A 107,225-nucleotide genomic window follows, 5' to 3' on the forward strand; every position below is an offset into this window, starting at 1 on the left:
TACAAGGGCAAAACTATTTAATTGCGACCTGAAGACATTTCAGCACGTATTTATATGTACATTTGAGCCCAAGAGTTAACGATTTTTCATTTGTACAAAAAATATATAGGTAACACATCATTTTAACGTGTCATTATATAGAGCACTTGGTATTAGCCATTGTACTAGAAAATTGTAAATGTAAATTGTAAATTGTAATAGAATTGAACTAAGTTCAAAAACAGCCCGTAATTACAGTTTGTAATTATGTAGACGTCTGTTGCACAGCTAATTGTACACTTACGTACAATCATGATGCATTTTGTTTAAGTGGTTTATGCCTGTGTAATATTCTGTAATTTTAATGTAATTTAAAAGGTATTATATATATTTAAGCTGTGTACTAATGGGTTAACTCAAACTAGTGTGCGGCAGGATAATGCGCACAGTATAGATACACATGAAGTACACTTAAGTATAATCTTGATACACTTTAAGTAGCTTGTGTATGTACACTTATAATTACATTGTAGTCTGTAACATGTAACACAGTCATAAGTGTAACGGTAGCTGCCTATTACATCGACATAATTACTAACTAACTACAAGCTTTTTCATAACTTAAGTCACATGGTAAGTACATTTTGTACAAAGGCTACTACTAAGTACTTAACTAGGTAATTACTCTGTATTATGGACACCTTAAAATAAAGTGTTACCGTACTGTATGTGTATTAAATAGCCGGGTTAAAATGTATGATTTTTATTGATCATTTCAACTGATTCACCCTCATGTTCTAATGCATTTTTAAAACTTTTTTTTTTCTGTTTTCCCTGAACAAAAATAGAAACGCCCTCTCTCTCTCTCTCTCTCTCTCTCTCTCTCCCTCTCCCTCTCCCTCTCTTTCTTTCTCTCTCTCTCACACACACACACACACACACAAACACGGATGTATTTGGCATTCACAAGCTGGAATATTTAAGGTCATGTCCCTTTCCCCCTTTGCTTCTCTTTGGCACCTCACGACCCGGAGCATTTCCCGCTCTCCCTCCTGTGTTGAAATCTGGGATTTCTTTGGTTCATTAAGTACAGAATGTGACATCAACCGAATGCACTCTTTAATTTTAATCCAATATTGCTAAACAGTGTGTGACGGCAATATTGCATATGAAGAATTATCACACGAATGATATTTACCCACTGTGGGATTGACACTGACGTGATGGGACAGATTTACATAAGAAGAATGAGAAGAAACATGGTGGCGTGTTACTCTCTGACAGCTTGATGAACATGGGAGTTCATCTGCACATATTGTCATGTTTTTGAAGGAGGTATCCGGAGAATACAGTGTTTATTGTGTGAAGTGTTTACTGACTGTTATCTTCTTACATAATTTATGTGAAGAGCTGGAATTGCTTCCTCTGTTCTGATACAGTTTTTGACTCACAGATATAGACATCAGAACACAACAGATTTTGGTCAGAATATGTTCTTCCTGGCTTCTGTCGCTGAGCAATTCCACCTCATAAATTCCTCCATTTGTTTTGTATGAGCAGAGAATGTTTGTGAGAACACAGATGACATCTGCCTAGTAAAATCTGAAGCGCACCAATTTTGGCTTTAACGGGGAGGATTTTGAGCTGTGTATTATGAATTCCTAGAACTAAAACTAAAGGAGGGAGCATTAAAAGAAAAAAAAATTGCATCTCCTAGACAACAACAGAAGAGCAAATAGATACTTTTCTTTGTGAAGAGATCTCAACAACGACACAGGCTATTATTAAATGTGCGTCTTTGTGTTGTCAATGAATTTGTCTGCATATGTGCTGTACATTTTCCCCCCCAAATACACATTCTGCTTATTAGCCTATGTTTGATCCTGAACGGTAATGGTCATGGCAGTAGGAAATTAACAGGTTTTATATTTTCAACATAATAACAAATACAAGTATGTGAAATATGAATTTTAAAGAAATTGCTACTATCAGTCAGCAGTGCTTTTTAAAGTTGCGTGGCGCGACCCCTAGAGATCTGTAGAGGTATTGCAAGTGAAGCACGGGAGAATTCCCCAGTCCTCATTTCACAAAGAGAGAAGCAATGACTTTTTTGAGCAGTTTCCTCCCTCTTCTCATTATATGGTAACGTTCATTGCAGTTGAGTAAACAACATTTATAATATATTCTCGTGTGTGCAATTAATATGGCATGTTTTAATTGTGGAAGGGAAGGTTTTCGGGGAATAACAACTTAAATGTGGTTCTCTTGCTCACACAGAACTGTTGTATGACTTTACACGAGTGCCGTACAATTATTTCTATGATACTTTTATGCAGGCTTGGGGCTAGGAAGTTCAGAAATCCCTGTAGGTGCTCCACAACAAAGTGTTACACAAATTTGTAGCATTGTAAGTGAATATTGACACATTTTCATTTTGCTATTTAAATTGTCTAGTGAGTTAACTCTTAATCAATTTTCATTTATGCATCTATTCATTTTTGATATTTTAGAATCCACTGTCTATAATTGAAATGTTTTATTCAATGTGTATTAAAATCGATAGAAAACACAAAGCGTTTAACATTTACAGAAAACCACAATGTAGACGTACAGGCAGTAAGTTAATTGGTTTGTGTTAGGCCTATTCTTTTTGAAAAAAAAGAAAAGAAGTGTGTTCATAACCAGTGCTTTTCAAATTATATTCTCCAATTATCATGCACACCTGTAAACCTTGAGTCAAACTGGATTGAATGAAAGGGAGACAAAGGCATGTCAGGTATACAAAGAATATTCATGTTTACAAGATATCACAGATGTGGGCAAGAGAAACATCTGACTGTTACCGCCGGGATTAAATGTGTGGTGGGTCTGTTTTGTTCATACATATGTGTGTGGCAAAGGAAAGAAACAATAGAACAATGTATGAGACAGACAAAAGCAGACAAGAATGAGGGCGGCGGAATCCAGCCAATATGAAGCAGCGCCATTGTAAAATACAGCAGCCTACACTCATAGACACCTAAAATGCATTCCCAGCTCACACTATTAAATAAACACTAAATTACAAACTTATGCTAAATTTACTTTGGCAGTGAAAATGTTTCATAGGGTTGAGGGTGGAATTTGGCAACGAGCAATATGACAAAAGGAAAAAAACGGAAGGCAGGAGAAAGAAAAAGAATGGAGGAAAGGAAGGGAGTATAATTATCACATCATTGGCTGTATTTTTTTGGTTTTCTTTTATTGTGTAATTGATGAAATAGGATACAGATTTCAGATTTTTGCCTCAGATAAGGGATGCACCACAACAGCGGAAGTGAAGTTTCAACCGCATTGATTAATTTGGGAGAAGCGGGTTAAATTATCCATGGCAAATCCATTTAATGAGCAAATAGGTAGAATGAAAGAGGAATTATTCAAAACCCAGTTAATTCAATTACTCAGCTTTCTCCACTAAATGCTACTGATCTAATTCCTCTCCATTAGTGTAATTATTTCCCTCTTTTTACATCCCTCTCTCTCTCTCTCTCTCTCTCTCTCTCTCTCTCTCTCTCTGTGTGTATCACTCTTTCTTTCTCCCTACATAGGTTAATTGCACGCTTCAAGTGTTTCAACCTTGTGACCCCTCCCTGTGACCTTGTTGTGAGTAACCTTTGCAGAAATCTGGCAGCTTAATTGTTCATGCAAATATTGCTGCATGCTTTAGATTCTGCAGAACTGCCAACCGATTGTACATTCATTTAAAAAAAATCGCACATTATAGGAATGTGAACTTGGAACAGGTTTATTATAGCATGGTTGTTTGCAATTAATAGATTAAAATGTACGTTTTCAAAATGGTTTGTTTAGCAGACACTTCTCTATTATTTAATATGCTGTTCAGGTATGTTCTTGCATTATGGACATTCTGAAGAGAGCTTGGTTATTATATATGAATGTCTTTGTTAGATACATTCCCTTTTTGAGTGCCTCCTGATTTACAACACAGATTTAACATGCTTTGTTAACCCTCACATACCCTCACCCTCACATTTGCAACGTTTTTATGCAAAAATTTCATTTCGACCATATCCCTACACCTAAACCTAACCCTACTCGCAGAACCTGATTTTGCTGAGTGTGACGTGCTCCTCGATCAACATTGTGATTAGCCAATCAGATTTGAAGAAACACTTTTCACTATAGTTTTTGTGAACAGTAGGCTTGCAATCATTCATATATAATTACATCTGATTTTAGGCATTACTTATTACTTATTTCTTTAGGTTTAGGTGTTAGAGATATGGTTTTTGGATTAAAATGTTAGATTTTGCCAGATTTAACAAGTTTCTGGAGGCACTTTTGTCTCCGAAGTATACTGCCAATTAAACCAGTGATCAGTGATCATAAAATGGTCCCCTCAATGTTTGTGGTTTGAGGTTTTACTTTCTTTGTTTGAGGAAAGCCCTCCCACACACAACATTTCGAACAGCAGTTCAGTATTTTTAGGTGAGCTCCCTTTATGCAATCTTTTCTGCTTGACATTCACAGACCGTTCTCATCTGTGCTTTGATTGGTCAATTCCACCATGCTTATCTTCAAGGATGTCTTGTTATGCTTATCGAATACATCACACATAATTAGATTATCATGTCATGCACAAATGTTAACATTAATGCCAGGCAGACATGAACCTCTCACAGTCTGCACACACACATAAGGCTGCTTTCATGGTGGATCAATCACTTCCTGCTGTGCTTCTCAGTATAAGATTATGGATGGCCAGCTGTTAACTTTTAGACTTAGACTTATCTTCCTGGACTTAGATTTATCTGAAGAATATGTGCTGTTTATTATTGCTTTAGTTTATTGACTTATTTTCTGTGGAAAACCTATGAATATTGAATATGTAATTTTGTTATTGACTAAATGGTAATGAGATGTTGTTGCTTGGAAAAGTGTGTGTGTGTGTGTGTGGATTTCAGAAATCCTACTTATTGTAGAAAACATTTGTGACCATTTCTGTGCAAGCGCTTGCTTTTTATTTTCTATTACTTCCGAACTAAATCCATTTGTTTTTACTTGACAACATATTTATTATGCGATGTTATATAATAAAAGCCTGACAATCAAACTATTGTTTGTTGCAAACTAAATATCTACTGTAGACGTCAGTTTTTTATATACAAACCATAAATTATTTTCCCCGAGCCTCTGTGATTATTTGAGTGTTTGTAACACAGAAATAATGATACTTTGTGGTTGAAAAGACTATTTGTGAAGCTGTTTCGTACCTATTCGTGACAACTGCTGTCTCCGGCACAGCGGGAGTGCGATGTTTATATGTTATCATACTTGCCAAAAGTTTGATAGACATAGCTGGATCATTGTCATTTAGAAATAAGATTGTCTGGGTGATTGAATTCAGTTTGCAATATTTTAAAGATTAATCATGCGGCTCTACTCAGTTATAACGAAAGGATCATTATAACTGAGTAGAGCCGCATGATTAATCTTATATTTGAGTTGCCTTTCTATCTCAAGCAAGTCTGTCATGTAATTTCAACTTCCTTTAATGCAGATTTACCATTCCAAAGTCGCTTGAATCACCTTTCTGCCCCATTCGGCAGATCGTCTTAACCATGTCTAAATGCATTCCTGCAATTTGATTGGCTCATTAGATTGCATTAGATTTGCGATAATGAGCAGTTAAACAGGTTTACCAAAGTGGCTAGTAAACCAATTTTATGTTCTATTCATTATGCCTGGACGTTATCAAAGGACACTTGACCTGATCTCTAAAATCTCTCCTTGATTTTGATTAAAGCAAGAAAGAGATATTAATGGATAGATTAATTTGTTTTCGGGATAAAAACAAAGGCGTAGTTACTGAAGCAGCCGTTAAAATGTTCTTGAAGTGTTACTGACGGGACTGGATTAACAGGCCCCTTCATATAACTTCATAAAAAATAACAGAAAAGGAGTGATTAATAGTTCTATTTGTGAGCAAGACACATTGCCTCCCTTGTTCGTGTTACCCCTCTTTCCACGTCTCTATCTTGTCATTCAAAATACAATTAATCACAGCATCCCCACTAAATTCACCTCATCTACCCCCTGCTTGCTTCTCTGTGGGCTGAGACTTTGCAGCTGTGCAGGATTTGTGTCCAGATGGGAAATTCCTAATGGACAGCTGAAATGCTTCCACTTCAGTCACTCTCGAGTCCCAGAATTCTCATAATCATGATAACAGCCCTGAGGGGATTCAACTACTTGGCCCCCTTTGTTGGGAGAGCAATTATTGGTGGAATATATACTCATTTCTTGGTGCAAAATTGCAGATTTTTCATTAATGATTTGATAATGCATAGAGAGAGAGAGAGAGAGAGAGAGAGAGAGAGAGAGAGAGAGAGAGAAAATATACCTCATTTTGGAAGAGGGGAAATCTGGGTTATACTATTACAAATCACTATGAAATAGATATTAAACGATTTTAGTCCATGATAGATTAAATACAGATAAAATGAGACATTTAAAGGGACAGTTCACCCCAAAATGTATGTACTTTTTCTACTGTGTAACAGAATTATAATTCCTTAAAGAAGTCGAAGGCTGGAGTGGAATGTGAAATGGAGCGGTGTGATTCTTGGAGCATTGTGGTTCTTAAGGAATTAGTTTGTTAATTAATTTGAATTTCTAGGAATTAATTGTTACTTCTACTGAATATTTTCAGCTGAAAGCATGATTTAAGCAAGTACTACACTTATTCTCTCAATAATGCATCCAAACAAATGTAGTCTTACAGTACTACTTCATCTGTATCTGATTTCGAATGAGCAGAAATATGTAAGAAATGCAGCAATATGTTGTTATTTTTATCACAAACAAAATTTGCACAGCGAAAAGCAGCAATTATCCCTTTTAAGGCTGGTAACCATGTCATTAGCTTGTCATGTGCTAGGAAAAAAATTGCACGCTAAGAAAAATTTGCACACTAGTGTTGCTATCGGCCATTTAAAACTGTTATTGTATTTATTTCATTTTGTGTGGGAAATTGTTGCCGCTCTACTTCGCTCACATACTCTGGTGTGAACACACAATACATGCAGTATTTATACGACAAAACATCAAGAATAGTGCTTAAGTATGTGATTTGTGATCCCTAATGAATCAGTTGCAAACAGTTGAATCATATGATGTTCTATTATTGTTATATTGCTCTGTTTAGTTTTCTGGGTTCTTTAAAGCACCAGTACATAGGATACACTGCTTTCATTCAAATCAAAGCAATAAATAACATAGAAGATATATACATATAACTCAGTTGACACAGAACAGTATACGCTATTTTGATTGTATATATATCATACATTTTTTTGGACCTTGGCAGTGTCATTTATTTGGCAGTTAATGGGATATTCACCAGCCTCCTGGTTTTCATCTAAAATATCTTAAATTGTGTTTCGATGATTAACAAAGCTTTTACAGGTTTAGAACAACATGAGGATGAGTGATTAATGACAAAATTTTAACTTTAGGCTGGAGTAACCCTTTAATGGATTGGAAGATTGTCAGTGACCACTTAAATGACCACGTTTTTATGGTGATCTTTTTGAAGACTTTTGGGGGAACCATTTTTTTTATCTTCTTTTTTCTTTTGACTTTTCTAAATATATTTTTTTAAGTAACTTTATCTTTTCCAGATATGCTTTTCCAATCTCTTTTTGCTGATTTCACTGACACTGAGAGAAAAGAGTGCATGAAAAATGATCACAGTGTTTTAATTGCTGGGTTTGATTGAACTGTTGTCCAAAATTCAGCTTAAAAGTTTCTTTGATAGGAAAAACAGTTTATATATATATATATGTGTCTCTCTCTCTCTCTGTGTAAGAGAGAGAGCGATAGAGAAGAACTGTTAAATTTTTTGTGCATTATAGATGAGTGTCTGTCACTTTGGAGGAGAGTAGTGCATTATGGGTATCTGTGAACAAGGACTGACATTTACTTTCTCTTCCTATCGCCTCCTGTCACATTAGGCCTCATTGCTCTTCTACTAATAATAATAAATCTTAACAGCCTTCCCACAACCTCCCATTACATACATACAGCACACAGCAACAAATGCAGTCGTTTAACACACACAAAACATTATCTGTAGCACACACAGACTCATATTTTCATTCATTATATCCCATATAATAAGAGATAACGCAGTGTCAAGGAAATCTACACACACTCTCTCTCTCTCTCTCACACACACTGCGGGTTCGTGCCAGGAAGCTGAGCTAGGGATGTGCCAGGAGAGTGTGTGTGTATGTGTGTTTGTATCAGTATATGTAAAATCAGCTTTGTCTTTCGCCAGGCAGTCGTTAAGATTGACTCACACACACATACATTTACACGCACATATATACTCTTCCGTTCAAGTCTTAGATGATCATTTATGTCTTTGGTTTCAAACAATCATAGTACAACATTTTTTACGTTGTTTTGTAAATGTTACTGGTATTGTTCCGTACAGAGCATCTCCTCCATTCAATATCAGTTATTTATCCTTTATTTTACTAGGGATTATCCCGTTGAGATATATATCTGTTCTACCAGGGAGTCCTGGCCAAAATGGCAGCACAGAAAGTTTCACATACAGATAAGACACACACAAAACAAAAGAGAATAAAACAACAGACATGAGAGACAGATTCAACAACAGACTCTGTGACCTACGGAAAGCCTTTTAAAATAATATTGTTTTCATATAGCACTGTTTTTTTTAGCATCTAGACTGTTGACTTTTAGTTTTTTTCAGTTTTTAGGTTCTTCAGTTGTGTGTTTGGATTTCTGGATTCTTTAGAATACACATGCATTGATTTAATCTATAATTAAGTTGTTCGTTGTGGAATTTTAAAAGGTTCTTCGGAGAAAAAAAAGGAAAAAGAAAGGACTAAGAGTGAAAATTATTAGGATAGACTAATAACAAAGTACTTAAGACAACGACTCACCAGTCGATCTTTTTAATTATAATGACTGTAATGATTAGATTGAATTGTAAAAACATCAGGGATTTTATTCCATTATAAGTCTGTAGTTCAGAGCCTTGCAAAAATTCATCATAGCTTTTGTTTAAACATCTATTTATGTAAGATCTAAGTTTAGTTATGGCAATACTAATTAAAGCAATAATTATTCTTAAGAACTATCGAAATACCAAAATGTCTAAATCGTGGGACTACGCTTTAGACTTCACTCCTCCCTCCCCTCAAAAAGACATGATTAGACATGAATTCCTGCAATCATTTGAGCTCATTATCTTTGGTGGCAGGGGGGCGTAATAATGTAGCTGCACCAATTTATTCAGAGAACTCTGAAACACGTGGCCAAGAAAAGATTAGGGAAGATTAAAAGATAATGGAGTCCCTCTTCAGTAAAAAAAAGAGCTTTAATTGAGATCGACTAGAACTTTTGCTTGCATTTTGCTTGCTTTTACACCTAATTTGTTTAATTGGCACAGACAGTCTTTATGCGGTGCATGTTGTTGTCTCATTCATGCGGACCAGCACAAACTCTTACAGGTTTCCAACAAAACAGTACCCAGGAGGACGTTTTGGATACTAATGTACCTTGTAATAATCTTTGGCGGTAATTCATTAGTGATGTATTTCATATTCAGCGTGCACCCTGATGAGCCAAGAAGAATTGGTCAAACACGACGGCAGAGGTTCCAGAGCACACAAATCACAATCTCTTTGTAGCTGCACGTTTGGTCCCGTAAGACTAAGAACAACTTTATATTAGCCTGATAATGAACAGTGGAATGGAAATTGGCATTGTTCATTCCCAGGTTATATTTATGCAGCGAGAGTGAGCATGACCTGCAGTGTAATTATGTAGTGTTACAAATTCATACTCACTCCTGCAGTAATTGAAAGATACATGTGCTCTGAATGGAGAATTCATGCTTTAGTCTGCATTACCTCTGGCTGTTTGGTGATTCATAATATCAGCTTAACAAAGAGATTCTTTGAACTTGTTCCTAGCTTTCACACCATCTTAGGCGATTTCTCGGCATGATTTTAAGCTGTCAAGTGGTCTGACGCTTCATTCAAGAGCTTTTAGTATTCTTAGAAAACAGCCAAAAATTAAACCTCTCACATTGCCGAGAATAAAAGACCACTTTTTGGCCCGTCAAAAGGTGACCGGTTTGCTAAGAGCGTTTCAGTGAGTTTGCATCTGCTTTAACAAAGATTCACATTTCAGAGCTCTGTGCTATATTGCTTTCAAGATGTGAAATGTTTTGATGAGAAGTATGAATATTTTTAGCCATTATTCTGTTTTTTTGTGCTTTAACTGTCATATGAGGAAGAGTAAAAGTTGTTTTCCTCGAGTGAGATAGATGATAGAACTCTTTTTTAAATAAGTAAATAAAATCTTAAATAGCATAATGTTTGTAGAGGGGTTACTGTAATGTTGCATGAAGGAAAATAATTTTACAAATGTCGCAATGTAATCATTTGTTCAAAACAGAGTTGGATTCTGCTTGCTCTGTGTCTTCTTCTGCATAGTTACGTAAGAATCATATGTTTTACATGAATTGTCATACACTTTTAAATTATTTGCTTGGAAACTTACATTAATCTTACTGCCTATAACAATGTACTTAAATAGCGACGGACTAGTGAAGTTTATTATTACCATATTGTTATTTATGTGTTCGTGCGTATGTATTTAATAATAAGGCATTTTAAAAAAGGAAAATGTCTTTTTTCTACTTACATCATATCTTTTATGCCAGCATTTTTTGTGTTGAATGCAGAAGTTTAAGGGAAAAGCCAAAACTGCCATTAATCATGAAGAATCATAACCCGGTATTATTCTCTACAGCAGATAAATAATATATTTTCGGGATAAGGCAATATGCTTCTCTGGATAAAGTCCAAAATTGTTCATATGCAGGGCTGTTCTCAGTGGGGGATTGACAAGGGATGAGAGGCTTCCTCTGGCTGGGTAACACGGGATGCTTCAGTGCAATAGGTCAAAGGAGCACAGGGGGATAATGCAAACATAGCCATTGATTTAATGTGTGTGGGCAATACTTTATTTCAAAGATAGTAAGACGTGAACGGAGGACTATATTCTGCCAACTCAGCCCTTGTGTATAAGGCTCGCCTGTCAGACTTGATTAGAAGACCCTCTGCTGTTCATCTTCTAGTGTGTGTGTGTGTGTGTGTGTGTGTGTGTGTGTGTGTGTGTGTGTGTGTGTAAATGGGAAAGTATGTTTGCATTTTTATGCACATCTCTGAATGAGCTTATCACGTTTTTTTATGCCACGGTTTAGTTTGTGCACACATGTGTGGAACGATGTGTGTTTGTATAACCTGTCAATTTGGTCCTACATGACCAGTTGACTGAAGGTCAGACCGAAGCACTGATTATGCTGTTGTTTGTGTTTGTGATTGTGTTTGCCGCGGTGTGAAAAAAAGCAGGAGGAGAAGGGAGAAAAAAAGAGGGTCACTCTTATACCCTTTCTTCCATCTTAAAGCGATAGTCATAGTAAAATGAATAAAGTAAATAGTAAATAGACATATCCACTCTGATGTTGTTCCAAAGCTGTGTGAATTTTTTTTTTTCCCCAGTAAAACAACAACAACAACAAACAAAGGTTTGAAGAATTTTCACTTTGCTCGTTTCCATATGAATGCCCATGGGGACTCTGGGCTGTCAAGCTTCATAAAAACATTATAAAAGTCGCTCATAAAACAAAAAGAACATTATATTCAAAGTGTATTGAAGCCATATGATGAACTTATACAAATTTAAGTCATTAAAAAAGATGCTCCACCGATACAAAACGTGTTTGAGAACTGTAGTTTGGATTGGAAAAGCTTGTATATATTGTATATATGCACTATTACATGGTAAGTACAATAACCAGTAATTGTTTCCATGTTATTATGTCTGACAACTATTATATGGCTGATTTTAAAATGATATATTATTTCGTCTCAATAAACGAAAAATAAAAAAACAAATAAATAAAATGGATCATTTAAATGCTTCATGTATTTAGTTAATAAAGCTATTAAAGTTTTGTTATCAAAGATTAACTTTAAGGGAGCTTTAGATGGCGCAAAAATACATAAAAAATGAAATTAGCGGATATAAACAAATATTGATTGATACCAATAAATAAAGTAATATCAAAAATACATCAACAACTCATATGGTACTCGTATACAGTAAATATTTTCTTATTTTCTTCTTATAATCTTATTTTCTTTCCCACTTGGTGCTGTGCAATTTTTCTTTAAAACGATTTTTCTTTTTAAATATTAGTGGAATTTGGAAAATGCTTTTTTTATACTCTCCGAAATTTCGGAAAGCCAAAACTGAAAGACACAATATGTGTGTCGCTTCATAGACTAGAAAACTGCCTTTGTATGGGTGTGAGAGGGGTCTGCTGTCTTCTGACCTTCACTTTATGTATTTTTACTGAGTGTCACTGGGCCTGCAATAAACACACACACACAAGCACAGATTCTCACACCCACACACTCACCTTATTGGATGTATAACCTGGGGTTGTCTCTCACACAGGAGTGGTTTTCTGTAATGAAATTCCCAGTCGGAGTCAGGGCACATAAAGCCAGCCGGAATGAAATTCAACCACTGGAATCCCAGCCTTTCATCTGCAGCTTCACTTTTCTGTCTTGTGTGTGTGTGTTTGCATCTGTATTTAATGGTCATGTGTGTGTGTGTGTGTGTGTAAGTATTTGTGCGTCTGACCTGATTTTGGGGGGTCTGTAGGTGTTCTGTTATCAGCTTCTGATGGATGGTAGTTCACTCTCTTTGCGTTTGTGTAGCTGTATTCAGTATAACGAGACTCATTAAAAGTGTCTTTTTTTAGGGGCAAAGCGCAGTTGCCTACCTAAGATTGTGTAAAGCAGTTTGTTTTGTTTTGATAGGGTCACAGACAGCAAGAAAAACAATGCAAGCTAAATGCAAATAATAAAATCCAACTAACCATGAAATTCAGCTCTTTTTGGATATCAAAATTAATAGGCTTAACTAAAAAAAAGGGAGAGAACAATTTAAGACATGATTTGTGCTTTGCCACATTCAAGACACATTTAGAAAATGAATTGCAACGTAAAACTAAAGCATCGGTAATAAAAAATCTATTGTTCAACCTGTGCAGTTCATGGTAATAATACTAGGTTTTTATGTCACTTTACTACAATAGTTGCATTAAAAATAAAACTATTGTCTTCATTTGCTAATGTCCAAACGTTCCTTCTGATGTCCTTTGTTGTGGAAAACACAAAAGATGACGTTAAGCTAAATTTCTGAGCTGTTTTTTTTCTGTACAACCCAACTGGATGGAGATTTATACTGCCAAGCTATTTCCACAGTATCTCAACAGGGGTACATATGACTCTTGTGCTTCTTCTTAAAATGACCTTTCCACAGAAGAAAGAAAATATGATAAGCTTGAAATGGCATAGGAATGATGACAACATTTTCATCTTTTGCTGAACTATTCGTTTAACTTCCAACTTTTGTGTGAAATGAAGTTCTGAGAGCTTGGCTGTAATGTAATTTAGGGCAGTAGTTCTCAACTGGTTTTGCTTCAAGACCCATTGAACCACAAGCGGTGACCGATGACGGTGTAATGGAGGTAGAAGGTGGTCCCCCTGCGACCCACCAGTTGAGAACCATCGATTCATAGTAATGGATCAGCAAAATGGGTCTTAAAGTAATGGAAAATGTGAACCCACGTACTCTTACGTATGGATATAGTATGTTTTCACATATATAAAGTAACAAAAAAACGTAGTGCTGATAGATTCATGTCATGCTTTCGTTGTGTCTCTTGCCCTTTCTCAAGTTAGCTCTATTTCTGTCTCACGCTATCAGCAGTAACAGCCAATAAATTTAGCATGCTGTAATTGTGCAGAAAACCCAACAATAAATTTCTCTTACATTTACATTTAGATTGCTGAATATTTCATTTCTCACTCTACGCTGGCTGAGAAAGTTCCAGTCATCGCTTCAGTATGTTAAAATCAGAATATTCTGTTCGTGACCCCTATAGAATTTACACTTGTGTGCGTTCGCATGTGCATGTTTCAGTCCATTTGTGTCATGACATGCCAGTCTCCTTTTTGCCTCATAGTAAGAAACACACAAAGCAACTGGAGGACAGCAGGAATGTAGACCAAAAAAGTCTGTTTAATATTTTATAATTTCATCAGGATATATGAAAAAGAGAGAGAGTGACAGGAAAAGAGAGCGGATAGAGTGAAAGGGTTGGATGGGAGTAAGAGAATAAGAGACAAGAACCCAGCTGGGGGCAAAACTTAGAAAGATTATATCCAGTAACTCATGAATACAATTCAAAGAGCCTTTTTCTTTTAAATGACAGACAAGTCTTTGCTTCATAATGATTGCATGGGCATCTTTTCATAATGGAAAATTGGTATTTGGTATTTCTTCTTTTTGAAATGTACACAAAGGAATTTGTACCCTGGAGATAATGGCACATCAGCAGTTCAGAGTGCTGCTGAAGCACACAGTAACTTCAGTGGCTCCTGTGCATGATGATAACATATTTTTGTTGTACTGTATACTTGTGCAAAATTGTGTTTCTTTGGTACGCATTCAGAGAAATTAATAGAGCTGCATTTACATTTAAAGCGTTTGGCAGATGCTCTTATGCACAGCAACTTGTGAAGTTCACGAAACTGATTTGATCAACAGATGGCAATTTGTAATTCACAATGTAATCTGCTAGGAAACTAAGTGCTTCCTGCGCAAATACAAACAAGTACATTTCGGCTGTATAGACATACAATAAAATCTTGTTTAAATAAGCCAGTGCAAGATTTGCTTACTTGGGCGATCTGTGTTGTTGAATAAAAAAAGTCTTGAGCCTGCAAGCTGAAAAAATTCACCTTCACAAAAGCTCATTAAGATCGATTGAACCAATTTTAGGGGAACGTAATGACCAATTAGCCTTGCCTGATGGCACAGTATAGTCTATTGAAGTCAAGACGTGCTGACTTGCATCTATATATTCCAGACCTCCAGTTAAAAAAGGTGTTGCTTTCATTACACTTAATTACAATGAATTGTTCAAGAATCTCTCTCATCATGAGGAGCTTCTCTGGTTTCAGCACCACAGCCAGTGGACAGCGCCATTCAGTGCTCCCTGCAGCCAGCATACTTCTTATTACTCTTTCAAATGTTTTAAATTACTTTAATTTGCTTCTGTAGCACATCTGAAAGGGTTTGCTCATTTATAAGGCAGTTTATTGTAGTGCAGTTGCTATTATGTGCTGAGTATGTCTATACCTGAGTTTTAGGCAAAGCAAAAAAAAGGGTCTAAATTGACAGGTTTTATTGAAGTCAAAATTAGTATTTTATTTGAATATTTCAACCTGGATGGATGCACCAGCTAAAGTAATAAGGGCAAGATTAAGCAGTGTGCAATTTATACAATGAATTTCAGGGGGATCCACATTTTTAAATGGAATTTAATGGACCCTTTTTACATTTCCAGGGGGTTCTCCGAAGCAGAAGTCATCATAGTTGGGCAAACGTCTACAGTTGTGAACAGAAAGTACAAAAAATACAAATGTTGAGCTCTCATTTGCAAATGGAAAAAAAAATTAATGGTAGAGCTTTTATAAAATGAAGAGGAGGAAATATAGAGACACTGGTCGGAATAGAGATATACATGTCAAATTTGTATGTATGTATGTATGTGTATATATATCTATTCTTGCCTACTTATATTTAATCGATATATTTCCTAACTCGTTAAAATTACTCATGAAGTGTTAATTGTAAGACAATAGTTAACACAGATTAACTATCAAACTAGATAGATATATAGATAGATAGATGCTTACATGTGTATGAAGGGGATTTCTTAACGCACTGATTGCATTGCAGCGCCAAAAACTGCCCACGTTCCGTTGGAAGCTTTATTACGCTCCCTCAAATCCCTCCTTAGCAGAGGAGAGAGAGAGAGAGAGAGAGAGAGAGAGAGAGAGAGAGAGAGAGAGAGAGAGAGAGAGAGGAAACCTCTGCTTTACACTCATTTGGACTCTGCTCAGATCGCGGATGGTTTCGGCGCAGGAAAAGAGCATCTGCGATCGGACATGCAGCAAATTCGTCAGAGAGTTGACCGGTCAATTGAAGATACGCGCGCACTCGTTTGAAATCAAGCGAGCTAAAACCTCACTCAGATTAAAAAAGTACCACAATACCGAACTGGCACTGGAATGTGTATTTTCAAATCACTCCACAGACGTGACTTTTTGGACGCTGTTTGAGGAAGACGTGACCCCAGTTGAAGTGTTTCTTGTATTGGATACAAACAATAAGGCTAAACGCTCGAGTCTGTGGGACTGAAGAGTCCTGGCAACTCCAAAGCAACATCCAATAACGACGTCTGGGCTGGAGAGCAGCTGCTTCTCTCTTCTCAAAGAGGAAAACAGACAGAGGATGTGACACAAGTATGGGACGGTGTTGCCGATTAGCAATCACGGCAGATTCGTATTTTATCGGCGTGTCCTTTTAACGCCGTCCAGCACTGACAGAAGCGACCGGACCAGCGCGCAGAGACGTCCTCTGGCTCCTCCACTCGGCGCATCCCCTGCGAGATCACCTCCAAACTAACTTGATCGCCTGGCCGTCCCTGGAGCCCGCTCATGGGTGACGCTGGACCGGATGGCGTGCTACTATCTCGTGATCAGCTCCACGCACCTCAGCAATGGACACTACCGGAGCATCAAAGGAGTTTTCCGGGGTCCGCTCTGTAAAAGCACCGGAGGCGAATCACCGGTAACAATACTCAGTTTTTGTTTGTTAAAGATATCACCGCGATGCACTATAAAGCGCAGTTTATTGGTTTGTATTGTGTTTATGTTTTAGTTCCCAGCTGTTCTAAGGTAAAGTATGCTTATAAAATGCACGTGACAGCATAGCTATACTTAAGTGGGAACAGCTTTGAATGAAAAGAAGAGAGGATTTAATGACCTTTGAAACTCATTCCATCAACATGACCTTCACTTGTAAACTGCCTTAGAAAGCCAAATCCTCAAAGCGCTTTGTTTTATGTAGTAGGGATGAGGGAGTTTACTGTATGTATGCAATGTGTAAAACCTCACTGCATATATATCTCAGATGTCAGGCTTGTGAGTCTATGAGGCTTTTGTGATTGTGATGTGATCACAGACCCCTGACTCTCTACTAACGGAGACTGATGGCAGGTCTTGCTCTGCTTGGCTCAGACTATTGAGCTGCGTGTTAAACCTTTGACCTCAAGCACCGTTCTTGTACTAACCCACCTATGGATGCCACAATATTGTGTTTACAAGCAACTGAATGGGAAATTCATTGATGGTTCTAACCTTCGCATAACAGGGCGTATGTCTGTCATATTTGAGGTTGTCACCTACTATAAAAACTTTTTTTACTTAGAAATTGCAAAAATAATCACAAAGAAACGGCAAGTAACACAATTGATTAAACATGGAATTATATAGGATGACATTTCATAAAACATTATCCAGAGATCTTTGTTTTATTTACAACTTAAAAAATTGACAGGGTATACTAAAAAGAAGTTTCACTCATGATTGCTAGGAAATAAGGCAAATTGCATATATAACATTGAGTATAAAAATTGTAAAAAGTAAAAAGACAAAAAAATGTTTGTACCTCTAAACATAATTTTTTACTGCTTTGAAAAGTGCTTCATCTGTGTTTGCCATCCATGTGTACGTGTAATTCTTTGGAGGGCATTATTTGCCCCTTCTGCTGATGAAATTGCAGTTGTTTAGTGAGCATATAGAATGACTTTAAAGCCTTTTTGTTGTTTTATGCTTAAGAAAGAATGCACGACTGATCAGAAATGATATAACATTGAAATGAAGACAAAACAGGACAATTAGTGCTTCTATAGCCAAAAGAGATCAGATGAGAGCAGGGTGAGAGAAAACATTTTTGGCTTTTTCTAGAAGTTTCACCTGTCATTTCAGCCAGCATTGTAATCAGTTCCATTCATATGCTTAACTGAGGCTCTGCTTAAGTGTGAGCCTAAACTTTATGTCCGGTCAAGATTTTTTCCTGTTAGTGAAATCATATATGCCAATGAAAAAATGTACTAATGTAGAAAAGTCCAGCATAAGTACACAAATTAGACTTGCACTTATTGTTACTTGTAACTTGAGATATGTAAGTGTGTGTGTGTGTGTGTGTTTTCTATTTGGATGGACAGACAGTGCAGGCTGATTGGAAAGAAGCTGGGCTCACTGGTGATAGTTTTGATGGGTAATTTCAGAGCAGCTGTTGTGAAGGGTGCATTTGCTCCAGCTTAAATCAGAGTGCCATGTTCACTCTACCTCAAAGCACGAGGAGGACACACACACACACACACGATCACGCAGACACATATTCACACAGCCAAAGACTGCAGAATGACATGCTCGGGAATCTCAGCCGCTATGACTGACAGCCTCTGTTGTCTTACATCACATGCACATTAATAATTGTTTATATATGTTGCAGTGATGTGTTCTCAAAATGTCAGATATGCAATAAATCATTTAAGCTTTGCTAAATGTCTTTTAACATAATGATCCGGGCACTATGCAACCTTTAGGGTGCTTTGTGTAAAAAGATCAAGGCCAAGAGAAAGCTGTGGGAACTGTTCTCATTTATACAGGAAGAAACATTGGTGGTGATTCAAAAAAAAAATGGGCATGTCATACTCCAGTTGTTCCCTAGCCCAGCACTAGAGGGCACCTCGCTGGTGCAAAGATGTCAGGTTTTTGTTCAAGGTTCAATGATATACAGTTTTCTGCAATGAAGAAAAGGAAAAATCGAGTTTAAATCATATGCCAGGTATTTATTTAATGTTGCCCAAGGTGCACTTATAATCTCAGGACATATTTTTAATTATAATTGGTTATAATTTTGAATATAAATGCTCATTTTCAATCATAAATTTAGTAGTCTGATTTGATCACTCTGTTGAAAGGATCGTGTCTTCTGTGAGACAGCTGCAAGCGCCCATTGCTATGATTAGCTACATCTTGAATATTCATATGAAATAAGCATTTCATGTGAAACTCTCTAGAAAGTTGTTGTTGTGCTTTTACTGTAACAGCTGTCAGTGTTAATTATAGCCTTATTCTTAAAATTGCTCCCATAGCTTCAAATGTTGCAGTCTAGCCGAACACAGCCATGTCTACAGATCATCTCTTTATAATCTCCTTATTGCAACGTGATTTTCCTCGTAATTTAATTACGACTAACCTAGAGAAAACACAATGTGCATTTTTAAATCGTTGAACTTTGTCAATTATTATAAAGGGAGCTTTGGTGAAAATGCAGAAATCAAATCACTGGTAGACTGAAGTAACAATTCTCCCCATTTCAGATCCTTAAGCATCAGAAACGTTGACAGAATAATTCATATTTTAAACTGGAGGTAATTTTTGAGTTTTGAAACTTGAAGTATGAATGTGTTATAGAATAACTTATTATATGTGTAAATATCAAAAATGTTTTGATTCTAAAGTTTCAATTATGTGTTTGTTTTACTTTTTTTTTCTTCCTTTGTTTCTTTTGGGAGCTTTAGCTTGTACAAACCGACCTCCTTAAAGGGGTTAATCCAAGGTCTTTCCCCCCTAGATCAGCATACAAAGCAATAAGCAACAGTTTCTGTGCAGATTCTGCTCATTAAAGTCTTTAGAACAGCGAAAACAGCTGAATCTGCCTCTGTTTCCCATGACATAGCCTTAAGACCAAAACTAAACCTTACTGAAATGTTCCCCATCATTGAGCCTCCTGTTTAACTCATTGGACTGGAATGTCTCAGTCTCAGTGAGGTGTCCCAGAGTACTTATTTGGATCAGCTTTCCGCTACAGCAGTCAACACCTGTTCGTTTGCCCTGTGGTTCAGCCAGCACCATCAAGCTCATCTTATGGGGCTCCATCTCAGCTTTTTGAGAAGAGGCTCCAAGCAGATCTTATGTTGAACTCGCTCAGTATCTGGGTTATTCCCTCTCACTCCGCCCATGACGCTGTGTGGATGTTTGATGTTGAGCTGCAGCAGGGACCCGGTTTGCATTCCAAACTGCCGTCTCCCACCGCATTTTTAAAACATGTATGCCACTGAAGAGGCATATGTTGATAGGTCTTGCCAGCATGAGTGAGACACAAATGCACAATTTATGTGCAGAGGCAATGAGTTTTAATTAGTTCTAAAATGTTGCAGCTATTGCGTTAGAGTGAATGGGGCTACTCAGTTTGTCTTGGCTGCTGCTGACAAGAGGCATTTCTTCTTTCTTGGTTGGATTATATTAAGTTTTTTTTTTAATGCAAATCACCCAGTGTTTTTTTCTTTGCATTTATTTAAAATCTTTTGTAACGCAATTAACATACTTTTTTTTTTATAGATATTTTTATAAAGGTTAAACTTAAAAAAACAAAATTCTAAATACCACAAAATCATGTGGTGCGATAAAAAACCATGTTGAAAGTAATGATTAAAATGTGCACTCCCAGATGTATTCCCACAAGGGGGAAAAAATATGACTTAGTACTTGGTTTCACAACACGAACCTTTTCTTGGCATAAACATGTTTTTCAAAAACATATGAAACCAACAAGAGTACAAAGAGTAATTTCCTGAGCATTTGGAACATGTATTTCAAACTCGCTTTTTCTTTCCCTTCATAAGATTTTTATATAGATCTGAGCAGTAGATCTACAATGGATCATAATGGTATGATGTTAGCTGGAGTAGCCATCATTTCATGTTTTATCTGACTAGTCAGATGACATTTAATGACTTATGGTCAGGAAATATCAGAGTGATTTGAAAACCACTGGCTACCTTATAGTTAACAAGGATATTTCATTGCTAGTCTGTAGTTATAGATTAAAGAGATTACCATTCGTGCTTCTTGCATATTAGCTCTTAAATTCTTCTGAAACACTGCCAGTCGACTTATATAATGCCACTCTGTGATTTCTAGTTAAGAGCTGCCAGAGAAACTGTTATCTGTGATGCCACAACTTGCAGTTTGATACTGTACCAAATAAAGAAATTAATTAACAAAAACGAACAAGTGCTCCTAAGTTTCTTTTGGCCCTGTAGGGCTGTCATGTAGAGAGGCAGCTGTCCAAGTGCATACTGCAAACACACAGTAGTGAGCGTATACTGTAATAGGTCCTTTATTTAAATAGGTCCAGATATAAGACAACTTAGTTGCCATATATATATATATACACACACACACACACACACACGCACACTATAATATAGCTACAATTTCCGCTCTTATGCTTGAAAATCACCTTCATATTTACTTAGTTTACAAGCCTTGATATCTTTATTTTGCCTTGTAATTATGTGGTTCAGTGTTACAGTAGGCCCTATATATAATGTTATAGTTAGTGCTGTCATATGGCTTTATAATAAGTTGTGTTTTGAACATTTAAAGGATAATTTGTTACTTTATTTGTTCTTTTTCTCTTTATCTCATATTGCAAATGGCTTACTAATGATTTCGGCCATTCTTGTAATGAGTGGCTACTGCTGTACTTAGCTCAGCTCTTTTTGAGGAGCGTTAGCGCTGTTGCTGTGCTAATGGAGTGTAGCAGGCGGCATTTAATATTCAGCCCCAGGCCCGGGAGCAGCCGTCCTCTGAGTTTGCCTGTCTGAAACTCTTTGTGTTGGGGTCCTGACGTTAACACGGCTAGGGAGCTCTAATCACACAGGAAGGCTAATGAATCACTCTCTCGGTTCGGCTTACGGTGCAGAAAAATACAAACAAAAGCATGCACACAAACACACAGACTAGCCTTAACACACACAGAGATGGACCCTTTTCACTTAAACACATTTGTGGGTCATTTTAGCGGTGCTAATTTGCCCGATTAACTGATTAAATGCTTTACGAGAGTCTAATTAATCAAAGAGGTCATCCTACATTCGCATTCACACACAGCGGCACATAACAGCGGCTCCCGTGCCTCCAGTCTTTTTGCTTTTAAGCTGAAAAAAATCCTGACATAGCGTGGGAGGAAGTAACAATAGACGAGAATCCATTGTTTTCAAACCGTAGGCAGAATTGGATGTTCATTAATGGCCCTCACTTACTGTAATTATGCAATGAATTAAAAGAAAGGTGAGGTAGAAGATAGAATGAGAGGGAAAGAGAAAGAGAGCCTGAGGCTGACGCAGCTCAAAAGATCTCAGCCTCACACTGTTTTAACAGGGTTGGTGAGAGGCAGAGAGAATGACAGAATGGGTCTTGCTGGGTACCGGAAAATACACAGTCTAAATGGCTGGAGGATTTTCTAACATGTTTGAAAGCAATTTGTCCAGGCACTCAAAGGCCATTCTAATCAGGGGGAATGATTGTTAATGGCCTGTAAGTGTTTCTAAATGGGTCTAGAGGAGAGAGAGGGAGGGGGAGAGAGGAATGCATTCACATCTGTCCCTAAGGTGCCTTGTTCCCTCTTAGTCTTACCAAGAAAATCTTGTCTAAGAACAATGGTTAATGATAAGCTTCATTCGAGGTAAGAATGCAAAGCTGATAAACAAGATAAGCAAGAATATCATTTAAATTATTATCTCATTCCACCGATCCATTGGCCTTGCCCGAAAACCAGAGGCAGCTGACTCATACAGTATGTAAAAAAAAAAAAAAAAATCAAATATAAAAATCAAATTTGGACAGCATTTTTAGGTGAAAAATTATTAAAACAGAAATTTTAGTCTGTAAATATTTTCTGAGTTGATTTATTTTACATTACATTTTAGATTGTGTGTTCTTGTGCTGAGTAAAAATCTTCTCTAGGTGAAGTTGGGAGGCCGGTTACTGAAGTAGTGGTAACAGTGAGTTGCTAGAGTAAGTCTGTTGTCATGGGGATAACATTGCCAGAGGTAAAGGTGGAAGTTGTGCAGTTCCCTTGATAGACCACTTTTTTGTGGCATTAAATGATTGGAAAAGAATGAAAGAAGCAAAATGTGAGCACTGTGTGCGTCAGGTTTGTGAGTTGAAGGTGAAATGTCCCCAGGACGGTTAAAAAAATAAAACAAAAACCACTGGGTGGACCAGCAAAAAGTCCCCACAAACAACAGAAGTTGACCTGAAGTAAAAATGCATTTGTATTTCTTTTTCTTTTTCTTTTTATTTAGGAGATGATAAATGTAGGCAGCAAAAATGAAAGTAAAATTGTATGCCTGTCATGGGTTTTCCAAAATGCAGTGCAGTAAACTATGAACTAGATAAATGTGGCAAGATAAATATACCTCTTCAGAATTGCAATGTGAGCTGACAAAATGTTAAATTAATAGCGTTTTTAAAAGTCAACCTTAACCTGTTAACTGTCACTCACATTTTTGAACATAGCCATCAAGGTGCATTAGCCAAACTTAAATGTTTATAATTCATGAACAAAAACATCTTGTAACATGATTTCGATGTGCCATTTCCATGGGGATTTAATGTTTAATGGGTTTTTTAAAGGATGAATTTTGAGTTTTTAACTGATATATAATTTCTAAGAAGACTCTCTGAAGAAGGTCTGAACTCCTGGTATGATTTTTGGTGCACTCTTGCATAAATTAATCTATTAATTGTCCTACATAATTTCCCAACAAACAAAGCGGTAAAGTTTTTATTTAGAAATCATAGAACGATACGTACTTTGTCATGATTAGATGAGGATTTAATTCAATATTGTGGAGTGAATTTAGGGAGCCCCTCGAATGGACAGGGTGACAGTTAACAGCTTAAATTAGCATTAGATGATGGCAAAAGTAATCGAAATGTAAAATATGGAAATCATGATCATTTAAATATCCAGATAAATCTTTCATTATCAGCCTGTAATGTACATGCTAAGAAATGTATCCAATAAATTATGCATCTCTAGTATGCTTACATCTCACCTTCCTTTTTTTTTTTTTTTTTTTTTTAATCCCAGGGCTATGTGTCTTTATTCATGATTTGTGTGTCAAGATGAATTACTGCGTAGTGGATCACGGGTGTGTGTGTGTGCTCGTGTGTTGCTGTTGTTGTGAATGTATGCATGCAGTTGTTGTGGAGCTCTAATTTTGAGTACAAAGCTGAGGAGAAGCCATCCGTTGAGAGTACTAATTAAAGCCTGGAGATTTTTCAGACAGGGTGTTCTGACATTTAGCCACACAGTAACCTGCAATAAACAAACTTCAAGAGAGAGGTTTTTATATGAGTTATGCTACCTGTCACTGTCAATACAGCTGCCGATGTACTCGATGAACTAGAAGATTTCTCCAGAGAGAGCCTGTGTGTGTGTGTGTGTGTGTGTGTGTGTTTGGATTTTAGTGGGCGATGAAGAAAGACAAGTGAGAAGCCGAGGAATACAGTGATGGTACAACAAGCAAGCGCATTTTAATTCGGCTGATAAGGCTGTAACAGGGTAAATTTAATACGGCAGAGACAAAATAATATCCTGCTGACACTTTGAGAGTGGAGGGAGACTCATTCCCTGTGTTCTTCACCACCCAAAACAGTCGAATGAGAGCCAGCGCTGCTTAATAACGGAATTATTCATGCTTTCCCTTTTCCGTTTCCTTCTCCCAGACACCAAAATAAACCACACTTCAATTTATTGGGCCAATCCCAAACATTCCCTGCTCCAGCAGAACCGCTTTGTCTCCCTGGACATCGCTTCACCGCAGCTGTTTTCACCATCTCTCTTGCGCACGCGTTTCTGAGGAAACCCGTTTACCTCAGAAGATATTTCAGTGGTTATTAGTAGATGTTGGGAACAGTAATTGCATTGTCACAGCAAGCACCAAAAAAAGCATACAAGCTCACTAATCAGCAGTTTAACTACTGCATCAATCACCTTATCTCTGCTCTGCTATCCATTAAGCATCTTGACTAACTGTGCTTGATAATTTATTCGTAGACGGGTGTCTGGGTACAAAATTAACTCTCTAAAAGAACCAAGTGTGAGTAGAAATTGGCTTTTGCAAGTAAATAAAATGATATATCTTGCCAGTTGGCTTGCAGCTTTATAAGGGAATAAACATGTAAATATTGTCAAAGTGACATTACAAATAATGCAAAATACAGATTTTGGAAAATACTTAGGGCTGTAATTAAAAAATCTGCTAAGAGTATCGGTTTGTTCTTTCGGATTTTAATGTTAACATTAATTGACTTGAATTGAATTAATTTGTATGTGTGTGGGTCAAAGACAAAACAGGTTTAACCATAAACATAAATATGTGTTATAGTGCGTTAAATTGTTGTTGCCTCTCCTCTAAAAAAAAATTATTATATATATATATATATATTGCCTAAAATAAATATCACACATTTTCTCCTGTTTTAGCCACTAAAAATATATGCCTAAAATAAATATTACACATTTTCTCCTGTTTTACCCACTAAAATGTAGTCAGTCTAACAATCTTGTCAGGCATATTTACAACAAAAATCCATTTATGACACAATAAAAGACAAATAATCCCCCAAATACTAGTGAACTATGAGTTAAAGGTTTGTATGTATAACTAAAGACTGAGAGAAGGATGCAAAAGTAAAAGAGTGAGCAAACTCTCTTGATGTCATGCAGCTAAATGAGAGTCTCTATTGATCTAATCAAAACACACTCAAGCACTCTCTTAGGAAATCTCCTGTTTGTGTTAATTGCATAAGTGAACAGGGTTGCCCTAAAATGAACTGCGCTCACACACACACACACACACACACACACACTGTGACACGACTTTTAACAGTAGCTTCAATGTGTGCATCCTATTTGTTGATTATAAACTATATGATTAGAAGTGCTGCTCATTATCCACTTCACACTGTGTTATTAAGCTCCTTCATTCATCATAACTGGGATTTATGATCTCCTGCAGAGATTGAATGCCCGACTGCAGTTTTTATACAGCTTGTCTGTTTGCTGTACTCAACACTCCTAGAACTCGTATTCCTTTCATTTCTCAGACAGGAATGAAGGAATACAGATGAAAAGCTTGTTGTCTGTGTGTGTGTGTGTTTGTGTGTGTGTGTGTTTGTGTGTGTGTGTGAGTGGGTGAGTGGCATGGCTTTAATCACAATCCTGGCCGATCAGCGCGAGGAAGAAAGAATTCTATTAAAACATACAAAGGTAAACACCGGTAATTAATTTTGTTGGCCTCTTATTAACCCCCTTTCTAATCCCTTATCCCACTCGCACCCCCCTCCCCGCAAACACTCTAGCCTCGTTGGCTTGGCTGTAGCTTTCAATAACGTCTGTAATTATAGCAAGTGATGTGTGATAAACTACTGTAGTGACGTCCATACATGGGTGTCTGACAGTTTGTGACTTTGTAATTATCACTTATGCTGTATGATTATATTTATCAGTATCATAAGTAATAGCAATAAAAGTAATAATTATGCAAAGTGAACTGTACAAAACACATTTATGGATCATATGCTTTTACTATATGAGTAAGTATTGTTTTGTATTTGTGTATTTGAATATTTGTATTTTTTAAATACACATTATATAATACATTTCTGCTTCAGTATTGATTGACAAAGCTTATATGTGTTTGTTAACTTCAACCAGCAGCAGTTCATGTTTTTCTTGATGTATTTTTATCCTCATAACTTGTTCAATTATGATGTTGTTTTATTACATGTTGCTGTTTCCCTCAAGCTTTCATTAGGCAGCATAATACATTAACGGTTCGCAGCAATAAGCAAATGACTCACAGTTTTTATCCATGCTGACTCGAAGGCATCCGCTAGACCACGATGCGCTGCTTCAGGCACAGTCAAACTCATGGGGTCAAGGTTACAGTGACGGCGGGATCCTGGAGGGTGTAATATTCTCTCTTTGCGTGTCCATGTTTGTCTGCGTGTGTTTTATATATTCAGTTCTGCCCTCATTTCCAAGTCAGTTTAATTATTTATTTACATTCTATCTATATTTTTGGACTGAGGTCAGCTGACAAGGGCAAACAGTAAGCGGCAGCGTCTGACCATGAGAATAAACACTGGTCTGTTTAGGATGCGCACACCTGTGAAAACCCTTCTGAATGGAGTCGGGAAGCAAACAGGAAACAGAGTATGTGCTGTTTTGACATGTGCATGCAATTTGTGTGTCTGGTGACATGAAACATGCTTGAAGTAAGAAAGTCGGAAGAGTTGCTGTCTTCTGCACTGCATGGAAATGTTCGGAGGAAGTTTGTGTCTGAATGGCGTTTGGGCTTTGGGGCAATTGATTTTCTCTTGTTTACAGCCTTGAATGGATTTGGGTGACATCCTGTTTGCGCAAGCGTCTCATGCTTAAATGTGAAAGTGAATAGGTAGGTTTGTGTGTTTGTTTGTGCATGTGTGGGTTCTTTGATCTGAACAGCATGAATAACCTAAATAATGAGGCAAAAGAATTCTTATGTGGCCAGAAGCCAGCTCTTGACAATCTGCCAGACTCGCTGCTTTGATAATATCTTTGTACAAAATATTTCACCGTACAGCTTTTCCATTTAACCCTTTCCACATCCACAGGTACAGATTGAAACAGCAAGCCGTGACTATTCCACATTTACTAAACAGGGCAAATTATTGTGAGACTGCTATTCCATAAAAGCACGAATGGGAGTGGAATGTTCCAATGTGGCTGATTTACTGACAATACGCAAATTAAAGAACACTCTCCCATTTACATAATTACTAACACAATCTACCAAGAGCAATGCAAATTAGCATAGGGTAATCAGGTGAGAGTAGTCTAACATAGGCACGAAATGGGTTAAGACATGCTTTTCGGAAGGAATTTAAAGAATTTTGTAAAGACGAGTGAACTGACTACCTTTCGTACGTCACATTGCATGATATATTTAAATAAAATCCATAAATTTGTGAGGGAAAATTCCTGTAAATGCACATTCAGTAAGGTTAGCCACACAAATATTACAAATACATTGCTTGTTTTTAGTGCATGTCTTGCCAGTAGTTTTTTTTAATGCCAAAATCCACAATTATAAGCAAATCTGGCCATGTCATAGCATTGGAAATTAGCAAATTGGAAACTGATGTATTTTTTTATATATGCAGTCTGCACTGCAATAATTCAAATGAATTAATTTTACTATAACAATGCACTTTATTATAATAAAATATAACATACATTTTCTATTAAATGTATTATTTAATTTCTATAATGTATCAAATATAATATAAACACATGCAAACCTATTTTTGTTTAAAGGTTCAAAAATACATTTACTTACTATATTTACTTATTTAATTTGTCAGGGTTTTAAGTTATTTGCGATTTTTTTTTACAGGCTTCTGTTTTATTCAAATTGGGTCTTATTCACAACCTCAAGGTGATTTGCCTACAATTAACACTGCACAGTTAGTGAAAGCAGATGGTAGACCAAATACTGCACAAGAAAGATGTTTGTTTATGATTTCTATTGATCATAGCAGCAGTTATTCATAAAATGCTGAAAAATAATGGGGAAGAACATTATAGCTTGGCGTATTTCCAGACGTGCGGGCTAGTTGAACACGCTTTTTGCCATTTCAGATAGTCGTATGCCTGAAACACAGTGGCGGGGAGGATGCTTTTGTATGTATTCCGCAACCTACAGTACCACAGAACTGGCCAAGATGCAAATGGAGTTCAGCATTAATTTGTGGACTTGTTTGCATCGTCGCTTGATTTGTAACAACGTAGTGCATGCAAATAAACTGCACTCTCAGTGCCGCACGAAAATTTCCCCTGTGACTCCAGTCCACTTCTGTAACACTCTGCCATTTTCATGTACGTTTAATCCATTTGAATTCATTTAGTTTAATTATTAACATTTATGAATTCCTCTGAGAGTTGTGTTTTAATTGATTGTCTTTACTTAACTTTAGTGAGAAAAGTGCTTTAGGCAAGACATAAATGTATAATCAGATATATATTGCATGTGTGTATACATCTCTTTTAGTGTGTCAGCGCGAGATTCTGAGCATTTAAGCAAGTTAGAGAATCGTTAAGCACTCTTTAGATTAATGAACGTGAGTGTCATGCTTTTTTTTCTGTGTTGATTGGATCTCTTCTTGTGGATTTGTGTGTGTGTGTGTGTGTGTGTGTGTGTGTGTGTCTTTGCACACATTTCTTCCCTCTGATGAGCTATTCAGTTACCCACAATACACTCATCAGGCTTACAAAGATAAACCCAAACACAGTCATTACAAGCAAATGTGCGTGATTGAGTGTGTGCGCACAGACCAGCTGCTTTCGGTCTGTTTTTAAGTTTTTTAAGAAACAGCAGGAGGGGTCCAACTTTCCTGTGCTAACACTGCCTTCGGCAAAATCACTCCATCTCCGGAAAAACAGCAAAATCCACTCCCAGCCGTGGCTTTCAGTCTGAGACACACAAACATGCACCAGTATATTAGTTCACAGTAGCAGCGGTGGGTATTCAACCTGAAACAGCATAAAACAGCATTTTTGGTGAAACTACCCATAATGCATCAGTGCCTCAGCATTTCACTTATCTGATAGGTCTCTGTGCTTTTCTCATATGCACCATTTTCTCATTAAGATAAATAACCTGGCAAGCCACTATCCAGACTTGGGTTCAGAAGAATTTTTTCCCTCACACATCTGGCCTTGTTTGAGAAACACGAGTAGAACGAATCCATTCTGTGTAAATTGTCCCATTGAACTGAACGCAACAATTTACATAAGACCGTTTTTACAATGGGTTTACACACATTCATTCTACTTTTGTTACAAGAATAAGGCCTGTTTCACATCTCGCCCGCAAGCATTACGTGAGCAAAGCTTTGTAACTAAAGCAGCAGGCTTACGTTATGCTATCATACTAATAGCATTTCTGCTTTAAGGAAATAAACCAATTTAATAACAACAGTCGGAAATTATAAAATGGCTAACAGGAGTTTCCTATTGAGTATGACCGTAATCATCATGTAATCTTATTTGCATAAGGCGGGTGATCACATTTACATTCAAATTGCAATTAATCTACATGCAACCAAATCCAAATGACAAAGTGTATTTTTTTTTGTTTAGCAGACTGATTAAATCAATGTAATTCAGTCAGATTTATTTAATAGAAAATGCAGTGTTTGTGCATCATGCATTTTGTGTGTTACTTTTAGGGATATCGGTACATCATCTAATCTTTTTTCCTTAATTTGTTTATTGGTGTGGTATTATTTGTGTGTGCGTGTGTTTGTACATGTATATGTGTGTGCATGTGTGCATACCAGTACCCAATATTGATAAAAATAATTTAATTGGTATGTATATTCTGTATATATATTGTGACGGGAGGAGCCAACGACAGACACAGTGGGCGTGGCGTCCAGGCCTATTTTATAACAAAAATATATATAAAGTGTATGTCCATGGTGCCTCGTTGTATATATATATCCGGCGGTATATATCGTAGATTTAGGGGATATATGATTTACTGTATTTCCCAATTGTGCGGCGGGACGAGCTCCTACTACCCATTTTCTCTATTTTAACGGCGGCGGTGACAAGATTCAGGTGTGCTTCACACGCCGCCAGACCTGGCCAATACCACGCCCCTCCTTTCACACCCACTCCCGTCGGGAGCCTGGTGAAGGGCGGCGAACAAAGGACGGGGTGATGGTGACAATAAAGAGGAGGGGCAGCCGACTCGTCACATTCCCCTCCCCCAAGCGTTTGCTACCTTCCTCACCAGGCTCCAGCGGTCGGAGTGGGCGGGGCAGGGATTATTTACAGACTTAGTCGACATGCTCAAAGCCACAAATGACAGTAAACACTGGGAATACAATCAAAATACTGTGCCGTCTAAGCTCCGCCTTGCCCGCATTCTCCACCACTGTTTGAGCCAACGACAGACACAGTGGGCGTGGCGTCAGGCCTCGGAGAGGCTTTTTATTAACATGTAGTACAAAATAAAGTGTCCAAGGGGGAAAAGTGTCCAAATAAAAGGGGAAACTGGTGCCCTCGTTGTGCTTCTGGGATTGTGGAAGGTCAGGTAGTGTTCCATCCAGGTAAGGGGCGGAGTCCGGCGGTACGCACGCGCCCTCTCCTGTTCGGGGCGCGATTCTTCCGCGGCATCTCCGTCGCTTCTTTCCTCGGTCGTCAGAGATTTAGGGATTTAACGGCTATCCTGGCCCGTCAGCCGTATCCGGGTGCAACTGTACAATACGCACCCTTCCTGGACCCACGAGGACACCAGCGTGCATGCAAAGAGACCGGTCTCCCGAAGGCGCGCAGGGCATTCGGCGGCGGTGACACAAATCCCTTCAGGTAACGCCGCCAGACCTGGCCATTTTCCTCTCGTCCGTCCGAGCCTGGTGATACGGGGGTGATGGTGACAATAAAGAGGAGGGGCAGCCGACTCGTCACAATATATATATATATATATATATGATTTAGTATTTAATTGTGTATACTAATTTTCCTATTTTTAGATACTTGGACATATTTTCTCTATTTTCAGATATGTTTAGATACTGTTATTATTTAACTAAAAACAACAAAACACTAAAAACACTAATACAATAAAATACCCTTGCTTTGTTCTGCCAATTTAAAATGTAACGGTTTAACTCTTATAATTATCATTTCAATGCGAGATTAACTATGGACAAACACAATATTTGGGTTGTTTTTAACCAACAGTTTCGGACAGTAACCCAACCATTTGTCTATACTTACCCAGCACTGGTTTGTATTTAACCCTGCATTTTTTTAAAATGTAAATACTAAAATTACAATAGTATTTAAATGAAATGCCCTTAATGTGGCGTAAAAGGTTGTGCTTTGTGCTAATGTTTATAGTGCATTTTTAGTCCGGGGCACGATATGTGGCAAAGATTGGCTCAGCGCTCAAAACTCTTCTTGAATCTACTCTTCTGCTTGCTCACTTGTGCAGTGTTAATATGACAGTTGAAATAAATGCATGCTGCTTGCACGAGAACCCATGATTTGTGCAGGTGTCTTTATAAATACACACACACGCAAACACACACACATATGTGGTATACATATTGTTACAGAATTTGAAAATATAGTATTACATTTGTATACATTTGTATGGTATTGTGCCCTCAACTTAGTGCATTTGTTCCAGGTACATTAATTTGTTCCTTAAAGTGCATCATAACTTTATTACAGGTTAATCACTTTTTTTTGTGAGTGTTTTTATCTCATCCATCATTGATCCCTATACAAATGAGGGGGGAGATTTCTGTTCGCACATCACTCTAAAGTACTGCACTTATAATCATTCTGGTGTGACTCTCTGCCCCCTCACATCCATTAGTAATGCCTGAGCATCCTGACTGATGAGGAGCTCTGTTCGTCAGGCCTGGGAATACTCCATCACGCAGGGTGGGTGGCTGCCATTACCATAGATTACACGCTCCCTTTCCCCTTAAGATTACCTATGTGTGTGTGTGCATGTGTGGAGGTGTTTGTATTCAGAGCTGTGGGTTTGTTTACTCATCAGCCCTCTGTGTGGATTCCATGCTGATGTTCTCTGCGAGGGAGATTGTGTCAATAATGCGGCTGCTCTCTGCACCGAAAACGTGGCATTTTCCAAAACGGCTCATCTGACAAAACCGCTCTGACTCATCAGGGCAGGTGTCAGTAATATGATATAATTTGTACTGTAAAGTCACATCATGATGTGACTAGCCGTCACCCGCCTCCCACGTTCAGCTGTGGCCGCATAATAACCAGGAAGACGGCAAAACCACCTGCTCTGACACATTCAGGCCTTCGGTATGACAAAATATTTGCGAAGAATGATTATATGTTATGCCACATTATAAGCAGTCTATGGCAGTCATTGATTCAAATCAGCATGAGATAAGAACCAGGGGCAGTGCTAATTTGATATCATCGACACCTTTGTCAGCGTCACATATCCAGGCTGTAATTTAAATGATCTGTCCAGTATTGCTGTCAGATATCTTCTTTGCAGTAGTGTTTGTCGCAGTTTCTACTGCAAGGTACTCCATATGCCTGTCAAGCTGAGAATTACTTTAAAATTCTGCTGAGTGTGTGTGTGTGTTGTTTGGATGTGTATGTACTGTTAAGAAATACTGAGGTTTCTAAAATATTTCTATTTGGCCTCATAAAAGTTCTGGAAATCAATCCATTTGAGTATATTATGCACCTTGAATTATCAATATATATTTGAAATATATATTTGAAAAATATTTGGTGGAAAAGCATTGTAATGTATTGTAATTCATCAGGGATGCATCAATATTAAAATCATGCCCAATAAAGGTTAGACGGTAATTATTTTCTGGTAACAGAATTATCATAACGTTATGAGGCCTGAGATAGGAAACAATGATTAACAAACGTAAGACAATATTATCAGATGTCAGAAAATGTTTTGACAAAATATAAGTTAAATAAATATTAAATAAACAATAGCATACAGTTTTTTTTGTTGTTTTTAGTATTATTAGGATACATTCGAATTTTAGGACTTGTATAATATGATATGAATTGAGAGAAAACTTTCAGTCATGTCAGAGGCCCACAGATAGAAAAATAATGGTAAGAATTGAAGTCATATTCTCCTAAATTGTGATGTGAATCAGTGAAATCTCTATAACATGTCAGACGACTTACAAACATTCATATAAATTGTCACTTTATATAATAGGCTTCGAAGGGTTAATACTGATAAATGGCTAATGTAATGATAATAATATTCTGTAACATCTCAACTATATAAGCAAACTTTTTTGTGTTCATTTAGAAATCACAGCTGTATAAACTACAGTATGAAAAATGCATATTGATTTTGACATTCACTACAGATTTTATTTGACAGTGTTATTAAATTATTAGTGCTTTTAAAGATGAACTCTTAAGTTATTTAAAATGGCAATATATTTTAAATGAGGAACTTGCTGTTTGCTGTTTATTTTGCTTTGCTGAATACGCAATGTTCGTTTCCTCTTGGCACATGTTCATTAGTTTCAGCATCTCCGCTATTTCTCAGCGATCTAGATTTGCGTGCGGGATGACTCTGCAGAATAATTACAACGATTATATTCGAATATAACCACTTATAAATAAGTGCCAAAATGAGTGATAAAAGCCATTTCCTATATTTATCCTTTATTTTAACCAACACGTCTGCTTTATTTTTCTAAACATTAAATTTTTACAACGTGACTAGGCATAAATGTGTCTTCCCAGCATTCACTAATCCTTTATTCCTCCACCGTGCACTCATTTCCTCCAAGGGCAGCCAGTAGATTCTAATTTGGTTTGTATTCATTGGTCTTGTTTTAAAAATGTAAGAGCTGCCATAGTCATTTTGAAAGAGGAAAATGAAGGTGACAGTGTCAAGACACCAATTTAAAGTGAACAGCCGAACAAATAACGTGACGATGCAGCAAAGTCGCATGGCCTAAGGCTTCTCTTATAAATGCTTTGCTTACAGTTGATCATATTCTGTATTAGACTCATTGTCTGTGTAGAGGACGTTATATTTACAGCTTATTTTCCATAGTAGGTAATCAGTCGTACACCTGTTCTATATGCTTCTTTTAAGACCCTCTCGGTATTAGCATTCATTCAAGGATGAACTGATTTAGCTATTTCTTATTTTAATCAGAGAGATACAGAATCCTCGGATGCGGTCTCATAAAATATCCGTCAATCAGGTGAGTTTATGAAGGGGAAACATTTCAGGCACGAAAGCGCTGGTGAGGCAGTTTATGACGCTGACAAGCATAAAAGCACTGATGATGGAATAGAATCACTAATCATCACGATTGTGTGTGTGAGGGGTGGTTGTGTGTGGATATATGTGTACGTAAAATTTAGCTTTGGCTATTTAAGAGTGAGATTTCTATTTCATGTTAGTGGGTGGTAAAGAGATATTATGCTCTTAAAGTTAAATGTTCCTGTCATCTCCAACCCCATATGGAATGCAGATATGGTCACGGGAGAATACTATGCACTATGCATCTATGTATAATATATATTTTGCATCCATTTTCTAGAAATGGAACAACGGTGTAATACTCACATGAATGTATTTGGAAGCCACTTTTATCCAAAAACAGCTTTCAAGGCAAAGAAGAGGCATTGACTGAGTGCCTGAAAACTGCTGGTACAGTTTGCTAGCACTTGTATTAAGCAAGAGTCAGCACTCTTGTTTGAATTTAAAACCAAACACCCATTCAAGTTAGATATAACGGCCAAGATGAGATTCACACTGGACTTTGACAAGCCGTTGTGAAGTGCAGCTTGTTGGTTTGCGAAGGTAATGGTTGTGAAATGGTTTTCACATTATTTGTTTTGTTACAAAGTTAATTAGTAAAATGTAGTGCCTTTGCGCTGCGGCCATCTTGCGAAGTCAAGGACCTCTCTCTGTTCTGCCCCCTCTTTTGTCATCTCTATACTCTCTATACATAATAAAAAGGCAAAAAAACCTCCCAAAACAAATCTTTCTATGGATCATACTTTTCCATCTGTGAGATCCTTAAGTGTTTATTTAATTGTGTGATGTTGTGCATCCTAAAAAATAGTTTGCGCAACTTTAACAAATACCTTTAATTGGTTGCTTTTAATGCGAGCACCGTTTAAAAATAGAAGAGAGCACATGTTGGGCTTACCAAGCAAGATGGGTTGATTATGAATCCAGCATAATGGGTTGATTTATATTAGTTTATTTTTACAAGAATGTTATTACCCCCATTGGTTAATACTTTAAATTAACTTAAATCCTCCAATATTTGTAGCATGCACTATACAGCCTCTCCAATTTTTATTTTGGATGAATACAGTTCATATATTTTTTGAATAGTTTTTATACATGCTCAAAATATTAGATACATTTAAAGGTGCCAGAATGGAAAACTGTATTTACCTTGGCATAGTTAAATAATAACTCTGTTCTGTACATGGAAATGACATACTTCAAACAATGTTTCCTCCTCCAATGTACGGTAAGTACTAATGCTACATAGTTAAACAGAGTGCAAGCGATCGGAAACTCGAAAGTGAAAGTGAAACTATTGAAATAGCACCTATAGCTGCATTGTGGAACAAAATCAGAGCAGAGCTCAACAAAATTATTCATGACCTTTCCAATTAAGGTAAAAACAGACCATTTAATTCTTAAAACAAATCCTAGGCTTTTAGATGGACATGGAAAACCAATTCTGGAGATGTTTTGCCATTAATTAATCCACGTACCCACGTAGACATTAGTGAACAATTTAAAACACTACATCAATGCATTCATTCTATGACAACTCTAAGCTTATTTAAGAAAAAGATAATTGATAAAAATTATATGTACAGCTCAGCATGTGGGGAAAAAAATAACCCAGATGAGTGAGATGCATGAGAACACTGCGCTGCATAGAACTATTAAAGAACCTTTAATTACGCTTGAAAGATGAGTGTAATTACGAGTGTAAGATGCTCTTCAGCCGGCCACATAAAAAAGCGTGTACACGTTTTTTTGCATCTGTGTATATGTATTTGTGTAAACGCCAGTTCAGTACACGCTTGTCAGTCTATATCAGTATGTATTTGTTGTTAGTGTGGGAGGACGATTTTAGTGCCCGGCATCATGCCAACTCTTGATGTTCTTCACTGTCTCTCTCTCTCTCACACACACGCTCTTCTTATCTATCTATCTATCTATCTATCTATCTCTGTCTGTCTCTCTCTCTTTAATACATTTGTGATGTTTCCTTGGAGCTCAGAGGAGGAATTGACACCTTTGATGCATTAGCAGGCAGAGCGCTCTGAAGCCCCAGATGAATCTCTAAAAGCTTGAGGACGAGTCTGCGGTGTACGAGAGCATTATCGGTACACAGGAGGCCCTGCTCTGCGTCATGCCTCATTCACAACTCTCTGACCTCACTAAACCTGCAATTTCACCGACCTCAGCATTGCTGTTTCCTTCTCTAATTCTCGGCATCAGACCAACAGCTGGTCTCAGCCCCACCGTTTCCAAACATTCACTTATAGGAGAACGAATGACTGGAAATGACACAAACCAAACGAAAATGTAACTCCCTAGTGAATGCATAGTGCTAAAAAAGTGTGTGCGTGTTCATAAAGCTATGTGTGAGTGCAGTTCTTTGTGGTTTTAATAGGTGTGTGAGGTGACAAGGGAGGAAACCTCAACAGACTGGAACAATTGAAAATTTCATGGCTACAAAAAGATGAGAAATGCAATCTATACAGGCAGTGGCCCCTGTCAGCCTTGCATATACTGTATTTAATTAATTAGTTTATTTTATTTTTTATTTGTAGAGACTGTAGAGAGAGAGAACATATGCACAACTAAGAAATACACACTATTCAGTATTTTAAGTAAATTAATACTTCTATTCAGACACATCAAATTGATCAAAAGAGACTTTGTTACATTGTTACTAAAATATATACTTACTATCAATGCATTTTCTCTTTAAAATTATATTAATCAAATAATCCTTAAAATATATATCACAGCTTTTACCAAAATATTTAACAACACTATTTCTTCAGGATCATGTAATGTTGAAGACCGAAGAAATGTCTGATGAGTAGCTTTGCCATCACATGAATAAATAATGTTTTAGAATATATTCAAATTAAAAAACATTTTAGTATGTACTCATTTAGTATGTAATCTTATTATTATTGTTATTAACTTTTTTCGAAATTCTATGAAAGCATTCAAAAATCTTTCCAAATTGAAACTCTTGAATGGTATTTTAAGTTTTCCATACGAGCTGTCAAATGTATAGCATTGCCATTGGTGGCAGTCTTTATTCAGAAATATTTTACTGCTAAATGCTGCGATTGATCTCTGTATTACCTGTTCTTTTTTATTAGTTAAAATGTTTCTACTCAGCTGTCAATGCAGAGTAAGCTGAGGGAGTGATTCGCGAGGGAAAGGTCATTAAGGTTTGATATGCTGAAAGCAACTCAAGCTTTAGTGCTTTGATTCAGGGCTCTACAGTATTGTCCTTCAAGAGGATATCACATCGAAACAGCTACCAATTCATGTCATTAGAATTAAACCTCCATTGCCTTTTCTTATGATGAAGAAACTCTGAAAGGTTTCATTTCAAGTCAAGGAAGTTTTTTGTCAGTCAAGTTCATTATGCTTTTTGAGACTTGGCAGTGGAGTTGTCATGATACCAAAATATCAGTGTCCTAGTCGATGCAATACCATTGAAATTCCACAGTTACTGATATGTTACAAAATTCAAGGTTAACACTTTCCTTTATCTAAGGTTATTATTACAAGTATTAATAGCCTAACATAAATAAGAGCAATGGCATGTAGGATTAAAATATTTCTCATGATTCTCTGATTTCAAGTAAGCAAGGCATTGCATTTTTAACCAAGAGAGTTAAGTGGTTTTCTTGTTCATCATCTTTAGTAATGTGTATGTTTTGTAGGCAAATTAGAAAAATCGCACCACGTCCAATAAAAAAAAAAAAAAACATTGCTATTTGTTAGATGTGTAATGCTATTCATACCTTATATTTTTGGTAGCGGTCTTTCGGTTGGGTATGCATGTATATGTACGTATGTTTTAACCACTGCACAAATGGAACTTCATTGGAAACTACCAGTTTTATATTTCTACTTTTGATAAGAAAAAAGTCCTACCTTTCAAATTATGTTGATTTTTTTTAAAGAAAGTCAAGCAATAAATAATCAAGTGAGTGTGATTATCCTTTCCTCTCATCAGTGTCCACAGCTCATTAGTTCACTAGAGAAATTAAGTCTAGAGAAAAGCATTTCACAAAATATAAAACTATATGCTCAGCATATTTTACTTACCTGTTATTTTATCACTATAGTGATGTTTTAATTAAGCCTATTTAATTTATGTGTAAAACATTTTTGGTTTAGAATAGTCTGAAATCTATGTCTGAGCAACTACATAACCAGCAAAACTATGTTCAAAAACTATGGCTTTTAATTTGGTCTGATATACAGCGGTTATTTTACAATAATGCTTTCTAATTTGTGCGGTACAAGTAGGTTTTCACAGGAAGTTCGAGCATGGCACTGCTGTAAACATAAAGAGTCCTGGATAGTAGGCTGTCGCATGTGAGGATCCTTTAGGTGAGGATCGTCAGCCTTTTCTCACGGCAGCTGGAATAATTACATCTTTCATTTTGATGGTGGATTGTAATCCAGAAAGGATTATGTGTTAATGAAACACATGTGACTGAAATGTAATTATTCCAGTTATAAATGTGCATCTGATTACAGATAGCTGGGATCACACAGGATTAGTATTTTAAAAAGAACAGTTCGAAGGGAGCATAGTTTGCTTTTGGTTTAACATAATTTCTTAATACAGAAATTTGAATGGTATGACAATTAAGATTAGACTGTACAGAAATTTAAATGTAGACGATAACACGCACTACATACATGTAGCCAAACAATTTTAAAGCAAAGTGTAACAACAATAATAATTTTCTGCATTACAATAAGAGCTATCGATTGTTAGGTATAACTGCTATTGGTAGCTCAATTTATTGCAATGCTTTTTTTCCTCAGCTAAAACATATATGGCAGACTTGTTAATTGCTTGTTCTTGATGACAATATTTGATGGAAATTCTTATTTTGGACATATTAGTAATCACATATTATAGGCGCAAGCTACTGTAGAATATGTGATTACTAAGTACAGGTTTCACCCCGGTGCAGAGACTAAAACCACATAGCAAATAGGTGCAAATGCAGGTATCAAACAGAGATGGTGACAAAGAGGCAAAGCTTACAGCCTGCAGCTTTAAATAAATCTGTTACACAAGTTATGACAACCAGTGTGAAAATGAATCTATTTTAGCAACAATAGAAATGTTATCCTCTATAAATTCATTTAAAATGGCTTCATATGCATCTGTTGTCTCAAGCGGTTACGTTACTGATAGACGTAACAATGTTCGCATTAATATCACGGCAACAGCAACCAAGAAATTGTCCATTTGATTGCTTACGGTCAGATGCTCATCAGTCAAACCTAACTCTACACTTGTTTGAAAAAATGACTGATTATGTCACTTTTCTTTATATTAGTATTGACTTGGTATTTTTACCATTCCTATACTTTGCAGTATTGTGTTGCGCAAGAAAAGAGGAGAGTCCGTGCTCAGTGAGGAAGATTGAAGACGTGTCATTGGAAATCCAGTAAGATAGGGCGGCTGTTTTATATCGGCAGCGACAAATACCCTTGATGACAGTTCCTTGGCACGGCCGTAAAAATGGGGGTCGAGAGTGAAGCAGAGATAAATAACAGGAAGCTAAGGAACCGAGCAAGTGCATTGTGCTCGTCTTCAACATTTGTTTATATCAGAACCAGAACCGGAGAGACACTACCACAGAAAAGATGACAGCAGACGGATAGGTTTTGGACAGCAAGGATTTTAGTGCTATATTGTATTTCGACATCATGCCAATCAATTCACGGGGGCCTACGTGAGAGATGCGTACGTGGACCAGCGTTGTGTCGTTTGTCTCTGATTAGAGGCTTCGGCTGTCACTCGATTGGTCAGAATGGCTTTCCTGACAGGCTGAGGAAGACAAACACTGCCATGAATCTGGCTCGTTTGTCAGTCATGTGAGAAATTGGCATCGGAGCCGCAAGATAAAACATTCATCCTTCCATGCCTTTTCTCTGAAGCTCATACCTTTATTCTGCACATACATCCACCCACTCAGGTTTTTTTTCTCCTTTGCACATCACTAATGTAGCACTGGTTTATTTTTTAGTCAAGGCACAAAGTGAAAATAGCAACGCCTTAAACAGATCCTGTGGAACACAACAGAAGACGTTAAATCAAATGTTATGAGCCTCATTTCACCACTGAGTATTTGCTTATGCAATGAATTTGAAAGGTGACTAAAAATGTCATTCAGCAAGACATCTCCTTTGTGACCCACAAAAGGAAGACTGACTTGAAGGTGAATCCTTCCTTTTAAATGTTCTGTAGGCATGTCTGAAAGTCTAAGTATAGTCTGCATTTCAAAACTGCAAAAATTCTGATTATGCCCACTATTATTGCTTTTATTGCTATTATTCACTTAACGCCTTTTATCTTCTAAAAGTATGTTATGAGTTTTGGCTATTTGGTTACATGACAACAACATTTTGGGACTCCAAACGCTCAAACCTTTGAAAATGGTTACAATATGCACATATGTATTACATGTCAGTCTATTGTTTGACAACGTTGTCATCTAGAGAAGAAACATTTACAAAATGCAAAAAGAAAAACATTTCAGTTTTTAGTACAATGCATGTCGTGTAAATGTACCCTCGGGGTGTTTTTGCAATCACACAGGCAATTAAAGACATATTTTATATACACACATTAGTTATACTTAAGCTCAGGAGATTATTCAGTGGCATCCAGAGCTGTGAAGGCTTCCTCATTTAATTGAGCTTTTTTTTTTAACTCTCTTACCCACATCAGATTCACGTCATCTTCACTCTGCCTTCCGATCTGCTCAAATCCTCACTCTCAGAGGTGATAATTACACCTCCATGTTTATTAAATACCACAAAAGCAATTACTTGTAGAGAACACATTTAAGCACTGATTGATTGGATGAAGAGAGTTTATGCTAGGTTGTAAACTTTATTATTACTCCTCCGCAGTTGCCTTAACTAGAATTTTTGCTAAATCACTCTTGTAAATGTTATTTATCCAATTCATTGGATTTCTTGTAGCTTTTGCTGTTGTTGTGTTTGCCCAATATTAGTTGTTGATTGTTGGTAAAGTTTTGACAAATATCTGTCTGTTCATACTGAAATGTGAAGAATGTATTTGCAAAAACAGGCTTACTGTTTACAATTTTCAAAAAACAGTTTTTTTTTATTAGGTTAATAATCAAAACCTAATCAAAATAACCTAACTGCACTATGAATAACTGGAATGCACAATGAAACAACATGATTTTTGAAAATTGTGAGCAGTAGGAGGCAAGTGGTAGCGAACCTGATGTAAGTGTGAGGCGCTGCTCCAGTAAATCAGATCTGTCGGTCCCAGCTTGGAGTGTTATTCTGTGTGATTTTCAGATGTCAGCACCATGGCCTCTGTTTGAACAAGAGACACTGATATGAATTACCCCTGATGAGCTGTCTTTGCCATTTGGAGGCAAACCCTGATCGTGATTATCTGTTTGGTAACAGATGTTTGGACATTGTGCCCATTAGAACATAGAGGTGTAGGTATCAGCTTTCAGCAGCTGTGAGCAGCTGTTTAGCTTTTTATTTATTTATTTATTTTTGTTGTACAAGTTTACATGACGATTAAAAATGGGAATTTGGACAGGCTACTTTTTGAGTACACCTGACTGAAAGTGTGTGCTTAATTCTCAAGTGGTGGGTTATGATAAATTCAAATGCAAAATGTGTGATCTTACATAAAAAGGATAACGAAAAGCTTATCAACTTTTAAAGTGAAGGGGAAAATGCTTCTATTAATGAGTCTGTGCAGTTTGTAGTTATATTAATAAATATAAATATTTAAGAACATTTTTGTTTACTTTTGTACTATTAGCAGTTTGGGTACATGGTATTATTTAAAATGCAAATAGTTTATTTCAACAACATTTTTGTTTGGATTTTGTTAGTAAAGTGTGGGTATGTGGTAATATTATTGCATTTAAAACACTCATTTTAATGACACTATTATGCATTATACAATAAGCAATTTGGGCACATGGTGATAATGTTTAATTTTAAAAGCTATTGTTTGTTTGCTTTTGTACAAAAAGCAATTTGGTTTTACTTTTGGGTTTTGCCTTTTTGCAACAAGTAATTAAACGGTAAATGAAATGTTTATTTTTTAGTACAAAGTGTTGGGTTGGTACTTTATGTCTGATGGAAAATCTGCGTCTTGAAGCAAAACCAGACAACTAGTTAGTCTGTTAGTTGATCTTATCTACATATATGGAGACCTGATTATTATTCTTGCTGTTGGCTCCTGAAAATAATGTTAAATTACAGACCTACTGAACCTTATCCTGATAAGAGATCAACTTTTCTTCCCCTCTTGTCTTGTCTTGTAACATTAACACAGATAAGCAGTTTGATCAGCAGTAAATGATCTTTTATTCTGCGTAGTCTGCAGAGATCTAGACATGTGCACATTCAAGCGTGAACATGCTCCAATAAACTGCCAATCATCACCGATCCTCACATGTGCACAAACCTGTAGAAAGTTGCTCTGCTCCTAGCTGCAGATAATAACATTAGAGAATTACAGCATGTCCCATTACTGACCTTTGGCTCGTGACCCTACCGATGTAAAGGAGAGGAGTATTCAAAGCTCAATCAGGGGCCGTAAATGTTGAAGGGGAAAAGGAGGAATTAGAGGAAAGGGTAGTCAGAGGTGCTGAAATGGAGAACATTATTCCTCATTTGCTGGGAGAGATGGGAAAAAGGGGCACATAGTTGTCAGCACTAGACAGGTTTCACAGAAGCACTGTGCTCACATGTGTGTTCTTCTTTAATGGGCCCCCCTGTTCATTCACGCACACATACACACACACACACACTAACATACATCACACAAAGAGTGTGTAGATGAAATGAAAAGCAAATGATGGCTTTCACAGCTTAGGCAGATGGAGGAGGAAGAAGATGTGATTTCCTCAGATACACTCTCCCCTTTGTTGCTATTATTTTCGTATTCTTACAGTCTTTCTCGCTGTTTGTAAACTCAGTTGAACGGTATTAATCTGATTTTGTAAATGGTGTCAAAAGTGTGATTCTAGTCTTTCTTGTTTGATCATTTTCAAGTCTTATAATTATGTTTATGTACAGTATCTATGCATTTGTTTGTACATTAAAATACAAAAAAAAGTTTAATATATATATATATATATATATATATATATATATATATATATATGTGTGTGTGTGTGTGTGTGTGTGTGTGTGTGTGGGTGTGCATTCCAAAGTATGTGTGATACATTTGTTAACGCTTTGCCAACATGACTAAAGCTTGTTGAGTTTGAATCTGTGACAAGACGAGGCCAAAAGGAGAGTGGAACAGCTCCCCAGTGGTCTTTGGCATGTACACATACAACTTCTCTCAAAGCCTTAAATATTTAGGCACACACACTGAGAATACATGCCACAACCTTTACATTTACATTCACTTTCACCCAGATGGATGAGTCTGTGGAAGGAAAGTGGCAACTGAATGACACAACACAGAATGGAGTAGAGCAGATTAAACCCTCTGTGCTCCTTCTCCACTCCTAGCTTTCATTTTCTCTTTCTCTTCGCACCATCCTTCTTTTATTTCACCTCTGTTTGTGCTAAAGCTTTACTGTGCATCTGCAGTTTCTTCCCTTTCTGATTAATGATCGATTTGGTATGAATACAATAGTTGTGGTAACCGCTATCCGGTTTAACCACACATTAAATGTGCATTTGAGCCACTAGTTTCCTTTCACATAATACTAATAATGGTTCTTTATCAGCAGCAGTGGTTTTCTGAAGAACCTTTAGCATTCATGGAAGCATTCCAAGGTTCTTGAAAGAGGAAGAAGGTTCTTTAAATAATTCAATTGAACAGCTATGAAAAAAAGTTGCTATGAGAAGTGTTTTAGCTTGATTGAAAAAACTACTAGGTGCATAATATATATACAAAATGTATATAAAAATCATATATACTTGCTTGAGTGCATACTTTTTCCAGTAAGGACTTTGAAATCACTGACCAAGTACATTTTAGACATGCATCAAAGAAGTAATTTGATGAGTTTAAGTGGAATGCAGATGTTTCAGTTCTTCCACATAAAATCCTAAATTAGATGTCTCTCTCCTTTCAGCACTAACTAATTTTCTTAATAATGATTCATTTAGACTAATTATTGACACAATGAAGTTAGAGCAATTTGCCTTTTTATTGTGTTTATTAATAAAACAATTGGATCAGATTCAGATTTAGTATATACAATATCCAGCACATGCACGCTAGATGTTTGCCTTCATTTTGGCTTTATTCCATGCGGCTTTAACAAAGATACACACACCACTTCAACACACACTCATACTCAAACAAGATATAAAAAAAAATGCATTACTAATCAAAAAATAAGAGTTCTTGTTTAGATTCTCAGGAAAAGGTCAGATACATTAGGGGGGGGGGAAGAAACAGCTAAAATAAAATAAGGGTGGAGAAGCAGATCTGGGTCACTTCATACTACCTGTCTAAATGTAGCCTTATATCCCAAGTGGGGGTGAGAGGACAGGCTGATAGAGTGATGAAAGGAAAAATGAAATGAAGGCAGTGTATTCTTGTAGAACCATCTGTCCAAAAGGCCCGTCACGGCTCCTGAAAATAAAACATTTTTCTTATTGAATCAGAATGGACCATTTTAGCACATGACATAAAAGACAGAAAAATTCAGAAATAAGCAATGTATTTATGTGTCTATGTATCTCTGTATATATATAAATAAATAGGTATAAAGTATAAATCATATAGTGTAAATTATATAGTACATATATCTGTGTGTGTGTGTGTGTGTGTGTGTGTGTGTGTTACACTTTCACGCATTGTGCACCATAAACTGTGCCACTTTATCCAAGCTTTTAGACCGTGTTTAGACAGTGGCGGGTCATAGATCTTTGTTATCAGACGCTTTCTGCATGACACTAATCACGCTCTGCTGGTTCCAAAGGAGCCATCATGTTTACTGGGCTTACAGTGTGTCATAAGAGAGTCTCTTGTGTCCTGGACTATATAACTGGCGCGTATCATCTGTTTGTTCGCAGCTCATTTCCCAGTCTCCTAGGGGCTCTGCTTTTAGCGTAAGTGCCTCTGTTTACAGGCTATATGTTTTGCTCTTTTTTGCTAGACTTTTATTTGCAGACACAGGATGAATTATTGGATAATTCCGTTCATTGTAATAGCTTTGCATTTGATAAATATGTGGAATAATTTTGTGTTTGCTTTTTTTAATATGACCATTTGGCTGATGGAGTAAGTTAAGACTGCGAGTTCTTGATTTTGTGTGTGTGTGAATTCGTTTTTAGAGTCACTGGGGATTCTTAATGGGCGCTAGAGTAATCCATCACACGCGCAGCATTCAAGTCAGCACACTGGCATTAATATGGAAATTATCTTAGAAAGTGTGTATCTCTAGATCTGCGTTATTAGTGATATACGGTAGTCAGATATTATTTAATGATGTATTGCCTTTTTTGACAGCTTGTAATAGGTTTTGTATAAATTAACTTTCTTCTCAAATCCGCTTATGCATGCTTGTGTAGATAATGTTTGTGTACGCAAGACTGATGCAAGATCTTGTGTTAACGTAAGGCCAAGGAAAGGAAAAACTGGTACAACTTTTCCTGAAAATATCTTACAGTTTCTTTTTGTACTCTTGTTCTTCACATCAAAAGAGACTCTACATTTAGACAGCAAAGTGTTTGGTTGCTCACACAGTGTGTGTGTGGGTGGAGCAGTGTGTATGTCCGTGCAATTATAAGAGACTGCAGGAGCAGAAAGAGACAATGTTCCCTAAATGTATCTCTTTCTCATTCCTTTTTGCTGTCTGTTCATATGTTCATCTTATTTCTGTTTTCTCTAAAGTTGTCCAGGAGAATCAAAAACTTTTTGTAGTTTTGCTACTTTGAAATTGTAACTTGGCAAGCTTCAAGCTGTAAGCTGAACAAAAGAAAAAAAAGTAACTAACTTCATTAAAGCCAAATATTTACAGTATTAATTAGAATTCATCAGACAACATTTAATACATTTAATACAACATTTGATCAACTCAAATGATGGCAGTTGCATCATATCAAAAAAAAAAAAAACTATGGAAAATCTGTTATTATCAAGAAAATTGCAATTTTCAAAACATACACCCGCATCAACCTTTGAAAGACAGGTGTGTACACTGTAAAAATTTTATTTTTATTCATTTATTAACCATTAAACAGGTTTGTGCTGTAGCATTTTCAGTTTTTTATTTTTAAAATCCCAGTATTTTTTACAGAGTATGACGACCCTCTGCCCCACCCCAAAAAACTCATCCAACGTCATAGTAAGTTAGTCTGACATTAGTCCTTCCTTTCAACAATTTAAACAATGTTCCATAGAACAGAGAAAAAAAAAGTCCTACGTGTTTGCAATTATATTAGGGTAAGTAAAACATTTTCAATTTTGGGTGTACTGTCCCTTTAAAATCTGATACGCTAACTGCACTAACCCCGCTGTTACTGATTTCAGACACACGACAGTAGACCTAATTCCAACAAATCCACACACAATTGTAATTCCATCAGTATCAGCCTGGTTTCCTCAAAACATCCGAACTGCAGTGTCCACCAGTTTTCATATTTCACCACATGTGCCTCTCGCTGCATATTTATGAGTTCATTTGTCCTGTTGACGACATTAAACATTTATTGTAATGAATGTACGAGGGGCGGATGCAATCGCTCTCCTGGGTAAAAGACTAGAGTCTTGGGTCTTTTCATCATTCTCAATACAGCCCTGCTTGCATCATCCTCAAATTAATCACATGACGTTTTACAAGCAGTTGCAACTGTTCTCGTCTCTCTGTCTCCCTTTCCTTTTCCCTCTCTGTCGAATATCCAAACCCTGTTACAGCCACGGGATGTGAATCTGAACGAGCTGTCATGAATATTCAGATGCAAGGAGGTATCAGAGCAGTGTCTGTTTGAATTACGGCAGATCATACTCAGTCACAACCTCAGAGCTCAGTGTGGGAACGGGATCACGGCTCATATACTTCTTCTGACTCATTCGTACCATTTGCTGTGACATTAAGCATAAAGACCGCCACTTCAGTCTGTTCATGCAGATCTTCACAATCTGATGGCATTGTAATGATTTATTCGTGTACTGATCTCCGAGCTGATTGACTTACAATGGGAAAGTTAATCTAATGGAATCTTGGAAGTAATTGCATGCGTGCCAAAAAAGACAGACAACATCTGTTTTTGACACTGTTTTTGTGAAGTAACAACGTCTTTTTCCACTAGCCTCTATTATGTTAGTCAGCCAAAAATGGATTTGTTACACTCCTCAAGCCCCAAAAACAATTTGACCGTCTCGTAAGAATATGTTTTAACTTCTCTTTCTCTGTGAATGTTCTCGTCCTACACTCTCTGGCACCTGTTTTTTAAAGCTGCCCATAATAGCAGCCCACCTGTCTGTCATCCATCTGCAGAACTGTACCAGCTGCCGACTCCATTCTTTTCTTTTCACATCCTCACCCACTCTTCTCTCTCACACGGTCCCAGACCTGCAAATAACACCCAAACTGCTTTCGTATTCCCGCCATCCCAAAACATGCAGCAGGGAGCCGCTTCAGGGCAGGGAGCGATCGGCTCCGCAGGGGTCCACCTCAGCACTCTGAAAGCCCCTGAAGCCTTTGAGCCCCACAGCAAAACACCATCCCACACACTTTCATAGGCCCACACATTATTGTGCTGTCAAGACAGAATGGGAATGAATATGTAAGTCAAAAAGCTGATGCTTTTTTTTTCTGAACTAACTTTTCAGTCGTTTTTGGTTTTATTTTTTTTTTTACTTGCGACTGTATCCTCTCAAGTTCAAACAGGCATCTTGGTAGAGTAAATTAATATATAGCTTTAAATTTTGAGTTTTTCCAGATACTGTTTGGGGCCTCTGTACATTTATTTAGTCTAGTTGAGCATAATTTGTCTGTTTTTACATCTGCTTATCATCATGTAATATAATATTTTCTTTTGTAATGAACTTTGATCCAGTTGTATTTTTGGATATGTAGTGTAGTTTATAGTGTGTGATAAAAGCAGTAAGCATCATGCACTATAAATTACTTGGAGGAAAGGCCATTACAATAATGGCAACATTTTGTTCCCAAAGTTGCCATGTATTTTATCATTGCACAATGTCTAAGCAAATGATTAAAATATGACCATAAAAAATGAATGCTACGCTTTTCTTGTTTGTTTGAAATTAACAAAATTTAAATGAGCAAGTACATGATAAATCCATCTCCGACCTTGTGTTTTTCTCTGAATCACTATTGTAAATCTAAAATAATAATTCATTTTTTATAGCTGTCAGAATGCATTTTACAGGAATCGTCGCATCTGTAAATAAAGCTAAGAAAGTCGGGGTGCTGTAGCAGCTTAAAGCCACGACAAGTAAACATCAAACTAAATTATTTTTATGAATAAAAAGGTAATTTGACAGTGCCTGCAGAAAACATTGCCTTGGCATTGCAGAAATGCATTTTGTTCGCATAGCATCACTTTGCTGTGTTTTTATTAGGTTCACTTATGTTGGTAACACTGCCATCTCTAAACCAGCTGCTACTTTGGTTTTTGTCTGTAAAAAGCATACCAGACAAGTTATAATAATTTACACTGATCTACCTTAAATGGCAAATTTATCTCTAATGCCAGCATTACCAAACTTATTAATGTTATTTTAAAACAAATCAAAACAACAGCGGCATAAAACCTGCTCTAGAGACATTTTTTGGATCTCTATATTTATTTTATTTTTGTAAAGAGGGAGAATTTTGTTGTTGTTGGCAACATTCACACTGATAACCATGGGTTGATTTTACGCCGCAAGGCATCAAATTCAGACACACAGAATACTGGAGCCAAAACACAACCAGCAGGATTACCACAACAGTGTTCTGCTGCAAATAACTTGTAGTTTTATGGGTTAGCCGCTAGAGGGCCAACATAGTTTTGCTTTAAGTATAAAGTAATTACGCAAAAAAAATTTTTTTTAAACTGACGGCCTCAAAATTTTGTTGTAAAACCTTTTCCTATTAATTTTTTTTCGAGGCCTCAGCAGGGTCTCTGGACCCCAGCTTGAAAGCCTCTGGCATAGATATTAGAGACATTTTTGATAGACTGACAAGTTGTTTGCGAAATGCTTGCGTATGCATTAGTCAGATTGTTAGAGCAGGACTGGTGGGGTTGTGGTATGGTCGAGGTCGTGTGGTGAGTTTGATGTAAAGTGACGGTAATGTGAGTTGAGAGCAGATCCCCTGAGGGACACTGGGCTCTGGGAAAGACAGACCGGTGCTTTAGATCACTGCTCCCATGCTAATGTGTGCCTGACTGCGCCTCATTCGCCTGGGGAGCAGGCTAAACACACTGCTGCTTGCAAAATTCCCAAAAAGGGCAAATTATTTAGAGGAACTGGAGTAGACGGCTGGCACAGAATCATTGAGAAGGATTTTAGCACATGCCCTACATGAATTAGTCGTTTGCTAACACTATGGTGAGATTTTATGGAGTGTTTCCACTAGGCATTGCCAGGTCTGAGTGATAGAGATAGGCCAATGACCAATCAAAACTAGGCCAATAATCAACAACAGAATAGAGTACCAAAAGAAAAAATACCATGTGTTGCAGAAAAAAAAATTCCAAGGGTAATAACAGTTGAATTAGGTATTTAATGTAGTAGCAGCAACAAAATGGAATTTATTTATATAAAATATAATAACGATATACCATGGTTTAAATTTAAGGCTTGATGTTAGTAATGGCAGCCAAAAAAATGTACGAAAAATTCTTGATGCGTGTCAGAATCGTTTTCTCACAATAGAAAAGTACCTTCATAATTTGTATTTAAATCTTATTTCTATGAACTTAAAGCACAGATCAAAAATAGATAGTTAAAAACCAAAACAACACTTTATACTAAAGCTGCACTATTACAACTGTTATATTAGTGCTACTTAGTTGGGAGTAATTACTGTTTTCTATTTCTTTCTTCATAAACTGAATTTTCTTTTATTTGTAATCAAGGCTGTTTCCACAGCAACACACATATCAGCAATTAGTGAGCTGACAATGTTTTGCTTTTTATATCCTCATCTTAATAGGACCCCTAGTTTGACACTATCCAGAAAATGTTCTTATCATTGCGAGTCAGACATGGAGTCATCATCCGACCGAGCGCGGGCGAACCTATTGGCCGGTGCACAAATGTAATCTACCCCTTCAATGGCATGTCAATAGAGAGTTGTGATAATGAGAGAGGCTGACGAATTGACAGAGCATTGCCCTGGAAATTCATTATCATTCTTTCAGAAGGTACATAAACAGCATATGGTGGGGAGGCAGAAAACATGTGTGAGGGGTAAATTAGCTTGTAATGATTCCCGTGGTGGAGGAAACCTCTACTCGTCTGAAATGCCAGCCAAGCCTCCTTTCTCAATCTGCCGAATTAAATTGAACAAAAGGATTGTGGTGGCCTGCTACCGCTTTAGAATCTAAAGCTTTTGCTGTGGAGGAGAGAGAGCAAGGCAGAGATGTTTGTAGGTAAATTGATGCGTTCTTATCTGTTTTTTCATTTCTAAGTAATCATTCAGACAAACTAAATCCACACAAAGCACGCCATCTGGATGTACTTACAGGACTGAAGTATGACAAATGACTGTTTGCCACCAGAGACTGACATTGAAGTGATTTTTACAAACTCTGACAACAGTAACCCATTAAAACCCCATAAATGGTGAAAGGTAATTAACCAATCCTCATAATTCGTATAAGTATGAATTACTTTTTGACTTTCAGACTGCGTTTGCTCTTACAAGGGCACTCTATGTGATTTCCATTTTACTTGCACTTTGAGCCTAACAAGTGAAATTAATTGCCTTAAAGTAATTAAATAATCGTCACACTGAGTGACTAGTTGCAAGTAAGCTTAACTCATTATTGTAGTTGCTTTATATTCACTAATGATGCTATACCATACTGTTTCGAAGACCACTTTAGGTTAATTGATTATAAAAGATTACCTTATAATGAAATTAATTATGATTTGTTAGGGTTTATAATGCAAGTAATCTGGCAGTCACATTGCTTTTCCGCTTTGACAGCTGTCAAGGTGCCTTTGAAAAAGCAAAACACATGACTATAATGGTGACAGCGAATTAAAACAAAACTAGATGAGCATTGCCAAACAGATCAAAAACATATTTTTATTACAAATGGCATCTATCCCTATCATTCTGAATAGATTACATGTGAACATTTACTCAAATTTAATCAGAATGTGTACGTTTTGGCCAAAAAGAAGAGTGCATGAAAAATATTGCATTACTGTAAGTGGTGAGAGGTGATTGTGAAAATACATGGATATTATTTGTACATGCCCTAGTAAAAAAAGTAATATATTTAAAATACATTTATTTCATACTAAGTTTTGTTCAAATCTATTAACATATTCACTGATGAATCACTTGACACTTACTGATATAAAAATTATAATTCTTCTTTTTTTTTTTGAGTATTAATTGTGGACAGTGTATGTTTCTTAATATTAAGACATATTTCTAGTACAACTATCTAAACACTGGTTGATGTCAGTTTTATAATTCTAACTAATTAAAAAATCTATTGTTTTTTTGTTGTTGTTGTTGACATATTAGATTCAAATGTTTGTACGGAGAAAATTTAATTAATTCACTCAATAATTCGGAAAAAGCTTGAATGGACAGAAATTATGCCCCTGTAAAAACCTTTTTTGGTTTGTGTAAAAAGTTTGGTGTGTGTAAGTGCTACTAAAATGGAGATTTATGACTCAGTGCAGGAGAAAAAAAAAACTACTTTTGAGAAAATGGGCTTTAAAAATATGTATTGTAATTGAAATCTGTTGACAAAAATATATAAAGTGCTATAAAAGAAACACTTAAAAGTGTCTTTTGGATGTTTTCTTTCCACTAGTCTGAAAAAAAAAAACACTTTATGAAAAACCAAAAGGCCCAAAAACTCAAACTTGACAGGTGCATAAAAAAACAAGTTGTTTAAAGTGTACCTGAAGTGTACTTGCAATAGTTCCACTTTAGCAGAGTAAATCTTCCTTTGGACCTCAGCACTGGTTCTGTACGATTAAACTGCAATTAAGTACAAAACGAGTTGTTCCAAGTTAGCAGAGTTTAAGTATACCAGTTTAGTAAACTAGAAGTACAATTGCAGGGTATTTTATTAAGTACATAAATATAAAAGTACATATTGTTCACTGGGGTGGATGTACACAAGTGTGTTATTTCGCCTTCATAGCGCATCAGGGTTTACAGTGTGTACTCTTTGTGATCTGAGCCAGACACTGAATCATAAGAATCTGATCAATCCTGTAATATAATCTGCCCACTCATTTATTGATATCTCCATTCAGTCATTTACATCAGATGTATCTTTTAAGGATGGCTGCATAAGCTTGTACGGCTGTCCTCCCCACGCAAACGCTTCACACGTCAGCGCAAAATTGTTGGTGAGTGTTTGACACGGCTCTGATCTCAGTCCTGCGCTGCTTCTTCTCAGTGCTGTCAGGGCTGCTACGATGAGCCTGTCACTCACATGATTAATTGCATAGTAATGACTTCCCATCATGCAGAAGCAGCACTCAGGAACAGACTGACGGTTCGACTGCAGTGGCGGATGAACTTCACCAGAATGCAGAGCAGGCACGACCTGGCTTCGCTCACTTCCTCTCTCTCTCTTTCTCTTTTCCACTCAGGAACACGCTTTTCTCGGGCTCCGCTGATCGATACTCATCCATCCATCTCCCTCATGCTTTCTATTTCTTTCATGGTTCCTCCCTAGCTCTCTAAATTATTGAGACCAAGGTTGACCCTTCTCCTGTGGGACATCAATTATAAAAGGCACAGCAAGCCTGAGAGAGGCTCAGAAAAAAAACAAAAAACGACGTGATTGATTATGAATCACTACTCGTGAGACTTTAAGGAAGAATTACTACAGACTTTTCACATCCAGGAAAAGACGAAGACTTTATGAAGTGTGGACAAGGGAATAAAGCACAAACACAGCAAACCAGACACATGAGTGAACGAGGCGATGAATTGTGAAACAGAAGACTGAGATTGAGGTTGTGGCCTGTTTTACACAGCACCCAGATTAACAATTTACAGTATTCACAAGTACCGTGTTTGGAAGCAGCTCAGCGCGTACAAGAGGAGTTTCGGCGCTGACTCTGTTTTTTTCAGTGTTTTGCTTTGAACTCGGCAGAGAATATGTTAAAAATTCACTGTAAACCTGTTTATCATTACAGTCCTTTGCAGTATAGGCAGATGGTTTTCTGCACGCTGAAGTTTTGGCTCCATTCCATTTACTGTAGTTTATTTATAAATCTGATCTCCATCCTCAGGTAAATTAGATTTCAATCAAGTTTTCGATAACGGCCGACTCCCGATAACCACTGTATAATTTATGGCAGCTTCCGTATTACAAGAATTACTCTATGCTGTAACCCAGAAATGACTTTTTTTTTTTCTTATAGAGCCACAGTTCTGTTACGCAGCAGACAGTGTCAGTGTGAAAGCACAACGCATGCCTGCTCAGATGGAAAGACCGAGAAGTTAAAACGAAATGATGATTTCACGCTTTTTGGAGGAGGTTGTTGAACGTGGAAACTGTAAAGGGGTGGACAGAAGAAATAATATTAAGACAGCATTAAAAGCAAGTGTACATTAATCTTGATTGTTTGATGTAATGCCTTGTGACCGGAGGGGGGGGGGTCCATCACAGTTTAGCCAACATCAAAGTTCCTACGCTGTCTGGAAAAGAATGGAATTTTATGTGAGTAATTTCAGGGGCTTTAAAAGTATGGAGAAAGTATGGAAATCTTTATTTGCCCCTATTTACTCTTCTATAATATAAAAGAATTTAATGAAATAAAAGAAGTGTGTTCTTGGCAGCCATTTAATGATTCTTTTTTTAATGATTTGATTGTCTAACACCAGTGAATAAATTCAAGGCGCACTTTTTCATTACGCAAAAAATACAGATTAAAAACATTTTGGGTTTCTTCTCATGATATTCTTTTCACTGTATTAGTAAAGTTCTTTGCAAAACTGTGTGCAAGCATAAAACTTAGGATGATGCTCATTGTTCGATTTTTATGGAAACTTTAATGCTAATATTGAGGTATGCTGTTATTTTACGCTTACTTTCATTTTTCACTTTTATTCTTTGTTTTTGTGTAAAGATATGCGTACATAGTCATAATTATTAAGGCTGTTAAAACAATTCGGGTCTTAAGGTTACAGACACCTGCTAAACCGGGGTCCATAATTTGCCCTTTTTTGGACATTTTTAGAACTGTATTAATTGTACATGTTAAAACGTCATATATACACTCTGAACAGGTGGATCATAGCAGGCCTTCTTTTATTCCCACTCGCTGTTTCAGGTTAGATCAGTACAGTTCATTTTAAACCAGTACTGATGTGTAGTTGAGTCATTGTCATTCATCAGAGCACCTTTACAGAGCTCAAGAAGACTATTACACATCATTATAAATGCACTTCTGGTTGAGAGTCATCATGTATTATGTATTATTGCGATTTGAGTATTAAACTTCAAGCCTGTGAAGTGGAATACATATTCACTCCCCCTGCTTAGTCATCTAGCATTCATATTCACGTGCATTGATTTCTATTGTAATATCCACTATTTCTATTTCATGCACTTTAGTGGTTAAAAATCTAGACTGTTATCAAAAATCTGTAGGTTTAAACCCTGCAGGGAGCAATCTTAGAATTATCACCACTGTGTCCTTGAGCCGTTTAAGCAAGCCCGGGCTGCTCCAGGGAAATTTAACCTTGTGTCGTCATATGAAAAGTTTGCTAAAACAAATTCCTCAGTCTGTGGCCAGGCTTTTCTTTCTTCCATTGCTCTGCTCACTCCTACTCACTGATGTTCTGTTGTACTTTTCTTTAGCTTATTTCTTCTGTGATGGATTGTGCATGGGGAGCAGTAGAGAAAATGGTCCTGTTATAGGCCTATAATAAACCTGACAAATGGTGCACACAAGCACCCCGCTCACAGAACTGGGTATTTTTTCCCTCTCAGTTTTTTTTTTTCATCGTATGCAATTAAAAGCAAGCTTACTGATGGTTTTGTACTACAATATAGCTCTAAAACAAACTGTCTAGAATTGCAAGTACTTGCGTTCAGCACTTACCGAAGCACACAGAGATAGTTTATCACCGACCAACAACACTTGTGACAGTATATTACTGAAGTTGTGAAAATCTTTGGCTTCGCTGTTAAAGGAGAAAAAAAAAAAAAAGCTGTCGAGTGCAAAGTGAGAAACTGCTTGTAGAAAATTGCTTTGTGCTTTCTGTTTCTTTTAACAAATATAATTTAGCCCTCGTTACTTCATTACTCTACACTTATGCATCTCCTTTGCTTTGTTAGTTATTGTAAAAGAAGATGCAATATTTTCTTGAATTTTAGCTTAGCTAGTAGTAGTGCTGTTTGTTAAATGTGATTTGATATGATGCCGTTTTACCTTCAAATCAAGGGGTCTTGCAGTTAGGGAGAAAACGCATCACACAGCACATAAGATCATGCAAAACCTCTGATGGCAGTGGAAAATGCTGTAGCGTCCACAAAAAGGCCTTGCTGCAAATGTTTTGAGAAGGTATCCATTCATATGCAGATGTAGCCATTGCTTAGAGATGACAGCTGTTTTCTGCTTGCTAAATAAATCCCTTTTCTATTTGTTTTGCTCAGCACTTAGCAGATCAGAATGGCACAGCAGAAGAAAAAGTAGACGTTTGAGCACTATAATCTTAATGTAAACGAATAATCTGTTTCTTTCTAACGTGCAACCGTGCTTAACCTGAGAAATCCTGGTAAACCACATACTCGCTACTGCAAAACGGTGGCATTTTCATGACTTAATGTAGCACCACTTTCACCACTTTTGCTAAAGAACTCCGTAATTTAAATAGCATAGTTCATTACATTTACTAATGAAAATCCAAAATTATTTGTCAATTATATTTTTGTCGATCAAGCCATTTCCCCTCCGAATCGTGTGCCTAATAGTGTACATTGTGTTGGAAACCTGAGAGATGATTGCAAATGGTAGTGAACGATTGTGATGCACACAAGCTCTCTCTGGGACTTAATGTTGTCATTATCACAGCTTGTAAAGAAATCCTCCCAATCTGCTGGGGCTAAGAAGATGATGTTAGTACTTTTTGAAGAAAGGATTCCTTTAAACTGCCTGTTTTAAGCACTCGACCATTTTAACTCGCTATTAGCCATTAATAATTGCCTGAACCATCTGTCTTTTTACAACTCTGACTGACAGTTCACTTTCGACATTAACAGTAATTTTGTTGTTGTTGTTGTTGTAGAGGATTGCTTGAGGATAAAGAATTGTAACTATATATGAAACAGGGGGGAAAAAACAAACTTTTGCCATTTTACAACAACAAAACAGCCTTTTCATGACCCCTTTCATGAGTGTTTTGATGTTGTTTGAGGGACCTTTCCATTTCTCTCCTCTGTTTCATTATTTTTTCAGAGATGCCTCAGTCTTAATGGCTTTTAAGCGCCATAAGTCTGAAAAATGATTGTTTTGAAATGAAATGTTGAGATTTTGAACCATTGCGAAGACGATTTATGAATATGGCAGCTGAGAGCTGTAGCCGCCCACTGTACCGGTAATGAAATTGTAGCATTCACACATGCAGAGGCAGCTCAAGGTTTAATGTGAAAACCTTGTGTCAGCTCAGATGATTTAAAACGAATCCTCCATTTATTGAGCTCCTCTTAGCTTGGAAGAGGCCATTTTGTTTCGTAAAATTCCTGAGATCTGAGATAACTTGAGTGTGACTATGAATGAACCTAGTATTTCGGCGACTGCTTTTGGAAGTCTTTCATGTATTGAAGGAGAAATGGTATTTCAAAGAATAAAAACCCTGCCAAGAACAACTTCCGCAAAATGGTCACCTAAGGACAGTGTTGCAGGCCATTTATGCGGGCTATAGTACACACTGAAAGAGTGCACACTGATAGAGTGCACACATTGAGCGATCAGAAATTTTTTTTGTTTGGTCTGTAGAAGTCTTTTCAAAAGCATTACTACCTCCATTATACAGAGACATGTCTATAGAGATTTAATGTTGATTTCTACTGAATGAGTTTTATGAAGAAATTTTACGAAGAGTTAATTTGCACAAACAGGTAACTGACCAACAACACAACCTGTTTAATTTGCACAAACAGATAACAAAGAGGTAACCAGTTAATCTCTGCAGTTGTTTTTTTTTACTAAAAAACAGCAACAAAAAATCACTAACTAACAATAAAACACAATAATAACATAATAAAAAAACATGAATAAAACTTTTTTGCAAATAAACTCTTCATATGGAGCATGATCTGAAGATGAAAACGTACCTATGGGAACTTTTTTGCAAGATATTAAATATGTTACACCATATACGTTTTGTGACATATTTAATATGAAATCTCCATTCAGTAACCCTAAAATAATATAACTTTTTTCCTCTGCAACAAATGTAATATTTGTATGTAACATATCATCCGCACTACACCTAATCCCATCTGATTTTATGAACAAAAGCGAATGCGATATAAAAATGCAATTGCAAGCATGACATATGAACTTGTTTTTCAAGCTCTTTCATCGAGATGCATGTTTTTCACAGGATTTATACTAAAGCTTCTGCATCGCAAGTCCAATTTCATGTCATCTGAGCTAAGAGACTGCTGTAAACTGCAGTGATATGTACTTATTGGTATGTACCCACAGATCCTTTTTCGCCATGAGTTCAGTTGAATATATGACCCCAACACAACCATTATTTCATTATTATTTTTGTTTATTAACAGGAAAGTTGATACTATGGTTGCAAGAAATGCACTATAAAAATAGTGTTTTGGATATATATATATATATATATATATATATATATATATATATATATATATATATATATTAAAAAAATAAAACTTAGCGTCTAAACAAGTCATTTTAGTAACTTAATTTTGTTATATGTTTAATATATTTAGTATTTATTATTGATTATTATTTTTAAATCAGCGAGATATCTCTAATTTTTATATGGTGATTTCTGTTTTGATTGGACTCACTGCAGGTTAAGAACGCATTATTAACAACTGGTAAATTAGCCATCGCCACCTGTCAGCCATATCCTTAAAATATCCCACGCAAATCATCGCCACCTACACCCACACACCAATAACCACAGTTTTTTAATAACACACGCGCAGAGTACAGATGCTGCTCTCAATAGTTTGATTTGCTCCATATGGTGAGCATAAGACCATCAGGAAAGTATTTCTACATTGAGCACCAAACAAGAGTTCACACAGGGCCGATTGCACTGGCTGATCATTTATCTTTCATCTCTTAATTATCATTCTTAGGACCCTGGGGGGCTGTAGTGTACACGACCACCCAGAACTTATGCATACAGTATGTGCCTTCGCACAAACATGCTCACACACTTTTAATATGCTCTGGTGCCAACGGTGCAGCAATGATTCAGAATGGCATAAAAACCCAGGGTAAGTGGACTCCCGGGTGGGGATATTGTCTTTCCCCAGCTTCACACAGGCCTTGTTTTCTCAGTGTATAATAATATCTAATGATGATGAGCCTTGATTACCGCTGCAGTGAGTAGCAGGCTACTGGAGCATGGAGGAAAAAAGCAATTTAGCCCAGCGCAAAATCTGTCTCCCGCAGAGACCATCACCATAGTAGACTGCACTGGGCAGGAATCATTAAAGTTCTTACAGGGACTGAATCCTAATAAAACTCACTCCACCTGTGTGTGTGCGCGTCTGGATGCTCTGACCTGATTGGACACATCTAATCTAAAATCAGACATGCAGGTCAGATTGTCCTCATTTGTCTGGTTCCTGCTCTGTGTCAGATGGCATCAGTTAATCGCACAGCCATTTCTAAATCCTGTAGCTGCTGTTTGAGAACACGTTTACTCTTCCTGACAAACCATGTCAACTGAGACAGCCTCAAGTTCTCTGAAGAGATAAAGATGTGGTTTTATTACTCAAAAGAGGTCATTTTGTGTTATGTCATGTCTATAGGCATGTCTCATATTCATTGAAAATTGGAAATTTGGGACAACATTAGCACCTGTGATTCTTGCAGATGTCATGTGGTTCTGTCTGGCAATGTGACAAAAATATATATAAAAATGTTTTTAATTTACATATTTTCATATTGGCTAATATTGAAAACATTAAATATTTAATAGCATGTACTGTTACCCCTCACCTTTACATTTATATTACCTAACATCTAATGTTTATCTTTTAAAACGTATCATTTGTTGACACTTAAGTGGACTCTTTTGCAGATACCTGAATGAATGTCCATTTTTCATACTGTAAATTTAAATTTTGCGATTAAGCCTAAAAGTTGTAAATATATGAGACTGTGTTAAGCTGCAGCTGGCTGTAAACCTTTTTATTTATTCTTACAATGTCTGAGAATGTGATATGGTAATTATGAAATCACAAAGACTGCATTGTAATGGTGCATGTTGTCAGAATTTGCGGTTATAGAGTCTTGATTTGTGCACTGATACTCTTTTTGTTTGGCATACAATGAGTTATGCTTTTTGCAATTTAATTTTCACAAACATTTTCAATGTTTCGATGAAACTTTTTGTTCAAGACAGAATGACATTTTTATTCTCTGCAAATGCATCCAATTTGAGCTCAGACATTCAATAGCTGAATGTTTGGCTAGACCACTAATAGCATCTACTACAACCAACAATGCATCTGTTAGATGATCTCTAGGACCGAAATCGCTTTCTGTTTAAATGCCCCTTAAAAAAGTGCTTAGAAATAACGGCGCTGTCCATGGTGCTGATCTGCTTTACAAGTTCTTATGTGGTGCTGAAAGGACAGCGCTCATAAACCCAAACTGATGCTCCTGGCAATAAAAACCTGTACTGGGAACATCTGAAGAAATAATCTTTGAAGATGTGGAAGAACAATGGCTTGAAAGTTCAAAGGTATCCCATCAGAGATGTGCAGTATAATTTTATATAGGCTACAGAAAAATATCTAAAAGTCACATAAGCAAATTACTGTTGAGGGGAAGCATCAGACGAAGTGCGTGCTTGGAGTAAGAAGGTTTGTACAACATTCCTGTCAGTCAGGTCTCATTCCTCCTCCAGTCGTGCATGTATTATGCTAAAGCACTTAAAGAGCCAAACGTATTCTGTGTCAGAGTGCATATGACAGCTCCAGCATGCAAATCACCATTTTACTTCAACCACAGTAATTAGACGAGAAAGGTTTCATTTGCGCAGGCACACTCATGCAAACATCTTGACACATCTTCAAACAAACATTTGTAGGAGCACAATGAGCAGAGACGCTGATATTGAAACACAACAGGGCTGTCAAGAGGAACTAACCCACGCATATGCCTGCACACCCCCTAAAGTGATGTAATTGTCATTAATGAGTAAGAAGCAGTCTATATGTTGACCGTAATGAGGAGCATTTGTTTAAATGCTTAAACAGATTGTTTAATTATATTATCCTCCAACAGCAGCCTAATTAACAAATGAACCATAAAAGACCAACAAATAAATTTTTTTATATTTGGAAGGCAATTTAGAGGGCGGATATTCATGTATTATCATGTATCATGGAGCTGAACTACTAATGATTGATTATCAGCGAGTTAATACCAAACAAATGCGAGGTTTCTGAAAGTCACTGACACATCCGTATTGCAGCCTGTAAATAAACACTGGACAGAATATTTTTCCTACAACCATATGCTTTTTAAATCAGTATTACATTTTACAGAATTTTATTGTTAAAAAAAAATTCCACATACTATCAGTCCATGCTAAATATAGTAATGTATTTGTATAAAAAGCTATGTTTCTCAGGTGTGCTGGGTTTGCATTCATACAGTATTTAACTGTAAAGGTACATAATGTAATGCTACTATTTTCCACCGTATATGGTAGGTTATTTACAGTTAACAGATCCCCAGTTTTTTTCCATCTTTTTCAATAAAATGAAATATGTTTACAATGTAAGATACAATATTATGAAATACTAAACCTATGTATATCCTGTGTACTTCCTATGGTTTAAATGAGTCCTTAGATCGGGTTAGGGGTTGGCGCTCCTTACACAGCCACAGCCGTCAAAGAGATCCGAAGACAACTGGGGATTTACAAAAATCCTCCAAAACCACGTCCGAGGATAACTGAGGCTTTGCGCAATTCTTCGTAATGAGGTTAAAATGTCCCCAGAGCGGCATTTTGGTGATGCACAGATAAACGTTCCTTCCGAGCTTGTCACATAAACTGTATTTCATAGGTAAAAACTGGTTACACTCTGTTGCACCATATGCTCTAGACATTTTTAATTGGCCTCAGTATGTGTAATCATAGGAGCCTTTGTATGTTAGATTTTTTTCCATGTATATATATATATAGAAATGAAAGCACTCTGATGTGTTTAATAGGTTGTCTCTTTGTTTTCAGTGAAATATGAAAGAACCGTTTTTAAGTGATTTAATGCTTGAAGTACTAAATAGATTGCAGACCGTTTGAGCTCCACTTCTGAAGATACGGGATAGCTACTCGCCCACTAAAAGCTAAAGCAATAAATGCTTCTAAAAATTTCATGGTGATTCTAAACTCTATGATTTGTTTTGACAGGAAGAGGGGGGCACTAAAAAAGTTAACCCAGATTTGGCTTCTCTCCTTTGGGGCAGTACGCCCGAGGCTCAGCTCTTCAAGTTCTCACAGTGGAAAAAAAAAAAAAAAAAAAAAAAACGAGAGGTATTAGACCGCGCAGATGCCATCTAAGGATGATTAAACACAAATACATTTATTGCACATGTGCTGCTGTATCATTTAGGCAGTGAATCCTTTCCTTTCTTCTTGAAATTCATCATTTCTGTGCCCTATGTTCTTTTCTCGACATAATTATCAATCTTTTTCTTTGTAGCAGAGGCTAGAAATTAATCAGAAATCCTATTAATTAGGCCCACATATTGTGGCTCTATAAAAGGAGAGAGGGAGAAAGAAAAATAGAGAAAGAAATCCAGCTGATTATATTCTAGAGGACTTGGTGATGGCAGGTCTTTTCCTGTCTGTTAACAGGTGGAACAACTTAATCATTTGGACCAGATTAAGTCTGTTGGACTGATCTCTGCCATTACTGCTTGGCTTGATTATCTTCTTATTTAGAAAATCATAAACAGGGCAGCAGTGATTCACATGATAAATTAGCCAATAGGATCCACTCTGATTCATAATGCACACAGGCAGACAGAAAGTGCCTAATTTTGTCTACTTTATGTTGCTGTTATAATGCGGTGCGTTTCTTTATTCGTTTTTATCAGCGATATGAAGATCAGCCACGGAAAGGTCAACGATAAGACCTCCTGCCGCAGAGAGATCGGCATTAAGAATATCAGCCAGAGAAAGATAAGCAATACGAATGTCAGCCAGTGAAAGCAATATTTCATCATCAGAGTATCAGACAGTGCTGGAGGAATTAGTTGTAGGAGGGTCAATGACATGACCTACTTATTTTATCTGAATCTATTTATTAAAAAAATCCTTGCATGCAGTTCCATGATGAACATTTTTTATAGCCTACAGTACATATATCTCACATCTCTTACGTCGGCTGGTATATATCAGTGTTAGCTGCCGTATATTATAATCCTTAAGGAAAAACCATTATTAAGAGTCTAGAATAATCTGTCTCAGAAAAAAAACGAAGAGACTGTACGTATGTAGAAGTGTATGTAAAAGTCAGTAAAATATTAAATCAGTTTTGTTTAAATATTTATATGAGCATTTTAAGTAACAATTTATGATTTTTTATGTTTATTTATATTTAACACTATATTTTATAACTTTAATGAATAAAAACAAAACAAATTGTCAATGTATTTCCTTATTTTTAATGTATTTATTAATTTATTTTATGCCAAGTATACTACAAATACATTTGCTAATTTACAAACCTAATAATATTCTGCAACAATTACTGCAAAATCATACATTCCTCATCAATAATGACATTAAAGCACATTTTAAGTTGAATTAAAAAATGTAAAAGTCTTAATAAATATGTTAGTAAATGCACATATTAATAGATTTGGACTATGCTTAGTGTAAAATAAATGTGTAAAATAATTACTAGGGTACACATGATATTTTTCAAACAATTTTAGATTTTCCTTCAGATTTTTTCCTTTTCTTATTTTGGACACTCTCATTTGTCCTAAGAACATCTACACAAAGAACATCAATATAATCTTTACCAGACAGTCTGTGCTTGACAACTAGACACCAGCTATCATAACATACAACGATTATTTCCACACTTTATTCTCATTTCTGAATGTGAATTTGAAAACCACTGACTGAACAAATTTAAATTCAGATAAAATGTCTTCTATAAGGAGACAGTTTTAGACCCCCTCTTCCCTTGACTCTTTCTCTCTTTGTTACTCTCATTCGTTTCTTTGAAGCTGTGCTTATCCAGAGCACAGCTTTTAGTTCAGCATTACGGTCTTGATCTTTCTTTAAGGTCCCTCAGCGTCACCTAGACAGTACTAACAGCAGGCGCGCATAAAACTGAACAGGCACAATGCCGAAAGCCTCAAAATGTAGGAAAGACCGTGTATACGAGGTCATGTGATTAGCTCAAATGAGCGAAAGCCATCTGGCTTCTCTTACTGATGCTTACGAAGCTTTCATCTCATTTCTGCGCCAGTTGTGCTGAACTCCAGCCAAATGCACGAGTTTGCTTTTGTGGCAAATTGCTGATCTGATCTGTGCGTATGCGTGAGTTTGTTTACACCGTGCAACATTATTATGTTTCGATATGATCAGGAACGGAGAAGGTCAAACTCAAGCGAGCTTGCCTGTTCGAGAGACACACACATGCTGTGAGGTATATTAAGCTGTTGAATAATTGGTTCATTTCCTGCATCTTGGGTTTTTCTCGGCAATCAATCGCCCCAAGCACATAGACTCTCAGCTATAGTTAGACACATCAGGGGGCTCAGAAAATGCATTTGTATTATTCTGTTGTCTTTATGCTGCCTTTTTTTAAAAATATATTTTTATACATATACGTGTGTGTGTGTGTGTGTGTGTGTGTGTGTGTGTGTGAGTCAGAGAGAGTGGGCCCTGTGCAGGCCGTGTGAAGCCCATCTGGGTGTATGTTAGTGCAGTAGTCATCAGTCTGCCTGTAGCTGGGGCCAGATGGTCGTGCCTCTGCAAGCCACTCAGTAAGTACATCACAGATCCGGGCATGTGGGCCAACCGCTCCACTACATCTTACTTAAATAGTCCCTCTCTCTCGCTCTCTGGCTTGCTCTGTTTCCTCATCTCTCTTTCTATGCACGGTATACATCACTGTGATACTGATACATTAGCGTACATTAGGGAAAGCATTTGTAACCCACGATGCAAACACATCACACTTACAGTAAGCGCCACCCATTTCTCATCACGTCTTGTTTTGTAGTGTTAAGTTTGAAACCAAACTGAAAGTCCCATTTTAATCCGGAAAGGTTTAGGAGTTTGACTAATTTAAAATAAAGAAATGCTGTCATGTTAGAGGAATGTGAAATATTTCGGATTCTACACTATATCTAGGTCAATATATTTTTTATGGGTCATACATTTTTGATATACACTACGTGAACTGTTTTGTGCAGAAAAATGAAGACAAACCGAATACTAAGAACTTTAGCATTACTAAGACAATTGTTATGCTAAATTAGTAAAAAGCTAAAAAAAACAACAAAAACTGTTTTTCAGCAGTTATCTGATCTAGTATATACAGTATATACCTAACAATTCATACATTAATAGAAAAGCTTTCAAAAATGTTATAAAACTCATTATCAAAACTTAGAGCTTGTTTTGTAACCCAGGGTCATGTTTAGGGTTGGTAAGAATTGTATAATGTTTTAACAAGACATATCTTATTTTTGTGGAAGCCATAATACAAAACCTTTTTTTTTACAATTTAAAAGTTTTTAGTATCAAAAGTCTTTTAATCAATAAAATGCATTCCTGAAGTATAAAATACAAAATGGACTGAACCCAATCTTTTGAACATTAGTGTAGAAATATATGCAACAGGGGCATGCTGTAAGCCAGAATCAATCATGCATTTCCTATTTGAGCAAAATGGGACAACATCTCTGCACAGCTCTGGCCTCTTTCATTTCATGTTTTCCTGTTTTCATCACCATCTCTCACTATGTTTCTCTCTTCTCTTACTCGTGCTCACACTGTTCAATATCTTCTTTTTGTAAAGCTTTGTCATAGATGGTGGCACAAATCTGCCTCTCTCATCTGAGGTCTGAGCTTTCAGGATGAGATTAGATCAGGTTTTGAAGAAATGACAGAAAATAAATCCAGTCAAGGTAGAAGCAGCCACTGTGCTCATTGCTTTGATCCGGTCTGGAGATGATGGCCAGTTTTTTGTTTTTTTTTAATGCATTGAAGGGGATGATAATGTTGTATGATTTTGGAAGGGAGGCCATTGGCATCTAGGAGATTCAGCTGGCTGACACAAACACATACACACTCTAGCTGAAAAACACAAACACACAGAGAGGCAAATTACCAGGGAAATTAGGGGCAATTCTGGGCCCTCACCACTTAACCCAAAGCCAATGAAAGAGAGGGAGCGATGGATGAAGAGAGGGAGCAGAGGCCTGAACCTGCTGTCCATGATGAAACAAGCCAGTGGAATTTAATTTCCCTCCGGTCAAGAGATGCCAATAAACACTATTGAATCCTGTTCCTGCCCTGACATGATAGGAATTTAATTTGAGACCCACAGGGATCTTTCTCTCTCTCTGTCTGTCTGCTGCACTGGAACACTGCCCCTCTCTCTGTTCTGGATGTTTGCACGGGCAGAGAAAGGAGGAGAGAAATGATTGAAATTCCTAGTCCGCATCCGAGAACACACACACACACACACACGCATGCATGCACACACACCGCCCAGGTTGGAAGGCATCACGCAGTTCTACCCCTCAGACACCTGCACACTTGCATAGAAACTCCAGTGATGTAGCCTTGATCCGGCCCATTCAAAGTTGCAAAGAATGTTTTTCTCTGGTATGATATAGTGGCAGAAGTATAGGATGAAATGCAGAAGTTACAGAATATCAAGAAGAGTGATCGATGATTATTATTCTGTTATTAATATTCTATTATTCTTATTAACTAAAATAAATCATTTTACATATGCCAAGCATTTAAGCATTACAATATTCCTCTTTAAAAGAAAATAAACTTCATATTTTTGCAAAGTGACCCTAATGTAAAACGGAACAATGTAGGGCCATAAACTATAACCCCAAAACTTTCTTTATGGCATCTTCATTTTTGAGTTATAGGCAAGAAAACTTTGAAGAAAAAACTTGAAATATGCTGTTTCCCCAATTTTGAATTGTTGCTAATGACACACACAAGATTGCTGAAGTCAACAGATTTTACTAATAGACCTACCAATCTCTGCGTAAAAGTAGCATCATGTTGCTGTTATCTTTCTGAAGCCATTTTGTAATGCCTCTGAATCTCATTGATTCTCATTGTCACCCATCAAGCACCTCTTCAACCAGCCTGTACTTACACACTCACCTCAGACACCTTCATTGTCTCTCTGTGGTTAAATAAACGTATTATACTAACCTGTTGTGTCAGTCCTCTTCCGTTACACTCCTATTTGAGATAAAATACTTTTATAACATCATTGTCATTCATTATAATTATTATTATTATTATTTTTTTAAATCTTACTAAGCTGAAGCTTTTGAAGCACAGTGCATATTAAACACGGCTCAATATAATTATTATTATTATTTTTTATTTCCGAAAGGAAAAGAAAAAAAGAAAAACTGAAAAGAATAGATCTGAAACTCTTTAAAATTTGTGCGTTAGTATGGTAGCTATCACTCATCCAAAGATAAGACGAGTTAGCCTAGAGGTATAGGTATGGATTCAGCTGTTTCTAAATGGTATTATGATTCAGAGAGTGCCCAGATGCAGAAGATGTTGCCGCCAGGGGGTCACTGTGAACCAAGGGAGAATGTTTCAGCAGAAGGGAGTTCCTACAGTTTAACAGTAGGAGAGCAGCAGACTGGACGTCCATTAGACAGAGGAAATTTCCCTTGATCTAGACACACCAGTCTGTCTGTCTGAGTATAACCAATCTGGCCTTATGAAAGATATTGTGAAGTGTTATTCATTAACTGGGACTTTGCTCGCTCTGAATAATTCTCTTCACATATTCTTTGAGGAGCAGAACGGATGTGACATTTCTTTGTCAAAGATTTAAAAAAAAAAAAAAAAAAAACGCCTTTTGATTATCTCTCCTTTCTGAACACTCAAAATTAGACTAAAGATAAAACTTAATGGCTTATGGAAATTCTTCTCTTTTTAATACACACGAAGACATGAAACGTTTCGAATGGCACAAGCAATCAGCGTCCTCGCCAGAAAGGGATAGGAGAGCTAGGGGAGAAAAAAAGGGCGAGGGACGTTATTGTTTAATTACCGTGGAACTGACATGGAAAACAGGCCGAATTTAAAAGGTGCTCGGTAACATCTCAGTCCAGGTGTTTGTACTTGTGCTTGAGGGAGAGAACACACGAGAGAATTTGTTTTAATGGGTGAACCGCTAGACCCAGCGCTCTGTTCGCTGTCAACCTGTGTTTAATGTGCTGAATGTGAGAGCTGTTAAGGTCAGTGAGCAGGCAGAGAAAAGCCTCTCTCTCTTTCTGTAACGGGGGATTAAAGTGGGAGATCTAAGTAGTTGTTTTATGGATGTGGGTGTCACCTTGTTCTCTTCTCCTCTACAAAGGTTGAATAGTACCGCTTTGAACCCCCCCTTTCTCCATCAGTTCAACCCACGACACCCCTAATTAGACCTTCAGCTCCACCTCCATCCGGCCTCACATCTCTCCGCACATGCTCTCGTTCCATATTCACTTGTTCAGATTCGGCTTTCATCACACTTCTTTATTATGGGCACTTACCGATCAATGCAGTTGGCACCTGTGAATGGCATTCTTGAAAATGCTCAAAAATGAGGCATATTTTGTAGTAATGTTAGATCTCCTGCAGTAGTATTGCGTTTGTTCCGGCACTCATAAAGCAGTAATAATATTAGTTTGAAAGCATATGCGACGTTTTTTTTTAAGGCCGAGCAGAGAAGCGGCTTGAGATCAGCCTGTCTCACACATCTACAGCCTCCCAGCCGCGAGCAAACATCTCTGCAAGGATTGCATGCTTAGGAGAGCCGCAGTCTTCCAACAGGTGGCATCATACAATGCAGTGTTACTGCGGAAAAGTGTTTTTGTGTGTGTGTGTGTAGCATTGTACAATATAAAAATGAACGATGTTAGCAGGTCTCTGCAAAAGTTGCTATTACAGTTTTTGAATAATGGAATGATGACTGCACTGATTAACAGACACTTTTCAAATGTCAAGTGCAGGCAGAATTGCATTATTAAACCTTTATGGCATTTCATTTTTCTAGGAATCACAAATATCTCACGAAAAACGCTGTCTAGTAAAACATTTTCTAGCAATTTTCGCTTTGTTGTTTTGTCTTCCGTTTCTGTAATTGCTGAACTGTATCACGTGGCAACGTTTCCTGCCGTGCTGTTGTTTAAGATATAAAACAAAAATAAAATGTGCAAAACCTGAACTTATTTCATGTCAGGTAGTTGACAATGCAACATTTTTCATGTAGTTTAATGTGATGTAGATGGTTTTGTTTATTCAAATGCCATTCTGTTTGATCTGTATGTTTACTGTAAATTTTATTGTTCAGATAAAAGACTCAACAGTAAGATAAAATTAATAAAGATAAATTGGTATGAGCTAAATATGGCAATACCTCATATTGGGGCAGGTCCTCATTTGTAGAAACATAAATTGTATGTATAAGTATTGTGTTTTAATTGTAAACATGCAAAGTTTTCTGTTAGAGTTAAGTTATAGCATTTCTGTCAATCTTTATATAAAAACAGCAAAAGTCTATAGAACATCCCTATTTACTGTATCTAAGTAAATGTGTTTAGCGTCTAACAGACCTTATGTTTTTGTGTCTCCAGCTGTATGCTGTAAGTCTTTTTAAACAAAAAATCAATTGCATGTCTGTTGAGAAAGTACATGATTTGCTTTCAGACAAGTAACATAACATCATATTCCTTTTTCAACCTGCAGTATAAATGAAACCGAGACTATGAGAAAGAATGAGAGACTAAATGACTGAGAGTGCACATTTAAATTGCTTTGATTTGTAAGGGAGAGTGTTTTGTAGCTCCCCAGACAGCAGCATTAAAAAGATAACCTAGAAATGCTCCATCAATTTATTCGCCTGTGCTGTTACAAAACACTTACATTTGCAAAAGTAGATTCTGGAGCACATGGTATGAGATGAATTTTGGGAATGAGTTGTAAAGCCCTGGGGGGAATATCATTTGTAGGGATGTAAAACAAAACAACACATTTAAAAAAAAAAATTTAGGGTTACGTTTAAAGGGGGCTGTGGGGGGGTTTTGGGGTATGTAGGGATGTGAATGACTACTTAACTTTAAGCCCTGTATAATAAGACCGGGTTCAGGTTCACAGAATCATGACTGGATGCACTTTTAGGGAGGTTTTATATAAAGCACATTTGTTTCATAACAGCTACATGGAACACATTTCTAAAGTAGAACTTTTAAATGACACACCATTTCAAAAACACAATTTACATGAAGAGAAGCTCGGAAAAACAGTGTGAGACATGTCACAGTAATTTTGTGTGTTATAAAGGGGAATGAATGTAAAAACATTCAAAGAGGTTTTTACTGTACACACATACAGTACTAAAACCTCTTTTTCTTATATTATTTTATTCTGTATTATTCTGTTTAATTCCTTTTTTAGATATATATTTTAAAATGTGGAGCTGAAATTTCTGATGATCATTCAGAAATCATTCTAATTTGACGATTTGGTTGGAAAGATTTATTATAGCAATGTTGAAAACAGTTGTCTTGCTTAATAATTTGTTACATTTTTGGAATAAAAAGTACATTTTATTTTTATCAGTATTTTATTTATTTATTTTTTTTAGCATTACAATGTCACCAGGATATGTATGTGTGTTTGTCACTATTTTAAATGCCAAGTGTGGCAACCAGAGTGTCAGCAGTCAGTCATGATGTTCTTTTGCTGTGACATCTCATGTTGTTTCTCCTCAAGGATGGACTCCGTGAGCAGAAAAGTGTGCCTCAAAATCCCTGATGGTCTATTAACTGCATCGCATCCACCTCATTCATGATCCGCTCCCACACACTGCAGAGGCCCTCTGGCCAATTATGAGCCACATGATTAGTATTATTGTCACAATTACTTCAACTTTCTCTATGTAGAAACTTGTTAACAAGCTCTGCTAAACTATTGCAGTGCTACGCTGCAGAAGAATTCTCCCTTTTCAATCGACAGCATCTCAGAAGTGAGTCCTTGGTCACACGCTCTGTCAAATGTAATAAGAGTGCATTGTTAAAGAGCTGCTACACAGTGACCTTGTTTTCCTGTGGTATATGTTGAGCTGTGCTGTCTGTGTGTCATAATGGGAAAGCTCTGGTAATGATGCTCCAGAGAGATGTACTCTTTGCTTATGTGTGTCTGTGTGTACCGGCACAGTCTGCACAATGTGTTTGTATGGCTGATGTCGCTCCCTGAGGTCTGTATAAGCAGACTTTTGATACTGAATTAATCGCAGGAGCCTTTGAAGTTACCGGCTAGCTGAATCTCATGTGAAGTTTGCTACAAAAAAACGGCATCCCTAGAGGAAGAATTTAGGCCTATATTCCATGTGTGTGTGTGTGTGTGTGTGAGTGTGCACTCCTCCTGAGCATGTTATTAGTGAATATTACATGCTGATCCATCAATGTCATATTTGAACAATTTTAATAATTGAAGGTTAGTGTGTGTAGGTGTGCACTTTTTTAATCCCTAAGATTGAGATATTAAAGATATTTGTGTAATTTTTTTTTCATTTCATTTCAAATCAATGAGCCAATTTTCGAAACACAAATGAAGATTGTTCTAATGAAGCTTGAGAAGTTTCTGACCTCCTGTTGAAAATCCAATTAACCAAAACGTATAAGAACCCAAAAGGTTATAAAGGCACTGTAAATATTTGAATCAGGCAGTTCAGTTCAAGCCTTGTGAAGAGATACAATTGCTTTCTATAATGATTTTAATAAAAATCTGTTAATGATATGGGTCTGGCTTCTGGTCGCGTCCACTTCCAGCTATTTTTAGCTGTACAAAACAGCTAATTCTTCTGCTTGATATTGCACTCTGGTGTATCTTATCAATATTATTTTAATGCATTATCTTAATTATGAACACACTGCTTTGTAGTGCAAAGAATTACAGCATTTAGTTATTCTTCTCATGATTTTTCTTTCCCTTATTCCCCTATATTCTTACAATGTATAAAACATAGAATATGCAATATCAGATATAAAATATACAAATAAACATAGAAAATAAAAAACAAGCAACAGAGTGAGATAAATAATTGTTAAATATTGCTCAAAAAATGATGTATATAAAGACAGCAAGGTAAACTTTTAAGTGGTTAAGAACTATTCCATTTATCTCACAATGAGCAGTAAAGTTTTTTTTCATTCATCCTGCAACTTATATGAAGTCATAACCCTGTTGTCATAGTAACCCAGCTACGCACACATTCCAGTATCTTCTTAAAAGTGTTGTTTTTGCGAAACTAATTGCAGCAAAATCTCAACCATTTACAAGATTCATTGATAGCGGGGTTGTTTGATTTCATCATGTTCTTTATAGCCTGTCAAAGATTCTCTTGATCAAATTCTGACAGTCTGAAAAAAAAATATTTTATGTGCCATTTTGTACAGTTATGATTTCCTTTTGTGGTTTGAAACAATCGGTGAAATCATTTATTCTTAGAAGAGAACTGTGTGATTATCATGTGTGGTTGTCTAATTAAATTATAGCATCTACATGCATAACTAACTCTCTCTCTCGCTCTCTCTCTCTCTCTCTCTCTCTCTCTCTCTCTCTTTTAGGACTACGCTAAGAAAGAGAAAACCATTGCAAAAGCCCTGGGGGATTTGAAAGCTAACTTCTATTGTGAACTATGTGACAAGCAGTACCATAAACATCAGGAGTTTGACAACCACATCAACTCATATGACCACGCACATAAACAGGTAAACTCCCAACAGCAGGTGGTCGAGCACATTAGATGGAGAAGCAGGAAAAAATGCAGAAGTGAAAGGAATAGTGATTGAACTCTTTCCCTACAGTCTACAAAGCCGTTACTACCTTCGGCAGAGCGTCTCTGAATATAATAATGTGCATAGAAACTGTGGTGTGCTTGGTCAAACACACCGCTTGACTACAGTTTGCTTTTGCTAAACTGTTTTTGCCCCCAAATAATCTGCAGTTGATTCTTGTGTCTACAGTACATATTGTATAGCCCCCAGCTAATAACGACATTCAAATTACAGCCAACTGTTAGAATAACTGTTCATTTATACGCTCAGAAAATGCTACTTATGCATGATCAACAAAACATTTGGAAAAGCATTTGCAAAGTACATCACTAATCTTCCCTCAGGTAGTCTCTTGAGTCAGTTGAGCTGTGTGTGTTCTGGTAACTGATATTATGTCGGGGAAGGTGTTACACCCACAAAGATTTTAAGTGTTTAAAAAAAGTAACTAAATTGTTGCAATTTATATAATTCTAACCTTCTAACAACTTTCAGAAAGACAAGAAATGCACTTTTCTTTTAGAATAAAAAAAGTCAATCACACAAGCAAGTTCAAATAGACTGCTGTATGCTTTCATGGGTCATTTGCCATCTGCTTAAAATGAACAATTAGTTGATTTATAACAGTGCATGTGACCAATGAGTTCTTTTGTCTGTTCAGCATTCATGTGAGGTGCATGAACGATGATCACTTTAAAACTCTTTGACACTACCTTTCATAATTTTGGGATTTTTTTTTTCTTTTTTTATATAACATTTAATAATAAATGTTTCTGGAGCACCAAATAAGCAGATTTTTGAAAGGTATATGTGACACTAAGGACTGATCGTACCATCACAGGAATAAATTATTTATTATGTATTTATTATTATTATTATTATTTAAGTCTTTCTGATTTCTGGTAACAATTAGGGAACACATATTCACTATTAACTAAGAGTTTTCCTTCAATAAACTTCTAATTTGCTGCTTATTAATAGTTAGATAGTTCTTAAGTTTAGGTATGGGGTGGGATCTTAAATCATCTACAAAAATGCATTAATATGTGCATAATAAGTATTAATAAATAGCCAATGTGCTAGTAATGTGAGTAATATGCATTCTAATAAACTACTAGTTAATAGTGAAAATTGATCTTTAAAAGTGTTGCCCAATTTCCATAGACCCCTTTTTCTTAGAAATAATGATAATGATAGATTTTAAGTCTTGACATCTTGATGCCCTCTCTCTCTCGCATCGCATTTATTAATAATAATTCAGGAAAAAATAAAAAGAGAAACCGCTGAGAATAGAAAATCTAATCATTCTGCTAAAGGAAACCGATGAAGAGAGTGATAGGAGTAAGGCAGAGCTGAGGATGTCCTCACTGGTGCCAGGATCTCAAACTGGAGTTTGGTGCCCATCTGTGTGGCATCTCAGATTAAACATGCTCCCTAGCATTTCTTGCGGCAGATAACACTGTATGTGCGCTGCTATTATCCTGTGTACTGTCAGACAAACTGGTCTTCTAACAAAGAATGGCACACAGAGCCATTAAACTCTCTTCATCCTTCAACTTTGCATGTCTTATTCATCATAAGCCTGCTGCTGCATCATTACAGCACAGTCTAAAAATGAAACATGCAAAACAATACACTAATGAAACGTTTCATACGTACAGTTACATGAAATCCAAGTGTGAAGCAGAGAGCGAGAGAAGCAGAGTTAGTAGTTACGTAACTAATTCTGAAGGACCGCTCAGTGACAGCTACACCAAAGACAGACAGAGAGGGAGGGAGGAAAGTAATTACACATGTTGTTGCGATGGATTTCATCTCCGTGCGAACATGGCTCCAATCAAACCACAGATGACTGCACACTTGTTCGCCGTGCAGATGTGTCTGTTCCTGTTAGTCAAAGTCAATGAGTCAGAGATGAATGATGCCAGCTCAGCACGAACATCCGTAATATTCCATAATCAATCGTGAGATTTTCAGCCGAGTGTTTCACATCAGTACTTTGTTACAGAGAAATTAGCATGTCATTCTTGTTTCTGTTTAATTAATTGTGACCAAACATTTTTTTTCCTAGTGTAAAAGGTTGAAATTATTTATCTTTGTGTAAAATTTAACAAATAATGCTAATTTATTACAGATACCGTAATAATGTATCAATATGTCATCAGCGTGATTAATGGACTATATCTAATAGATTATAACTGATTTTGGTGCTCATGGAGGAGACGCTGATGTAATATATTATATCTATAAATACACTATATTGCCATATTGCTATATTAATTTCACTGGAACTAAGAGGCCAATTCCAGCTCCTGAAAAACAATCCCCTCCACCAAACTTTACACTTGGCACAATGCAGTCAGACAAGTACTGTTCTCCTGGTAACCACCAAACCCAGACTCGTCCATCAGATTGCCAGATGGAGAAGCGTGATTCGTCACTCCAGAGAACGTGTCTCCACTGCTCTACAGACTGCATCCGATGCTTTGCATTGCACATGATGATGTATGACTTGGATGCAGCTGCTTGGCCATGGAAACCCATTCCATGAAGCTCTCTGTGCACTGTTCTTGAGCTCATTTGAAGGCCACATGATGTTTGGAGGTATGTAGGGATTGACTCTGCAGAAAGTTGGTGACCTCTTTGCACTTTGTGGCTGAGTTGCTGTTGTTCCCAAACGCTTCCACGTTCTTATTATACAGCTGACAATTGACTGGGGAATATTTAGGAGCGAGGAAATTTTATGACTGGATTTGTTGCACAAGTGGCATCCACAGTTCCATGCTGGAATTCACTGAGCTCCTGAGAGCAACCCATTCTTTCTCAAATGTCTGTAAAAACAGTCTACATGCCTAGGTGCTTGATTTTATACACCCGTGGCCATGGAAGTGATTGGAACAACTGATTCCGATTATTTGGGTGGGTGAGCAAATACTTTTGGCAATATAGTGTTTATTATTGCTATCAAACGATTAATAACATCCAAAAACTTTTTGTTTAGATAATATATACACACATACAGCGTATATTTTGAAAATATTTATATGTACTTGTATATATTTACGTTCATGTTAACTTTCAAATTAATATATAAATATAATTTTGAGAGCACTAATATATATATATATATATATTCCATTGTGATACAGTATTATGTTTCTCACGTGTAATCTATTGCATGGTAATGATTACTGATTGATTTGAATTTTTAATTTGAATTGTTAACAGTGCACATTTTTCTGGTACAAAAATATTTTGAAATTGTATTTTGTGAGACTCTTTTGCATGCCTCATACTGACCAAATATGTTGTTGGTCTGTGAACTGACTTCTAACAAGTCATGTACCTCCCACAAGAGATGTTAATTCATTTGAGGGTCCTGCAAAAGCCATGAAAGGTGCTGTTGAACTCTTCCTGCAGGCATCGAGAGTGTTTCATTAGACTGAGTTATGTATAGTCGACTGTGTAAAATATGCATGCTGTGAGTTTGGCAGTTGAGGCAGTTTGGTGTGACCCCAACCCAGCCGCTTCACATATCGCTCCACAAACATGCAGCCTGGCTGTGCTCCCTGGTCCTGAGGAACAATACTGTATATTTCACAACCCACAGAATCCCCAGTCACTTAGCATTTATGCATGTGTGTGTGTGTGTGTGTGTGTGTGTGTGTGTGTATGCACTGACGTGCAGCAAATATGGTTGAGAGGTTTGATTTAATTAATCTTTAAAAGGCACAAAACCATTCCTAGAGAGTTATGCAAATCAACCAGCTGTCCTTCAGTAATAAGAGGAGGGAAAGGAAGAGGTGAGGCATGAGACGGAGGTTAACGTTAGGGCAACACAGAGAGAACCAGAGAAGCAAAGACTGGAGTTAACCCTCATGTTGAGGGGTCTAAAAGAGCCTAAGGCAGTGTAATAGCTTGAAATAAAACATTGGAGTCTTATCAAATGTTCAATTGCTCCTGTTTAGGGCGAGAGCCTAGATATAAATTATGAATAAATACAAGGAACTGTAAATGCTAAGACTCGCTGAGAAACTCTTAACTTCATATTTAATATTTTGTTTGGTTTATATTATTTAATTTTTGTTTTTGTGGGCCTAATAGAAACAACATTACTGAAAAGGATACCAGTCATATTCCTAAAAGGAGTAGGAGAAAATCTGTTTTTCGAAATTTTAAAGATTTTCTCAACTGATTGACTGTCCCCAAGCTTAAAAACAAGTCAATTTCAAAATGACATAAGGGTTAAAGTTAGGATGTAAGAAGAGGAAGCCAAAGAAGAGAGGCAAATATTAAGGGGATGTCTCAAGAGGACTTTTTTTGAACGGTTCCACTAGAGGCTAAGAGCAGAATCTGAAGGGAATCCCCTGCTAGACTCCCATGGCTAAGGTGGATTTCAAGCGATAGAGACCTACAGATATGAGCTTGGAGATAATCCATATTTCATAACCTGATCTGAAGGAGTCCAAGCCTAGTCATGTCTGTGTTTCTATAAAAAGCGCAGCAGGCTGCTTAATGTTTAAAAAATAGCTGAGGGACATGTGAGATTGTGTGAGCGTACAGTAAGGTCTATCCTCAGGGCATCTAGCGGTGAGGGTGGGGGTAGCTCTGGGAGAAGAAAAAGAGAATGTATTTTTAACGCTGCGCAAATAGTTCATTTGTCCTTTCTTGAACGATTCCTGAGTGGCTTTGCACTTTGCAAAAAAGAGAGAGAGTGAAGAAGAAACACGAAAAAAGTGGTGGCTGTTTCTCAGTCGAAAGCGGTGAGTCAGCAGCCTGAAATGAATGAATGGATAACAGTTATAAAGGGACATGGGGATAAACTCAGACAAATAATTGCACGAAACTTCATTTGCAGCAGATGGAGGAATTTGTATGATTCCTCATGAACTTTTAAAAGCCTGAGGGTATTGAGAGCTGTTCTTTTATGTAAACAGCCACTTTAGATGTTCCAGTCATTACTCGAAACCGCATTGCAAGTATCTGATAAGACAATAATAGAGTCTTTGCTAGGGGCTCTCTAAATCTACCAGCAAGTCAATATCCACTTTTGCTAGAAAAACTGCATATAAATGTACAGTGCTTATATAACCAATGCATTACCTGTTACACTAGATTTAATATGCTCACATCACAATATCTCTCATTCTTTAACATATTATGCACACACTTATGTTGTGACAGTCAGTTTAATAAATCAGAAATGAGCTGTAAATCATTACTTGACATGTCAGAAACACTAGAGAAATTACAGACGTAAAATGATATCAACAATTATATAAAGTATTAGAATATAGAAATAAAAACCATTATTTGTAAATAAATACATACATTATTTTTTGTTGTGTTTGTATTAGTATTATTATTATTAGCATATATTATCAGTTCAAAAGTTTGCTGTATTTGTATTTTACAGTTTTTTCAACTGCTTGCATTTTCAAAACTTTGCCTCTTTTTTTTTAAAGAAATTTACACACAAATCCAAATATTTCACACGTTAAAATCCAAAATGCCTCACAACTCTTACAAAATGAAGCATGCAAAATATCACATAAACACATCTCAAAGGCGAACATTTGCCATAATATTAATTTCTGAGGGAATTAATACAAATTACAAAAAGAATTGAGCGTTTTGTTTTGCAGAAATTGTTAAAAAGCTTGTCAAAGTCAGAGAAATGGTGTAGATTTGTGTGCGGTTCTGGTGTTTTTGTGTCAGGTTTTAGAAATTGTGTGAGAAGTAAAGATTTTCTGTGTAAGGAGTCAAAACATAATATATTTATAAATGTTATTTATTGCTGTGGTGGCAAAGCTGAATTTTCAGCAGCCTTTACCCCAGTGTCACATGATCCTTTTGGTGCTTGGTTTACGGTGCTCAATTACTTAAAGCGCTTCTTATTGCTACCAATGTGGAAAATGCTTTTTGCATTTTTCAGTATTCTTTAATTAAGTTAAACAAATGGAATTTATTTAAACCATTACTTACTATCAATTGTGAATGTGACCTTGCTGAATAAAAATATTGTTATTTTTAAATCGTTCTTCAAAGCAAACCCAAACCTCGATTTCAACATTGATAATAATAAGAAATGTTTCTTGAGCAGGATCATCATATTATAATAATTACCTGACACACATAGCACAAAAAAAGTAACAGATAATGCAAACAAATTGTGTTCCAGCACTCCCCAGTCTCCCCATCAGCCCGTGTGTTTGTGTGTACAGGATTCTGTATGGATGAAAGCTTCCCCCGAAAGCTTCTTACCGCACCTTCCTGCAATATCCGGTTCCAAATCTCCCCTCCTCCCTCTCTTGCACTCACATCCTCTCAGCTTCAAAGGGTCTCCTTTCCTGATCCTCTCAGGCACCTTACTCACGGACTCATTACAGCATTCAAACATATACGGCGCACACAAATGTTACAGATCACGTAACCTGACAGCCTGTCATCTTACGAGCTGCTGAAGAAGGTCTAAAAGAGTTTTAGCAGACAGCTTTTTGCCTGCGGCCCAATGCTAACACTCAACCCATGAGCCCCGTATGCGGTGTGCATCAGACGGCGCAGGATATTGGAAGTGTCTTTGGTGGATTATCTGCCTGTGAACGTGGAGATTGGGTTGAGGATAATCCACACGTTGATGTTTTTCCTCCTGGGGTGAACGAGAGTGACAGTTTCTAATCAACGTTAAGTAGAAACACCGGCCAAGGATTACATAGTTCCTTCGCTCGCGGCTGTTAGGGAGAGGTTTGCGGAAGATACATTGTTTCAGCCGGCAGTCTGTAATCTTTAGTTTGAATTCCAAATTGCTAGATAGGTGCTTCTCATGCGTGGGGTTTTATCATATTTCCAGGAATTTTATTAAATGTCCTCCTGAGCAAAATGCTCCCGCTCGGCACGAAGCTGTCCATGGAGATGGTTCGCACAGAGAAAAGGGAGAAAGAGAGGGAGTTTTTCATTTTCTTTTCAAGTAAATGCCTGAGGCTTATCGCTGCCTCTCTGCACCAACTGCAGTTGGCCACAGAATCAGCGGTGATGAGATTAGGCTGAGTGTGATTGGCGCAGACTCCCAGCAGAGAGTGTTTGCGCTGAAGGTGGCGTAATATAGGTGGTAGGTTTTTCATCAGGCAGCTGTGGATTTGGAAATGAGGGAACGTGCTGAATCGATGCCACACAGTAGAGCAGAGGTAATGCACAGCCATTAGTAATCTTTAATGGGCAAAGTGGCATGTTATCTGTCTTTGTTACATGGTTAAATAAGTAGAACACTTTACTAACACACACTGAATGCTGAGTGAAACTTTTTTTTACAGCAGAAGCAGCACTACTATAGGTGCAGGTCAATGGGATTTAGACAAACAGGACAAGTTTCTGGATTAGCTTTCTTTGTTGTTCCTGGAACAATATGCTAATATTGGAAATTATGCTAAATTACATGAAGATATCCCGGCAGGAATACTAAAATCGGCCATATAGAGTGCTGTATTAATAATGGATTTCTCATTTGCAAATACAGTAAATTACCATTCAAACATTTGTGGTCAATAAGTCCACAAAGGTATATAGTAGTATGCAGCACAACTTTTTTTCACACTGATAAAAATAAGAAATGTTTTTCTTATGTGGGGGTTACACTTTATTTTGATAATTCACTTTAGAAATTTACACATTCACTTTTAAATAAATAAATATTTTTTTTTTATTCTTAATTTGCAACTACATGTAACTCTCAGAGTAGATTGTTAAGGTATGTTTAGTGTTAGTAAAATAAGAGGACATATACTTGCAAAGTTTCTCATAGTCAGTATGTTGTATGTTGTGGATCCTTAAAAAATAAAGTGCTAGAAGATATTAAACAGTCTATTAATACTTGAATAAATGCTAGTTGACATGCACTGGCAAAGTTACTTGCTGTTAGTAGAATGTCTAAAGTGGACTATCAAAATAAAGTGTTACCATTTTTTTCATTAGAATTATTTCTAAACAATCTTGACACTGAAACCTGGAGTAATTGTTGCTGAAAATTGAGCTTCAGGAATAATTTACATTTTAAAATATGCTCAAATAATAATCAGTTATTTTGTTTTGTAATATTTCATAATATGTTTTTGGTTAAATAAATTCAGCATTTTTATTTTTTTTATATTTAAAGCAATTTTTATACTTAAAATTATCATGTGTATTACTATAATATTACCTATTAATTAGTGCTAATTATAAGCATTTATAAGTTTTCTACATGACCTTATTCTACATCCTTAATCCAACCCAGTATCTAAACTTAACAACTACCTTACTATTAATAAACAGAAAATTAAGAACATACTGCGGGAAAAGTCAGTTAATAGTTAACATATGTTACTTAGTCTAAAATATTACCACAAAACCACTTTTATAATGTGTGAGTGTTTTGTGATTGCCAATGTGACTGTGCATCGTTCATTACTAGGCTGCCTATTGATAAAAATCAATTACATGATATGTGGATTCATTCAAAAAGTTCATCATAATTAATCATGCATTTTAATATTTTATGTGAAAAGCTCCCAATTAGAATAATAGAATAGAGTAATAAGATAATATGTTTCATTGCTATTGCACTGAATAGCCATTATGTAAATTAGCTTTAGTAGTCAATGTATTGTTTGGTTAATTTGGATTTAAGTAGGGTCCATTCACACATAACGTGTTTTTACAGTCTGCCTCATGACTAATAGTTCAGATGTTTTGGGCTTGTTTGTGCCACGAGTATTGTAAGAAAACCTAAAGCAGCTAAACTTTTCAGAATGAGTCTCTAACCACAAAAACGCATTCATCACTCTCTCTCTATCAATGATCCTGTTTTGCGTTGACATCCCTAGGAGAATAAGATGTACACCGTGTCTCGCTTGGTCTCTTCGTCTTCCCCAGGAGGAGTAGGAGGATAGTGTTAGCAAACTGACCCTGCTCAATGACAAAGACAAAGTAAAGAAGTTGTTTCGTGGGCTGCAGGAAGATAGAGAGAAGGGGACTGCCTGTTCCTCAATGCAGTGCACTATATGGGATGAGTGGGAGAACGGGGGAAGCGGTGCGCTGCTCTCTCTGTAGACTGCCAGGATGAGTAGGCTCTTATTGTCTTCTGCCCTTGTCAAACGCCTGGAGCTCTCCAGGGTCTCCGCAGCCCAGCTGAGGCTCTATTCATCTCCACCTGCCACATCCCGATAAAGGTACAAGAGAGCACAGTGTTAAAAAAAGAAACCGAGTTAGAAAGCGAGAGGGGGAGATATGACTCATTTTGAAAGCATCAGAGGACCAGCTATACCTGAGGGGAAGAACAGACAGATGGAACGGTGTTAGACAACTCGCACACATATACGCAGACGCACACAGACACAGGTGCGCAGTCTATTCCGATTCAATGCTTCATTATGCAGAGAATATTCTCTCTGTTTCTTAACATCGCTTGATGCTTTTCCTCGTCTGTGTTTGCGTGTGTGTGTAAAAGAGAGAGAGGCAGTCCCACCTGTTTGTTGTGTCAGGTTTTAGACTGGGAGGCTGGCTGACTAATGTTGCTCACCTGTGCTCAGTGGCTCAGGAGGTCCAGAGAGGCCTGTCACAATACGGCAGATTAAGCCAGAGAAACTGGAGCGTAGAGAAGGACCTCACACACACATATTGTATGCATACTCTGTTGTTTTTCGGGTAGCTCTCGGTTAGACTTAGCAGATAGACCATTGTAAATGGTGAACGATATGAATAAAAATGTTCAGGGTTATAAGATATTTAGCATTTTTGCAGATGTCAATGATTTTGCCAATACTAATTTGGATGTTAACAGAATAGTTTAGAAAATAAATTTAATTTGCTGACAGATGACTCACCCTCAAGACATTGCAAATGAGTTTGATTCTCCATAAATAAAGATTAGGATTTAGATTTAGCAACAAATAACCATTGGAACCTCTTCAGTGAATGGGTGCCGTCAGAATGAGAGTCCAAACTGTTGATAAAACATCCCAATAATCCACAATAATCCACATTCTATCACCTAACATCAAGTAAATACCTGTTTGTAATAACAGATCCATCTTATGAAATGCATATGTTTTACAAATAGATTTGTTTTTATATCTATTAAAATATATTATCACACTGTAGTTATATTTTGCTTTATAGTCAACATAAAATATTTTAGATATTGCATATTATTAGGTTTTTTTTATTCATTAGAACGTCATTAATTCAAAACAAAATATAAGATGATTCGGTCCCATTTTATATTAAGTAGCCTTAACTACTACGTACTAGGTACGATGCACTTATTGTGCACATACAAGTTTTTACATTGTAATTATATATTTTTTAAAAACTATATGTAATTAAATATGCAATTAACTTCTGTATTTCAATTTATAATTACACTGTTGAAGAATCCCTTGCATCTTAACACACCCTTAAACCTACCCATACCACCAAACCTGTCGCTAACCTTACACGTATCCTACCTCAATATCGGCAAAGGTGTTTTGCAATACAATATGACCGCAATAAGTACATTATTTACATACTTATTTTTTAATGTAAGTACAAAGTAGTTAAGGCCACCTAATGTAAAGTGTGACCGATGATTCATTATAAATCAATATGTACAGTTTCAGTCCTTAAAACTGTAGTAAATTATAAATCTAATTGGATGAGCTACATTTGAAAAAACTGAAAAATGTCCAAAACATGAATAACCGTGACAGTGTGAACGCACATCAGCAGAATTCTGAATTAATACGGCAAGTTGCGATGTTGTTTGGCAGCCGTAAACAACCAACAGCTACAATGTGTTAACACCAGGCGCGAGCCACATGGTTTCAAAACTAATCATTATAATCAACAAAGCCACCTCAACTGAACTGAAAAGTAAACAGTCGTTTTCTGCTTGGTGATTATTATTAAAATCATACCGCAGATTCTGCAGTAGAAAAGATATCGCAGAATATCTCACTGTTAATATGAAAACATAACACCCAAATATGCAAACAGTGGATTTAACCATTCCTTTTGTAGAACGATCTGCATTGGAGTTACATGACTGAACAAGGCAGCCATGATTGGCATTGAATCCTGTAAAGATGACAGCTGTCTGCATGACCCAAACTGAAGGGAGCAGATGAACCGCGATGACTTTTCGGATTCGTACAAAAAAAAGTAGCAGACAGAAAATCCAGTTCTTTGTAGGCCTGTGCCTGGTGAAATGTTGCAAGGTGACACCTCCATGTCTGGGCTCCGCGAGGTGGACAGAGATGTTTCAGCCAATTAGGGAACAGCCTGCTCATGTCCCAGTGTTAAAATGGCAAATCTGCTAATATCTACAGTGAGCCTGAGTTCACAGTCAGTGTCAGCTGTCAGACCAGATTTCACAGCACCATTGCACCTGCGTTTGTGTATGAATCATTGGTTAGCGTTATGAGTGATGTGTGTGTTAAATGTGTTTGTATTGAGATAGAATGCTGCCTGATACTCAGGTCATATGTTGTTTTTGTACAGCATTACTCAATTTTTTTGGCAAAGCGAAGTGTGGGACAGTGTGATCATGACTCAACTCTGTGTGTCTTTTCCCGAGGTTGTGATATAATGTGGAAATTGACAGAAACCCTGGACAGGACAGTATATTAAGGCGATATCTACTTACCCTGGAGATTTGTTTCATATATTGTCAATATAAGAGTTAGTAGAAGAGAAGGACAAATAGAAAGACAAAAGGAGGGTGTTTTAGCAGCCGATTGACTCAAAGAATAATGAAATCTGTTCCAAAAAATGGCAACAAAATCTCTGCATTTCCATTATTCTGGTCCATATTTTGCAGGTCATATTATCCTTCACCACTCTGTGTAACATTAATAATATAGATAAAACATTTTCTGCACATCATGTATATTACATTTTCATGTTTACAATTGATTAGTGAGTAAAATACCACTAAAATACTGTGCGGAGAAGTGACACAAGTGAGAAGTGGGGAAAAGAATGGGAACATATGGTTAACAGTGCACCTCTTTATTTTTTTGTTTGTTCAGTCGCTCGTTTGGTGAGATCCCACCCGGCCAGCGCCAATAAACACGTCCAGTTTTAGCTTTTTTACAGAGGGTTAACAATGAAAAAGAGAACTAATGAAAACCTTATGCTGTGTGCAGTTCACAGCATTTTATTGTCTTTAAAATGCCTTGCACATGGGTCGTAGTTTCCACTATAGTGCCTTTATATCTCTGATATAGGCTCTTTACTGTGCACCCTACTGATGGGATTCCTTTAAGGTCTATTAACATTAGGATTTTTAGTAGCAACATAAAACCTTGAGGTCTGTTATCTCAACTGGTGAATCTTAGCGTGTTTGAGATGAAGGGCCCTACATTATGTGAGATGCAAAATGCTGCATTACTCTTGAATTAAGATTCAGAATAGCTACTCCTGCTAAAGGTTTATAAAAGTATCTTAATGGGCTTTTTTCACATTGTAGTGAAAAGACATTTTCATCAATAATATGCTAAAGGGTCTATCCCTACGCATCAAATGCGGACAAACCTCTGTTCTTTCACATTGATTAATCTGTCCGTGTTTGATCATTAGCACACAACAGAATTGATTTAATGGACTGGAGGTCGGAGGTCAATTAGAGCATCTCATCACCTCCAATTCTCATTAATCCCTACACAATTCAGGGTTAAAGTATTTGTGTGTGTGTTTGTGTGTGTGATTTCCAGTCTAAGCCACAAGAACAACTGTATAAAGTACTGTAACAGGTTTTAAAAATCTAAGGATCCTTTTGCATCTTTAAAAAAATGTTTTTGATTCGAGTGCAATCAGTATGATCAGAGGACATGAGTTCTTTTTGACAATTTAAAATATATTTTCCTTTGGATGGTTCAAATATTCTTTTGTTCTTCCTTATCTGTCAATTATTCATGAGGCAGATGTTTCATTGAAATTTCAAATTATCTTCTGAAGGGCGAAATCTAAGGCATCATGAATATGAGAATATCCAGAGCTAATTATGAGCAGAGCGTTTAGACATGCTCATCAACATTAGCGGCAAATACTTTAATGTGCATTATCAATCATATCAGTCATGGAATAGATTTATGCTGTAAACATCTCATTCTGTCAAAGACATCATAATGTTTCCAGGCTTCAAAAAGATCGATAGAGAGAAGTGCTTTCTGGAGTAACATTTAATTAGAAAAAAAGGCTGACCTAGTGTTTTTAGGAAGCCATACAATTTAGCATATTTCTATGAGACATGCATTAGTGCAAAATAAATCCAAGATGGCAAATTTCTTATATTTCATTTAGTGCTAAAAAATAGCAATTCTGTTCTGAAGTGCTTTTTGAATTACTTAGAAACTTTTGGAACTGGTGGATGCTATAGCGGTTGCATTCATGCAATCCACTTCACAGGTTTTCCATTGTTTTTCATGTAAGCACATGCTAGATGGATGTGTTTGACCATCACACTCACATCTTGCCACTTTTTCAGCACAGCACTCAAGTTAGTATAGTATAACTTGAAAAAAAAAATATATAGCTTTTTTTTTCCCTCTGACCTTCGTCTCATATTTTTAAATACAACAATGTGCTTCTTATGTACTGCAGCAATTAGACAGCAAGGCAAGGGTTTTATAAGATATATAAGGCATTATTAGTGTTTTTTTTTAATAAATCAGCACCCACATTCTGCCTTCGTGCCTGAAGTCTGAAGTGTGAAGAGTCTGAAGAAAAGGAAAATCCTGTCTCTTATTCTCTCTGTATGCCATTTAATTTACAGTATTGTATTGTATGTATTAATTTGTTATGCTACTGCAGAATGAGAAGAATGTAGTTAATAAGAATTTTTCTTCATGATACATCAGCATTCAGTTTATGAACAAAGGGAAATTTGTTGAATTATCAAAGAGGTCACATTTCTGTTTCTATGAAATTTGTATATTTGTTTACTGAAGTGTTGGTTTGCTCGTCCACCATATCAGTTTTCTTATTTCTGGAAGGTGGAGTATACCCTGACATTTTTGTGGTTCCACTGGTGTGTGTATACTCTGAAAATCTTCTGAGCAGCTCCCTTGAAGCAGGCATCATTAGTGTGTTTTGCTGTGTAAAGTCAGCGAGCTCTGTTGGGAGTTAGCTTGCTAACTTCTCACATATAGTCTTTTTTTCCTGTCAGTGCTTGTCAACATGCTGTCCTCCTCTTGGCACTCCCTTCACACCCACCAACAAAATCTTGGTATGGTTTGTGAACGCATGTGATCATAAAAAGCATTTCGGAAAAACTAAGGTGCTTTGAGTTTGACACCACACCACAGCCAGCTCATTTCACATTTTGACTAATACCAATTAAAGACAACTGTGTGTTTTTCCTTTAATTTATGTATACAGTAAATGTTTTTTTTTATTACCTGATCAAATAAACACCTATGTACTGGCAGTATGAGGAGAATATAGTGGTCCTGGAGAAGGAAGAGAGGGGATGCAGTGAGTTACATTTTCATTGCCTCCCACAAGTCAAGACAAATATGGTTTTTCCTTTTATTTCCCTACTGAGTGAAGTCAAAAGTGTTTGGCTGTGTTCATGTGACTTTCCATTCATGTCTGCTGAACAAATTCAAGCACCACTGACACTTTTATTGTTTTGTGATTGTATTTTGGCTTTGTTGATTTTCTGTTTACTTTGTTTCGATTTTTTTCTTCTCTGCCCTAAAGGGATGAAGTGATAAATAGACAGGCATCCATCGGTGTGGTCTGTGCCATTTCAAAGGAGCCTTTTATGTGGAAAACTGACAGACTGTACAGTGTCTATTAACAGACGTGTTAGAAAGAGATGTTTTTGTTTCTTTTTTAAATCAAAGGTGTGGTAAGGCGATTTAGAATTGTTCTTCCCCAGTTTGAACCCCCGGTCAGACCTAGATTGATATTTATTTGCCTCCAGACTTTCCTTCTTTAGGGCCTTTATACGAGCCAAGCAAATGTGTTTTCATGGAAAGCCTTTTCATAGAAAGGTTTTCAGACTTTCTCATGTTTTTTATGCCTGTTTTGTCTGACAGAGGCTGAAAGAGTTGAAGCAGAGAGAATTTGCAAGGAATGTCTCCTCCAAGTCCTGGAAGGATGAGAAAAAGCAGAAGAGAGCTCTTAAACGACTGCATCAGCTCGCACAGCTTAAACAGCAAAGAGACAGGTGAAACATTATATTTTTACATTATCAGTCTGATATAATGCATTAGATTTAAAGAGAAATTAGATCTTTCAGTTTTACGTAATAACAACACTGTCTTCTGTTCTTGCCAACAGTGATGACAGGAAAGGTCCAAAGTTAAGGTCTACAAACAAGGATAAGGATCAAGTTAAAATCCCCTTGGCTGGCAGTAGCAAGTTTGACACAAAACCAACAGCATCCTCTGTCTTAGGCTTAACTCCCATCTCCACAAATGTCTCTTTGAAGGGCTTGTCCTCCACTCGCATACCCACACATAAGCAGCTATGTCACGAAAAGCACCCCTTACAGACAAAATCCTCTGCAGGACACCGGAGCCCCAGGGCAGGGGTCTCATTCTGTTTCTCCAGGCGAGCTCAAATGAAGCTTGATTCCTGTGCGTCTGTGTTTAGTGATGGACTTGAGGAAGCCAGTGACTATCAAGAGCTCCAGCGCCAGAGACACAGACTCGCCTTAGAGGCCCTCTGGTCCTGCTCGAGTTCACCCAGAACCCCAAGCAATGATGACCACGATCTATCCCATGATCCACCAACTCCGGGATGGGCAGATGGAGACTCTCAAACACCACAAATGGAAGCACAAGCAGAACATGTGGAAAGCCCTGAAATTCAGGAAAACTACAGCACAAGTGATCCAGAGAAGCTGGGGTGTCCTGACACACAAAGTCCTGGAGCAGACTGGAAACCAGCTGGTTCAGAGGACAGATTGCTTGATGGGGGGCAGAGGCCCAGGGCAGAGGGGGCTTATGGGGGATCAGAGGAGAGTGAATGCCTCAAGTGCCCCAGCCCTACTGTTTACACAGATGGACAGGGCACCATGGCCCAAGGCCAACCTCAAATACACAAAGGCTCACACCACCATACGCAGAAAAGCTGCGAACTGCGTATTATGCAAAATGAGAAGAACTGTATATCAGAAAAAAAGACAGAGGAGTATAAAATTCTCAAAGTGTGTAAGGATGAAAATACAGGTTCTTTCCTTGATGTAGTCAGCAAGGATGGAAGTGTGACAAAATGGCCCTTTGAGATGGTGCAGTACACGTCCAATGAGCCACACGTATCTTTTAGCTGTAACCCTCTATACTACTATTTCAAACACAAGGAGGGCAAAGTCAAAAGCACAAAGGCTGAGAAGACAGATTTTGGTGTTGTCGAAAAGCTTGCAGGCCAGAATGACAGAGCTGGGCCACAAACACAGGATGTTCCTGGTGTTAAATTAGGCATTTTAAAACCAAAGAGACCCAAACACAGGAGAAAGGGGAAAAAACGTAGGCGTAAATTAGATGCTGTCAGGATCCAGCAAGTGGGCTGCGCATTCAAAACCTGCTCACAGACAGAAGCTAGAGGACACTTTGAATTCCAAAGCACTCCAACCGACACGCCACAAAACAAGCAAGTGTGCACTGAAAGGAGGCACAAGCTGGGGAAGAGGAAAAGATCAGTGAGAGATGAGACTTCAAATGAAAGTGACACCCCAGAGCACAGCCTCAAAAGCATTGTTGTAAGCTCGCTTTCCGCCCCGGCACGTAAAAGGAAGAAATGTCAAACGATGAGAGGGCTTGTGTCAGCGCTGCGCTTGGTAAGGCGAAGGCCTTTGCCATATTCTTTTCACAACACAACAGGAAGAGAGGATAATTATCGCTGGTATGACGACACCTACGACTCAAAGAGAGATGCTGTCTCAACTCCCACCAGTGACAAATCTGGGTCATGGAGTGGCTTGTCAGACTTGAACTCAGATGGGGAATGGCCTGTGTACCACACGGGAAGATGCTCCACCTCACCAAGATCAAACTATCTGTACCCTTTGAGAAAGGAGTACAGTCAGTCCAGGTCCTGCATTAGAAGTTCCTCTTACAATGATCCTCACTACAGTTATAGTCCATACAGAGGTTTTGAACATACAGGAGAAAGCTGGGATTATACAAACTCTTATGTCTACAATAAACGAAAGTACTCAACTGTCTTCAACAGCCCAGATCAGCATGAGAGGTACAGCATCAGAAGGCACAAAAGGTTTGAGGAGCATAAATACAGAGAGCACAGAATTCAACATACAGGAAGGCAGTTGTTTTATAGAGTCTATGACCCTCCTGAACCTCAAGAGGATGCCAGGGACTGGTGGTATGAAAGGCTTAGCCCTGTAGGTAGGAGGCACCGGGAGAGAGAAGAACTTCCTTGGTCAAGTCCTGAAAGAAGTGAAGACAGGTGGTATAACAAGCCAGTGTCCATTCGTAGCCCCAGTTCCTCTAGTAGCACTAGCATTTCTGATCTTAGTGGTGACTGGTTGTCTAATTCCCATATTAGGCCATCTCCTACTAGACATAGCCAGAAACATTGCAGTCATTCTGGATGGCCATCCGATAGATTGATCAAGACCAAATCCTCAGATTCTCTTCATAGAAAGAGGAGTCATTCACCCCCATTAGCTACAAGTAGCAATGCAGCTCTGACTACATCCTCACAATCAGGTGTTGGGACAGATGATGTTATAGACAAATCTAACTCAATGCCAACAGACCAGTTGGTTGAGAAGGATCTAAAGTAAAGAAAGCAAATGTTGCTCTCTTGTTTCCACTAATTGGTAAATTACCCTCTATTAAGAAAGGGGCGAGAAAAATAAAAATTAATAAAGATGCAAGTGCCAGTGTTAATAATCAGGTTCAAACATGTTCAGCTGTTCCATCAAATTCACAAGTTATACCTCAAATTGACAGTAATACTCCAGAACTCTTACGACACACAGATGGGCAAAATGCCAATACATCACAAGCCTGTCTTGAAATTGGCATGGGGGATAGAACAACAGAAATGTGTGCTGCTTTAGCTCTAAATCCAGGCAAGACTTTGTCACAAAAACTCAACAGTAGGCGCCAAGAGGACAATGCAGAAATTGCAGGGATTCATTGTCTAAAACGTACCACCCCTCCCCTTTCAGAGCAACCAATCACCTTCACTGATGATGAGATTGAGAAGTACAGATTGCTTCAACTCCAGGCCCAGCAGCACATGCAGCAGCAGCATCTTCAAGAGCAAGCTTCTGCAGACATGAGCCATTTACCAGTACCAACTCCAGAGCCACCCGACCAGACAACACTCTCAGCATGTCTGCAATACAGCATTCTCCAGCCCTCTTCTCCACCCTCCTCTATTGCTCCACACCCTTCCCCTGTTGCCCTGCTGCCTCCTCTTCATCACTCTCTCTCTCAGGCCCATTTTGCCCCTCCTATTCCTGCTGCTTTTTTTCCAGCACCACCTGCTACTGTGTTGGCAGCCCAACCCCTTCACCTGATCCCAGCCTCATCCCTCCACCCAGTTCACCCTCACCATCATGTTCCCGGGTTGACTCTCCACCCCCTGCCTCCGGCTTCTCTGCTCCCCACGATGCTCAGTCCAATGCCCATGGCTGCCGCCGCTGCTGCTGCTGTTGCTGCTGCCAGCACTCTGCAGATCCACCCCCTACTACACCCTCTGTTCCACAGCCAAGACCTTCAATGCCACCCTGGACCAACCAGCTAGCTCTGGTCAGAAAGAGAGGGGAAAGGAGAATAAGAAAAAATATAGTTTGGACTTTAAATGTTCTACAAGACCCCTCCAAGTGTGCTGTGAACTTTCTGATCTTTAGGTTCTACTTTCAGCCAAAGTTCCTGTTGAGTAGTGATTTTTTTTGTTTGTTTGTTTCATCTCTGTGTGTTGCAGTGATAGCTGGACTTTTTACTTTGTTGTTTAGTGTTCCATTCATCATACATCGTTCGCCTCCCTGCATTAACACACAGATGAACCTCTCCCGCCTCAGCGCACTGTGATTTATCAGCAGTTGAGCCCAATCAGCAGTTGGCTGAAATTAAGCATAACCTGAAGTCAAATTAGAATGTTAATGCCTTTTTCAATTAGTAATAAGTATAATTAGCATATTTTTTTTACAGTTATGCTCCCCAGCAAATATTCAAAGGGTTTTATTTATGAAGAACTAGAGGAGATATCCTTGAGCAAGCTTAAACTGACTAAGCAAAATGTACATGAAAAATCAGAACAAAATTCAGAAAAACGTTTTTCATTAAAATGTTCTTTTTAGAATATGCAAATTTACATGATTATTTGGTGCAGAAATACAGCATGTGATTGAGCTATTGTATCTCTTAATGGATTTAGCAGTGTTCACCACTTTGGTTGAAAATGTCCTGTTTTTATTTTTTATTTTTTCTGTGTTGTTTAGTAGGGTAGAGTAAGTTTGTACTTGCTCAGCCATAGTGTGGACATGCAATAATGTTTTTTTTTTTCAATCTATTTAAAGTATAAAATCTGCAACTGTATTTATGTATTCATACTTTGTAATGTAAGTAATAACGAATAACATGCACTTGATTGTTCATACATGTTCAAGATGGTTTTTATTCACTCTTATTTTGGTAGAGCCAGACAAGTTTTCATCTGTAAGATAATGTCATGGGAATATTAATAAATTAAATGTCATTCCGAGAAATGACAGTTTTGTCATTACTAGTGTCTTTGAGGTCTAGAATTTAACATGAGGCTTTTAAGGTACAGGACCTTTAGGTTTTGAAAGACAGGGAGTAGCGATTGGCATTTTGCCTGGAGGAGGATTGTGGCTGAATTGGCATTTACCCACCTCTAAAAACCCTCCAGAAAATGGCGTAATACATGTCAAATTCAGTGAATGTTAACACACCTTCATTTCAAATGAGCAGTGCTTCATTTCTCAGATCTGAGGGACTGGGAGTTTGTGTTAATGATGCTTCTCATTGCCAGCAGTGGCCCAATAACACAACTACGCATTTGCACTAATTAACTCTCTCCGGTACGAGTCGTCTGCTCTGGCAAGCAAGAACTCTACTCTGCAGTTGCTCACTGGCACTAAACGGATTGGTGATTCATATCTCCAAACTCAAACTCAAACTCAAACTGTGCTGGGCCTGTCCTTTAATAAACACAGAGTAATGAAGGCAAAGATGTGTCCTGCTGGACAGGTGCCAAGATTGCAAATCTAGTGGTATATTTCCTTCTAAGTAAATTCTGTGAAGCTGACAAAGAGAGTTGTTTAGCATTCAGTAACATTTCAGTGAGTGAAATGGGTTTCTCTTTCGAGTGCACTTCATGTTGGAAATGCTAAGTGATAACAAAAGGTTGCAATGATGGTATAGGCTTGATTATAGGACACAAAGTGTCCTACACAATATATAGAATTGCAACCTTCATTACTCTAGGCTGCCGGAAAATACAAACGAACATACAGGATAGATCGATGGATGGTCACAGTTTGTCTGTTACCTCTCTGACTGACCCTGGTATGTGACTTAGTGGAACAGAGGTGAGTTGACAGCCTCCTAATGATTTTGAGAGACTCAATTGATTTTTTTTTTTTTTTTTTTTCAACGAGAATCCTTGCAGATATCCAGTAAGCCAGGTTACCTTTAGGAAGAGCCATAAGGGGAAACAGTGTGTGGAATGGTTGCCCTCTCGTGCCCCAAATACTGCCTCTCTGCTGGCAGACCTGCTGCCACGTGTTCATACTCCACAGGACAGTAGATCAAACAGACTGTATGAAATAGTGAGCGAGGATAATTAGCAGATGTTACAGAATAAACTCACTCTTCAGCTGCCCGCTCTACGCAACCAACCAAACTTACTGATGAATACAGAATTTCCACACTCAAAAAGAAATAAAGATGATGAACAGGGAGTGGTTAAACATAAAAGATGAAGATGAGATGTACTACTGATCAGAAATGTTGTGAAAAACAAGAGGAATCGAAATAGTTACAAGCTTCAAGCATTTACATCGAGGTGGAGTGTGTTTGATGTACTGTAAGACATATCGTATATCAGTTCTTCTGATATGACCACAGAAATCCATATTCCATATCACTAAGCCTTGGAGCCAACTATAATCAAAGAAGGGTTATGTAATGTAAAAGTTTGTACTTTTTCTGGAGCAAAACTTTCCCCTCATTATTAATTTCTTCTCCAGTAACTATGAGGCATACAGTAAAACAGAAGAACACTTCATGCCCCTCGTAGTCTAGTGCCCTGCCAGCCCCTTATTTAATATGCCACTGAAGTACGGAGCTACTGTTTGTTGCTCAACGCCTGTGGGGGCCACTCAGAGTCTGTTTAGCATGTATCAAAGCTGTAGGACACCACCATCTCCACTGCTAAATGCCCAGTATGATGCAGACAGTGTACATATATTCCTTGCTCATTCTTCCATTCTTAGCTTGCACCCCCCGGTTATAGTGTCTCACTGACACCACCCACCACAATCCCAGAGAAACATCATCTATTCAAAGCAGCATTAAGCCACCTCCTTATCACTGGGAATTATCTTTCAGTTATTCATATGATTCATTGATTTCTTTTTTTCTACACATTTCTTATCATGTCCAGGGAGAGCAGACAGAAATATGACCAAGGAAATGGACTCCCTGCAGTTTTTAGAGGGGTAACAGGCAAATTGTTTTCTCTGCTGTAATAGCACTGAGGGTGGGAATGAATTGACTAAGAATGAATCGCACACACTGATAATGCTGTTTGTTGGCACATGCTGTCTGTAATGATTGGGTATGAGTGCTAGGTTTTAGAGGATGCAGTAGATAACTGAAATCTGACAACCAAATGCATTTCATTTGGTTAAACCGGTTATTGAATAGTACTGTTCAGTCTTGATGTAATTGTTTTGGCTAATGTTCGTCAAGGTTTTATTTTTATTTTTTGATAGCTTTCATAGTTTTGTCTCTAAATAGCATTTTAAGTTTTGTTATAGGCAAATATTTATTTCATCACTATGTTATCAATATAGTTATATAAGTTATATTGTGTTCTAGTTTTAGTGTAAAATTAAATGGTTTGGTCTTATCACCCTGGAGAACCTTGCAGTGCTGATTCAATTATATCACTGGATATGTATACTGTATATTGTAAGTAGTTAACGTAGTTAGTATATTTTATGAGTAGCTAGACAAATTACAGTGTAGTTTCTGCAAACACTAGACGCAGATTTTGTTTTGAAAACTGATTAACTATTAATTCATTCTGGATATTACCGACAGAATCTCTTGTGGTCGACCTGTTACAAACACTTGCTGCTGGAACGAAGAAAACACTGCTGAAAGCTGTGTTATAGATTCAAACCTAACCCAAAAAACATAAATGTGGGACATTAAATCAAAATGAAAGCTAAAGCCCATCTGTTCATAGGCTCTTAAAGCCAGTCAAAACCCATAATGCTCAGCTTTACAGCCAAACAGTACAGAGATTCGACAGCCTTGGTGTGGGTAATCATCTTCTGCGCCGGCAAAATTAAAGTTAGATCAGGTAGAGCCTGTTTTTGATCCAGCTTTAAATGGCTTCACCCACCTGTGGAGCAGCACTCATCTGATTATTCCTCTTTTCCTTTATGTAAACGCTCCCTTTCTTCTAGCTTCCTCTTCATCATCTCTCAGGTGCTCGACTGAGCCAGTGACAAAGAGTGAAACAGGCACATGTGTGTGTGTATTCATGTGTGGCTGTCTTCTATTTCTGGTCCAGTTCCCTTGATTTGTAGTCTCATCCTTTTCACTTCAAATACAATCCATGGCTCTATTGGGCCAAAACTAATTTCATATTGATTCACGTTGTGCACGAAAATCTGAACATACACAGCATGTTTACGTTTCCTCTCTTGAGGTTGATGCAAGGTCTGACCCCATTAATAACAGTGATGTATGCTCTCCGTTAATAATATTCAGGAAACAATGCCTCACTTTTGAGTCTGTTGCCCTCACCACACCTTTCCTCTTCTCCCTCTCTTTCTGCCTTTCTTCTGCCAGAGAAACATTCAATGAAATTGTATACTTTTGAAAAGCTTAATTTGATTGCCTCCTACAAAGTGAATGCTGCAGTCAACAGTAATTTCTAGATTTTCAAAAGACGGTTAATTGATACAGAGCAAGCTGTGTGTCTTCTCTGCGGCACTCTAACCTCTTTTTTATTCCAGTTTTATTCCCAGACTGATACATTTTTGTTTTACCATCTAAAATTATGTTTCCTTTTAATTGTCTAGGTTGTCTCTAGAATGAATAAAAAACAATAATCTTAAAAGATTTATCATGGCTGTGGTGTTGTACCTATTTGTGTATAAATAAATATATTTAAATATATTTAATAAATATATTTAATTTATTTAATAAATAAATATATTTAAAATGCATGGAGAACATTACTTTAAGCTATATTTATCAGCTATATATCAATAAAACAGCTATAAATCAAAATAACATTATAACATAGACTTTTGTCTCTGTTAGCCTCTAACAAAATTTTGCATGCACAGGGGCTGTACATTATAGCTATACTCCAATAATTCACCAGCAAAATGCCTCCTTAGCACTTGCACTAGATTTGCATCCGTTTATTTATGCATTTTATACACTCTTTTTATGTTCCACTCTCGTTTTCAAACCCCAGTTCCAGAAAGAGCCAAAAATCGAGAATGCCAAAACTCATTAATAAAATAACCAGATTAGTATTCCTGGGGGTTACTGTAAGCTTTGCCCTGAAGCGATCATAACTCATAAAGCCATTTTCAGGAGACCACTTAGTCCGCAGCTCCTCCTGTGACTCTGTGCTTCTGAAGGAGACCCTCTGCTGTGCACTATATATCATTAAAGCCGTAAAGGTCTGTGGAATCACGTATAAAAGACAGAAACAAACTAATTAAAATAACCCTGTCAAAACGCAACTCCACGAGTGATGCAAGAGAATTTTCTATAATTTCCTTAATTTACATTCTGTTATACGTTTGTTCTAATGTTTATTAGTAAATCTCTTAAATTGGCCAAAAATGAAAATTTTGTAATCAATTACTCATTCTCACATTGCTTCGAATGCTTGGTCGCTAACAGGATTTACATATTCATTAGGATATTAATATAAATGATACTGTGGGGTTTTTTTAATCTCTGAAATGCAGTACGAACACTTGAGTTGCACATGTAGATGTATAACAATGCATAGAGACACATTTGCAAGTTAGACCTATGTGCTACACCAAAAATTTCCAATTTAGCACTAAATATTTGAAGTTCCAACATCAGCTTTAGCTTTGTTACAACACACGTTATTCATCTCTGGGCCATGTTTCCCCTCTCCTTTCTCCGACAGAGTGAGATAGATTTTGGGGAAACTCAAGCAGTAAGAGCCTTATCTCAAGGCACCATGCATAAAAACGAACCATCTCTCACCACGCAAGAGCACTACATCATGAAAAAAGCTGCTCGGTAGTTCGCACACGACCACAGCCTGGGGTTCGAGCCAGCTGGCTACAACAGGCGGCATTAGCAACGTTCGGTTTAGTTATTCAGTGCCTAGCGCTGATGATTAAAGAGACCCAGGCAATGGGCAAGACCTACTCTGTGTGCGAGCGTTAAAGAGAGCGAGCAAGAAAGGAAGCTGAGGGAAAGAAGAAAAAAGCAAGTAAGAATATAAGAGAAAATAAAGCGCTCACTAGAAACTTCCTCCTTAGGATTGTCTGGTACAAGCTGTATCGCTGTAGATATGCTTTTGAAGTTTCTTCTTTTCTCCGCTCCGAGATCTCGGAGCCAGAGCTGTGCTAGTGCCGCTGCGAGCAAGGCTTTCTTAGGCCAACTAAAGCGTCTGCACGTCTGCCGTCTCGCTGATACATATTCATACCTGTGAGCTCCCCTCATGAGAGAACGGGCTTTTGAACCCGCGTCTCACTGATCTGCTCTCAAGTCTCAGACAACCTGAAACTATGACACACTACAAAACTTCCAGGGAAAAAAGAGAAAGTCTAGAAAAATGGCTGACTATCTTCATATCTCAACAGAAATGAAGACGCTGCGAGAAAAAGAGAGGATCAGTAATTTCGCTGGCAGATGATCATAGTGGGTCGAAAGGTGTGAGGAGATGTTCTCACTAATCAAATTGAATGAGCGCTTCTGACGGTGAAGTTCTGACAGCCTCTCTCTCAAAAGCACCACTCATCTCTTCTTGCGATGGAAGGACCGAAGAATAAGATTGAGGGCAGTCTTTGACGGAAGGGAAATAAGGAACACAAGTTACTAAAAAATTACCCATAGTTAATTGGGTGTCAGTCTGGCCCAGGCATGGCTTTATTATTAGCAATACCAAGTTAATATACAAATTTAAAGGTGTGTAAATTTGTGCTGTCAAGTTCTGCAGGGATGATTTGTTGGCCAAAACACAGAAACGAGTCAGCATTTGAGCACTGCATTTATAAATTGTTGTGCAGAGACCATGCTAAATTTGATGTTACGATCATCTCTGAACTATGCATATACGTATGATTCATAAAATGAGTGTAGACACAAAAAACTGATGTACACTTCTCTTTCAGATCTTGAACTTCAGTGCAATTTAATGGTTTCGGCACTCTGCTTTGTAAACGACTCATGAAAAAGATCACCAGTCATCGTCCAAAGCCTTTCATTTTGAACAGCGAGCTGCAAGAACAGCTTACATTTTCAAAAACCTGTAATAGGCATACTCCGACAAGAAAAAGTATGGATGTCTGCTCAGACTCTGATGTGACGCTAATCACTTTTTCACGTCAAAGCCAGTTTTTACAAATATGAGTGTTGGTGTGGATTCAAGCGTGCGCACACCAGAAGATCAAACTAGAGTGTATGCGCACTTTATAAATGAGGCTTCTGGTTCCCTCACCTTTTGGCTAAAATTTGACATAAAATGCAAAGTCTTTACATATCTTGAAAAAATAAATTGCTAAAAAGTACTGTAAATGGGACCTGACTCAGAACAGGTTAACTGTCACTAGTCCACCTTTACAGCCGTTTTTGTGCTCTTGCAAATTATTCAAACGTTCAGGGAAATTTATTTAGAAAAAAAACCTAAATACTTACTAAACAGTAGTTTACTATAGACATGAGCCCACGGTGTAATTGTTTATGGCCTATGTTTATCTTTTACTATTGTCGTGCTTTAACTAGCAGTATTATCATATGTGTCCCTGGACCACAAAAATAGCACATAAATAGCACATGTATTGTATCAATAGCTAAAATTATCAATTAAAAATTTCTGCCAAAAATCGTTAAGATATTAAGTAAAGATTGTGTACATTTCCTACCGTAAATATATCAAAACTTATTTTCTGATTAGTAATAAGTCTTGTTATTCTTGGCCAGCTTTATTCAGCTTTCAGATTAATGCATAAACCTCAATTGGAATTATTATTATTAGTGTAGTTGGTATAAAATGGAAGCAAATGGGTCAAGCTGATTTTCCGTGTTCAGAAACCCTCTAAAACCAGACATCAGATCTGTCTGACCAGATTTTGAGACCAGCCAAGGGCAGCAAAATACATTAAAAATGCTTTTGCTATGGCTATTTTTTCTGTATACAACACTAAAAAGCATGGCCTAAAAATAACTAAATTTCAAGTAAGTTTACAGTCATTAAAATGCACACAAAAAAACTATATTTCACTGTCACCCAATATTGTTACTTAACACCTGCTCTTCCTTTCCCACGGCACATTATCTTAACTGACCTCTGCTGCTGTCAGATTCAAGTTTTGATTGGTTTGAGCCACCAATCAGAGGTAGGCTGTTCACTGGGTTATGTATGAGAAAAGGGCTGTAAGCGAGTGTTGGCCTCTATGTGTGTGTGTGTGTGTACGCGCACATCCGCCTCTGATTAGAGTCTGATGGAGACCCCGGGGAGCTAATCAAAATGAAAGAGAAACTGAATGAGGGAGAGTGAGAGAGAGAGAGGGAGAATGCTGTAATCAGAGTTTTTATTTGGGTTGATGGTGTGTGTAAATCATGCCCTGGCCTGACTCTCGGAGCATCAGTGGAAGTCCTGGTGATCAGAGCTGTGAATGAATGCCTTAAGTGGGTGTTTTTGCCGAGGGGGGGTCCTACGTCGCGCCGGTTATGGAACATTAGGCACAGCGCCTGAACAAACAACGCCCGCGGTCTGCTGAGGTTTGTGCTCTCCTACATTCATGGGCACCTGCTTCAGAACAAACACAGCCCAAAGTCCTGGCTCTTAAAGATTCTCACACAACAAAACAAAAGGCTTGCTTTCTGTTTTCCCAAGAATATAAAAGTTGGCCTTTTTAGATTTTTTTTATTACAGTTTTGTGGGTCTTTTAGAAAGGAGCATGCTATAATACCATATTGAATATATACATATATATATATGTATACTGTATCACGGATGGGTAGTGTTTCAATAACTGTATTATGAACAGTATATTTCGTACAGCTTATTGTGGGAAACATATGTGTACACTGGAGGATGAAACATAACCCTTTTATGTTACGTCCTCCAATGTACACATATTTTTTCCCACAATAAGCTGATATTTCTTCTCAGTATGAGCCAGCAGGCAGATCAGTGGGTAAAAGCTCTGTAAAGCTTTGCAAATCTACATTTATACTGACAAACGAAACAGGGAATCAATTCTGAGAATAACATGTTTGACAGTACTTAGTTAAAAGCGAAAGAAAAGTGATCAAAGTTTTCCACCTCAAGCGTTTTTGAGAAATGAAAGCCTAATCAATATCCATACCGCTCTGCTGTGTCAAGGACTATAGCTCTGGCTTTGTACCTCTGAGAGCTGAAGGCCTGCGTTTGTGAGGTCCTTTGTGTGCTGCTGTGGCAGAGGTAATGGCTCAGCTTTACGTTATTGCTTGACAGGAATGCGCTGCCGTATCCACAGAATTCAATTAGGAAGCCAAAGCAATTCCAAAATCACTACACTGGCCTTTTCACCCTCTCTCTCCTTTTCTCATTAGATCCCATGTTTCTTGTTGTCTGTCTCACTTCTAACATTCTCATTCCCTTCTTAATTCGCTAACACACACTAATTTTACAATGCACTTTGCACCCGTCCCTCCTGCTGATATCCCTCACTTGTCAAATTAGCTCCTTTTGTTTATGTGTCATTTCCTCTGTAAAGTTGTTGGGTTCAGATCCATTCATGGCATCGCGAATTGCTTTCTTAATGCAATTTAGATCTGACAAACAAAATCATGCAAATTCAACCATTTTTCAGCGTGGGTGATAAGGAATAGAGAAAAAAGAGAGAAATGCCTTCAGTCTAAACCTCTCTCTCTCCGTTTTCAGCTCTTTCTGACAAAGTGCCACGTACCCAACTTTCAGTTCTGCATCATTAAACCTCAGAACCAATTTACTGCTGAAAGTGCCTAATCACAAGGATAGGCCTTTCACTGCTACATAAATCACATGTCAGGAGGTGCTTTTTATTTTTTACCAGTGCTACTTTCTTTTTCTCCTTCTTTTGCTCATTTGCTCAAACCCTCTCTCCCAACATCCAAGCCCTTGTATTTTCCCAATTCACACAAAATACGCATCTTGTTATTTCTTAGTTTTAATCCTATGATGAGTATATGATTATACATCTAATCATATTGTCATGTGTCAACAAAGCAACATTTAACCTAAACATGAACCAGATGTGTTTTAGCTACAAAGTATTTGAATATTTATTAGATATAAGCTAAATACAAATTGAACTGATAATGTTGCTTTTATATCTCAAATACTGTTAGAATGGTATGAGAATTTTTTTTTTTTTTTTTGTCTGGAATGTATGTTTGATATATATATATATACACACACATACACATATATATATATACATATATATACATACATGTACTAGATTGAATCTGTAATAAAGATACATTTTAAAACCTACATTAAATTCACTTTACTGTCTCTCCTTTCTGTCTCCCACTTGTCTCTTTCACCCACGTGTTGTCTGCCTAATCTTCTTCATTCTCTCCCCTCTCTTCTCCTGGCTTCTTTCATCTTTTTAAAGTCTTTCTTCCTGCTCTTATTTGCTTTACTTCACATATATCTGTATTCTCTCATTACAAGTTTTTTTTTTTTTTCTAAACTCTCAGTCGACAGAGTTTTTGTTTGTCTCCTGTTTGTGGCAAATATATTACGTTTTTATCTTCTGCAACTCTCAAACAGTTTATGCTTTTTAAACACAACGGAAGCAAGTTTGTCACACAACAATGACTGTGGCTAAACGAAACGTGGATGAAACACTATAAACCAGATTTTATCTCGAAAAACATCTCAGCATAATTTTCCTTTCTGTTTGAAGGTAAACAAAAAGAGATGTCTCTCCATTGTAAACATTGTCTGACTTTTTCATGCTATTTTTCATCTTTCACTTCTGTGCACAAGCTTTTATTTTTATTTTAAACCAATATTTTTCCTTGATTCAATTTAAATTAATATTTTATGTTCAAAGATATGTTCGTGTTCATCTAATCAAACCAATCATTTTTATTTCAAATTCATATTTACCTTAGTATAAGCAGCTAAATTAGGGAGATATGGTTTTGTACTGTGAAATGGTCATTTCAGTGAATGAACGAAACAGTCAAATTATTATTTTTGCTGTCAATATAATATTTTGTTTAGGGGACAAACTGTCATCTGGAATAATGCTTAAACACCAAAAAGAAGACATAATCTATTTCAGTCGCAATACTTTTTCAAATAGGTAAAAACCAATTCAAAAATTTTTTTAGCTTCCTCTAGATAAAAAGCATTTTAAATGAGTTGGGTTTGTAATATTTAAAAGCTATTAGTACTTTTCAAAGGCAATTTTCAGCTTTCCCTTTGCTCACAGTCATCTTCTCACATCTCCTTCACTTCATTCTCTTGTGTTTTCATTCCCACTAAAGAAACGAGCTGATAGGTAGAGGTGAGGATAGGAGACGCAGAACAAGGGGTGTGCAAACGAGGGAGAGAAGGGGCAAAGTGATGGAGGAGAAAGGGGGACAGGCGAAGGAGTGAAGAAAGAAAGGAAGGAGAGATAAATCACATTGTCACAGAGTTTCCTGCTGTCTGCAGATGACTGATTAAGTCATTCTCAGAACCACAGCATTGGGCCCTCAGCATGAGCACCATCTTTCCCCTGCATTCTTATTATCCTCTCCATAATTTACTGCTTATGCGTATGTGTGTGCGTGTTTTCTGCACCACACCAATTGATTTCTTCGCCCTTGCCAAGCAGAGGGAAATCAAAGATTATTTCTGAAATCATATTTGCACAGTTTACCTGGTCTCTGATCAGATTCTATGCTGGAGGAGAATTCTGAAGACTGTAGACCCAGGACACACACACACACACACACACACACATATATATATATATATATATATATATATATATATATATATATATATATATATATATATATATATATATATATATATATATATATATATATATATATATATATACACACATACACACACACACACACAAACACACATATATATATATATATATATATATATATATATATATATATATATATATATATATATATATATATATATATATATATATACATATAGATATAGATATAGATATATCACTTCAACATGCAAAGGTAAAGCTTTGAGGTTGAGCCTTGGCATACTGCCCTCTCCGCACTGGCCTGGGTTTAAACTGAATTGGCAATATAATTCAACCAGCACTAAAAGCTCCACTCTCCTTAACACCTTTCAGTGGAGTCATTGGTCAGAGCAGACAGCACTAGTCCTTTGGCCAGAAAAGACATGTTTATAACAACCCGACTGAGTGCATCGTCACAAAGAAACAAAGCCTTTCCTGGTGAGAGATTATGCTTCAAATACAGCACTGGAGAATTGGATTACTGTAGTGTCAAGGTGAATAAAAAACTTTGCTATTACTTTCACCTTAATAAATGCATTCATGAGTTTTGAGTCGATTCTCCCGGTTAGACATTTACTGTCATTGCTAACAAGAAAGAAAAGCTAATTTAAAAAAAAAAGTCAGTATGCTCTTTTGATAAATGTGTTAGGATGAACGAATAGTAAAAATCTAATTAAATGCAAAGAAACAAACCCTGAAAAATTAAGTTAAATACATTTTTAAATAGCTCTTTTCATTTTGCAAATTATTCCAAAGCAACTGTACAAACAATAGTACATTACAATCCCCAGCAGCAAGCCAAAGGCAATAGTAGAGGGTAGAAACCTCCTTAAGATGTTTATAGGAAGAAATCTCAGCTGGAATTAATTTTTAGACAAATTTAGACAAGAATAGAGTAATTTATAGAAAACATCGGCCAAAGACAAATGTGTATTTTGTTGTCGCAATGGGGGACCTCTTTTAAACCGCATTTCTGATTAATGGCTATAGATTTACACCTAATTCAACCACTATGTAAGTCACATACGAAGATGCTGTCATTTTAATTTGGCTGATAGCATTTGAAGGGCTCAGATGCAAAAGATTCTAAAAGCCTTTGTCAAAAATAAGATAATGATACAGAGTGAGTGCTCTCACACTTAGTATATGTTCATCAAGTACTTTCACTTCAAACGTGCTAAATGTCAACCTCACCATATTCAGAGGTACCAGTACTTACATTAAAGAAAAACATCAGACTTTTTTAGAGGCCTTTGCATATGAACTCTTCGTTTACAAACAACATTTAGTTGTTTGAAACCAATATCATAAACCACTGGCCAAAGTCAAACGTACCATACATTTGGTGACGTATGTCTCTACAATCTGTCATCTGGGAACATGAACACTGACACACACAGACAGACACACAACGCCTTTCAAACTTCAACTGCAGTGTGTGGCCTGATTGTCTGCCATTCGACACACTATATGCTGCTTTTCAAAGCCAAATCCTTTTCATCTCTTCCATTCACTCATTCTCCATCTCTCCCTTTCATTCTCATCCATTTCTTTTTCCTTCTATTCAAAAGACTCTAAGATATTGTAATTTCACAGAGATTTGGCTGACCCTGGCAGCCTTTAGGGAGGCGAGAGCCAATGTTCTATGGCGGATATTGAATTTAGACGTGTGGAGCTCCACAGACTGTGAGGGGGAAAATAGCTCCCCACATCTCATTAGGCACCGCGATCCGGATCCAAACACTGAGCTGATAGAGCCAGTGAACGCATCAGCACCCTATCACCATGCAACGAAAGGTTTCCTTTTTACATTCAGGTATCTGGATCATCTTACAAGCAAAATGTGAGAATAGAGAAAAACACTTACAGAACTGAATGATATTCTTTACTGTAATAAAATATTTGGACAGAATATAAACTATAAATGGACACGTCTACATTTATTCTCCGTGGCCATTGAAACTTCTGAGGCAGTGCAATGTATGAAAATCAAAAATAACCATATTTTAAAGACAGTTACTCACCTAGTTGCTTATTATGATGCTTTTAACTTGCTTATTGACTGTTTATTGTTAGAAAGCACATATGGTAACATTTTATATTATCTGCATACTATGAATCATTAGTTAAGCATTAATAAATAGTCAATTCATCCTTTATAAAGCAGTGGTACAACATTAATAGACATTAGTAAGCAGTTTATAAATACAGCTATAAATGTTTTGTTCTTGTGCATATCTGTACTGTTCAATAATTGTATTTTCATATTTTATTAACACTGAATTTAGCATTTCTGAATTATTATGTTGTATAATATTTTTAAATATCTCCAAACCAGTTATTTAGGAGTTGTCAGTGGTTCATAAGATCATTTAGAAAGTGCAAGTAAATGATTAACAAACTATTTAAATGTACAATTATACATTTTATTTTATTTTATTATACATATGTACATTTATACAATTTATTAATTGCCAGCTATCTATTTTTGTGAGCTCATCTAAAGTGAGAACTATTTATACCTTATATATTTATACCTTAATATTTTAAAGTTCTGTATCCCAGTGTTGTCTTTGTTTACCGTTTTCTGTTTGGAAGATAACTGAGCCTTTAAATCGCCTTTATAATAGATATGCTTTTAAATCAAGATCAAGGCATTTATAGCTGCATTTATAAACAGCTGTATTTATAACATCTATAATGGATGAACTGACCATAAACTTAATAATATTTAACTGATGCTTCATAGCAAAAGCATACAATTTAGACATAATTCAAAGTTTAAAACGTACAAAGCGTTACGTATTCTGTGTTAAAAAGCGCAAGATATTAGCGCATTTTTATCGTTTTTGTCAACATGCAGTTTAGATTTAGACTGCTTTACCTACCTACCCTCAAACCAAAACCTATCCTTTTTTATAGAAAATATGCAATATGTTACTCGCTGAAAATATTATCCAGATTAATTTCTCCATCCTCTCTCCGTGAACTCCCAAAGACGCGTGCACATCATTCGAGAACACCCGAACAGAAACACTGCTTGTCGTAAACTGTGACGAACGCAGGCGAGAGCCAATGAGCGTTCGAGTATCCTGCCGTAAAAGGTGTCGTTTGAATTTGTAACGAGTGCGTCAGTAAGGTGCGGGTTTTACCGTTTACGGTCACTAGAAAACGCCTTGTCTGGCCCATGGCACTTAAGTTAAACATTAAATGACAAGTAAAGATTAAACTATTGCAGAAAGGTTGTTTATTTTAAAGGTTTAAAATGAAGTCTTGTTTAACATTATAAAGGCCTACTTTTGGAAGCGAGCTGTCAGCAGAAATCACAGAACAGAATGACATGTTATCAGTTCATATTAAGTAAACATGTTAATATTGCAGTTGCGCATAACAAAAATAATACAGTTAATGCCACGATTTCAATATGCATAAGGGTCTATTTTCAAGTCAATACGTCAGTTTTGTATGTTTTGTAAAACAACATTTTATCTAAAATGCATACGAATTTTCTTAACATCACGTTGCACATGGTAATGCCTAATTTTGTATGACCC

At 37.1% G+C, this 107,225-nt stretch overlaps 1 protein-coding gene across 1 annotated transcript; it reads left to right on the plus strand.

Annotated features, from left to right (window-relative positions):
• The first annotated feature begins 16,021 nt into the window (after nt 1–16,021).
• LOC122359941 (G patch domain-containing protein 8) lies at nt 16,022–92,918 on the plus strand. Its single transcript, XM_043260180.1, is given in 5 exon segments — nt 16,022–16,803; nt 73,008–73,151; nt 88,274–88,404; nt 88,518–91,008; nt 91,011–92,918. Coding segments are annotated over 5 exon segments (3,828 nt in total). The 5' UTR covers nt 16,022–16,689; the 3' UTR covers nt 91,959–92,918.
• The last annotated feature ends 14,307 nt before the right edge of the window (nt 92,919–107,225 follow it).

This window comes from Puntigrus tetrazona, chromosome 16, assembly GCF_018831695.1.
Source record: "Puntigrus tetrazona isolate hp1 chromosome 16, ASM1883169v1, whole genome shotgun sequence".
NCBI classification, from domain to species: domain Eukaryota; kingdom Metazoa; phylum Chordata; class Actinopteri; order Cypriniformes; family Cyprinidae; genus Puntigrus; species Puntigrus tetrazona.